This window comes from Camelina sativa, chromosome 15 (assembly GCF_030686135.1).
Source record: "Camelina sativa cultivar CO46 ecotype springtype chromosome 15, ASM3068613v1".
Lineage (NCBI taxonomy): Eukaryota > Viridiplantae > Streptophyta > Magnoliopsida > Brassicales > Brassicaceae > Camelina > Camelina sativa.
The window spans coordinates 13555139-13693724 of record NC_141894.1 but is presented as its reverse complement, the minus strand read 5'-3'; the positions used below and the strand labels follow the sequence as shown (position 1 = coordinate 13693724).

The following is a 138586-nucleotide window of genomic DNA, read 5'->3' as shown; positions in this document are numbered from 1 at the left end:
AGACTCGATGTTAACTGCTTGGTCAAGCCGAGACTCCCTCGGGAGCAGAACATTAGATTCTTACAATTTACTTGAACCCCTTTTGTGTCGAGTTCAGTGTGAGTCCAGGTCTGATATTAACTCCACTCTCTCCCTCTCCTTTCAACGTTTGATGTGCTCAATGGTATCACCAGTTCAAAGTCTATTTCTGATCCTTAAGCCATCATCTTTGGTAGTTTGGTATGAGAGTTATTTGGAAACCGCTATATATGGATCTCCCAGGGATTATCTCTTCGAGAGAGTTTGCTTGGTGAAACTTGGCATTATGAGCCCACCGTTAAGATGGTGGGGTTACCTTGCTTTCACCATCTGCCCTTCTCCACCTCACCCGACACCTGATTCAAATCAAGAACTAGTTGGCATATCTATGGTTACATCTGTTATCTCTGCTTGGTCAAGACGAGTTAATCTCGGTAGCAGAACATCGATGTCTCCAAAGCTGCTTCTTAGAATAATATGTCGAGGTCAATCCTTTAACCCTGTCCGGACGTTTGCCTTATTTGGATACACTTATGAATCCGATCCGACAGCTTGCCTGTATCCCACGCTTGAACCTTTTGACCCCATGGCCCTGTTACCGCCTCTCCCAGTTGCACCTTCTTCAATCACCAGGACCACTCGACAATCACCTCACCCCTCAGTCTCCTCTATGGAGCACCCCTTTAAAAGCTCCCCTGCGTATATCGTAAGAGCGAATATTAACCAGTTACTGGTTAGGGATTCCCTGAAGTTTGCCCTCAAGCTTGAATCCTGCAAGACTCCAAAAGACCTTTCACCCTTTGCAAACTCCCCAAAATTGTGCATCTTGTTGGAAGACTCATGTAGTCTCTATCTTTGCTTTTCTTGTAACCTTTTGATTCTAATTTGTAAGAACATCCCTCTTTTGAGGCTTTAAGTTTTAATGAAAGCTTGTTTTGTTCAAAAAAAAAAAAAAAAAGAAAGTGGAATAGACAATTGTAACTTTTATAGTATTAAACTATTAATTAATAAATGATAACATTTTATAGAAAAATAGTTTTTTTCTGGAAAAAGATAATAGTTATGAAAAAACGCCTATTTTTTTTGGTGAATGATAACATTGCGAATTCTTCTAACCACCATGAAATTAATTAGACGAAACATCTTTTCGTGAATAGTTGTAACTCGCCAAAGAAACATTTACCGTCGTATATTAGTAATCTTCTTTCACGAGTGGCCGTAATCTTATGGATTGAAAGTCTACCACTGATTTTTTATCCGGTTCAACCGGCAAGATTGACATGTGTTTTAGCTACCTAGTGATTTAGAGTGTTATGCATTCTTGTAATCAAGTGTTTTGATTTGAAATCTAAACTAATTAACTAAAAAATACAAACCATATCAATATCAAAGTGGCCAACCGAACATGGCACCAAAGCGCTCTTAATTATTGCACCACCACAACTTTTTTTTTTTACGTAAAATTTGTTGGTTTCTTTCGAATATCCCATATTTGGACTTACCATCGATTCCCATTTATATAATCAATCAAACAAAGCAAAAAGTATTATGCACTTCACTAGATCTGACTTTTGGCTAATTGTATCACTCATAGAAAACTTGACCAGAACTCCATGAAGAATCTCAGAGCAATGTACTACTACTCTACCATTACCATTTTTTTTTTTGTCAAACACTCTAAGTCTCTACCATTACATATGTCTAGTTTTTAGCTACTTGAAATAGTTTGGACATTATGGATTTAAAAAATAAAAAAGTTTCAGAAGAGAATTACAGAGTTAGTTCATTTATTATAAATGTCAGCATGAAACCCGACTTAGGGAACTAGTAAACCTGTATATTTCAGAAACTGTTTGACCATATAAAAAGGCATATGTACATTCAGTACATGCATGTCTGAAAAAAAAACCATTTTAATTATATAAATATCCCACAATTTTGATGTCAACATTCTGTAAAATAGTTACAATAATACTGTACGAGTTATCGTAAATAATTACACTGATAATAATATTATTTTTTTTGACCATCTTACTCTGAACTGTGAAGTGATGAACATATTCCTCAATATCCATGATACTCATGAAATTATCAATTGATCATAAATATTCCATATTAATTAGATATACATAATTTAAGAAAATTTATTCCTTAAACTTCCAATCATGTAAAGCCACATGAACGTACCTTAATTCGACAGAAAACATGGATTAGTGAAAATATTTATTTGCATACTGATAAATTATTAAATTGTTTGAGTTTGTAAATATAGTAAGATACGAGTCAATTTTGTCTAATTGTTTTTTAGTTAATCATTAGATACCAAAAGAATAGAAACACTTGAAACACAAATGGCCCAATCACAGTTTATGCTCCCTTTATGCTTTCTAAACAAAACGTGATTGGCTTTCTAAAATCTATATGCTCACTTATATACATTACCAATCAAGACCTAAGTCTAGTTAGGGATAAACATCCAACAGTATAAGCTAAAACCATGATCTTTTTCCTAACAATTATTTTCACGATTTTATTTATTTTATACTTTGTCTTTTTAAAATAAAAATTAGAAAAGCATTATTAATTTTTAATTAAGAATTACTAAACTAATAAATAAGTAATATATACCTATTGCTTTAGTCTATTACTTTAGCCGATATTCATCAATTTCCTTAGAGCATGTTTATCGGTTATTCCCTGAAAATAAATTATAAAATAATATTTTAATAACATAATATCATTTAATTTAAATTTTATTTGTTTTTTGAAAATCAACCAATCAAGATATGATATTTATCAAAAATAAGATTTGAGGGTGTCTTTAAAAGTCTCTACAGAGATCTAATATTTTTCTCTTTCATCACATATTTATTACTTTTTTGGTTTTTTATTAGTTTGATCCCCATCCAAAGATGACCGATAAACATGCTTTTAGGACATGTCCACCGGTTAAAATCAGATGAATTTCTCAATATATATCATTTTAATAATTTTAATATAATATGATTATTATTTAAAGATTAAAACAGGAAAAAACAAATCAACTAGTATTAGCCATGTGACATGTGTTTAAGAAAAAGTTTTATAGTTGCCCAGTTAGAACAGTTTCTCAGTTTTTAATAATTTATCCATATCAGCTACCATTATTAGATCCTATGACCTTTTGGATTCGTCTAAAACATTTTTTCCAGTCGAGATATCATCTTTAGTCAAAAAAAAATAAAAAATTCAATGAGTTATTGTAGTTTTTTGGAACTATAAAACTTGTGTTAATGTGGCCTGAATTTTGGAAGCACATATTTTACAATTAATTTAACATTTTGGAAGTATAAGAACTCAGTATACAAAATTTAATATACAATACTGTAAAATATCAAAAGTGAGGAGCTGAAATTTTCCAGTAAAAAAAAGATGAAAAAGATTCGGAAGTGTCTTTAGTCAAATGGTTATAGCACCATCTTTGCGATTTATCTCATTAGAGTTCGACTTCACTAAATCGCGTCACCCCGCGTTATAAGAATTGGTTATGGATCGAACATTGTCCATTCACTGAAACGAAAAAAAAAGATGAAATAGAATAAATATTCAAAGTAATATTGATGGACAAAAAAATCTAAAATACACATTCAAAGTACCTAGTCTTTAAGCCGACCCTACAATATAGTAGATGTTTGTTTTGTTCAGTTTCTTATATTGTACGGAAAATGGTTTTGATATGAGTACGACGAATATCAGTATTACATTCATATATAATTAAACATCTGAAAATTACCAAAATTATATAAAAATACTCAAATGTATCTGATATTATCTAAAATAATCATATTCAAAACTAATTTTACCTAATTATTTAAACTAGCTACCCACTTTTGATCTTTCTCCGATCTTTCTTGATCCTATCTCCCAAATGTGTAAGCCTAGTTTCTCTAATCATTTATAACTCTTACAAAAATATTGACAAGTTAAATTCCGCTTAAACCACGGTAGTAACACTTGTACAACTTTTAACAAAAAAAAAAAAACCCCTTGTACAATTCATTAAGATATAAACTGTGGTCAAATGCACAAACCTAGTTGAAATATTTGAAATTCGCTACTGAATATACACTTCAACACTTGGACTTGAAGAGTCCTTTAATCTCTTAGGAAATGAGAGTGAGTGATGAAGAGGGAGAGACAAGTCACGTCGAAAGAAACATACCAAACCCCATCAAATCAGGCTCTTGTCTTTGCCTTGTCAACATCCCTCACCCATTAACCATTTCTTTATACCACTCCACCAACCCAATCCTCAATTTTCTAGTACATGTTTTATTTTTTATCTCCTATGTAAATAAAAATCTTCATCATGTAAGAAATAATGCTACGATAAGTTCAGTTAGTTTTAAGTTCGTAACACCTCTTATATTCATCAGCTAAGAAATAATGAATATGTTTACTTAGATTTATTTCTCTATTATGAGCTTGTAAGTATTAGATGTACGTGTACAATACCTACCTTCGATTCTTAGAGTTTATAAGCGGTTATGTGCACTCTTTAAGGATGCGAATGCAAATTGTTGTTATCTTGTTATCTTGTTATACAGTGAGCAATTCGATATAATATTTGGTTCCTTACATTTTTTTTTTGATAAATTTTAGCGGTTGATACGATCAATCTCGGTAGAAACAATATTCTATAGTAAATCGCCTCGATCTTTTGTCAAATAGCTTTTGACTTAAAAAGCAATGTCCCCTTCATGGTTTCTTGTCATCGAGTGCACATATATAATTTTCAATTTTCGAGATCATATGATCGATCTTTGTGTATTTACATGATCCATGTGAAATGCCAACTCGAACGTAAAGATTTTTTGAATCTCATAAACGAAGCTTTAAAATATCGCAATGTCCTAGTTAATTCAGCGGCTATATCATCTTTCTAAAATTTTATCTAATTAACGTCTTTAATTAGAGCATGTGTAAGAACCAAAAATGTAGAACTATAATATTGTAATTATTATAACAGTAGAAATAATGAATAGTAATATGAGTCTGTATTACTATCATTTTTAGTTTTAATAAAGCCTCTCAATTATAAGTAAATGGTTAAACATAGACTGAATTGCCTGATTAAAGAAATGTATTCTTGAGAGTGAAGCTACTCCTAGTGTTAGTGTGAATACGCATTGACATCGTCAAGGTTATATAGTTTGGATCTGATTTTGACATCTTTTTATCTTTCTGATATCGTAAAAGAGCAGAAAATGTCTCTCTTTTTTTTAAGTCATCCACATAGTACATTAACTATTTTATAAAGGTATAAATGAAAAAGACAAATTTATTTTTGAATCTCATTGGTTATTTCTTATATTTGTATACTAACTAATGATTGTGCTCACATACATGTATAGATGGGTAATTTAGAAATTATGAATCTTGATATATATATATATATATATATATGTATATGATAATTATATGTAAATGGAAATATTTATTTTAGTAATTATAATTGTAATGTTGCGAGTGTAGCTAGCTACTCCTACTGTTTTTTTTTTTTTTTTTGAAACAAAGCTACTCCTACTGTTAAATGTAATAATTGTGTAATACAATTCCTAATGTCGGTAGACAGTGACAATCTGTAAGCAGGCCTATCAAATATAAGTGATTTAGATTTAATGATTTATATAGTGTTGTTGTCATAACATAATCTACTTAATTTAATCATAACTCTTTCATGCTTATTACTATTAAAAATAATTTGTGTATCAGTTTATCACACCGCACTAATATATTACAAATGCATATCAGTGATATCACTTGATACGATCATGAGACCATGCAAAAAAAATCCTTGAATCTTGTTCAACTCGAACGAAGTCAAAGATCAATTCTTCCATCCAAACGATTATTTGGGATATACTCTTACTTTATCAAGAACATATTTCAAAGTAGAATCGGTCCATCAGAGTTTGGATGAAGGAGCTATCCATTTTACAAATCAGGTGAAGTTATGACGACTCAATTTGGACCTTCGAGCATTCAACGGAGAATTCCGACCAAGACAGAAGGACTCAAGCTATGAACCAAACTACTCTGGAATCTAAATAAACTATTCTGTCTATTGCTTTATTTTTTTTCTGTCTATTGCTTTATTTACTAGTTACACTTTAATTCTCAGCATTTTTAATGTTTTTTTAGCTTAAAAATCAAAACAAAAATCCCAAACCATTATCTCTAGATTACTTTGGATCTCAAAAAACGTAATGTTGCAAATTGCAATCTTTCAATCCCCTGCTGTGGATTTAAGGACATTGTACGTATTTTGCGGTGTTATATAATTCGGGTCATACACAAAACACACCTTGTTCATAACTCTATTTATCTACTATTGACACCTCAGGACCGCTTGAAGCTAATGTAAGCCCAATTTCATTAATACATACAAGAGAATAAAAACAACGTTAACTTGAGCCCAGTTTCAATATGCACAAAGGTGTCCACCTCATAAGTTGAAGTAAGTTCAGCTTTTAGTGGTCAATGCCAGAAAGGCAGGGTCATAACTTCATAAAACAAAACTGAAAAAAAGTGTTAGCTTTGGATTCTTTGAACGGTGAACATATTAATGCCCTTTTATTAAATATTTATTGCATTTTGTGGCTTCAATATTTGAAAGAAACTAACGCTAATCACCGTGAACCTCTTTACTTTTCGAGTTTTATGGTTTGCTTTATATTTTCGAGTGGCATTGGTAACGTTACCATGTTAAATTGTATTTTACCATACAAGCGAAGCTTTTTGTGGTCGCCTTCTTTGCTATGGCCAAGCAGGAACTATGCAGAGTAATGAGTATAACGTGTGTGGACCGTGTAGTCTTAGTACCATTTTAATGGTCTATGCTGTACACTTTTAGACTTTTATATATCTGTCTTCTTTTTCTATTTAGAAAAACGCGTTTTCTAAACTTCAAATTATTTCTGTAAAATATGATATTTTTCGAAATAGTAACATATTACACATATTTTTCGACATATATATAAAAAGATAAACGTTGATGAAATTTTGGCAAGACTTCATTATTGCGACTTTGCGAGGATACAATGTATTTTCTTAAAAAAGGTCAAAAGTATCACACGTGCATATGTGTTTAAGGTACGGTATGGGTTACATGAATTGGTCTGATTTTGCTTTCTTTCCTCTGCGTTGGCTTTTGGCCTTACTCGTCACGTATATTAGATGTTTGGGCCATATACATTTGCTACATTCCAGGTTTTGTCGGGAGTCACACGAGCGTGTACTTGATATATATGTATGGCATGCACATCACACACCTATTTTACATCTACGCATTTATGCTATTTGGATAATATTTCACGTAAGGTGTAAAGAAAAAAAGGGATAATATTTCACGTTAATGTCATGATTCATTCAACAAAAATTTTATATCTAAGACTTGGCACAAATACTTGGAAATTTTGAAAACTAATTCCTAACTCTTTGTTTGGATTATTATCTTAATTGGCTCTCTAACTTAAGGTTTGATTAGGTTTTTCATAATCAATCGCAAACATCTTGCCAACTCTAACTAAGGGCCTGACTGGTTCAAACGCAGCGTTTGCGGTTGCGGTTGCGGGAGATTGCGGAAGCGGATGGTTGCGGTTTCAAGCGTTATTAAGCGTTTTGAATTACTGGTTTAGCATTTTAAAATGGATGCGTTTGCGGGAGTTTTACGACTGGTTGACCAGCGTGTGCAATAGCGAATAGACATAATAAATGTAATATATAATATATAAATATTTAAAAACACCAAATTTTTTATTAAACTCGATTTATAATTAAAATTTATTAAAAATAATAAAATAATTATTCAAAAAACAAATAAATTTCATATTAAAATACTTATTACTTTATGCATTTGGCTTTTCACCAAAAATTTAATCAAGTAATTTGATGAATGATAAAACATATGCTTTAGATCGTAGATTTTTTTTTTCTTTTCTCTTAGATCGTGGATCAGTAGTTGCATCGGTAGGAATGATCAAGTGAGAGTTGAGAAGAGTCACTGGTGATTTATTTTAATACTTTTCCCAAATAATCTTATTTTCTTAAACTTCTGATGAAATATTATATTTATTAAGTTTTTTCTGAACTTATGTGCGATGTACCATTAAATTTACATCAAGTTTTCCGGGTTATTGATAATTGGAAACTTATTTTCTTCTAATTATTTATTTTATAATCTTTGCAATTGTATCCTTACTTTATTTTCTCCCATCTTAAATGAATAAAATGGTTAGATAGAAAATATAACAAAAAAAAGAATTCATTATCATTGATTTGGTTTAAGTTTTTTTTTTTTTTTTAAAGTTTCAACCGCAATCGCCCGCAACCGCAAATACTTGCGGGAAGCAGCTGCTGGAATTCAGTGGTTTGAAGCGGTTGTGAGCGATTAGAAGCAATTGGAAGCGATTTGTATGATTGATTCCAATCGCTAGCAACCGCTACCACCCGCAAACGCTGCGTTTGCGGGAGGTAGCGGGAGAATCAGTCAGCACCTAAATATATGGCACTTGAAATTTGGTACGAATGCTTTATCCGTGGTATATTTGCGGAAAAATCTTTACCGAAGAGCTTTTTCACGTTCCCGGGATTAGTCGGGTAACCAATACTATGAATCATCGTTTGATCTAAACCATAGATTGATTTCCTTCACTTTCATTTTTCGACTCTCTTTTCTACCACTAGACACTATAAATAACAAAATCACTCTAATTTCTACATATTCTTGAGATCGGCTAGGATTTCAGCCTACAATATCCAACGAACTTTTTAGTAATATTAGCCACAAAACAAAGAAGAGAGAACATTACAGGAAGGAGATGCAAGCGTGTGTTTTCAAGATCATAAATGAATCAGACCACTTGCATGTTTCTTGTTTGCCCAACCACTTCCAAGTCCCCACTCTCCTTCGTTTCCTTGCTCCATCTTCAGTTCACTTTCCACGCTCTTCGTTTTCTTTTCATACAACAAAAAAATCGAAATTAAATTTAGATGAATATTTTAGACCTACCTGTTGATTTTTCATGTATACCCTTAATTTAACAATGTTAAAAGTTAAAACTATACACTTGTAGTATATAAATATCTTAACAGTTGAATCTAAAAGAAAGATCTCCTAGGGAACCATTAGATTTTATTTTCTTTAAGAATTATCCTCTCCAACAACAACATCATTTATAATGTCTGTGTAAAGAGACACTAACAAGATTCCCATAATCCTATAACAGAGTATTTAAACAATAAACGAATTTTACTAATTTATGGCACCATTATTTTAACTGATTTCAGAACCGGAACCGGTCAGAAACATAGTGTCTCTCTCATGAAAAGTAATCAATGCATCTTCATCAAGAAACAAAAAACCCCATAAAGATATATATCAAGATCGAATTAATTGACTGAGAGGATAACTAACACAAGATTCATGATCGGCTATATTTCGTGCCACGACCACTTACACGCTGTCCACAAGTTTCCTATTTTTCAAAAAGAAATAATTATTTCTCGACAATACTTCGAAGTTGGTTCGATGTTGCTGTCCGAGTGTATTGGCCCGTCCCTACGTTGCCTTTGGAACAGCTTATGTTATGATTAATGCTTCAACGAAAAGACAGTGAGACATATCCAGCTAACTAGGGTTTCTCTTGTTTGAATCGTTTAAGCCCCCACGATCAGATTCTTGTGTGGAGATTTCTTAGTAATCGTGATTTCATGAATCTAAACGAGTCATGTCGATATTTCAAATCCTAGCGTTTATATTCGAATTTTGGATCAGAGAAAGGGAGTTTTGGATTCACTCTTTTTGTTTGAGATAAATTAACTTTGAAAACAACATTTTATCTCCTAGACAGTTGATTTGAAGACCTGATGATTGAAACAAAGGCTAAAATAAGTACTTAAAGTAAGATATTACATAAATAGGTAATGAAAATCATATATATGAAAAAACAAAAACAAACAAAAAAGAGAGAAGGTGGAGATAAGAACAAGATAGTGATGAGTCGAAAAGGGAACAAAAACTTTAATAATTTAAAGAGCCAACTTTTTTGAGCTATACACACGAATGTGATTTGTAAAAGACACGACTCTTTGGAGTCTAGCTTGTGTATGCATCACTAGACAAGTTGTGTGTTTCAACATCATTCCTCTTCTCAGCTTAATTATAATTTAACTTACTCATTTTCTCTCAAAGGTAACATTTTATTATTATTTCTATCATCCTTATAACATGTTTTTTTTTTCGTCTTTAGAAATTTTGAAATTAATTTTTAATGTTTTGATACGTACGAAACTATAGTCATGTCAAACATACTAAGACTAAAGTCATGTCACACATACTAAATTCAAAATTTCATAATTTTAACTTTCCTTTCCTTCGAGTGTCAACTGACTCTCTTCCCATAAACAAATCCTCTTTGCAAAAATTTTAACTTCAATTAGATTTTAACCCTCTTCCCATAAACAATATTTTTATTAAAAAATTAATATTTTTATTTTTTTTTTCTTGTAACATTTAGTTTGTTTCGTTTAGAGTTTGAGATTATATTTATATTGTTAATTATTAAAACAAAAAATAAGTAATTTATAAGCTATTGTCTCATTAAGTCACAATTTTGCTAATGCTTTTTAAGTTTGTTACACAATATTAGTTAAAAGTCAGTTTGATTTGATATGTGAAATAGATTCACAGTGTTGACCAAATAATAAAATGAGGTTTTAACCCGTATTTTAGTACTAAGTCAATGATATTTAAAATTTTAATAATGTTATTTCAAACCGTTCTGTTTATAACCTATTCGGCCATATAAACCACATTCTATAAAGTTTAAACTTTTTATAAGGATTAAATTTGTAAATAATCATAAGTATAAGGATATATACTGAATTAAATGTATATATAGATATATACTGAATTAAATGTATTTCTTCTTGTTAAAGTTAAATATTTGGAAATATTGGTTTTCTAATAATTCGAAACTTGGGTTATCGTTTTTAGGAATTTTATTAATGTCAAAATAATTATGGGGATTGTAAATTTTTTGTTATGAATAATTGATTATATCCTTTAAATTTGAGAGATTTAAACGATATAATCAATTATTCATAACAAAAAATTTGGGTTGTCGAAAAGCATGCATGAACACACAAACATGAAAAAACTATTCTCAAGAAGTTTGTTTCCGGCCACCACGTTAACTGATTTTAGAAATCTGTAAAAATGGTTAACTTAAAGTAATCATTCGTGCAATTCACAGAAAAAAGTATTCATTCGTGCATCTCCAAATTTGTGAGAAAATACATTGCATGAGTTCGTTATAACTGAAGAATAATACATGAAACTCTGACAATCAGAAACACTAAATTTATAGTATATAAGACGAGAGGCTACGTATCTTGCATATCTTTCTTTACTTATCTAATATTTTGGTGATGGAAGGGGCAAGAACATAGAAAGGAATCTTTATCTTAAAAGGAGAGAAAACAAATTTTCTAAAATTGGTAAATCCATTGAATAAAGCCTAACGTTAACATCAAAACGCATGCGGAGTTAGAAGTTTAATGAACTTAGTTAAGCGTAATCTATGGGGGATGATTTAAATTACCACTTTGGTTCATTCTTTTAAGTTCTATGATTCAATGAATACACAGCACGTGGAACCCTCACCCCACAACCCATTTTTGTAGGAAATAATTAAGTGATGGATAATTAGAAGAGACATATACATAAGAAAAGCACATGGCTTTACCATTCCTCTATCAATTACCAACACATTTGACCCTATCCACATGGGTCTCCCTCTCCTATTATATTCTCCTTCACTAGAAATAAAAAACACACACAAAAATTATAAACATTTTCCAACTCATAATATATAAAATGACATGCAAAAACATGGCTTCGGAACACAAAATATGTAATGTAACGTATATTATTCGGTATTATCTGAGTTTTAAAACATAAAACTCTTTAAAAATCAAAGTAAATATACGTACAAACTTGATAAATTTCAAATTATGCACATTCAACAATGTTCTTGACTCAAGAAGAGTACTTGGATTCTCTATATAAATTCCTTTTTGGTATCACGTTTCAATAAAAATTACTCTGTTCTTTATTTTAAGTGTCCTTTTAATCTTTCAAGTTAACAATATATTTTACTATTTAAAAAATAATAGAAGCAAACTAAAAAAAATCAAATTCACATCAGACTTAAGATAACATATATTTATATATTAATACATTATACAACAAATGGAGTAACAATCATTAGCACTTGATATTTTCTTTATAACCTGCACTATACTGCTATACACTTTCAACAAAGAAAACAAAAAAAAAAAAAGAAAAAAAGAAAAAAGAAAAAAACTCCTTTATCAAACAGTAAATAAAATGTTATAATAATACACCTGTTTCTATTTTATTTTATTTTTTCTCTTCTTGCTTTTATTCCGGGTCGGCCGATAGAATTTTCATCATTTCGTTCATTTTAATAATTCATTCTTGGTTATGATTATTATACATCCTTTGATCAAAAGAAAGAGAAGAGAGATGGACGGCTAAGATGTAACGTAAACAAAGTTGGCGGAGGGAAATGAGGAGTGTGGAAATTATAATTAAACAAAAGAGTCGTGTCCACATGGGCGGCCTTAGCCTTCGTTGTCCCACTTCTGTCCCCTTGCCTCTTTCTTGCCTTTCTTCCTCCCGACAACACTTCTCTCTCTTCCTTTAACCCTAACGATGCTCCTTTATATATATATCTCTCCCCTTTTCCTCTAAACTCATCAACCAAACTCACCAACAAGAACAAGAAGAAGAAGAAGAACAAGGAAGAAGAAGAACAACAAAGAATACAAGAACACACACAAGAAGGAAAACACAAAGATTGATATTGATTCAAAAGAAATGGCGTACGAGAAGAAAGTCAACGAGCTTAACCTTAAAGACACGGAGCTATGTCTTGGATTACCAGGAAGAACAGAGGAAATCAAAGAAGAACAAGAGGTTTCTTGCGTTAAAAGCAACAACAAGCGTCAATTTGAGGAAACTCGTGATGAAGAAGAATCTACACCTCCTACGAAGTAAGTAGAGAGATCTGAGTTTTCCAAATCGATTTCTTTCAAATTTATTGGCTCTTGAATAGTTTTACTCATCTTTCTTTCCTCAATTTACAGAACTCAAATCGTTGGATGGCCACCGGTTAGATCTTACCGTAAGAACAACAGTGTGAGTTACGTGAAAGTGAGTATGGACGGAGCTCCATACCTCCGCAAGATCGATCTCAAGACATACAAAAACTACCCCGAGCTTCTCAAGGCGTTAGAGAACATGTTCAAGTTCACCGTTGGTGAATACTCTGAGAGAGAAGGATACAAAGGATCTGGATTTGTACCAACATACGAGGACAAAGATGGAGATTGGATGTTGGTCGGTGATGTTCCATGGGAGATGTTCTCTTCTTCTTGTAAAAGACTCAGAATCATGAAAGGGTCCGATGCTCCTACTCTAGACGCTTCCTTATGATCCAGAGAAGACGAGAAGCTTTTGTTACAAAGGAGATGACTAGGATCTATGAATGAAAAAACCCTTTTTGGTTTGATTCTGATCGGAGTTTGACTAAAGTTGACCGCAAAAACGAAACTTCAGGGGTTTTGTCCGATGAGAGATCCATCATCCATCTCCAGTGATGTTCTTTTTGTTTTTGTTTTTAGATTTGATGGAGTTTGATGTAAAGATACATGAGCTTTTATGTATAATACGGACACATATACACAATATAGATGTTTTAATTAATTAAATAGCAATGTTCTATTTTTTTTTTTTTTTTAACACTAATAGCAATGTTCCATAAAGTTTTCTGTTCTTGATCAACAACATCATATTTTAAATTTCTGAAACTTATACACATTTGTTTGACTAAGGTTATTATTATCTTAAGAAAACTCTAATTCATATTTACTTTATTTGTGCATGAGATTTTTTTGGTATTCTCTGATATTTTTCTTTTGGTATTCTTATTTGTGCATGAGATGAGATGATTTAATGGTTTGGTAAATTACTCCCTCAGTTTCAATTTATTAGATGTATTAGATAAAAACACGAGATTTAAGAAACTATCTTACACAATTTTGTTGTTTTCTATATTGAAAACATAAATTTATACCTAATATAAACAATTCAACCGATAGTAATAGTAAGAAATACTGCAGAATATTAATGATTACCAAAGCTAAATACTGTAAGTTGAATTTGCACATAGAATTGTAAAATCTAAATAATATGAGATAGAAGAAGAAAACCACTACTATATGAATTTTCCTTAGGTTAGATCGATTAATATTAGTTTATTATGGGGATAGATTAATTATTTTGAATTTCCTAACAAAAGGAGAAAGTTTGTGTTATCGTCTCATATCTTTAAGGGGAGTAGAGAGCTTGTGAAGAAGTTTCATTGGTCTCTGTTTCTGTTTCTGATTGAGATGAATGGTGTGTGAGCTTTATAGAATTTAAGAAAGAATTGAAAGACAAATTATAAGAATAATTCTTATTTTTTTTGGTTAAAGAATTGAACGACAAAGAAAAAATAACTCTTTTATTGCTTAAGAAAATAACTCAAAACTTAAGCTCTTTCTTTTTTCAAATATCTCTTCTCTAAAACTCACAACTCATAGGTTATATGCTACATGGAAAACTTGTTATTCTATAACTTCCTATTACAATTAGATATCTCCTAAATATAATCTCCAATTTCCATTTTTCTTTGGTTAGCTTGATCTCCAAGCTTACTCCAACATTCTCCCTCCAAAGCTTGAAGTTTTCTCCTTCAATGTCCTTAACACAAATGAGTTCTCTCATTTCCTTGTACTTGATCCTTTCAAGAGCCTTTGTCAAAATATCCGCTTTTTGTTCATCTCCTGGAACATGCTCAACCTCAACTTGTCCGTTCTCTACACATTCACGTATGGAGTGATATCTCGTGTGTATGTGTTTACTCCGACCATGGAACACCGGATTTTTAGTGAGAGCAATTGCAGATTGATTGTCTATCCGAATTACTACTTTTCCACTTGGTGTCTCGGTGATTTCACTAAGTAACTCCTGAAGCCATATCGCTTGTCTAGCAGCCTCAGTAGCCGCCATGAACTCCGCCTCACACGAAGATAAGGCCACCGTTCCTTGCTTCTGAGATCATCAAGAGATCAGACTTTTTCCAAGATAAAACACATGACTGTTGTGCTTTTACCATCGTCCGGGTCTACGTTGTGACTGCTGTCACTGTAACCAATCAGACTTGTCCCCTCCATAGTCGACCTTGTGAACGTTAAACCAAGTGTTGTGGTTCCTTGCAACTACCTCAAACACAGCTTCATTGCTGCTCCATGAGACTCTTTTGGTTTTTGCATATAACGGCTCAAAACTCCAACACAAAAGGATAAGTAGGGTCTTGTGTGTAGTAGGTAACGAAGACATCCCACGTTTTTCTATAGCTTGAGGCATCAATGTCTCTCTCCTCTGTCGCCTTTGATAATTTCAGACCAGCCTCCATTGGTGTTTGAACCGAATTACACTATGAGAGTCCAGCTTCTTCCAATATTTTTAACGCATACCGTTTTTGACTCAATGTTATTCCATCCTTGTGTTGGTACACTTCGATTCCAAGATAATACGTTAACTTACCCAGATCACTCATTTCAAACTTTAACGCCATCTCCTTCTTGAAGTCTTCTATAATCGCAACACTAGTTCCTGAAACGAACAAATCATCAACTTAGACTGCAACAAGAAGGATATCCTGGTTTACCTTTTTCCGATAAACTGAAAGTTCTTTGGAGCACCTTTTGAAGCTTAATTCCTTGAGCACTTCATTTAGTTTTTCATTCTAGGCTCTTGGAGCTTGTCTAAGACCATATAGTGCTTTGTTGAGTATATAGACTTTATCTTCACTCCCTTTGACAATAAAACCTTCTGGTTGTGTCACATAAACTGTATCCTTTAATTCTCCACGGAGGAATGCTGTTTTAACGTCGAGGTGGTGTATCTCCCACCCATTAGATGCAGCTCGACTAATCAGAAGTCGTATTGTTTCAATTCTAGCAACTGGAGCAAACACATCCTCAAAATTAATCTCATGTCTTTGCACATATCCCTTAGCAACAAGCCTAGCCTTGTATTTGTTTATGCTACCATTTGAATTCTTCTTAAGCTTAAAGACCCATTTTAGTCCTATTGGCTTTGCTGCAGGTGGAAAAGTTTAACAAGATCCCAAGTAGCGTTCTTTGTAATATAATGAATCTCATCTTCGCAAGCCTGCATCCACTTCTCCAATTCTTTAGCTTCGTAAAACCCTTATGGCTCTTCTTTTATCAACAGGTGTTCTCCTTCTGCTTCAGCCAATAACACATAATCGTTAAGATACCTAGGCCTTGAAATTTCTCTTGTTGACCTCCTAAGTGTCGGTTGCTGTCTTTGATTCACATCATCGGAGTTGTCTTCTTCACTCTCGTCACTATTTTCTGAATTACTATTTGACAAGTCTGCAATTATCGGAATCAGAGGAGCTGGAACTACCTCCTTTGTTCTCGCTTCTTCCTCTGTTCTTGTTTCTACAGTGAGTGGTTCAGTATCATAAATACCATGATTTCTAAAAACTCCGAAGCTTATTTTAAATTCTCCAGCTTCTCCTTGCTCCAAACTACTTTGATTCCAGTTCCAACCTGTTGCTTCATCAAAAACGACATCCCGACTTACTATTATCTTCATAGTATGTGGATCATATAACCGATATGCTTTTGATCCCGGCTCCATCCCCAGATGAACTAACACTCTTGATCTATCGTCCAGTTTCTTCAAGTGTGGAGCCTCAGTTTTTGCATATCCAATGCAACTAAACACCCTTAGATGATGAACATTTGGTCTCCGATCGAAACATCTCATATGGTGTCTAGTCCTTGATAGATCTTGTAGAGACTCTATTTATAAGATACGTAGAGTGTCTCACTGCTTTTCCCCACAGATAGTTCGAGACACGCATATGTTTGAGAATGCTCCAGGTCATCTCCATCAAAGTCCTATTACGCCTTTCAACAACTTCATTTTGTTGTGGAGTATATGGAGCCGTAAGGTGCCGTTTTATGCTTGACTTATCACAGAAATCATTGAATTCCTTTGAAACAAATTCACCTCCTCTATCTGTCCGGAAAATTTGTATTTTTTCACCATATTCATGCCCCACCAAACTCTTGAATCTCGTGAACTTGTTAAGAGCTTCACTCTCCTCTTTCATCAAAGTCATCCACATATATCTCGAGTAGTCATCAATGAGTACAAAGACATATTTGTTTCCAGCCATTGTGCTTGGTGTTATGGGACCACAGAGATCACCATGCACCAATTCAAGTACTTTGGTTGCTCGATAGATAGTAAATTGTAGAAAAACTTGCCTTGCTTGCTTCCCAAGTAAGCATGATCCACAAAGTTTCTTCTCAAAGTTAGTAAGCGGAATTCCCACGACCAGCTCTCTCTGCACCATGGATCTCATGTTCTCATGATTAATGTGACCTAACCGCACGTGCCATCTGCTCGCGTCATTCGTTGTTGCTGAGTACAAACACGTTGTGTCTTTTATCCCCATATTCATCTAATAGCTTTGACAAGCAACTTTGCATCTTGATCGTGTATCGTTAAGTTTTCTCCCCTCATTCTAACATCACAACCTGCTTCTGTAGCTTGTCCAAGACTAATGATGTTGCTCTTCAATCCAAGAATGAAATAAACATCAATCATTAACCTTGGCTCTCCGTTTTGATCAATAAGTTCAATCGATCCCTTTCCTTTGATGTCTATACGGGAATCATCTCCAAAACACACTTTTCCGGTAATAGAATCATCACGTTTGGAGAAGTACCGTCAATCTCTAGTCATGTGGTTACTGGCTCCATTGTCGAGGTACCACTCATCATCTCTTCTGCTATTAGTTTCATACACGCTAGGAACAACTTTTTCTTCATTTAGATACATTACCTCGTGTATCATGAGCTCATTCGCCTCTGTTGTACTCTTGTTGTCACTCTCTTGTGCCTCTTGTAATTTCAACAACCGATCTGGGCAATTTGAGGCGAAGTGACCCACTTTATCACATCGATAGCATGTCACCTTTGAAGTGTCTCTTCCACCATTAAGTCTTTCTCGACCTCTTCCTCTGCCATAGAAACGTCCACCACGTCCTCTATATCCTCCGGTGAACTCACGGTTTACTGCTGATTCCATGTTCGCATACATGAGCTTGCTTTGATCATACTGGGCCTCTTCTTCCTCAAAAATACATTCTTCGTAGACCTTTAAACGTCCAATAATATCTTCAAAGCTCATTTTCTTGAGGTCTAACACTTGTTCAAGTGAGGCCACAATATGTATGAACTTTTTCTTTGGAAGACTCTTTAGAAAATTTGTTCACGATTCTCGGTTCTTCAATATCTGCCCCTAGAGCAGCTGATTTGGAAGAGATTTTCGATAGCTTGCCGGTGAAATCATCGATTGTCTCCGTATCCTTCATCTTTAAGCGATCGAACTCAGCGATCAATGTTTGCAGTCTTGCTTCCTTGACTCTGTCCGCACCTACATGTATGGTTTTTTTGGCATCCCAAACTTGCTTTGCAGAATCCAGTTCTCCTACTTGTAGCAAAAGCAGCTCCGGAATAGATTGGAAAAGTAGAGCTGTGGCCATATCATTCTTCTCCGCATCGGTTGATGTTTCATCTATGATTTCCCAGACCTTGTGTACCTTAAGAAGAATTTTCATCTTCATAGCCCATACCGTGTAGTTGGTTATAGTTAGGGTAGGACACTTGATTGACGAGGAAGGGCCACTGCCTCCCTCTTGTAACTTGGCCAGCGACGTGGTTGTTGACTCTGTTATTTCTCCCATGGCGTCTTACAAATCTTAGCTGTTATACCAAATATAGAATTTAAGAAAGAAATGAAAGACAAATTATAAGAATAACTCTCTTATTGCTTAAGAAAATAACTCAAAACTTAAGCTCTCTCTTCTCTAAAACTCACAACTCATAGGTTATGCTACATCTTAGCATCTCCTTATATATAAAACTTCCTAACTATATTTTCCTAATCCTAATTGGAAAACTTCTTATTCTATAACTTCCTATTACATTTAGATATCTCCTAAATATAATCTCCAATTTCTATTTCTCTTTGGTTAGCTTGATCTCCAAGCTTACTTCAAGCTTACTCCAAGAAGCTTTTGTTCTATCTCAATCAGGATTGGAGCTTCTTATAGTTCGAAATCTTGAAAATGCAGAATCTTTTACTCAGTTTGAGAGATGTAGTTTGTATCATCTAGAGAAGGAGTTTAGTATCTTCAGAAAGTTCATGGGTCTGTATATGTTCATGAATGGTAGTACAATGATAACTTAATTTTGTTTGATGTTAAGGGACAATGGTGGTAAAGTAGAAGAGATGATAAGGCTGTGTATAATGCAAGTTTGAAAGGGTCTCTTGGAATTCTGATGAGATTCATGTAGCTTAAGTTGCTGAGTAAGTATATGCTTAGGTGATGATTGTGGAAGAGTAGAAGCTGGAAAGGTCAAGGAGGTTAGGAAGAGGACTGAGGAGAAGCATATGCTGGAAAAAGACAGCCTACGATGTTTGTTGTTAATCTTGACATGTTCCGGTAACTTTAATTTAATGTAAATTAAGGTAGTGAAGTGTGGTGAGGACAATTGTCTCAGGGCATTTCTTGAGAATACCCTTTTCAATTTTCACACAAGCTTGTGTTGTTATTGATTTTTTTTTTTGTTTTCGTTATCCCTAGAATGATCATGTTTCTGACCATGTGTTGGTGTTTGTTGTATTTATTTGCTTCATATATATGTGCTTATTTGGTCTGAATTATGAACTGAAACTATATAGCCGACCATAAATTATCTGAGTTGTATAGTCTGCAAGGTAAACCGACATAAACTCTATGGTTTTACTATATAAGAGAAGCTAGGGTTGAAGAAGGGTATGCCGAATGCTGTAATGCACGCACAAAAGAAGCTGATTGTATGTTGGTGGCAACTGTAGGGCGCTGTGCAGGGTAGATGCAGAGGCGCACGGTGCAGTGTAGAAAGCATGCACAATACGTCGGATAGGGAGCATGCAGTTGTGTGCAAAACCATGTGTAAAGAAGTAAAAGCTCGACTAGGGCTGAAAGGCTGAGAGCCCGACATAACCTAGTCTAGGTTTAAGGTGTCTGAAGGACACTCTGATGAGAGACAAATGTGAAGCTGCTTCTTTGGGATTCTGGAGATATTTCAGGATCATACATGAAGGGTAAAGCTGAACCAGAGACACAATATAACGCCCCGACCGACACCTTGCGTAGTGAGCCCCATATCCACTCCCGGTCCATGGGCCAACCTCGCTTAGTGGACCCCACGTTCACTCTCACCCCATGGACCCACCTATATGTGACGGTCTGTTTGCTATGTCTGGGAGGATTTAAATACTTTTTTACCATCTCTACAAATCACCACATAATCTTTCTTTGTGTTTTATCCTTATTCGCACAATTCTGACAATCACTTCCTGAAAGGTCATCTCTCCCGAAACTACTCCAGCTCAATCACATATAACTCTGTAGTTCTCTCAGGACCTTTGATCAAAAAGATAAGTGCACTTTGGTGACAGATGTGGTTAACTCAATTTTTTTAAACCTCTTCGCATATCTCTGAAACCGGGGTGTCACAATACACCCCCAATAACCAATTGCAACATCCTCGTTGCACACCAAATCTGTCACCCCTGAAGGTGTGAGCCCACTCAACTCTACACTCGTCAGGTTTGGCTCTGATACCATTTGTAACGCCCTGACCGTCACCTTGCTTAGTGGGTCTCATGTCCATTTCCGGCCCATGGGCCCTCCTTGCTTAGTTGGTCCCACGTCTACTCCCAGACCGTGGGCCCATCCATATCTGATGGCCAGTTTCCTACGTACGAGAGACTTAAAGACTTGTTTATCGTCCCTACAAATCACCACCTGCTCTTTCCTGTGTTTTGTCTTCACTCGCACAGTTCCAACAATCAGTTTCCGGAAAGTCACATATCATGAAACTACTCCAGCTCAAGCACGCTTAATATTGGAGTTCTCTCAGGACCTTTGATCGAAAATATAAGTTCACTTTGGTGAAATAGGTGGCCAAACCAATTCTTTTAAACCTCTTCGCATGTCTCTGAAACCGGGGTGTCACACAAAGAAAGAGAGGAAGAAGAAAAGCTAGATACTCTATGTTTTCTTCATCATGCTTCCTTGTAGTTGTTCTTTAAGATTTGTATATTAAACACTATATAAACCTTGTGTGATTGATAGTGGATATTTGTGGGAGATGGTTCCTGTAACAACCCGTCCCGTGGACCCCACTAGCCTCACTGCTAGCCCACTAGCCTCACTGCTAGCCGCCCAAACGGACTCCAAGCTGGCCCTGCAGGGCATCGATCCTAACCCATCACTGTGGATATCCCAATCCACCAGTAGGTTATTGGTGCGCCAGACGTTCCTCGAACCCTGGTCCTCACCCTTTAACAAAATTCCCACAAGAAACGTTGCCACCAATTGACCTGCAGATCCTAATCCCTCACTGTGGAAAGGAACTATTCATCCAAATCCACCAGTAGGTTATTGGTGCGCCAGGCGTTCCTCGAATCCTGGTTCCCACCCTTTAACAACCTTCCCACAGGACAAGTTGCCACCAATTGAAGTTGCAACCTTCCCACAGGACAATTTATTTTTTAAGTAGATCTTTTGTACAGTTATCTTATATAGAGCTACTAGGTAATAACTCGTGTTATTGCAGGGATGAAATTTTTGTTTGAGATATGATATTTGTATATATATTTATTTAGTATAACATTTATAATACAAACTTATATTGGTTTGAATTCATCAAGTTTATAAAAATGTAAAATATTAATCGTTTCACCATAAATTTTAGATTGACATGATGGCGGATTTGGATCGAATGTGAACCGAATTAGTGATCGGTTAGATTTTTATCAAAATTTTGAACTATCAAATCAGATAAAAACCACAAAAAAACTCAAATTTCATGAACTAAATGATTTAAATAAAATTGTTAACCCGGTCAAACCCGTCCTCTAAGCCATCTCACAGCGGGTTTAAATATTTTGAGCCGCAAAATGTCTTTACATCTATCCCGCTTGAATTTATGAGATCCTCGGATAACCCACATGCATTTCATTAAATCATTTTTCTAAGATATAAAATATATTTAAAGCTATAGGACAATGTAGTGATGGCCATTTTAATGGCAAATTTTTTAAGTAGTTGCAACCTTTAACAACCTTTCCACAGAACCCTGGTATCTACTTAAAAAACAAATCAATAATTTTAGTGTACAAAAGATCTATAGCAGAGTACCAAATTAAAGTTGGCTTGATTTTCAAGCCATAGATTTTCATATTTGTCTTGCGTTCTTTGTATCTAAAAAAACAAGAGAAGAACATCACAAGAGTATATCTTTTTTTCTCTTGCCTCTTCTACTATAATGCGAGACCTATAAATTAGAGAAGATAGATTTGAAAAATCCAAAATAAAAATAAAAGAGTGTGCCTCGTAAAGTGAAAACATATAAAGTTTATAGAATCCAAAAGTGAAAACATATAAAGTTTATAGAATCTAAAAGAGAAAACATATAAAATTTATTTTAATCCTAAAAACCGAGAGTGTGCCTCGTAAAGTATGCCTGAGAGCTTTCTAGGTCGATTTCGCGATCTCTTCGCGTAAATCCACTAGAGTTCGGCCTCACACCGTTCTCCGAGAATCTTCTGCTTTCTCCCCCTTTTTCTCTTTCTCCCCCATCGTTGGTGTCGGTTTTCAACCATGTCTGATTCACCAGATCCACCTGATTTAGTCGTATCTCCAACCCTAGATCTCCCGCAATCTCAAGTTTCCGCAAATCTTCAGAGTTTACCTCCTCCCTCCTCAATTCCGCGTCCTATTCCCTTCGTCGATGCTCCTTCTTACGCAGAGCGTTTTAAGGCCTCTCTTCGTAATCTTCAGAAGATCGATTCTCCGGCTCTCTTTGAGGATGGTATTCCAGTTGTTCAAGCCCCTGCCTCAGTCCTTTTGAAGACAGCTAACTAGTGGAAGGGTCATATTATAGCTCATTTCCATGATTTGATTCCTCCTTTGTCTAAAATCTTCTTAGATCTAAACCCAGTTTGGGGGAAATATGGTAGCATCACTATTAGGCAAGTCTCGGATACTTTCTGCCTCATCCTTATTCCGTGTGTTAAAACTCGCGAATGGGTTCTTTAAGTAGGGTACTGGCAAGCTGGAAATTGTGCCTTTAATGTATTTTCTTGGTCTGTCGATGCATTGTTGGAAATTCAGGACCTGAAGACAGTCCCGACTTCGGCAGTTTTGCATAACGTGCCCCCACAGATGTACTCCCTCTCAGGTACCACTGTTATTGCTAGTGAGCCTCTCCACACGGAAAAGTCAAAGTTAGATCCTTTCTACCTCGGTAACACGATGGTGAAAGTGGATATCGCTTTGGAGAAATCTCCTCCAACTACCATTATTGTAAGAGATGAGCTCTTGAACTCAGTGAAGGTGAATGTCTCATATCCTAGATTGACTCCGAAATGTAGCAATTGTGGTAGGTTTGGGCATTTGATTAACCGGTGTCCCAAACCTCTGATGAAGAGTAAGTCGAATTCAGAGCCTAATGGTGGTTTCTTAGCTGGTGTAGTTGCTATTGCTGAAACTAAGACTTTTCTGGCTTCAGATTTGGAGAATGTAAAGGCTGTTTCTAGTTGTCTTTCTAAGCTTGTGTGAAAATGTTCTTCTTGCTTCGGAGCTAGTGAACAATTTTCACAGTAGGGGTTCTACTTCCAGAGGATGCCTCTAGGTAGATCTCGCTAAAGCGTATGACAATCTCAATTGACAGTTCTTATTGAATGTCCTTACCGCCTCATATCTTCTGGATCAGTTTATAGCATGGAAAAAGGAATGCTTCACTACAACCTCCTTTAGTCTAGCTTTTAATGGTGAACTCATTGGGTTTTCCCCGGGTAAGAAGAGTCTCCGTCAAGGTGATCTAATCTCTTCCCTCCTGTTCGTATTGGCCATGGATGTTCTGTCTAAAACGTTGGAAGTGCTTAATCAGAAGTTTGGTCCTCATTCGCGGTGCTTAGCTCCTCTGGTAACTCACCTTAGTTTTGCAGATGACATTCTCATATTTTTTATGGAGCTCAGTCCTCCTTGGATGGTATTTTGGGCATTCTCGAGGAGTTTAAACATGAGTCAGAGTTGGGAATTAATAGAGAAAAGACTGTGATGTTCTTGGATGGTGATAATGTTCAGCAGCACAAGACAATTGCGGACAATGCTGGTTTAACTCAGGGCTCGTTTCCAGTAGAGTATTTGGGTGTCCCTCCATCTTCAAAGAAAATGTCTAAGCAAGATTATCAGCCTCTTTTGGACAAAATTCTCACAAGGTTTCACACATAGACTGTCAGAAAACTTTCTTTTGCTGGTCGGCTCCAGCTTATTCAATCGGTCATTTACTCCACTATCACATTCCGGGCCTCCATTTTTATCTTTCCCAATAGTTGCTTGGAGGATATTGAGAGTATTTGTAGTGCCTTTCTCTGGAAGGATGCTCCAAATAGTACAAGGGGCGCTAAGGTTAGATGGGAGTCAGTGTGTACTCCCAAGGAGTGTGGTGGTCTGGTCCTAAAGAGATTAGCGCATTGGAACAAAGTTCTCGGCTTAAAACTGTTATGGTTGATTTTTGCGGCTGGTGGTTCTCTATGAGTCTCGTGGGTGAGGATGAACTTAATTGGTAATCAATGCTTCTGGGATTTAGATAGCTTAGTTTCGCGTAGTTGGATCTGGAAGAGTCTTTGCAAGTTGAGATCTTTGGCAAGGCCCTTCATTGTGTGTGAGGTGAGCTCCGGTATTACCTGCAGGTTTTAGACTGATAATTGGACTTATTTGGGTCCTTTGCTGGATCTCAGTGGTGAGTTAGGTCCCCGGATCTCTGGTTAGCCTCGTGATGCTGTGGTTAATGAGGCGGTAAGAGATGGGCATTGGTAGCTTAATAATAGTCGGAGTCGTAACCCCATCATTCAGCTACTAAGGGCGTGTCTCCCCTCTCCATCAGTTGTTAATACGCAGGATGAAGCTGCGGATGATTGTTTTCTCTGGAAGGTTGGTAATGCTCAAGCAACCAAAGTTTTCTCTGCGGTAGCTACCTGGTTGTATCTGCATCCTCTCGGTGACAGAGTGGAATGGTCTAAGTCGGTTTGGTTTAAGGGTCGTATCCCTAAGCACGCTTTTATTACATGGTTGAACTCGCGTCACCGTCTCCATATGAGGGATAGGTTGGTTAGGTGGGGTCTCCCGGTTCCTTCCACTTGTCTTCTCTGTAATTCTCAGGATGACTCTCAGCAACATCTCTTCTTTGATTGTTCTTTTACTGCTGATGTTGGGCACTACTTCACCGACAAAGCTAATCTCATTCCCCCAAGCAATTTTGAAGCCGGAGTTAGATGGTTACAGAACCCTACGAGGGACAAGAATCTAGCTCTGATAATTCGACTTGCTTATCTAGCCTCCGTCTACTCCATCTGGAAAGAACGTAATTCGCGACTTCATACTGCCTCCTTTCGTCCTGCCTCGGCTTTGATTTTGGAAATAAAAAATATTCTTAGATGCCACCTTGGTCCACTGACGCTCAAACAGAGGAATGTTCTCCCTGCAAATACTCTCTTGGTTACTTGGTTTGGTGTCTTTCAATAGTTTGTAATGGTTGTTAAGTGTGTAGGTGTTATTCATTATTGGAGGCATCTTGTTCTATTCCCTAAGTTTTAATGAAAAAGGTATTATGTTAAACAAAAAAATAAAAGGAATCAAAAATAATATATATACAACGATTGACGTAGTTATAGGCTTGCAGCCACAACTATTAAATTTTTTTTTTTTAGAGAATTTCTTACTAATGCCCCTTTTTAATAATACCTCTTCTGATGATCATTTTTAATTATACCCTTCCTTTATTTTTAAAGATATTTTTGCCCTTGTTTTATAATTATACATTCTTCGTCTTCGTCTCTTCTTCTCCGGAGACATCTCTCCTTCTCCGGTAGGATCTCTTCTCCGACGTTATCACTGTTTCTCCCATCGTCTTCGTCTTCGTCTCTTCTTCTCCGGAGACATCTCTCCTTCTCCGGTCGGTTCTCTCCTCTGCCGTTATCACTGTTTCTCATGTCGTCTTAGTTCTCTCTTTAGTTCGTCGTCTCTTCTACCCCCTTCGTGTAAGTTTTTCTCCCATCGTATTGAGCAATTGAATTTTTAGGTCTTATAAAGAAAATCTCTCCTCCGCCGTTATAAATTGAATTTTTTTAGGTCTTAATCACTTGCTCTTTTAGATCTGTTCGTGATAATAAAGTCCCTTTCTCCCATCGTGTAAGCTTGTTTCTGTTTTTTTGTTTTGATTTCAATTTCAATTTTGTGTTAGCTATTACATTGTTGTTTCGATTTCAAATTTGATGTCAGAATTTTTTTAGGTCTTAAGCACTTGCTCTTTTAGATCTGTTCGTGATAATAAAGTCCTTTATTAGATCTTTGGACATCTACTGTTATTCTTTGATATAGTTGTTCGGATCTTTCTTCTTTTAATGTAGTTTTATTGGTTTGTTTTCTCAGGATTTGTTTGGGTGTACAAATGATTGAATTGTATTCAGTATGTGGTTTGTGGAAGTTGAACAACAACATTCATTGGGAATTTGAGATGGATAATGAAAGGGGAGCTTCTTTGATTAACATTGATGAGAATACTAGATTTAGTGAGTTGGTAAAGATTCTATTAGAAGATTTTGACATTGATATTCAGGCACAATGTTTAAAGCTTAGTTATACATTGCCTGCTAAGTCTTCTACTATAGGTAGTATTCCTATCTTTATTAGAAATGATAGGCAGCTTGAAGCTTTTAAACTCAAATATGCACAAAGTGGAGGAGTTCTTCATCTATGTGTTACTGTTGAGGATTTTTGTGAGACTGTAGAGCAGGTATTTTTAGTAAACTCACTCTCTTGTTCTTTCTAATATTGTTTTAGAAAAGTAACTGATTTGAGGAATGTTTCTTTATCAGGGTCAACCTAGCTCTACTCCTTTTATTGAGAGTGTTACTGCTGTTACTCAGGTAACTTTCTACTTTAGAATTTTAAATTATTTCTTGCTTACAAATCTTTATAAAATTCTTTGAAAACACTTGTAAAACGTTTTAAATACTTTACAAGTCCTTTCAGGATCAAACAAGCTCAAATCTGTTAGTTGGGAATGCTATTGATGTTTATACTCATACTCAGGTAGCTTACAATGATATAAATGTTTTAATTGCCTTTTCAACCCGTTTTAAAAACCTTTGAAAACAGTTGTAAACCTTATTAAATCCTTTGAAATAACTTGTAAAATCTTTTAAAAACGATTGCTTTGTACTTTCAGGGTCAACCAATACCAAATCCATATGTCGAGAGTGTTCCTCCTACTGCTTCTTCAAGTCAATATACTGGCACTTCTGATGATTTTACTGCTACTCATACTCATGTAACTTACATTTAAACACTTTAAAAAATCTTTTGAAAATGGTTGTAAACCTTATTAAATCCTTTGAAATAACTTGTAAAACCTTTTAAATAACTTGTAAAACCTTTTTAAATAACCATTTATTTGTACTTTCAGGGTCAACCAATACCAAATCCATATGTCAAGGGTGTTCCTCGTTTTTATTGTTCTCCTGTTGCTTCTTCAAGTCAATATACTGGTAATTCTGATGATTTTACTTCTACTCATACTCAGGTAACTTACATTTAAACACTTTAAAAAACCTTTTGAAAACGGTTGTAAACCTTATTAAATCATTTGAGATAACTTGTAAAACCTTTTAAATAACTTGTAAAACCTTTTAAATAACCATTGATTTGTACTTTCAGGGTCAACCAATACCAAATCCATATGTCGAGGGTGTTCCTCGTAACATGACAACCTCTATTGGGTATCCATCTGGTTCTTCACACTCAACTGGTCTAATCGATGTTGATTCACTGTTTTGTGGAAAGTTATTCAAAGACAAAATAGAAATGAGAAGTCAGATGCGGATGTATGCAGTCAAGCATAGTTTTGAGTTTCATACTTTTAAGTCAGACAACAAGAGGTATGTTCTTAAATGTATTGATGAAAAATGTAGTTGGAGGCTACGTGCAACTAAGGCTAAAGCATCAGATAGCTTTGTTGTTCGAAAGTATATTAGTTAGCACAGCTGTGACTCTGCTTTAAGGAATGTAAATTATCGCCAAGCATCTGCAAGGACTTTGGCTGGTTTGGTTAGTAACCATTTTGCAGGAGGAAAGCTTCCTCTCAGACCCAAACAGCTCATGGAAATTTTTAGGAATGACCATGGAGTTGGTGTCTCGTACTCAAAAGCATGGAGAGCTCAAGAACATGCATCAAAACTTGCTAGGGGTATACCTGCTGATAGTTATGAGGTTTTACCGAGTTGGTTTCACATGATAGAAAAGAAGAATCCATGTACTATCACTTACATCAAAGCTGATTCTGATAATAAGTTTAGATATGGTTTTCTGGCTTTTGGTGCATCAATTAGAGGTTTTAAGTTGATGAGAAAAGTTATTTCTATTGATGGCGCCCATTTCAAATCAAAATATAAAGGGACTTTGGTTGCTGCATCAACTCAGGATGGTAATTTTCAGTTGTATCCTATTGCTTTTGCCGTTGTTGATTCTGAGAATGATGCATCATGGGATTGGTTTTTGCGGTGTTTGAAGACTATTTTTCCTGATGAAAAGGATCTAGTTTTCATGTCTGATCGGGCTTCTTCAATTGCAACTGCGCTTTCAGTAAATTATGTACATGCTCATCATGGAATCTGCACTTTCCACTTGCAAAAGAACCTGGAAACACGATTTAGAGCTTCTGCTTCTCTTCTTCCAGTTGTTCATGATGCTTGAAGAGCTTACACTCAGTATGATTTTGATTATTTGTTCAGTCAAATTTCCAATGGTGATCCGGATCTTGGAGAATATCTTTGGCAAGCTGATATTAGGAAATGGTCACGTGCATATTCTCCTTCTAACCGGTACAACATCATGACATCTAATTGTGCCGAGTCCATTAACTCCAGGTTAAAAGAGACTCGTGAGCATCCAATTGTCTGCCTGTTTGATACAATCAGGTCTATTTTGACTAGGTGGTTTAATGAACGACGTGAGGAAAGCTGTCGACATCCATATGCTGTTACTCCAAAAGTTGGGAATAAGATGAATGAATCTTATAATAATACTACCCGCTGGCTTGAAGTTAGTCAAGTAAATGAAAATGTCTTCGAGGTTAAAGCGGCTTTAAAGACATATATGGTGAATTTGGACACAAGGAAATGCACATGCTGTATGTTTGATATTGACAAATTCCCTTGTGCACATGGAATTGCTGCTGTCAAACATGTCAAACTCAGTGAAAACATGTTTGTTGATGATTATCATTCCACTGAAAGGTTATAACTCTCTTCTTTAATAAGGTTTTTAAAAGTTTGCTAAAGTAACGGATCCGAAAGGTTTTTTACAATGTTTTAAAAGGTTTTTACAATGTTTTACAAGGTTTTTCAAAGGTTTATCAAAGTTATATTAGTCTTATCTTCCTCTTTTTTATTTTACAGATGGCGTTTAGGATATTCAGAGAGCATTCACCCAGTAAGTGATATGGAGTATTGGGAGATTCCAGAGAGTGTTAGTACTTCTATTCGGCCACCTTCTACTCGTATACCTAGTGGCAGGCGAAAGAAAAAGAGAATAGCTAGTTCATGGGAGTATGGAAAGGCTAAGACAAATTCAAAACAATACAAATGCAGTAGGTGCGGTCAGTGTGGACACAACAAATCTAGTTGTGTAGCTGCTATCTAACTCTCTCTCTCTCTCTTTAATTCAACTTGAATTTGTTCTTTTTAATAAAATATTTTCAGTTTGTGGTGTTGTAAACTCCAATTTCTTAGAATTTTTTTTCAGATTTATAATGATTTTATAATAATTATAAATGATTATAATGATTTTACTGTTTAAATCATTATAAACAACTTGTAATGCCTTTTAAAATAGCAAGTCGTACTGTTTTAAAATCATTTACAAACAACTTGTAAATCCTTTTAAAACATGTTAAAAACCATATATACTCTTGTAAAACCCTCCAACGATTAAAAACCATATATATATACTCTTGTAAAAAGCAAGTCGCCACACTCTCTCTCTTTTCCCCTTCCCCTTCCCCTTCCCCTTCCTCTTACTCTTCTTCATCTCTCTCTCTCTTCTCTCTCACTGCAAAAACCCTAAATTTCCTCTGATTTCACCATCTTCAGTCTCCTTCACTGCTTCGTAATCAAACACCAAGCAAAACCCTCCAACAATTTTAGATGATTTGAAGAGATAGAGACGATTTCGAATTTTGATTTCGAATCGCTTAAGTTTTTTTTTTGTGGAAGACGATTGAAGGGGTAATATGCGAAGAGTCACTTCGAAACAGCGAAGGGGTAAGTTTTGAAGGGGTAAGATTTTAAGGGATAAGATTTCGAAGGGTTAATTTATTGAAGGGGTATTACGCGAAGCATCGCTTTGGTTCGGTTTTAATTAAGCAATGAAGGGGTACTTTTTGTAAACCAAAGCGACGCTTCGCCTATTATATATACTTTTTGTCTCACGATAACACCTAAATCATCTCTCAGATTCGAAAAATCAAACCTTTGTCTCCTAAATCATCTCCCAGATTCGAAAAATCTATTTACCTTCTTCCTTCAATCCGTCAGAAATGGCCCGTCGTTCTCCTTCAAGCCATATAAGGACTGATCTGAAATATCTGAACATGGATCTTTCGCCAAACGTCACAGCAGGTAAACACATACATCTTCAAATTAGATTTGTTTTACTGTTAAGGATAAAAGAGATTGAGTGTTTGCCTTTTTTTTAGTAACTGTTGATGACGACATTTTCCGTTGGGAGGCTACTCTAATCGGACCGGTGAACACCCCTTTTGAAGGGGGAGTGTTTAAACTTAGGCTTAGTTTTCCACCTGATTACCCAAGAAGTCCCCCCAAGGTATCTATTTTTGATTATACTCCTTCTTTATTTTAGCAAGCCTGTTTATTAGGACTCCTTTTTTTGCAGCAACTCAATAGTTTTTTAAATAAAATTTCTTGATAATGCAGGTTGTTTTCATCACAAGAATTTGCCACCCAAATGTATCAGATAGTGGAGGCATTTACCTAAAAGTTTTGAGGACCGACCGTTGGATTCCCATGCCGATTGTTAAGCTTTTCAAGGGATTAGTGGAGAAGTTGATTGAACCAGAGGTCAATGATGAGGAACAGACCATTGAATATCTTGCCAACCTCTACAAATCTGATAGGAGAAGGTTTGAAGCCATGGCTAGAGAGATGACTAATCAATACGCTGGGAGAGGAAACTGAAATATGAACTTAAATAGTTCATATCTATTTTTAAGAACTCTTGAATAATTTATCTTATTTTTGTTTTTTTTTTAATAAAATATTTCAGTCTCTGCTCTTGTAAACTCTATTTTAAAAAATATTTTATTCAGAGTTTACTATTTTAAAATATTAGAAACAACTTGTAAAACTTTTAAAAAAGCAAACCAAATTGATATATATCATTATAAACAATTTGTAAAACCTTTTAAAATTTCTAAAAACAAGATATACTCTTAAAGGTTTAAAAGGTTTAAAAGGTTTATATGCCCGTTTAAAAGGTTTTAAAACCCTCTAAAAAGGTTTTAAAAGGTTTTTAAAACTTTTAAACCCTTAAAACTTAAAAAGAATATTAACCCGTTTTAGAAGATTTAACCTTTTAAAAGGTTTTAAAATGGTTTTAAAACCTATAAACAGTTTAACACCATTTATAGGATTAACACCATTTAAAAGGTTTTACAAGCGAAAAGAAATAACTTAACATTAAAAGGACAATTTTTTAAAATCTACTTGCAAACTAAACATTGAAATACTATTATATTCATTATTCTTCTTGATGTGATCACGTTTATATACCAACAATAATTTTTAAATGGTTTTTAAAAGGGTTTCAATGGTTTTAAAAGGGTTTTTAAAAGCTTTTAAAAGATGTTAAAAAAGTTTTCAAAAACTTCTAAAACTCTTTTAAAACCTTTGAAAAGTTGTAAAAGCCCGTTTAAAAGGTTTTAAAACCCTCTAAAAAGGTTTTAAAACTTTTAAAGCTCTCTTAAAACCTTTTAAACCCTTAAACTTAAAAGAATATTAACCCGTTTTAGAAGATTTAACATTTTAAAAGGTTTTAAAACCCTTTTTTAAAACAGTTTTTTAAGCAATAACCTCGTATATTAGGCAAGTTTGAACAAACTACTCATGTATAACTAAATTGTTTATAGGATTAACACTATTTAAAAAGTTTTACAAGCGAAAAAAATAACATAACATTAAAAAGACAATTTTTGAAAATCTACTTGCAAACTAAACATTGAAATACTTTGCCATTCATTATTCTTCTTGATGCGACCAGCAAGATGCCAAATTCCTTAACCTAAGTATTTGTCCATGTACTCCTGCAAAAGAATGTAACTGTAAAATGTGCATAAAATGTAACAAAAGTCGAGGTTCACTAACCTTTAATTTTGAAAACATTCTGGTACCAATGTATCTCATTTGTGGAGTAACATCTTTAGGAATTTTGTCAGGATGAAGAATTAATATTGCCTTCCTTGCTACTTTTTTTTACATCTTCTTTAGTTATCAAATCCATGCCATAGACTTTTTCCCACTTATTCCCTTGCCAAAGATACTACAATGTAGAACATCAAAATTTTATTAATATTTAACGCCTATGATAACAAGTATATGATTTTTTCAAACTTACTTTATCAATTGACGAAAGCATAACTTTGATGTCCTCGCTCTTAGTCCAAGAAGTTATAACTTCTTCGATTTGTTTCATTTCTTCGTCACTTATATTGTTCTCCTGCGTAGTAGGTGTTTGCACTAATACAAACATAAGAAACAAAATATTATATGTCATTTTCAACAGGGAAAATCATTTATAATAAAGACTTCAACAACTTACAACTGCCCATTTCCTGGCTGGTGTGATATTGTTGTTGGCTTGGGTCTTCTTGTTGAGTGGGAGCTTCTTGTTGGCTTAGGTCTTCTTGTTTAGTGGGAGCTTCTTCTTGGCTTGGGTCTTCATCAGTATCTGAAATATTAATACACTCTTCATCATCCGATATAATAGTGTACGCTTCTTCTTGGCTTGAGTATACATCATCAGCACTATTAGGCTTCTCATCCTGCATAAATAATGATATATTTTTTTTAACCATATGTAAATTATTTTCAAAGATGTTTTTACAAGGTTTTTAAAATTTGTCGATCATATTCAAGTAACACATACCTTATCATTATTCATATCCTCTTCTTGTGGATCATTTTCATTAGTATCCTGGGTATTTTCTTCAGGAATAACACCTGGGTCCCCTCTCAAGTCAGTTTGTTTCTCATGTTGATAATCTTGATTATCTTCTTTAGATACCTAGAAATGTTGTAAATTTTGTTTAATACTATTTAAATCACTAGCAAAACCTTTGAAAACGATTGTTAAAAACTCTTTAAAACACTTTTAAAATGATTTTAAAAGGAATTAAGTTTTTTTTTCAGTTACAAATTCACTTGGAGAAGCTGGTACTTCCTCTTCTTCAAAATCGGGGGTAGAGGCTCGTACTTCCTCTTCTTGAAAAGAAGTGGCAGAGGCTTGTACTTCTCTTCTTGGAAAGCAGTTGCAGAGGCTGGTACTTCCTCTTCTTGAAATGCAGTTGTAGAGGCTGGTACTTCCTCTTCTTGGAAAGCAGTTGCAGAGGCTGGTACTTCCTCTTCTTGAAATGCAGTTGCAGAGGCTGGTACTTCCTCTTCTTGAAATGCAGTTGCCGAGGCTGGTACTTCCTCTTCTTGAAATGCCCTTGATTCCCACTGTGGTGTTGGAGCAGTAGTAGTGATCCCCACATGATTCTCCAGTCTCACTAATCTTTTGTGAGTAAGTTGACATGTTTTTAAAATCATGTCAATTTTCTCACTAAAAGATATTCTTTTTTTTTGTTAGTTTGATTCAAGAATGGCCCTGCAGCTTCTCTCACACGCTTTTTTTGATTTTGTTCTCCTTTTTCAACTTGAGTAAATCCTTGAATCCATTCCTCCTTAGTCATCCTATAGCCTTGGATTACAAGTTTAACAACTTCGTCAAAATCCTTGTCTTCATCATTCGGTGGCATAACCAAATGGCTATATTCATCGGGATCACCGACAATTGTTTTCACTTCAAACTGCAAAGATAAATCAATTCATATTATATCTCAAAAGTCTTATACAGATATTGTCAAACCTTTTAAAACTCTTTTATAACTCTAGAAATCCCTTGTAAATCCGTTGTAAAGTCTTGTAAACCAGTTTAAAACACATTGTAAATCAAAATTACGTTACTAACATTTTTTTAAAAGGGTTTACAATGTGTTTTAAAACTGTTGGAAAACAAAAAAAAATAGTTCTAGAGAAGTAATGATACCTTGAAAGACTCGAGAACAAATTTTATTTCATTGAATTTTTGGGAAGATGTCTTTTGCCATTGCAAGATCAGTGGGAGATGTTGATTTTGGCTTGAAATGCTTTCCCTAACACCAAAATGTTTCCCTAGCTGTCGAACTGAAGATAACAACCAGATTTGGATTGCAAATGGAAAGCCAGCCATTCCATACTGTTTCTTTGCCAACGTTCCCACAGTCATTTGTTTCACATCTCTCACTAATGATTCGTAAGCAATTTCAGCCCAAGGATACTTACAGTAATTCTCAAAACTACTGGCTCTCAGCAAATTCTGTAAAGAAATTTGAACTACTGGATTTTGAGCTATCAATATCTCCTCCACTAGTAACAAAGCACCTAATCTAATTCTTTCCTCAGGTTTCATGTCTTTTCCTTTGACTTTCAAAGTATCAAGAAGACGTTTGCAGGTCATTTTATCATTCATTCACAAATCTTTTTTCGATGTAACAGTACCTGATGGAACAGTGCCTACGGGAAGGCCTGTTGTAATGACGAATTCCCTTAGCGAAAATCGCATAGGTTGATCATCAAATGCAAACCAGAGCTCGTTTTTCGCAGACAAAATCCTCCTCTGTAGTAAGTGGTGGACCAGTTGACTCGAGAAGTTGATATTTTCCCGATTAACAAATTCTATAATTGGCCCAAGAAAGACTTCTCTAACTGCTGGAACTCTTTTTTTTAATGCATCCTTTACAGTCGCCAAAACAGCTTGCTCTGAAGAATATTTAGTAACTCTTTCTAATGTATCTCCCTCTGTGCCTGGCGTGATTAATCTTTTTGGAAAGCACAGTTTCTTCGCAGAATCTTCAAAATTACTCATATCGCAAAACCTGTCAACATTGTTTACAGAGAACATATTCATGGCATGCACCCAAGATCCCTTATAAATCCTGTTTTAAAACCAATATAAAACTTTTTAAAGACATTGATAAATTTCCAACCTTCGTATTCCGAGTTCACCAAAAAATTATAAAAATTCATATTGAAATAGAAATTGAAGTCAAAATTAAATTCCAAACCAAACTCACAAATGGGAGAAGAAGAGACGACGAATTCGAATAGAGGACTGAGAGGAAAAACGAGGGAGAAGAAGAGTCTGTAATTCAAAAAACGAAGGAGAAGAAGAGTCCGTAATTCGACAAAGAAAATGGCAATTTGAAGTCCTCGCGTACCCAATCAGCCGACTCCTACTTTCAATCCGACGACTTCGTGTCTGCAATCCGACGAAATCGAGAACCCAATTTAAGCAAATACAGATTTGAGTGAATTTCGTGACTTTCAACCTCCCAGACGGAAAACTGTACTTTTTGAAAGAGGAACCCTTGACTTTTAGGTACAATTGATACAGGGAGCGGGGGTTATATTTTACAATTGGGCCTAGGCCTAGGGCTTTCACCCTTATTATACAAAAACATTGTAAAACCTTTTTAAATAGAAATTACGTTTTATAGTATTAAAACCATTTAAAAGGTTTTACAAGCGTTTTAAAATGGATTTTAAAAGGTTTAAAATGGTTTTGTTTTGGGTACTTCAATTAATTTAAAGGATTTACAAGTGTTTTAAAGGGTTTTTTGGGTATTTCAATAAATTTTATAGGATTTACAAGAGTTTAAAAATGTTTTTAAAAGGATTCGGAAAGGATAAACAACGTTTTAAACTTCATTGTAAATACCTAAACTTAAACAGAGTATATTTAAAATGTTTTTAAAAGAAGTAACTTAACATTTTTTTAGAATAGTGTCACAGTAAAAACACTAACATATTGTTCTTGATGCAATAAGCTAAAGCACCATTCATGCGATCACGTTCATATACCAGCAAGATGCAAACTTCCATTATCCTAGTAATTTTGTAATTCTGCAAAGATAATATAATTGTTGTTAGAACCATTTAAAACCAGTTTAAATAACCATGTAAAAACCTACACAGACCTGCAAAGATGTCAACCGCCATTTTCTTCTGTAAATCACCAATTGACTCATTTGTAAGATTGCCATGTGTTGTTATGCTCATAGCCAAACACTTGATTGTCTTTAGCATGAAGACACCACTATCTTCAATCTTATCAACCTATCAAGAAAAAACAAAGTGAAGAGTCCACAGTATTTACAGAGACCATATCAAAAAACTAGAAAACAAACTCAACAGTATTTATCTGAGGTATGCAATTTATAATACTGATTCTGAACGGAGATTTCTCTGTATCATTTTTCATCCCAAACTTCTTCAGAACAATATAAGGCCTTGCAACAGCATATACACCCACCTGTTTGTCTTTAATTTTATTAGTGTAGAAACGCTTGCCTAAGTCGTAGATAATCAACTCCTTCTTCTCCAAATTGATCATCAATGGCATCCAAAGCCTTTTCTTAACCAATATTGGCGCCAATATTTTGTTTGTAGGTGCTTCCTTGAAGAGTTGAGTGAATCCTTCTTCAGGGAACTCATATTCATCTTCGTTGTCAATGAATATTGAGTAATATTCATCAATCTCACTCAAAAAAGATGTTCCAGCCAACGTCAATGCTTTGCTTTTATAGAAGTGTGGATGACTTTCTTCTCTTTTGCTTAATAACTTCACAACTGTATCAACATGCTAAACAACAACAAAAAATGGATTAGAACAAGTCTTGTTGTCAAATAATTCATATAAATTAGTTCAGACATGGTCACACATCATCTTGTAAACCAGTTTAAACACATTGTAAAACTTTGAAAAAGCTTAAAAGACATATTTTAATTCCTTTTAAAACCTTTTAAACTTCTTGTAAAAACTTTTAAAAACCGTTTTAAAACTCTTTAAAACCTTTTTAAAACCCCATGAAACGTTAACAACACATTGTAAAACCTTAAGCTTTGTAATCATACCATTGTTGTTAACGACTTCCCTGGCGTCTCTAGTGTTGTGAACCACCTAGCATCAACTTTTTTACCCAGAATTGTTAGTCGCCTACATCCAAAAATAAACAGAATAACCATAAATACTTACAAAACCATGAATACATCTTTTAAAAGACTAATTGAACTTTTACTTTTGTTGCTAGAAACTAAAACTTACTTTGTTTTCCTTGAATTCTTCCAGTCATTGAATACTTCAAACCGGGTCTTATCAACTTTGGAAAAAGGATAAAGTATTGGGTCCTTCTTCTTCTCGGCCGTGTAAGGCGGCTGAGTGTGAATAGAAGGAATTGTATTTTGTTCACTTTTTCTTTGCACACCACCAACATCATCAGATATACTCTTCTTTTTCTGTGGCTTTACAAAACAAAAAAATTTCGCACTTTATATCGATATACTGGAAAACAATTTAAATATCTCATAGAAATTATTAAGTTAGATACATACCCCTTCTCTAGCTTGAATATCAGCATCTGGATTGTCACTTGGTTTACGCTTCTTCCTCAGTAGTGCCTCAAGAAAATCACAATTTTTTGTAAACATTAATAAAATGTAAAACATTATACAACTAGATACTAACCTCTTTTCTGTTCGTAACATCATCATCACCATCATTGCTTTGCTTAGACTTTCTCTGCAGTTCATCATTGCTTGGTTTACTTGATGAAATCTTTTAAAATACTCATAACAACTATATAAAAAATTAATGATTTACCTGTTTTCTCTCTCTTAAAACTCTCTTCTTACTGCTTGCTCCCTTCTCTTTACCCATGCTTTTATCTTTTCCACTATCCTCATCTTCTTCAGAAAGAAGATCAAATTTTGGTGTAGAAGGGCGTGGAGAAGGAGATTTATCCTTCAAAAGATGATAACAATTGTGGTTTACAACAGGCTTTTAAAAGGGTATTTGAGAACTTATAAAAATACTAGATATATGTACTTTTGGTGTTTCTTCAAAGTAATTACCATCATCACCACCAGGTTTTTGGGTGTTTTCATCATCTCCAGTGTAGCTCCCATCTTGTGTGTTTGACGGACGGACAGAATCTGCAGACTGGCTTTCTACGAAATCTTCTCTAGCAATATCTCCATCAACATTTTGTTTGCCAGCCTGCAACAAAACAAAAGAACATATAACAACATCATTTTAAAGGTTTTACATTCTGTTTTAAAAGGGTTTTAAAAGGTTTAAGTCACTATGGTTGCCCATTAATCAGTGTTATGTTGTAAATCCGTTAAAAACACTTATAAAACAGAAAATTTTGATGTGGGACTTTTAAAACTGTTAAAATAGATACTGACATCTTCATTTATAACCTCTTCATTTCTATTCTGTCCATCTTCATCTTTGTGAGACTGCAAAGGGAAAAGAAAAAAAAGGAGCTCAGTTTAAAGAGTTTAGTGTCCAATATATGCGAAAAGGTGCGATCTTGAATCTTACTCCTTTATCTTTATTAATCTCTGATGTGGTTTTGACAGCTTATTCAATGGCTTCTAGTCTTTTATTGAAGTCTTCTAACATAAAGAGGATTATGTCAAGTTTTTCAGAATCTGACAAATTTTTCTCCATTTTCTCATGTTTCTCAAAGACTGGCAATTTTTCCTCCATTTTGTCAGCCAACTCTCCCATAGCATAGTAAATATCAACTAATCTAGAAGACCATTCTTCTTTCTTCAACCTATAGCCTTTCATAACCAAGCCAATAACTTCTTCAAAATCATTGTCATCTTTATCAACCAAATGCTTATATTCTTGTGGATCTCCAATTATTGTTTTGACTTCAACCTACAAAAATAATCAAAATCCATCAAAACAAAACTCATCAAATAAGATAACCAATGAATAATCAAAACTACACTTTTAATATAATTCAAAACTTACACAAGTTGCTGTCTTAATAGCATCAACAATATCATCAAACCTTGCATATCGATTTGATTGCCAGTTGAGAATCACTGGATAGAATGTTCTGGAAAAATTACATCTTCTCCCAAATGTATCACCAAAAATTGGAACAGCACTCAAGGCCTATATATATAATGCCAAGGGAAATCCCTTGACACTATACTGACTTTTTGACCAAGAATCTTTATCGAATTTCTGAATGCATGTGGCGAGAATGTTATACGCTTCCTTGCCCCATGGTTGGGCTGTATACATCTCGAAATCCGATGCATGCTTAAGTCTAGACAGAGGTATCTTCTCTAATGGATATGGTGTCATCAAAATACCTTCTGTTAATACCAATGTAGCGAAGCATTCATTTTCTTTGTCATCCAAAAGTTCTTCACCCTCTTCTGGTTCATTAAATAGTCGATGTTGAAGTTGAGTTAAAGTGTAATCTCCTCTCACCGCCCAAGAATATGGTTCACTAATTGGATCTTTGCCGTTATTCCTTGGTTCTCTATGAATAGGTTCGCATTGAATCCCTATGTTTAATAAAACAATGATGTTAGTTTGTTCAAACTTGCCTAATATAAACTGTTTTAAAACCCTTTTAAAAGGGTTTTAAAACTTCTAAAACGGGAAAAACCCTTTCACAATAGTTTTAAAAGGTAAAACCCTTTTAAAACTCTTTTAAAACCCTTCTAAACCCTTTTAAAAGGGTTTTAAAAGAGTTTTAAAAGAGTTTTAACGGGCTTTTAACAATTTTTAAATTTAAAGGGGTTTTAAAAGGTTTTAAAAACCATTGAAAGGTTTTAAAACCATTGCAAACACTTTATAATTACCTGTTTTAAGGAAGAACTCTCTCATGGAGAACCGAAGATGTTGCATGTCGACTGTAAACCATAAGTTTCTCCCTCTTGTCTTCAGCCTTCTCAGCATCAAGTAGTGGAATAATTTCCCAGAAAATTTGATGTCTCTGGCCGAAAGATTGATGATAGGCCCAAGGAAGGAAGATTGAAGCTTCGTGAAAGATTCTTTTCCTAATGCATTTTTAACTTTGTCAACTAGGCTTAAGTCCGAATGTTGACATATGTTTGCTCCAACAATTGGTTCAAAACCCATATCATATATTGGTTCTGGTAGTGCAAGGTCTTCAAAATCACTTGATGCCATCTGTTAACATCACACTTAATTAGACTTTTCAACGGATTTACAAGAGATTTAAAAGGGTTTTTAAAAATCAACATCACACGTTATCGATCTGAAGTCGTCTTATCAACACACTTTATCGACATAATTCAACTACGATCGATCTGAAAATTGATATCAAATGGTTTAACAGGGACTTTTTAAAAAGTGTTTAACAAGAGATAACAAAAATCCAAATTTACAAGACTTTACTAATTTCAAATCCATATCAAACACAATTATCGATCTGAATGCGTCAGATCTGAATCTGGATCGATATCAAAGAAACTGAAGGGGCTTTTAAAAACTGTTTTACGAGAACATAAATCCAAATTTAAAAGAGTTTACATTTTTTAAATCGATATCAAAGAAATCTAAAAGCTCTAAATTTAAAAAAGCGATAGTCCAAATTGATAAACCTAGAAAGAAACAAAGAAAGAAAGAACCTGCCTGCGATAGAACCAGAATTGATGTCGGGAATTACGTGTACGAGAGACGAAAGCGCAGATCGCCGCGAAGAAGGATCGAGAATCGCCGCGCAGAATCGCCGCGAAAATCGCCGATGAACGAAGTGAAGAAGGATTGAGAATCGTCGGTTGAGGAAGAAGGAGAGAAGCACGGCGAAGTGAAGAAAATTAGGTTTCCTTCATTAAGGGTAAAATGGTATTTTTACCAAAAAAATGGGTACCCTTAAAAATGGACCCTTCTTAAGGGCATTTTTAAAAAGTGGAAAGGAAAAAGGGGCATTTTTGCTTTTCCCCCTTTTTTTTATGCATTAACTCATAGTTTAAATGATCATAAATATTAAATAAATATATGTTTTTGTCTAGAATATTGAAATAAAAATCAAATCATATGACTATCGCATCATATCTATTTAGGACATTTTCGAAAATATCTATTTTCCTATGCTATTTTTTAAACATACTCTTTCATGTTGTCCATTTTCAAAAATAGTATGTTTTTATGTATAAAATGACTAAATTATAAGTTTTAAATTTTTACAATTAAAGCCTACCCCCTCAAAACTATACACAAAATATAAAATAGAGAACTCAAAGATAAAAAATAATCTAAAAATTAGTTTAACATATTGTTATTTGTGTAAAGAAGGGCAAAAATGAAAATGTTCAAAAAAATGGATATTTTTGAAAAGGCGTATCTCAAAAAAGATATTTCAAACAAATTCTTTATCTATTTTTTGTTTCAATCATTTATTTTTAGCTTATTCTAATAACTTTATAATTTAATTCCCACATCATTTTTTTTGTGCAAAAAAAAAATATCTTTATTTTTATTTTTGTCAACCATTGGTACATAACGGGCCGGCCCATTAGTCAAATCTCTATATTTGCAGGGAGCAGCACTGATAATTGGTGTGATGGTGCCTTGTGCATTAAAGACTTACCATTGACCACTGCACTAAAATCACTTCACAAAATATCTTCATTTTCCACAATTAAGTGGCCTATTTTAAATAATATTTATATATAACAAGAAAATAATATTTTTATAAAGACTGTGCAATATACAATTTTATGTTAAATGCCATTAAAAATGAAAAAAACAAGTATTTACCATTTGAATTCGAAAATAGTAAATTATGAAAATACAAGTATAAAAGACTGTTATTGGAGAAGTGATTTCTTTATCCATATAGAATTGTAAATTATAAAAATCAAAACACAAGCAATTGAGATATCTCTAACCATCAACAAACAGACAATAAACCAGGACAACTGCATCGACCGACACCAACTGAGGTTGCATCGACTGACACTAACGCTGCATCGACCGATGCATGCTCGACATTCCACGAAAATCCCTAGTTGCATCGATCGACGCCTCCACATGGCATCGACCGATGCTCCAAAGTCAAATCGCGCCGTCCTCGCATTGAATCGACACACGCACAAAGTGCATCGATCGACGCACATGCTGCGCATCATCTTCCTCGAAGCTCCTCGCCGGATCTCCATCCCTAAACCACCAAAACACAATCCAATGCCACAAATAAACTTCCCAAAGCCTCTTGCGACTTAACAACATTCTAACAAGCCAAATAACACATAAAACAAACAAATCAGAGAAATCTCAAGCTTAGATAAACTATGGTCATGCACTCACCTTTGCCAAAGAAGATTCTAACCCTAAAACGATAGATCTACGCTCCTAGCACGTTCTTACAACGTTCCTAGCTCAGATCTCCCAAAAACAGCCACCAAACTCCCAAAATCTCACCAAAAACCTCAAAAACAATTAATAACTTCTTTTCTCTCTTTCTTTTCTCTCAAAAGCGGCCAAAACCACTAATGATAATACAAACTCGACTCAAGGGTTTTCCCTAACCCAAAACATAACGTTTAACTTAAATCGCTTCCCGACAAACCGGTCTTGCATCGATTGACACATCTCTAGCATCGATCGATGCACATCCCAAACCAGGATTCCGGTTCGCGGATGTTACAATTCCATCTTGCAATAAAATTTAATTGTATATTACATCACAATAATATCAGATTTTAATTAAATGCACCCCATCCTAATGAATAAAAGATGTATAATTTCAAAAAAAAAATATATATGCATTATATCAGATGTGTATCTTACTTAGCATAAAATAATTAAATATTAATAAAAATAATATTAATAACAATCTGTTATCATCTCATATTTAGAAAACAAACATTATTTTAATAATCTTTGTCTTATATATTGTAATCTTATACGTGATAATTTTATCACATGTCAAACTAATTTTAAATAAAATATACTTAAATTTTTAACAAATAGTGAAAAAGTTATTTAAGTTTGTTACTTCTTTATATATATTTTTTTTAATCTAATGTTAAATTATATTCAAAAAAAAAATAGCTGTTTTACAACTAGTGCAGCGGATAGTTGAAAAGTTTTTGGAAATTTAGACTACATTAAGAGGAAACCCATAGCATATATTCGTGTTTGAAACCAAAACTGGAGACCATTGCAGAAGCGCTGATCCCCTTGTCGTTGAATAAACAGAATCTGATCCCGAACGTTGCGATCAATCCACTTGATTAACTGCCTAGGTGAGTTAGGATGTTGACCATGTTGCCGTCCATTTCTTTCCCGCCAGATGGTGTACACCACTAATTGAAAAGCATAACGAAGAAAAAAACTAGCCAAAAAGTCGAGGTGGTTGTCTGCTAAGTACGTGAGGAGCGGGTACCAGTCAGTGGTGTAGGGGGAACGAAACACCCCCTTAGCTGTCGCAGCCCACACTTCTGAAGAAAACTGACAGGCGAAAAACAGGTGAGAACGGGTTTCAAGACTTTGTTGGCAAAGAAGGCAGGTCCCGGTAGCACCAATGTTCCACCGCAACATTCTCTCCCCTATCGCCAATTTATCATGAACTGCTAACCAGGTACAGAAGGTATATTTGGGATTCACATGAGCAAACAAAATCGCTTTGTGCCAGAAGACCTCCGCAGTGGTGGAGCGGATATGATTCCAAGTGTCAGTTGTAGAGAATACCGAGTTGTACTTATCCCCCTCCCTTTCCACATAACCAAATTGAGAGGAGGTGTGGGAGACGATGTCTCCGTCGACGCCGTGCGGACCAAGCCTCAGCAACTGTCATTGTTCGGTTAATCCCCAAGTCAACAACCCCGTGGGCCCCAGCGACATCCACCAACCTGCCTAACGATGACCAGGTATCAAACTAAAACGATGTCTGCAACCCGTTACCCACCTCCACTTTGCACATAGTGTTAGCCACTTCTCTATATTTGAGGATCTTTCGCCAAATCCAGGAGCCCGCACATGTGGTCTCCTTAATCACCCATAGCGACCGCCCCTTTAACAAATAACGATTTACCCATTGTACCCATAAAGAGCGACCATGTGAGAGTATCCTCCAAACCAACTTGAGGCAACACACATCATTCGCCTCTTTTAAGCTTCGAAGACCAAGTCCACCCTCCCGTCTCGGTTTACTTACAACAACCCACTGCAACTTTGCTTTCTTTGGATTCAAATCAGCCCCAGACCATAAAAATGCATAGCATATTTTCTCCACTTCCCTAATACAAGCACGGGGAAGTCGGAAGGCACTCAACCAGAAGTTACAAATACTCCAAAAAACCGAGCTGACAAGATTAAAACGGCCAGCAAAGGATAGATAGCGTGACGTCCAAGAACCAATACGTCACCTTATCTGCTCAAGTAGAGGGGTATAATCGGACACCGTTAAACACTTAGTCACCAGTGGCAAGCCCAAGTATCGAACCGGCGACTCTCCCACGACTAAATCAAACTGATTCTCAATAATCTGGCAGTCATCAGCAGAAACACCGGCAAGATACATAGTCAATTTTTCCAAACTGATCCTAAGGTCCGATAGCTTAGCAAACTGGTCAAAGATCGAGACAATTCCCTCAATGGAACGGGGTTTGCCATCAGAGAGTATCATTAGATCATCAGCAAAGCTTAAATGAGTCAGATTGATATCTTTACATCTCGGGTGGTAACCAAATTTTCCTGCTCCAGCAGCAGAATCTAAAAGCTTAGAGAGAACATCCATACAAACCACAAACAAATAGGGAGAGATGGAACACCCTTGTCGGAGACCCCTGAAGCTCGGAAAGTACCCGACAAGCTCCCCATTCACTTGAACTTAGAAAGAGGCAGTGGTAACACATAATCTAACCCAATGGATGAACTCCGGAGGCAACTCCAGGGTTGAGAGAACATTTAACAAGAAAGGCCATTGAACAGAGTCGAAAGCTTTCGAAATATCGATCTTAACCGCACAACGTTCTGAGATTGTCTCCTTGTGATAATTCTTAACCAATTCAGTGGCAAGCAGCACTTTCTCGATCAACAACCGGTCTTTAACAAAAGCCGATTGATTCCCTGCAATGAAACTAGGTAACACCACCTTCAACCTGTTTGCAAGAATCTTTGAAATGACCTTATATAGAACATTGCAACAAGAAATAGGTCTGTAATCCCGCATTTCCATAGCCTCTAGTTTCTTTGGTATAAGAGCTAGTATGGTAGAATTTATTCCTTTTGGTAGAAAACCTTTAACAAAGAAAGATTTAACCGCAAGTGAAAACTCCTCACCAATAATATCCCATGTCGCCTTATATAACTCAGAAGTAAAACCATCCGGACCAGGAGACTTATCGTTTGGCATAGCGAATAAAACCGATTTGATCTCCTCTGTGGTTACAGGTGCTACAAGTCGAGTTTGCTCTGTCGCCGAACAACGGTATTGCAATAGGTCTTGGAGCATGGCAACCTCTGCACCCTCAAAATCTGTAGGCTGCTGCTGCATAAATTCTTTAAAATACCTCTCAGCCTCCAACTTAACCTCTTCACCCTTAGCAACAGTACCATTCGGACAAGTTACTGCATTAATAGTGTTCATCGCCTTCTGAGTTGCAACAGCCCTATGAAATGCTTTGTTTTTTTTATCTCCTACCTTAAGCCAATGTAACTTTGACCTCTGTTTGAGAAACTTCTCTTCCAGTGAGGCAACATGATCCCACCGTAGAAAAGCTTCATTTTCCTTTCCATAGTTATTACGGTACGATTGGCCAAATTCTGATTCTGTTTCACACATAGATCCTCAAAAGCAGCTTGAGATCGCTTCTCCAAATTACTCAACCTATCCTTCGCCAATTGCCGAAACAATGGCTTTAATCCCTTTAATTTTTTGTGAAAGCGAAACAGTGTTGAGGTAGATAAAAACAGAGGCTGTGTTGTCTGCCAATAATTATCCACCATAGGCCGAAACTCATCCATCTCCGTGAGAACATTAGCAAATTTAAAAGGTCGACGTTTCTTGGTATTTTCATCACTCTGCATATGTAACTTGCTACGCAAATGATCCGAACAACCCCCAGCCTCAAAAAAAGTGTAAGCCCACGGGAACCGTTGTAGCCAAGTATCATTTACCATCACCCTATCCAACTTCTTCATGATGGGGTCCTGGTCCTGCTTGTTCCACCAGGTGAACAATGGACCGCTAGAGACAAGATCAGTAAGCGAACAATAACCCACAGTATCCTGAAAGTCCCTCATTCCACTTGTAACCATAGGATGGTCATCCACGCGTGAATGTTTGGCCATATCGAGGGTTTCATTGAAATCTCCCATAATCACCCACGGTTTTGAATTGATAATCGGGGACTCAGCATGGTCTTTCAACTCCTGCCATAAGACTTTGCGCTGCTCCCCCGTGTTCAACGCATACACGAAAGAACAAAAGAACTCTTCTAGTTGATCCTCCAACTTAATCGAACAGGTGATCAGCTGCTCACTTTTATAAAAAGGAGTCATCCGAACTTTATCACTCCAAACAATCCACATACGACCACGTCGGTTGAATTCATAATTCATCAAAACCGACCAATCCTTAAACACCTTATCTCATATCCATTTAGCATTCTTCTCTCTCACCCGAGTCTCTAGCAAACAACCAAATTGAAAATTACTCTCCCTTAACCACTTTTGTATCACATAATGTTTTGATGTTTTATTGAAGCCCCGAACATTCTCAGAAGAACCCTGACATCTAAAAGTGTTTTTGGGTAGGCTTCCTACTCTGATCCCTAGAGTAAACTCTAGAAGATTGATTAGAAGCTGTTGAAACTGTTTTTGGGAAGATTTGCATTCACGAGAAGGCCGAAGCAACACAGCTGGCTTCTCCCCTCGGTCATTATCCTTACCCCCCATCACTGCAGGGTCCGGAACCTCTTTAGGAGGAACCACAACAGTCGAAGGAAGCAAGGCAGTCTCCACCTGCACTGGTTCCTCTATGACTCCGTCCCCTTCTCCCAGCACTAAGTATGTGTTCGAAAGGAGAGCACCCGCGCTAGGCTTTCAACTCTCTGAAACCTTTCCCGGACTACGCCCAATCTTTGAAGGAGTGATCTATTCCTTATCAGACCCCGCCTTCTCCTTTTCCGACCCCTCCTTCTCCTGTACCACCACCATATCTGAACGACTAACTTGGGGTTCTATGTCTGTCACTCCCACTAGGTCTCTATCACCATCACCATTCAGCGAAGGAGATCCCGAAGAAATCTCAGTCGAAGGAACAGATGGCAAAAGAACCTTTTCCCTGATCACCTCATTCTCTGGCTGCACCGGAGAGAGGCAATTTGCAGTTGAATGCCCCCATTTAAGACATCTACTACACCGTGGTGGCAACCGTGGATAATCAAACTTAATAATAGTAGCAATCTCACCTTCTTCCTCCCCCCCCCCCCACAGACGTACTCTCGTGGCAATACTTTTGTTAAATAGGCCTCAACCAACATCTTCGCTTCGTCAAAACTAACACAAGCTTCAGTGCTCGGGTGAAAACGGATCGGTTTACCCACCGCGCTAAAAAGATATTCCAACCCTTTGTCTGTGAACATAGACGGAGGAACATTACGCAAAGTAACCCACAGAGGGATTGACTTCATTGCTGGTTGCGAGTCTGCTGCATACGGTGAACACTTAGACAAAATCATGGGAATATCCATGATGTTCCACATTCCTCTGTTTAAAACCCTACTTCGCATACTGTCATTTCGGATCCTAAATTTCACCGTAGATTCGTTAACCGCAAGTACATCAATCAAGGTAGATTTATCCCCTAAACGCCATATCTTGTTAACAATCATGTGGATCTTACCCACATGTGGAGCTTTCTGATTTAGGAATTTGCCAATAAGAAAATCTTCCCACAAAGGCCTAGCTCTCACAAACATATCCTGTGGGACAACCACCTTCTCCTTCCCTTCAACCTCAACCACTTGAAAATTCTGTTGAGTGAAAACATGTTTCTTCGCCGCCTAAAGCCAATTTTGATTCTCCCTCAGATCTCCATCTCCCTTTGCCAAAGAGGAATCCCCTTGGCTCATGAGCGGAGCTTGAACACCCTTCACCACATCATGCAACCCGTTATCACTCCCCGGAGAAGCCCCCGGCGGCTCCATACGTGCACAAGAAGCGAAAAGAAAACCCTAATCGCCCAAAAAATCGCCTTTAAGTCTACTTAAGGAAAGTCCCTACCTTGGCCTTTTTTGATGGCACAAGGGTTTTTTTAACTTGTAAAAAGAGTTTAAAAAAATACGGTGTTCTTTAGATTGAACTAAAACAAAGGATCAAAGGTTTATTTTGTTAAATTATTTTTGATGTTGTAAACGCATAAAATGCTTAAAAATCGTGTAGACGACGATTAGACGTTCTAAGCGATGGATCACTGCCCACTGTAGCCTAACACTTTTTTGAACTTTGATTTTTTTCATTATGTGAACTGAGTAACTAAAAAACTTTTCTCTCCAAGGAGTTTGTAGAAACTGACTGATATTTGTGTTTACGAAGTTTAGAGGTTAAAATATTAAAGTTTTCATGGTTCTTTATGCGCATATCGTAAAAGTTTGGGAACATTTTAGAAAATTAATATATAAAGAGTTTTTTTGCATAAATAAAAAAACCTTCAAGAGGTTACAGCTTTTATTCCCTTTAAGGGCTTAAACTATTACGAAATTATAATTTAAACCCCCCAAATGTCCTCTCTTTTCAATCGGACAAAGGACGTGTGCGCGCGCAATTATATCCATTTGCAACTCCCCAGAAACAAAAAAACACTCGTCGGAATTTTACAGAGAATCACGTTCACCGGAGAGGTTGATAGATACCACCGTCGTCTGAATTGGCCGTTCTAATCCTTTTCCTTTTCTCTCTGGGGAATAAAACTAATTAATGCTCGTTGCAGCTCAAAAATGTTGTTGAATCTTCGTCTAGATGGAAGTAGCTTACATGTTCTCTGTTCTACAAAAACCTTACCCATCTCTCCTCTCGATAAATTCCCATCCGCCAAGAAAGTGAAGCAGAATTACGTACCAGGAACCCACGAGAGTGACAAAGGACCACAGAGAACCACCAGAAATGGCGACCGAGGTGGTTGTAGTACTGTTTCCCATGAAATTATCTCCGGAAGAAACATACTTTTCGTAAACCCAGGTACCGGTCGCGTCGGGAAATCTAAAATTAGTGATGGGTTTGTTGAGAAGAGAGGTAAAGACGGCGGATTTAATGGGAATGGTATGGTTGGTAAAGTGCACACCAAGTGTTCGACGAAACGTCTCAGTTACGGAGGATGTATTCCTGCTATACTAGAGGCTTTGGATTGTATTGAAGATGTTGAAGATGCGTTGAGTCCGTGGGCAGAGAGGCTTAGTAACAAGGAGAGAACGATTATATTAAAGGAGCAGATACGGTGGGAGAGAGCGGTGGAGATTTTCGAGTGGTTTAAGAGCAAAGGTTGTTATGAGTTAAATGTGATTCATTACAATATAATGCTTCGGATTCTTGGGAAAGCTTGTAAATGGAGGTATGTGCAGAGTTTATGGGATGAAATGATTAGGAAAGGTATCAAACCGATTAATTCAACGTATGGGACTCTCATTGATGTTTATAGCAAAGGCGGGCTTAAAGTACATGCGCTTTGTTGGCTAGGGAAGATGAGTAAGATAGGGATGCAGCCTGATGAAGTTACAACTGGGATTGTTCTTCAGATGTATAAAAAGGCAAAAGAGTTTCAGAAAGCAGAGGAGTTTTTCAAGAAATGGTCATGTGACAGGTCGTTTGGGATGTTGAGCGTGAAAGATGTGGATTCACATGTTTGCTTGAGCTCTTATACTTACAACACGATGATTGATACGTATGGTAAGTCCGGTCAGTTAAAAGAGGCTTCAGAGACGTTCAAGAGGATGCTAGAAGAAGGGATTGTTCCAACTACAGTGACTTTTAATACCATGATTCATATTTATGGCAATAACGGTCAGCTTGGTGAAGTCACTTCCTTGATGAAAACAATGAAGCTTCATTGCATACCTGATACAAGAACATATAACATTCTGATTTCACTTCACACGAAGAACAACGATATAGAAAGGGCAGGTACATACTTCAAGGAAATGAAAGACGCTGGGCTTAAACCGGATCCTGTAAGTTACCGCACCCTCCTTTACGCATTTTCGATTAGACATATGGTTGAGGAAGCTGAAGGGCTTATAGATGAGATGGATGATAATAATGTTGAGATTGATGAGTATACACAATCTGCTCTCACTAGAATGTATATAGAAGCAGAGATGCTTGAGAAATCATGGTCATGGTTTAAAAGGTTTCATGTTGCGGGTAAAATGAGTTCTGAAGGCTATTCAGCCAATATTGATGCCTATGGTGAGCGTGGATATTTATCAGAAGCTGAGAGAGTATTTATCTTCTGCCAAGAAGTGAATAAGAGAACAGTTCTTGAGTACAACGTAATGATCAAGGCGTATGGAATTAGTAAAAGCTGTGAAAAGGCGTGTGAGTTGTTTGAGAGCATGATGAGTTATGGGGTCACACCAGATAAGTGTACATATAATACTCTCGTTCAGATCCTTGCGAGCGCCGACATGCCTCATAAAGCCAGATGCTACCTGGAGAAAATGAGAGAGACAGGATATGTGAGTGATTGCATACCTTACTGCGCTGTGATATCTAGCTTTGTGAAACTGGGTCAGCTTAATATGGCAGAGGAAGTGTATAAAGAGATGGTTGAGTACAATATCGAACCCGATGTTGTTGTATATGGAGTCTTGATCAATGCTTTTGCGGATACTGGAAACGTTCAGCAAGCTTTGAGCTATGTAGAAGCGATGAAAGAAGCTGGAATCCCGGGAAACTCTGTTATATTCAACTCTCTGATCAAGCTATACACTAAAGTCGGGTACTTAGATGAAGCTGAAGCAATATATAGAGAGCTTCTTCAATCGTGTAACAAGACGCAATATCCGGATGTATATACATCAAACTGTATGATCAACCTGTACAGCGAAAGATCGATGGTGAGAAAAGCTGAAGCGATATTCGAAAGCATGAAACAGAGAAGAGAAGCAAACGAGTTTACCTTTGCGATGATGTTGTGTATGTACAAGAAGAATGGTAGGTTCGAAGAAGCGACTCAGATAGCGAAACAGATGAGAGAGATGAAGATTCTTACTGATCCGTTGAGTTATAACAGTGTTCTCGGTTTATACGCTTTAGATGGAAGATTCAAAGAAGCTGTTGAGATTTTCAAAGAGATGGTTTCATCTGGAACTCAACCTGATGACTCAACGTTCAAATCACTTGGAACCATTCTGATAAAACTTGGGATGTCAAAGAAAGCTGTTCGTAAGATCGAAGAAATTAGGAAAAAAGAGATCAAGCGAGGATTAGAGCTATGGATCTCAACTCTCTCATCTCTTGTTAGGATTGAAGATTGCGACGACGACGACCTTTAGTGTTGACTAGTTTTGGTAGACTTTTAGCTGTACCTCTATTGTATATAAAAACCTTTATAAAGACTATGAAGCGGGAGATTTGATTTATTCATGAGGTTATACAAAATTGAACATAAAACCGGTAAATTCCCACTCCTCCTTCTCTAATAAATTAAGCATATGACGCGCCAGTTTCACTTAGACGAAAAAGATGTGTTCCCCCGAAATAATTAGGCCCTTCGAACATGAGTGTACACTATTCGAACATGAATGTAGTTTTTGTTTTAAATATGATTTTCAAGACACTTTGTTAAAGATATATAACAAAGTTACATACAAACATGGATCATATTACACAAAATGGTGAGAACATTATTGTTTATAAGAAAACCACGAACTACAACCCGGAGTACAAACTTGACGAAAACTGCGAGGAGAGATGGGGTTAACGAGCTATGAACCATTGATATTTGTATGAAGTGAAGATATGCCCGATCACTAATCCACAAAACAGACCAGGTCCAAATGCTATCGCTGCTGCTATCCAATTCAGCACTGGCTCTTCCGGTTCGGAGAAGGAGTCATCGGGTTGATGGGACGTAGGAACGGGAACATGAAGGCTTTCTCCACAAATGTCCTCGAGGCCGTATAGCTCAGGGTTACCCACAAATGAAGAGCAGTTTTGCCTTTGAAACTGTGTGCTCCGTGGCACCATTCCTTGAAGATGATTGTAGGAGAAGTTGATGTTGGACAGAAACGAGAGGTTCCCGAGACCTTGAGGAATTTCACCTGACAAGTTATTTCGTGATAGGTCTAATGACTCGAGGTTTGTAATATTCGCCAAAGATGCTGGGATATCGCCAGTGAATGCATTGCCGGAAAAGTTGAGATGACGAAAATCTGTCAATACACCAATGGATCCGGGGATATCTCCCGAGAATCGGTTCCCAGAGAAATCAATAATTTTCAAGTCGTTAAAGATGAGAGCAAAATTCATGTCTACTCCTTTATACACCAAATCCATCGAATTACGGGGAGCACTGGAGGGACGCTCTATGGCTCCGTACGATCCATACTTCCACCGCTTTGAAATTTCAATCCAATTGGCAAAATAGTCTTGTGGCAATGATCCGTCGAAGTTGTTATTGGATATGTCAACGATCCTTATTCTTTCAAACCCTAAATAGGCAGAAGGGTTGTAGACTGGACCATAAAATGCATTTGATCGGAGCAGAAGAATATTTAAGGAAGGCAGAGACCCCAACCAAAATGGGAACGTGTCCTTGATCTTGTTTCCTTTCACATTCAAAAAACTTAAAAGCTCGCAGTGGACCAAGGAATTTGGAAGCTTCCCCACCAAATTGTTGTTGCTGACATCAAATGATTCTAACGATGTGTTGAAATTCGTGAATACATCTGGTAGAAATCCTCTCAGACTGTTGTTGCGCAAGAATAGGCTTCGAAGAGAAGTGAAATTCTTCAAACATTGAGGGATGGAACCAGTGAAATGGTTGTTCGACAAATCCAAGTCTCCTAAAGATCTGAATTTACAGATCCACTGGGGGAATGGTCCGTGGAGTAAATTTGAACCAAGATCCAAAAAACCTAATGATTCTCCATCGACAACTTCCACTGATTTTTCGAAGCTGCTGAAAGAGTTATGAGAAAGCTTAACATATTCCAACTTAGACGATCTCCATAAACAATGAGGTACTTGACCTTCGAACTTATTGTAGGAAAGGTCGACATTGACTAATTTAGATATAGAACTTGGGACTCGTCCTAAGAAATTGTTGTGGCTAAGATATAAATTCTCGAGATTGACTAGTTTTGATATAGATTCTGGGATTAGCCCATCAAAACCGTTGTAGCCAACATCTAAATGTCTAAGCCTAGATGATGAAGACGTGTTCCCAAAATCAAGATGTCCCTCGAATTGGTTTTGGCTTAAATAAATCTCGACCAAGGAAGAAATCATGAGTAATGATGAAGGAAAAGGTCCGACAAATGAGTTGCCATACACAAGGAATCGCTCTAAGTTATGGAGTCCACTTAGGTCAGCAGAAATCGAGGATTGAAAATGATTGGAAGAGAGGTCTATATTGGACAAGCTGGTTAAATTGGACAATACTATAAACCCACCAGTGAATTGATTTTTACTGAGGTCCATGTTATAAAGTTGGGTTAAGTTGGAAAAGGAAGTAGGAATATTACCTCCAAGATGATTTTCTTTAAGCTTAATGGATTCTAGTCGGTTTAGGTTACCGATTGAAGCTGGAACTTCACCTACTAACTGATTACGTGAAAGATTAAGATATGTGAGGTGAGAAAGATTTCCAATAGAAGAAGGAATCTCCCCTTGGAGATTGCCTTTTGAAAGATCAAGATGGGTGAGATGATAAAGATTTCCAATTGAAGAAGGAACTTCTCCTTCTAATTGATTATAGGAAAGATCAAGATGTGTGAGATGAGAAAGATTTCCAATCAAAGAAGGAATCTCCCCTTGGAGATTGCAATCTGAAAGATCTAGGTGACGAAGATGCTGGAGTTTAAAAAGACTACTGATTGATTTCCAAGAGATATTGTAACCCGTAGTAGCATAGGCCTTGAGTTCAAGTGATATCACCTCTCCCAACATAGCATCACACGTGACACCATACCAAGAGCAGCAGTCACCGCTCTTGTTCCATAAAGGTACTCTCCAGTAGTCGTTAAACGGGAACTCCTTTTGTATCTCCAAAAGAGCATCTCTCTGGTCGCGGCGGCACAAGGACCGTGTGGGAGAAGCTGAGGTGTTTGGTAAGGGAAGTAGGCAAAAGAAAGTAATAATACCAAAGCAATATGATTGGCTTCTTCGATTCATTTTTGATATTTTGAAGCAAATATAATTTATTGAATGCTAAGTTGATGGAAGTGTATGTTTTCGCACTTCTCTTTTTATATGAACGAATAAGCTTGACTTGACAAGTCTTCCTATGGATTACTTTAAAGATAATTTAAATTTAAAGAAAGAAAAGGGTGTGTATTGTTTTTTCTGGACACACCAACCAACTAAAGCTTTAGAAATACAAAAAGCGTAGCCAGTCCTCCATTTTCTTTGGTCCACATTTTTTTTTGGCAGCTTTGGTACAAATGGGTCATCGGGTCATGCTGTTGACCTTGTACCTTTACCAGGAAAGTAGGAACTTCTCTAGGATCAGAATTGGAACGTCTTACAAGTGTTTGTTTTTGTGAAAGTAGAAAGATGAAATTTTCAATAGTTAATTCGGTTGTCTTACACCATGCACTATTAAAACGAAGAACTGATAAATTTCAACCAAACTAGATTCGGACCCGCACGTACGTGCGGAATTGATTTCAAGAATTAATGTTATTTATTAGGTCTACAATATATTATGTATGTGTGAAATTATGTTTATAAACATATTTTAAACAAATATTATTAATATTTATAATCTAAACTCATATCAGTACAATATTCTATTTGTTTTAGTCAAAAAGTAGGATCAGATCTGTTTTGTTATTAGTCGAAACAACTACAGTTAAAAAATAAGCAAAAATAATATGTTTATTTCTGGACAGAAAAATTCGTCATGACCCATACATATCATGTTTTTTCTATCTGAGAATTGTGGTTTTAGATCAAAACTGATTTCACAATAACATTTGGATCGACACGACGATGCATCCAAATCAAATGCGAACCGAAGTGATCGGTTATAAAAATTAACCAAACTGGATTACCTAAATTGTCTAGCTGGGGGAACCCACATTGATAGGCCTACCTTGTAACGATTTTGCTATTTTTTACTCTTAGAAAACCGGTTCTCTAAAAACAACATGAGCAATATATGTATTCATACTGCTGAATTTGCAAAACCTATGGGTAACAGGCGTTTCAAAAACAAAATTCCTAATCTATAAAATATGTCTTTTTTATTAACCAAATATTAATTAAAATATAACTCCAAGTTATTTGTCCAAACTTGATAGAAGTTGTTTACAAACATAATTTGTGACACTAATGATCTATCAAATATGTTTTAAGAGATCGGGTAAAAAATTATTTTCTGTTTTGATAGTCTCAAACTCTGTAATTTTTAAAAGTACCAAAATTTTTGACATAATTGTCCTAAAATAGATATTTATCCATTCGAAACTCTATAAAATCGCATTATATGGTTCACGAAGATTAGAGGGATTCTTTCTTTTTAGTTGGTATGATAAGTTCTACTTATGCAGTAGAATTAAATTTGATTTCCTTATATTATTTGAATTTATAATTATATTTCCAAAATTTGATTGAAGATTACTTGTTCCTATCAGTTTGGATAGGCAATTATAACCATATGTTTTGTTTTGTTTGATCGCCCCAATTTAAATAGCACACAAATTAAATGAAAAGAAACGAAAATGTGAATTTACAATTCGAATTTTTTTATAAAATATATTAGTAACATTTTGATTTTTTTATACCACACATATATATACCTACACTATATGTGGGGATGGATAAACAAATCTAATATATAATTACATGTTTTCTCTATATATAAAATCTAAACCAATGTTTTGAAATCCTGACCGAACCGGCCGATCGAACTGGTTTAACTGTGAATCAGAAGGTATCCCGGTCCAGGTTATGCTAAAAACCCAAGCATTTAAAAACATTGATCTAAACACAATCAATTAGTGAAATTGATTAGAATCAATAACTTCTTCATGTTTCTCTTTCACATCATATGTAGTAACAACATTTGTTCTTTTTACCACCTGCAAACATATATATATATACATATAATTATTATTAAATCATATGTGGCTAAAAAATATTAAATTCATTAATATTTTGGTACCTTAATGTATCTATTGTCTTTTTATTCCACCAACCTTTATGTTCTTAACCTATATTTAGAAAGTTTAGATAACCATTAGAATATTTTGTGAAAATTAACATCTATTATACTCTCTAAATAATAAAGTTTAAACTTCTGACCTTGTATTAGCTGGAGGCAATACCTTATGGTTCTCCAGTAATGTGAACTTCAAGCCCTACATAAACACATCGTCGCTATTAGTCAATGTTTTTAAACCAGATCGGACCGGCCGGTCGGACCGGTCCAACCGCGACTCGGTAGACATTCCGGTCCGGATTACTTCTAAAAACTGGACAAATAAAAACCCGTAAAAAACCAGAAAAATCCGCTAAAAACCCGTGAACCGGTGGTTGAACCGGCAGGTTGGACCGACGAGTCGATATCAAATTAAAATATTTATTTTTATCACATTTAAAACTCAAACCAAATTAAAAATAAATATTGTTATTTATAAAAAAAATCATTTAGTTATTTTATCTAATCATTTAAAAGTTTAATTTTAGCTGTTTAGTACTTAATTATATATGTTTTGTTCATATATTTATAGAAAAGTAGATGTTATATTCATAAAATGTAAATAAACCAATAAACTAATTGACCCGTAGTTCAACCGGTCCGACCGGTTGACCCAGTGACCCGAAAGACTTTCGGTTCACCTTTGGTCCGGTTTTAAAAACATTGCTATTAGTCAAAAGAACAGACAATTATATACTAAAAGAGAGATTAAACTGGAAAAAAATGTTTTAATAAAGAAACAAAATAAAGAACATCCTGTTTTATTTTTTCGATTTGATATTTTGTAGTAAATCAAAGTTCTCTTTCCTTTGAAAATAAGTTTCTGTCTCGGAGTAAAAGAGATTTGAGAGTTTTTTTTTGAATTGAAGATGATTACTGCAATATTTATACAAAAAAAAAAATTTGGCCGATTCATAGATATTTTTTTTAGTTTTGATAAGAATAAATATTTTTACAATCTTGTTATTACTTAACATTTAGTTTCACTAATGAATTCTCCTAAGATTATGAGTATTATCTAAAATATATTATTAATATAAATATGAAAATTTGTTTGAAAAACATAGGTTTTCTCATAATTTGGTAATATTACCTTGTTATTAGTTTGCAAATTATACTGATTTGGAAAGAATACATGAATTTCACATATCTTAAATGTTGCAATTTGAATTATCGATGATAAAAAGAATATATTTAGTATTGTGATCTTGTAGTTATAGTAGATATTAAATATATGACGTTTTTGAATTTATTATAATTTCCTTATGTTGTGTTTTATTATATAACTATATTATTTTCGGCTAAGAAAGATATTAATCACGTTTGGATTATTTCCTTATTCAAGATTTGAAGACTAATGATTTGAATTTAATTATTTAGATATAAATTAAGGTAGTTTGTAATTTTTAGGGATGCTGATTTTATTCTGTTTTTCCTAATCTAATAAATCATTCTGTTTTTTATGGTAGGATTTAATTACACCTGATTTTTATGTACTAACATCATTTAATTTTTGTTTGGCTATTACACAACTAAGGACTATCAATCTGTTTGGTTCCAATTAATATCAATTTGTTTGGCTTCAAGAATTACATATCCTTATTTTAATTTAAGGGGCATTTCATTGTAATAATCTCTAACCCTATGTCTCTTTACTAAAAATGCTTCCCTTTTAATAGTATAGATGAAACTGTTTTGATTAAATAGTTTGTTGATTTTTTTCTATTGAAAATCTTATTATATAAAAGCTTGGTTGTCAAATTTATTAACTCGCATAATCGCAACACATGTCATCTTTATCGATTCAATTTTGACACTTGCAAAAAGAAAAATTATAAAAGGAATTACAAAGCCTAAAACTAAAAAGATTACAATTTTTTTTGAAAATGTATAACATAATAATATAGTAAATTACAAATCTTATTATATAAAATTTTGTTTCTAAGTTACTCATTAACGAGATTGTGACACATGTCAATTGTATCGATAAGATCTCGACATGTGTTAATTCTAAAAATTTATTAAAACATTTAAAAAACAAACTAAAATTTTAAAAATAAAAGTTATAAACCTATTGTATAAAACAAATCTACCAACTATCAATATTTGTTTATTCCTTCTTTTTTAATATTTTTATTTAATTATGTTGTAGTATTTTTAGATTTTAGTTATGTTATTTAGTTAAATTTGTTTTTATTAGAAATTCGTGATGATTTTAAAATTAATTTTTATATTATTTTGAATTTTTTTTCTTTAGTTAAGGATATGTAAGATAAAGATTTATTCATTTTCATTAAAAATATATATTTTAATGTTTTAGTATTTTTAAATTGTTTTTAGTTTATATTTTATATCTTTAAATTATCTAAGACTCATAAACACCATGCTTATAATTTTCAATTTTTTTCTTTTTAGTATGTCAAATTTACTATCTTTCAATTTCTCAAATTTTATTGGGCTAGTCATAAAATCATTGCAATCGTGTAAATATTTTTTTCTCAGTTTTTTATCCAAAATATTTTTTTGAGTAAATAATTTTAATAAAATATTTCAGTGGTAATACAAACTGTCACAAACAAATTTTAGTGGTGAAAAGAAACTACGCCAAAGTGAAAGTAAAAGAACAAAAATTGGTTTAATTTGTTCACAAACATATTTTATAGGTTGTGATAAAGAGCAAACTTTACAAATAAAATATTTTTGGATGTAAGAACATATTATCAGTGGTATAACATAGAGTAAAATTGTATGTAGATTCTAATAAGAAGACGTTTTGACAAATTAACTCCATGTAAAACATGAATAAGTTGTGGAATGTTTTTGAAATTTTACAATAATAATATTCATAATGATAATGTTTGAAAAAAGTTTTGATGGATGATAATTTAGCTTTAGATTATTGTAATAATTGTGATATCAACGTGCTTAATTTTATTTTAGTTTCTCAACCTTTATTGGGTTGTCATACGCTCACTGCAATCGAGTATATTTTTATATCTTAAGTTTCTTTTGTAAAAATTATCAATTATTGCTATGTGATATATTTTTGTTCAAAAGAGTTTTTGAATCAACAATTTTAGTGGTTATAGAAATTATGCAAAGTGAAAGTAAATAAACATATAGTTGGCTTATTCTGTTCACATATCTATTTTTAGGTGTTGCTAAAGAGAATGTTCCAACAATAATGTATGATTGAGTGATTTATAAATGGATGGAAATAAGATGATGGTTTGACCGATAGTTTGCATGTAAAACATTATCTAAAGAAGTTGCGTAATCATATTTTAGAAGAGGTTAAGAAACTATATATTTGAGATTTGGCAATAACAATAATGATGAATATCAGGAAAAAGTTTTAGTGACTGATAAGTTATTGTGAAAATGTTACAATAAAATTTAAAATATAGAAATGTAAATTAGTGTGTTAAAATATATATATATATATATATATATATATAATATTTTCTCTAACTAAAAAAAATCTCTATTTACTTCCCTATGATAATTTTTACTTACAACAAAATTTTTTTTTGGTTAAATTGATTTTATTTTTAAATATTAAAACCTGCAAATTTAGTTATTTTATAAAATAATTTGTGTACAACCTGATACATTTGTTAGTAAATTCAATACTTTTTTTTTACTTCACTTAGTAAGTTGTTAAATAAATTTAAAAATTAAATATGAGAATTTGATTTCTATTCAAAACATATGACTAAAATTTCAACTATATAGGGTTCTGGTTGATTCCCAAGACCTAAATTTCGACATCATCGAACTTCCCTTTCATTACAACATGATGACTTGAATTGAATGTTGATATTAGAAGATATTAAATCGATATAAACTATGAAAGAACGACAAACTGGATTTGTATTCACTGATCTATGATATTTCAAGATTGTAAGTTGTCCCTTTCTCTGGGATAGATACAATGTATTTAAATTAGTGGGAACCCGAAACCAAACCCTGGATCTCCTCCTACGATCTCGCCTCGTGGCTCCGCGATCTTATCAACTTCTTCGGGACACCTCTCGTGGTTTGACTCGGCGCTCTTCTTGGTCGATTCATCTTTTATGGGCCCGTCGCAGGCCCACCATCTCCACTAAACGATCGTTGCATAATGGGCTTCTTCTATGGGCTTTAGACTAGCGAAACCCAACACCAACAATTAAAATGATATTTTGATATGATAAGGATAATCTTTTGGTAAAATTAGTATTTTTAATCATCATTTTCTATTTAATTAATAGCATTTTAAATTGAAAATTAACCAATATCAAACATGTGATCAGTTTGTGACCAAACCAAATAACAAACAAAAACTCTAAACTTAGATTCTTGTAATTAGTTCCAAAACCGTCCCGCTATATATATAGGACTACTAAATATGGTCACAAAAGAGTCCTTAAGTAAACTTTGTTGCATTTTAGTCAGAAATGTGCAACTCCCACTACCAGTCACTTAATCGTGGCTTATATACAACTATACTTTCTAGTCGGAAGTGAGTCGCAAATTAGAGACTATGTTGCGACCATTTTATTTTGCGACCGTTTTTCTAGGACGAACATAAATGGTCGCTAAGTAGTCGTAAATAAGGGTTTTGCGACTACTTAGCGACTATCATAAGAATGGCAAATGGTGTGTTTTCTTGTAGTGTGTGTATATACTTTGATTCAACTAAAGATTCTTTAGACTCAAACTACTCCAGATACTCTTTTTAATAGATGGTAATAATAATACCAAGAAAGCAACAAGATTGGCTTCGACGCATGACCTTAGTCTTTTCCTTTTGAAAGCAAAGATAGTTTGTATGTTGAATGGTAAGTGATGTACATAAGAACATTCTCAGTAAGGAGCTTGACTTGGCAAGTCTTCTATTTTTTTTTTTTGTGCACCAAGATTTTATATCATACTAAATCAACCTCCAAGGGGGGAAAGTTACAAAGGGAGGAACCAAAGCTAAAACTCCCTGATCCAAAACAAGATCAATAACCGAATAAAAGCAGATAGATTGATAGAACAAAGTAATCCTAACACATCGACAATAACTGAAATCGTTGAATCCTTGATCTTGATCCTTGATAACAATAAAGCAGATAAGTGAGAGGACACCTTGGACAACACCACTCACATGAGATGAGATGTTGCACGAGATTGAGTCTACCACATGGGCAGATAAAACAATCCACAATTGGGCTGCAGCGACAAAGGTGACAGGGCACCAGGCTGACGAGCTAACGAAACTATCAGAGAAAGAAATCTCTAGGAAGCACCCCTCAATAACAGGTGCTGGCCGCACAAAACAATAGCAGCAGTTGAAGCACCACAGAAGCAAGTGTGGCGGTTGAATGCTCTTCTCCAAAAACTTGGACAAAGAAGCAGAGGCAAGGTGGAGGATAGAAGTATATCCAGTCCAACCACGGTAATGGATAGAAGTATATCCAAAACACAAAGCTCTTCTAACACCAGCGACTCCTAAGTAGACCGGTGGCTCCCATTGCAGAAGAAAACAAACCCTGCGACAAGCTCTAAAAGCTCCAACAAAGATCCAAGAAGTATTGGACCAGGCCCACCAAGAAAACAACTTCATGGGCCTCCGCACAAGACCTAACACGGTCAAGACCCCATCACGGCGGCGGAAAAGAGGGGGGAAAACAAGGAACAGACCGAAAGGCACCAGCAGGAAGAGGCTAGCAGCGGAAGCGGAGATAACGGAACTCCCAAAAAACTTTGAGGGACAGCCAGATCCAGATCCAGATCCGAGAAGGGACCTCGCCACACCGTAGAAAACGCCGGACAGAACACCGGTACACGGCGGTACCGGAGACAGGAGATCGGCTAAGGTGGTTGGAGAAGACAAAACACGGCGGAAGTAATGCCGGAGAGGAAACCGGAAGTGCGGTTTGAGCCAAGAGTTGAAACTAAATAATTTTGGATTTGACGGGAGAGAACTGGAGCAGCAAAACGATGGCATGGTCCGACGCTGGCGAGTCAAAGCTACACCGGCGTCGGAGAGCGGTGGCTCTTTTGTCGACTCGGCAATGACGGCTAGGGCGAACGGTATCGAAGAGAGAGAGACATTCGGCAAGTCTTCTATTATATTATTATTTCAAAGATAAAAAGATTGTGAATATACTGTTCTTTGTGGACACCAACAAAAGCTTTACAGATACAAAACAAATAAAAAAAAGGCAAAAAGAACAGTAGAAACAAACATGTATGTATGCCGTGAGAAACGGCTTTGGAATTAATCAGTTAATGTCGTGGAGACGGAATTAGTGAACCAAGTCGTCCCTTTGTTTTCGTGAAGATATCTCTTAGACCCCACCAAGTGTTGGAGGAAACGTCTAAGTTACGGAAAGATATAGTCCAACTATTCTTGAGGTTTTGTATAGTATTAGAAAATGTTGAAGATGTGTAGAGGCCGTGGGAAAGAAATGTTATAAATAGAAGAATGACGAAAACTCCAATCTAAATATGTAGGTAATTTCATCGATCGGTTAGTTCTTCTTCTCGATCAACTTACCCAAAGAAAGATGAAATGCTTTTTTTGTCAATGTAGAAAAGATGAAAACTTCAATAGTTAATTCGGTTCTTACACCATGAATTATTAAAACGAACAACTGATAAATTTCAACCAAATAAAACTAATTTGATTAAATTGTTTTGAGAAAGATCTTTAAACAAGCTTGGCCTTATGGGTGATCGGAGAACGATGGGTTACAAGCTTGGTTTGGTTCAAGAAATTAAGTTTTATCTGCATTTGATGTAACAAAGTAATTTTTTTATTTAAATTTAATTTAACATATATTAAAAAAAAATCTTTAAACGTGTAATCGTTAATTTGTTGAAGATTGGTTTTTTTTTTTTTGTCTATTGAAAGTTAGTTTGTAAAGTTATGTACAACTGATAAATTAATTAGTAAATTAAATATTTTTTCAGTTATTAAGTTGTTAAATAAATAAATAAAAGTGAAGTGAACTTAGTGCAGTGGCAGGAGGTAAATTCATTTGTAGAAGTTACCGTCACACCAAGGATCGAATCTCGTTTCCTACGTATAGAAATTTGGCTAATGGACCAGCCAATTGTGGTCCAATGGTTGACAAAAAAAATATAAATTAAAATAAATAAATAAATCATAAAATTAAAAAAGTCTTGCCCACAAAGCCGAACAACTATTTTAACCTAACGTGTATGTACATCCACGCCAAAACCCTAAATCCTCTGTGAGTTGGAGAAATCGATCAACGACGATTTAGTAATCGTTAATTCCGTCAATGTCAACGCCGGAAAATAAGAGGAAGAGGAAGAGGACACAGAAGAAGCAGAAGCAGCTGTTGTCGTCGAAGCCGCGATCGAGCCTTCTTAATCCGTCACTTCCCTATGATTTACTATTGGAGATCGTCGCACGCGTCCCAAGATTGTACCATCCGACTCTCTCACTCGTCTCCAAGAGCTTTCGATCTCTCCTAGCTTCACCAGAGCTTTACAAGGTCAGGTCACACTTAGACCTCACCGAGAGTTGTCTCTATGTGTGCTTCGATATGCTTGAAGGCCCTACCTGGTTCACCCTCTGCCGGAAATCTGATCAAACCAATAAGGAGGAGAGGCGTGGTTATGCTTTGGCTAGAGTCCCAATTCCCAATTCTCCTAACGTACGGTTTTCGAGTGATGTAGCACACATCCTGCTTCACTATCACTTGTTGGTCGTTCGCTCCCATACGTCGTGACGTGTACCGCAAGTTTCGTTATTTGTTTTGTTTTGGATTTATTCAACAGTTGTTTAGGATAAGCTCGAGTCTTTATTCTCATTATCTTAGGATTAGATCGTATCTTTTCTTTTTGGCCTTAAATAGAGTCGCAAATCCTTGTATCTGTTGGATTAAGCTTGAAATAAGTTTAAGGCCCAAGAAAAGTATATTTAGGAGGATAATCTAAATATACATATTTGTGTTCTAGGATAATCTAAATAAGTTATCTTTCCTATTCTAGCTTAGGAAATTGTTGTTGAGAGTTTTATATTTAAGGTGATGCAAGAGAGTTGTAAAACCTAGAGAGATTTGAGAGCTTTAGGTTTTTTGAGTTATTTTTCCTAAAGTAATAAAAGAGAGTTATTCTTATTCTTGATTCAAAGTTCTTAGATTTATATTTGGTATCAGAGCAGGAATCTAAGGTGTTTAGTAGAAGGAGAGAGGCGTTAATCTGTGAAGTTGAAACATGAGTGAGTTAATTTCAACTACAACCTCAACCGCAGCAAACACACTGCAGGAAACTGGTTCCTCGTCCATCAAGTGTCTGATGCTTACCTTGACCAACTACACGGTCTGGTCTATGCGTATGACTTTGACGCTTAAAGTCCACAAAGTATGGGAGTCGATTGAACCTGGAACAAGCGACGAAGAGAAGAATAATATGGCGAAAGCCTTGCTATTTCAATCTATACCTGAAGCATTGATCCTACAAGTTGGAAACCTTGAAACCTCAAAAGCTGTTTGGGATGCCATAAAAACAAGACATATGGGAGCAGAGAGGGTCAAAGAAGCTAGACTGCAGATTTTGATGGCTGAATTCGACAGGTTGAAGATGAAAGAGTCTGAAAAGATTGATGATTTTGCTGGTAGACTCTCGGAATTGTCTACAAAATCAGCAGCCTTGGGAGAAACTATAGAAGAGCCGAAGATTGTGAAGAAATTTCTTAAAAGTTTACCAAGGAAAAGATACATACACATCGTGGCTTCTCTTGAACAAGTTCTTGATTTGAAAACAACAACCTTTGAAGATATTGTGGGTAGGTTGAAAACTTACGAAGAAAGAATCTCCGAAGAAGAAGACAATCAAGACGATCAAGGAAAGCTCATGTATGCTACTACAGAATCACAATCATATCAATCTCCTTATAATGTTGGACGAGGAAGAGGTGGAAGATTCTATGGACGGGGAAGAGGACGTGGATGCTACGGTTATCCTCCGAACAACGGCTACCGACAAGAGCGAGATACATCTAAAGTGGTCTGCTACAGATGTGATAAGACAGGACATTATGCGTCGGATTGCCCAGATAGACTTCTCAAACTTCAAGAGACACTCGAGAGTGAACAGAATAAGACACAAGAAGCTGATGCATTGATGATGCACGAGGTGGTGTACCTCAAAGAAAGGAATGTGAAACCTAATGAGTTTGAAACACAAACAGATGGTGATAATGTGTGATATTTGGATAATGGTGCTAGCAACCATATGAGTGGAAATCGGTCATACTTCTCAAGGATTGATGAGACGGTCACGGGAAAGGTCCGATTTGGAGATGACTCACGCATTGACATAAAAGGAAAGGGATTTATTTTGTTTGTAACGAAGAACGGAGAAAGGAAGGTGCTAGCCGATGTCTACTTTATACCAGACTTGAGGAGCAAAATAATTAGTCTTGGACAAGCCACAGAGGGTGGTTGCGATGTCAGAATGAAAGGAGACTTCCTAACTCTACATGACCGTGATGGTAAGCTCTTAGTAAAGGCAAATAGGTCTCGAAATCGTTTGTACAAGGTAACTATGGAAACAGAGCATACAAAGTGGTGCTTACAACTTCGACTGTGAGTGATTCAGCAAAATGGCACGCAAGGTTAGGACATATCGGGTTAGAGAGCATGAAGACAATGGTGAAGAAAGAATTAGTTACAGGGATGCTGAGATTCGAGATTGATAAGGAGTTGTGTGCTTCATGTTTGCTTGGGAAACAAGTAAGAAAAGTTATTCCTCAAGCAACATCATATCGAGCCACACACATGCTTGAGCTCATACACGGAGACCTTTGCGGACCAATCACTCCTGCTACACCGGCACGGAAACGATACATCTTTGTACTCATTGAAGACTGTTCCCGTTACATGTGGTCGATCCTCTTGAAAGAAAAAAGCGAAGCACTTGACAAGTTCAAGATTTTTAAATCGATGGTTGAGCAAGAAACAGGGACTTCCATTAAAATGTTTCGAACCGATCGGGATGGTGAGTTTGTTTCAAAGGAATTTCAAACTTTCTGTGATAACAACGGTATCAAAAGGCATCTGACAGCACCATATTCTCCTCAACAAAATGGTGTTGTTGAGCGACGAAACAGTACGTTATTGGAGATGACAAGGAGTATCTTAAAACACATGACGTTGCCGAATTACTTGTGGGGAGAAGCAGTGAGGCATGCCACTTACCTTATCAATAGGGTTGCAACAAGAACTTTGGTTGATCAGACTCCTTATGAAGCTTTCAATGCGAAGAAACCAAACATCGAGCATTTACGGGTTTTTGGCTGTATAGCATATGCGAAAACAGAAACTCCACATCTTAAAAAGCTGGATGACAGATCAAGAGCTCTTGTACACTTAGGAACGTAACCAGGTTCAAAAGCAGAGATGTGGTCTTCGATGAGAGTAAAAGCTGGAACTGGGTGAATCTACAACAAGATACAGTCATTGATTCGGGAAACTTCAGCATAACCTTTGAGGAATTTGGTAATAACGGCATTCGGGAGATAGAAACAGCTCAAGAACCAGAGACAAACGAAATAGAGGAGGCGGTAGAAACAGAGGAGATAGACGAAACAGAGGAGAGTAGTGAAGAAGATTATGTTGACGATGAGGTCACCAAGGAAACAGAGAATCCTAGAGAACATTCGACTGCTCAAGTCTCGGTAAGAAAGTCAGGAAGACAAACGAAGAAGCCAAATTATTTGAATGATTACGTTTTGTTAGCCGAGATTGAAGGTGAACGACTTCTACTTGCAATGGACGAAGAACCTTGGGATTTTAGTGAGGCAAAAGGAGAAAAACATTGGATCGAAGCTTGTGAAGAAGAGATAGGATCCATAACAAAGAACAATACTTGGTTTTTGATGGAGCGTCCAGTTGGAGTTAAACCTATTGGACTAAAGTGGGTGTTTAAAATCAAACGGAACTCCGATGGTAGCATAAACAAGTATAAGGCAAGACTTGTGGCAAAGGGATATGTGCAAAAACATGGCATAGACTACGATGAAGTATTTGCCTCAGTTGCACGCATCGAAACAATTTGTTTCATTCTTGCATTAGCGGCTTCAAACGGCTGGGAAGTGCATCATCTCGATGTAAAAATGGCTTTCCTTCATGGAGAATTAAAAGAGGTAGTCTATGTGAATCAACCTGAAGGTTTTGAGGTCTAGGGTTCTGAAGATAAGGTGTATAGGCTTAACAAGTCACTATACGGGTTACGTCAAACACCAAGAGCATGGAATAATAAGCTGAATCAAATCCTTAAAGAGTTGAACTTCACTAAGTGTTTCAAGGAACCCTCACTATATCGAAAGCAAGAGAAGGAGGATCTTCTTGTCGTGGCAGTGTATGTGGACGATCTACTTGTAAGTGGCTCTAACCTAAACATGATACTTGATTTCAAAAGAGATATGGCATCAAGATTTGAGAAGAGCGACTTAGGAAAGCTGACTTACTACCTTGGAATCGAAGTTCTGCAACACGCAAATGGCATTACCTTGAGCCAAGAGAGATATGCGAATAAGATTTTAGTTGAAGGTGGAATGGAACAGTGTAACTCTGTTCATATACCCATGGATGCTGGCTTGAAGTTATCTAAAGCACAACATGAGCGAAATATTGACGCAAAGGAGTATAGACGAAGCATTGGTTGTCTTCGTTACTTACTCCACACTCGACCTGATCTCTCTTATTGTGTTGGGGTGTTAAGTAGATATATGCATGAGCCAAAAGAATCCCATGGAGCAGCCTTGAAACAGGTTATTAGATACTTAAGAGGCACCACTTCTCTTGGTCTTATGTATAATCGTGAAGGGAAAAACAGCTTGGTCGGATATGGTGATAGCAGCCACAACTCGGATGAAGATGATGGTAGAAGTACAGCAGGTCACATTTTTTATCTAGGTGCTAGTCCAATTACTTGGTGTACACAGAAGCAATCTACGGTTGCTATGTCATCATGTGAGGCTGAGTATATGGCTTGTACAGAAGCGGCGAAGCAAGCAATTTGGCTTCAAGACTTGCTTAGCGAAGTGACTGGTTCTGTTAGTGAGAAAATCACAATTCTACTGGACAATAAATCGGCGATAGAGCTTACAAGAAATCCGGTGTATCATGGCAAAACCAAGCATATACATAGGAGACACCATTTCATAAGAGAATGTTTCGAGAATGGTCTAATAGAAGTGGAGCATGGAGCATGTTCCTGGAACAGAGCAGAAGGCGGATATATTAACTAAGGCACTTGGGAGAATAAAATTCAAGAGGATGAGAGAGTTCATTGGAGTTCAAGACTTGAAGAAGAGTGATTTCAAGCTTAAGGAGGAGAATGTTGGATTAAGCTTGAAATAAGCTTAAAGCCCAAGAAAAGTATATTTAGGAGGATAATCTAAATATACATATTTGTGTTCTAGGATAATCTAAATAAGGTATCTTGCCTAGTCTAGATTAGGAAATTGGTGTTGAGAGTTTTATATTTAAAGTGAAGCAAGAGAGTTGTAAAACCTAGAGAGATTTGAGAGCTTTAGGTTTTTTGAGTTATTTTTCCTAAATTAATAAAAGAAAATTATTCTTATTCTTGATTCAAAGTTCTTAGATTTATAGTATCAACATCAATGATTTGAAGTCTAATAAAAACCTAAAAAAGAGGCAATTTTAATTGTCCAAAAGAGCTTGTGTCAAGCCCTGAGAGGAGGACTCTCGATTCGTTTCTGTTCGTTACTCTTCACCCTCACCGAATCACTTATCCCCCTTTCACCTTCACCTACGATCCAACACTCTGTTTTACGGTACAGAACAGAGTCTCATTCCTTGATCCCCTTTTGAAGCTTCCGCCTCTACACCATCGAGTCTCGTGTCCGTTGGTTCTGATATCTATAGCATTGGCGCAATCCAACCCGGCATGTTCAACTTAAAAACGCCCTCCTCGAGCGTCTCCATTCTTGATTGCAAGTCTCACACTTGGCGCGAGGCTCCAAGCTTACCTGTGGAGCTATCCGCTGTCTCTGTTGGCGTCCTTGATGGAAAGATTTATGCAGTAGGACTATACAAGGATGGCAGCAGCAACTCCGATTCCTTTAAGAAATTGGTCGAGGTGTTCGACATAAAAACACAAGTTTGGGATCCTAAGCACATCCTTTGCAGCGAGTCCATATACCCTATATTCCCATTACCGCATGTATTGACGGAAAGTTCAACGTGGCCACTGTCCAAAAGGTGGATGCTTACGATCCTAAGGAAGGTAGATGGGACATTGGACCATATATATTTATGTTTGAAAAGTCTTATTGCGAGGTAGAGAATGTTTTCTACTCCGTTAGTAAAGGAACAGTCATATGGTATGACTCTCAGGAAAGAGGGTGGAGAGATTTGAAGGGTTTGGTAAGACTACCCAAGTTCCCTCCTCGTGCTGAGGTTAGATTGGCAGATTATGGTGGAAATTTAGTGGCTATGTGGGGCGTTACTGATTGTTTTGGTGGCCTCTATAAGACGACAATTTGTTGTGCAGAGATTGCGCTTGAAAGGCTCAATAGTTGTGAAATTTGGGGCGAAGTTGTGTGGCTTGATCGTTTGCTTACAATCTTTGACAAAATTTCACTCGTGAAGGTTATTGCTGCTACTGTCTGACCTCAGAAGACTTGGCTTTGATCAACAGTTTAAGGATATATACTCTAGGCATATTTTAATAAGAGAGTAAGAAGAATATGCAGAAAGCAATGAGAATTGATTTTCGTAAGGAGAAAATGCACGAAGTTGTGAGAATCCAATTCGTTAGACACTAGACCACAATATTAATGTAAGATATATACAATCCATAAGTTGTTGAACAGGTTAGTGCATATAGATTGCTTTCTTTCAACCTGTTGGATGCTAAGCATTTTGTATTCTCTTGTATCTTAGTCAAAGATCAAGTGATCATATCATATAGGATTTAACAGATTATCAAACGCGGAAACAATTACCATAATTACTTTCTTTTTATTGTTGGCTATGTTTAGGTGAATAATTGTGATGGGCCAGCTTAATATGGCGAGATGGTTGAGTTCAATATAGACTACCTGATGTTGTTGTTATATGGAGTCTTGATCAATGCTTTTACGGATACTGGAAACATTCAGCAAAGATTTCGCTTTTACTTGGGAAGATTTTTCCACAAAAGTTTCCTACGAAATAATAAGTGTTTATATGATATTTTCCCAAACCTTCTTACACATTTTCTTCAGTTGTCAGGGTAACGTTTTGGATTTGGATCCTCTGTTTTTGCCTTTTTGGAAAGATTTGAGAAACAGGGAGGGACTCTATATCTGTTTTGTTCCTCCTAAATCCCACATAATACTAGATCTTATTATATATGTGAATGATGTATTATGTATATACTGTATATGCATTGATTCAACTACAATAAAGATTCTTTAGACTCAAACTACTCAGATACTCTTTTTAATCTATATAATAATAGCAATCCGAATAAATGCGACCAACAGTTGTGTTTTTTCAATCGTACATTTTGGATATTTTCTGAAAAGTCGTGATGGATCATTGAAACGGTTATTAATAAAAAGTTACAACTGTTCACTGTAAAGTTGTGTTGATTAGAACATTCGTGTCTTTTGAAATCTATATATATTTGTCCGTTTGAACTGTTTTCATTTTTTTTGCCATGACACAAAATCAACTAAAATTTTAATCTCAACGGTTTATACATTTTCCTAAATTATTTTCTAGCATTCATTCTTTTGAAGGTCAAGAAATTCCTCTAATTCTTGATTTAACAAAAGATTTTTGGAATGATGAATCTAATTTATATCTTTAGTTAATTTTAAATATAAAAGTTTAATGAAAATACCTATAGTGTTTTTCCAAGAGTTAGATGGATTACATAGTGAGTTTTTAGATTTGACTTTTCAATATGGTAACAATCCGAATAAATGCCACCAAAGGTTGTGTTTTTCAATCGTACCTTTTGGATAATCTTCCAAAAAAACTGTAAAAATTTTAAATTATGTGTTTAACAAAAAGTTGTGATTGTTCATTGTAACGGTTTTTTTGTAAAGTTGCAACTGCTCATTGTAGAGTTGTGTCTATTCGTATCTTTTAAAATCTATATATTTGTCTGTTTGAACTGTTTTTATTTTTTTTGCCATGACACAAAATAATATAAAATATCAATCTCAACGGTTTTTACAGATCTCTAGATTATTCTCTAGCATTCATTTTTTTAAAAGTAAGAAATTCTTCCAATTCTTGATTTAACAAAAGATTTTTGGAATGATGAATCTAATTTACAACTTTTAGTTAATTTTATATTAAATGAAAATACCTATATATAATAGCAATCCGAATAAATGCCACAAAAATGTGTTTTTCCAATCGTACTTTTTGGATAATTTTTCAAAAAAAATCTGTAGAAAATTTAAATTGTGTGTTTTACACAAAGTTGTGATTGTTCATTGTAACTGTTTTTTTTGTAAAGTTGCAACTGTTCATTGTAGAGTTGTGACTTTTGAGTATGGTAATAAAGGTGTCTTCTATTTAAAAGCAGTTTATATGAGTTTGTAAGTATAATCAATTGCAGACACAACAGTTGCGATTTTTCGTAATATCTTTTCGTAAAAAAATGTTTTTATTTGTTCTTTTAAAAAATTTCAAACGGTTGTATCTGTTCATTGTAGAGTTGTGTCTTTTCACTATATTTTATTTATATTTTTCATCACAACTTTTCGTTTTAATAGGTGTGTCTATTTAAATAGTCATGCTTTTTGAACTTTCTTTATATTTGTCTCTTCACCACTAACTAACAAGTTCGTGGATACAAATTTTTCATTTTATGTTGAGTCTAGATAATTGAATATATTCTATAATCTAACTAAAATTTGAGAAATGAATATAGCAATAGAGAAATTTTATACAACTTAATATTGAATTGACAGTTGTGTCTATTTATCTTAACTTTCCGTTAAAAAAAAATTTTAATATTTAAAAATAATAATAACAATCTGAATAAATAAGAACAACAGTTGCAACTTTTCGTAGTACTTTTTTGTAAAAAAATTGGTTTTATTTGTTCTTTTTTAAAAACTCAAACAGTTGTATTTGTTCATCGTAGAGTTGTGTCTTTTCACTATAGTTTATTCATATTTTTTCATCACAACTTTTCGTTCTAATAGGTGTGTCTATTTAAATAGTCATATATTTGAACTCTCTATATATTTGTCTCTTCATCAATAACTAACAAATCATTGTTGTTGAAACAAATTTTTCATTTTATGTTAAATCTAAATACTTTGAATATTAAAATCTCATATTCAATGTTATTCTATAATCTAACTAAAATTTTAGAAACGATTATAGTAATATAGAAATTTAATAAAACTTAATATAGAATTTACAGTTGTGTCTATTTATCATAACTTTTCGTTAAAAACTATTTTAATATTTAAAATTTATTTTATTTTGTTCTTAAGAGTTGTGTATTTTAATTTTAATTTTCCATTGATACTGTTTCACTCATTATTAAATATATTTTAATTATAGTTATTTAATATAAAATTAAATTACTCATTATAACCATTAGTTCAATATTCTCAGTAAAGACCACTTCGTCATAATGTTTTTTTTAGTTGTAGCTCTTTACCATAATTCTTTATAAAAATATCTTATATTTATAATACTTTAAAAAATATGGTTGCGTTTAAACTACATAATACTTTTTTGTTATAAGTTTTTGTCACAACCCGCTCCCAAACCCTTTGGGACTACACTATTTTTCTTACTAAAAGGTTATTTTTAAACACATCTATATAATAAAAATACTAAGTTACTCATATTTCCAGAAAATCCTTCTTTAATTAAAATAAAAACCTTAATGCAATATTTCAATAGTCTTGTTAAAAAGAAAAGAAAAGAATGTCATAAATAAAAAGAAATCTGAACGCAAAAAGAAAGATAGAGAATAACCGGTAAAAATATTAAACCCAACGTTCCCAAAAACACACCACAAAGCGAGACGAACTTGTGCAACTACTCGAGATTCTCACCGTGATCTGAAGAGAAAAGATTGGGGAGTGAGTGTCAACACTGCCCACCGAAACATAACCTTACAAATATACTTTCACACAACTTCCAAACACTAGCATAAAATCAGACAACAAGCATATAGCTTTCACGTAAGTGAAAGGCTACAACGTTCTACAACAAAATATTTTTCATAATATATTTAAGTATTTTACTTTGATTATAGGTTTGGCCATTAACACTTTTTATGGCTCCCAAATCCCCTTTTTTTAGAGGACCACGGCCCATAGCTCGATTATTCCCCTGCTCGTCAGGGGTTTATGACCCATAATGAACCCGTCGGTTCATTACAGTCCAACATTCTCAATCCCGTTTGTAATTATTTTTTTAATAATTTACTCACCACAAGGACTAAAGTACGACGTAAAACATTAACAAGCAACATGTCACGTCCTCATATTACCATGCAGCAAACTTTACGACTTAAAACACTAATAATCTACATGCATCTCACGTAACCATATAACCATGCAACAAGCATTAAAACATTTAAATATTACTACTCTAACCACCTAGCAACCAACAATCAATAGTGTCTAACTTTAAACTAACGCTTATCCGATGCACAAAAGTGTAAATGAGGTGTTATGAATCCGCAAATCCCTCCCCCACCTGATTGAAGACGACGACACTAGGAATGGAGAAGTTGAAAGCGGTAAGCCTGAAACTTGTACAAGAAGAATACTGTTCAGCACCTTAATCCGGAACTTGCAGATCAAGAAAACCAGAAACAAAGGAACCGGAGACTTACTGCCCAAGGAACCAAACGACCTTGCTTGCAGACGGGGAAACAGAACAACAGCAGACGACCTAACTTGCAGATGAAGAAGCCAACGACCTGACTTGCGACAGAAGCAACCATAAACAACAACCAAAACTTTCAGATATCTCGCAACCGAAGCAACAGATTAACAAGCTAAAACAGTGACTTGAAGAAGATGGAAAACAGATTAATGTTTGGATTTCCTTACCCAAACAAATCACCGGTGATGGATCTGGACTCTGGTGAGAGAAGTTAACGACGGAGACAAACGGTGACAAACGATGACTCAAGCGGTGGTGACTACGGCTCGACGTAACGTGGTGAACAACTCGTTTCTACTTTCTCACGAACAAGGACACACCACAACAAGGACAGCAACTTGATCTCAACGAGAACGGTGATGGTGACTTGAGATTCAGATTTACGGAACAAGGGGTGATCGAAGTTGGAACTAAAACTTTGTAAGCGGCTATAATGAAGAAGACAATACATACACCCATATATACACACTCGCTTAGGGTTTTTGTTTAACAAAGGGGTTGGACCTTTAATGGGCCGAAACGGGTCTCACAGTTTTCTTTTTCTTTTTGATGATTGTGTTTTTAGTAATAGTTTATGTATTCAAACTTTATAACTTTAAATTTTAAATTTAAATTTTTTAAAAAAAAAATATTTCCCCTGCGATATCGCGGAGGATCTGAGTCCTAGTAGATGGTAATAATAATACCAAGAAAGCAACAAGACCGGCTTCGACTCATGACCTTTCCTTTTGAAAACAAAGATAATTTGTATGTTGAATGGTAAGTGATGTACTTATCTTGCTAAGGCACTTCTCTTTATATAAGAACATTCTCACTAAGGAGCTTGATTTGGCAAGTCTTCCATTAGATTATTTCAAAGATAAATAATTTATAAAAAAAAGATTGTGAATATAAAAAAAGAAAAGGTTTTGATTTCATGAAGATGTGTAGAGGCCGTGGGAAATAAATGTTATACCATAGAAGAATGATGAAAACTCCAATCTAAATATGTAGGTAATTTCATCGATCGGTTAGTTCTTCTTCTCGATCAACTTACCCAAAGAAAGATAGAAATGTTTTTTTTTGTCAAAGTAGAAAAGATGAAAATTTTAATAGTTTATTCGGTTCTTACACCATGAATTATTAAAACGAACAACTGATAAATTTCAACCAAATAAAACTTATTTGATTAAATTGTTTCGAGAAAGATCTTTAAACGTGTAATCGTTTGTTGATGATTGTTTTTTTTTTTTGTCTATTGAAAGTTAGTTTGTAAAGTTATGTACAACTGATAAATTTATTAGTAAATTAAATACTTTTTCAGTTATTAAGTTATTAAATAAATAAATAAATAAAACATCCTTCGTGAGTATTACACTCCTAATTAATCAATGTAAGTATCTGTTTTAAAAATAAAAAATAAATAAATAAAACAAAGAAAAATTGGCACATATAACAAAAAAAATAATATTTAACTATCTAACTATTCTAACCATATAAATATCATACACACTATATAATTAATATATACAATTTTACCCTTATTCAACACCAACACCAACCCCTCTACCTCCTATTAACCACCACCACCGCTGCTGGACCACCTCCACCGGACCACCATTGCCGGACCACCTCTACTAGACCACCTCCATCGCCGGACCTCCGCCGCCGGACCTCCTGATGCATTTGTATAAACCACATAAGGTACTCCAACCTTTGGTAAAACCAACACAGGCGCCTGAGTTAAATGCTCCTTAACTTTCCAAAATTGGTCTCACAGGCTTCTGTCCACTCAAACTTTGCTTATTTACACGTCAATTGCGTCAATGGTCTGGCTAAGCTCGCAAATCCCTCCACAAACTTTCGGTAGTAACCTGCGAGTCCAAGAAAACTACGGACCTCTGTAGAATTCTTGGGTCTAGGCCAATGAGTGATAGTCGTGATCTTCTCTGGGTCAACAGCTACCCCTGTCTCTGAAATAATATGGCCCAAGAATCCAATCTGCTTTTGCCAAAAACTACATTTCACCATCTTTGCAAAAAGCTTTTGATCTCGCAGTGTCTGCAACACCATCCTTAAGTGTGTAGCATGCTCCTCCTTACTCTTTGAGTATATCAAAATATCATCAATAAAGACAATGACAAACTTGTCCAAGAACTCCCGAAACACGTTATTCATAAGCTTCATAAAAGCTGCAGGGGCATTAGTCAATCCGAAGGGCATGACAACAAACTCATAATGCCCGTAGCGTGTCCTGAATGCTGTTTTTCTAACATCCTCCTCAGCAATACCAATCTGATGATACCCCGATGCCAAATCTATCTTCGAAAACCAAGATGCTCCTTGAAGCTGGTCCAAAAGCTCATCAATACGTGGTAAGGGGTACTTATTCTTTATAGTCACCTTATTCAGCCCACGGTAGTCTATGCAAAGTCTGAAAGTTCCATCTTCTTCTTAACAAACAGAACAGGTGCTCCCCACGGAGAACTACTTGGTCTCATAAATCCCTTATCTGTCATATCCTCCAACTGCTTCTTTAATTCTGCCATTTCTGTTGGAGCTAAACGGTAAGGCGCCTTGGATATTGGAGCAGTCCCTAGCTCCAACTCAATAGTGAAAGCATCTCCTCTATCTGGTGGTGGTCCCTTGAGCGGTTCAAAAACATCTACATACTCTGATGCTACAGGAATGTCATCCAACTCTACTCATGTGTCTCCTCCCTCAATAGAAATTGTCGCCAAATATGCTTCAGGCCCATTCCACTGTAACTCCTCTGTGTGAATCATCGAAATGATAGGTATTCCGTTATTTGTTACGACTCCCTGGAATACCAAATTCCCTTCACTTCGGTTAATGGTAACACATGCTCCCCGGCAGTCCAAGTTGGCGTCATGTCGCTTTAACTAGTCTATGCCAACAATTACTTCATAGCATCTCAACTCCATCTCAATAAAATTACCAAGTAACTCTACTCCTTCTATCACCACAGAAACATCCCGATAAGTCCTTGATGATCCTACTACTTGTGTTCCCGCAGTTTCAATTCTCCTCCGCTTTTCTGTAAAATCAATTCTGGAATCCCAATTCCTCGCCAAATTGGGGCTCACAAAACAATGCGTAGCTCTAGTGTCAAACATAGTATAGGCAGCAACTCCTCAAATAAAAACCGATCCTACATAGTTTTTATTTTTCTTTTAATTTAAACTAAGCGACACACATACTCAAAAGACCACATGCAATTACTAATATCCAAGAGAAATCACAAGAAGCTTTAGATGAAACTTACCAACAATCGGTTCTGCACCATCCTCGTCTGCTACAGCATACACCCGATGTCCAATTGCTTGCCTCTTAGGAGGTGGAGGCAGGATTCCTTGGTTTTGATTGCCTCGTTGCCCGCCTATTATATCCCCTCTGCATTCCCGTGCATAATGACCTGGTTTCCCGCACCTTCTACAATTATTGTCTCTCTCTGAACAATTCTCTCGTGTATGATCAATCTTCCCACAATGGAAACACTTCCCAGAAATAGTCCAGCACACCCCTCCATGCCTTTTTCCACATTTGTTACACTGCTGGTTATTCTGGCCAGATCCTGCACCACGGTTATCTCCTGCTCGCTTAAGTGATTCTGCTCCCTTGGTTGCTTTCTGCTGAGTACTCCTAAGGTCATAAGCTTCCTCCTCAAGTCCCCTCTCAACCATAGCGGCCTGCTCAACTAGCTCAACCATGCTAGTACATCCACGGATAGAGCAACGATTACGAATATTAGCCCTCAATCCTCTCATGAACCTGCGAATCAATTCTTGCTCTCCATACTCCCTCCCAATAAACCTCCTCAGACGGGTGAACTCAGCATCATACTCTCTGACAGTCTTTGTGCCCTGACGAAGCTCCAAAAACTCACATTCTAGCTGATCCATAGCTTCCTGAGGAAAATACTTCTTATTGAACTCCTCTAGAAAATCCTCCCATGTGGGCTCATAATCAACTGGAAAGCTCCTCTCAACATTTCTCCACCAATTATCTGCATCTCCGCGCAAGTAGTGCACAGCGAGATCCCTTCTAAACTCCACAGGACATCTTGCTGACCTAAAGTTTTTCTCCAACATCCGCCTCCAATCATCAGCTCCGGCCTGATTATTTCCACCACTAAAGTACTCTGTCTTCATGGTGCCCATGAGCTTCATTGTCTCAAAATAAGAAAACTCTGCCGGTGGCGGTGGTGGCTGACGCGGTCGAGGTGCAACAACTGGAGGTGCTGGCGGTGGCTGACGTGGTGCCACTTCTCTAGGTGGTGGTGGGGGTGCATACACAGGTCGGTCCAAAATCTCCCGTATCATGTTACGGAGTTCTTGTATTTCAGAACGATTTGCAGCAATCTTTGCCGCATTGGCTGCAACCAGAATCTCTGGCTGAACTCGCTCATTAGCTGGTGCCGCATCAACTGGGTTTTCTCTAGGGTTTGCAGGACGCCTTCCTCTTTTGTTTGGTGCCATTTTCTGTTCACACAATGCCAAATATAAAGACCACTGCCAAAACGAACTTTACAAACATACTAACACAAGTCTCACTTTGGGTGGTTTTTTTTTTTTTTTTTAAATACTGAAAACTTTCTTTCAAAATACCTATCACGAAAAAAATCAATTTTTTTTTTTACCCTATTAAAATATAAATATATATATATATATATATATATATATATATATTTATATATAAATATATAACTTAGCCTTCCGAGTCAACACCGGCTTGACTTTAACCTCCGCTCTGATACCAAAATTGTCAAAACCCGCTCCCAAACCCTTTGGGACTACACAAGCATATAGCTTTCACTTACGTGAAAGACTACAACGTTCCACAACAAAATATTTTTCATAATATATTTAAGTATTTTACTTTGATTATAGGTTTGGCCATTAACACTTTTTATGGTTCCCAAACCCTCTTTTCTTAGAAGAGCACGGTCCATAGCTCGATTCTTTCCCTGCTCGTCAGCAGTTTATGACCCATAATGAACCCGTCGGTTCATTACGGTCCAACATTCTCAATCCCATTTGTAATTATTTTCTTAATAATTTACTCACACAAGGACTAAAGTACGACGTAAAACATTAACAAGCAACATGCATCTCATGTATATATAAATATATAACTTAGCCTTCCGGGTCAACACCGGCTTGACTTTAACCTCCGCTCTGATACCAAAATTGTCAAAACCCGCTCCCAAACCCTTTGGGACTACACAAGCATATAGCTTTCACTTACGTGAAAGACTACAACTTCCACAACAAAATATTTTTCATAATATATTTAAGTATTTTACTTTGATTATAGGTTTGGCCATTAACACTTTTTATGGTTCCCAAACCCCCTTTTCTTAGAAGAGCACGGTCCATAACTCGATTCTTTCCCTGCTCGTCAGCAGTTTATGACCCATAATGAACCCGTCGGTTCATTACGGTCCAACATTCTCAATCCCATTTGTAATTATTTTCTTAATAATTTACTCACACAAGGACTAAAGTACGACGTAAAACATTAACAAGCAACATGCATCTCATGTCCTCATATTACCATGCAGCAAACTTTACGACTTAAAACACTAATAATCTACATGCATCTCACGTAACCATATAACCATGCAACAAGCATTAAAACATTTAAATATTACTACTCTAACCACCTAGCAACCAACAATCAATAGTGTCTAACTTTAAACTAACGCTTATCCGATGCACAAAAGTGTAAATGAGGTGTTATGAATCCGCAAATCCCTCCCCCACCTGATTGAAGACGACGACACTAGGAATGGAGAAGTTGAAAGCGGTAAGCCTGAAACTTGTACAAGAAGAATACTGTTCAGCACCTTAATCCGGAACTTGCAGATCAAGAAAACCAGAAACAAAGGAACCGGAGACTTACTGCCCAAGGAACCAAACGACCTCGCTTGCAGACGGGGAAACAGAACAACAGCAGACGACCTAACTTGCAGATGAAGAAGCCAACGACCTGACTTGCGACAGAAGCAACCATAAACAACAACCAAAACTTTCAGATATCTCGCAACCGAAGCAACAGATTAACAAGCTAAAACAGTGACTTGAAGAAGATGGAAAACAGATTAATGTTTGGATTTCCTTACCCAAACAAACCACCGGTGATGGATCTGGACTCTGGTGAGAGAAGTTAACGACGGAGACAAACGGTGACAAACGATGACTCAAGCGGTGGTGACTACGGTTCGACGTAACGTGGTGAACAACTCGTTTCTACTTTCTCACGAACAAGGACAGCAACTTGATCTCAACGAGAACGGTGATGGTGACTTGAGATTCAGATTTACGGAACAAGGGGTGATCGAAGTTGGAACTAAAACTTTGTAAGCGGCTATAACGAAGAAGACAATACGTACACCCATATATACACACTTGCTTAGGGTTTTTGTTTAACAAAGGGGTTGGACCTTTAATGGGCCGAAACGGGTCTCACAGTTTTCTTTTTGATGATTGTGTTTTTAGTAATAGTTTATGTATTCAAACTTTATAACTTTAAATTTTAAATTTAAATTTTTTTAAAAAAAAATATTTACCCTGCAACATCGCGGAGGGTCTGAGTCCTAGTAGATGGTAATAATAATACCAAGAAAGCAACAAGACCGGCTTCGACTCATGACCTTTCCTTTTGAAAACAAAGATAATTTGTATGTTGAATGGTAAGTGATGTACTTATCTTGCTAAGGCACTTCTCTTTATATAAGAACATTCTCACTAAGGAGCTTGACTTGGCAAGTCTTCCATTAGATTATTTCAAAGATAAATAATTTATAAAAAAAAAGATTGTGAATATAAAAAAAGAAAAGGTTTTGATTTCATGAAGATGTGTAGAGGCCGTGGGAAATAAATGTTATACAATAGAAGAATGATGAAAACTCCAATCTAAATATGTAGGTAATTTCATCGATCGGTTAGTTCTTCTTCTCGATCAACTTACCCAAAGAAAGATAGAAATGTTTTTTTTTGTCAAAGTAGAAAAGATGAAAATTTTAATAGTTTATTCGGTTCTTACACCATGAATTATTAAAACGAACAACTGATAAATTTCAACCAAATAAAACTTATTTGATTAAATTGTTTCGAGAAAGATCTTTAAACGTGTAATCGTTTGTTGATGATTGTTTTTTTTTTTTTTTGTCTATTGAAAGTTAGTTTGTAAAGTTATGTACAACTGATAAATTTATTAGTAAATTAAATATTTTTTCAGTTATTAAGTTATTAAATAAATAAATAAATAAAACATCCTTCATGAGTATTACACTCCTAATTAATCAATGTAAGTATCTGTTTTAAAAATAAAAAATAAATAAATAAAACAAAGAAAAATTGGCACAGATAACAAAAAAAAAAACAATATTTAACTATCTAACTATTCTAACCATATAAATATCATACACACTATATAATCAATATATACAATTTTACCCTTATTCAACACCAACACCAACCCCTCTACCTCCTATTAACCATCACCACCGCCGCTGGACCACCTCCACCGGACCACCATCGCCGGACCACCTCTACTAGACCACCTCCATCGCCGGACCTCCGCCGCCGGACCTCCGCTGCCGGACCATCTCCGCCACCGGATCACCTCCACCGGCCTACCACTGCTGCCGGACCACCATTGCCGGACCACCGCTGCCGAACTACCGCCGTCGGACCATCATCGCCGGACCACCATCGTCGTACCACCACCAGCCACCATTACTCAATCACCACCAAACTGCCCTTTAGGTAATTTTCCATTGACAAATGGTTATTCACCTAATTTTCTTTATTACTAGAAAGTTATCCACGCGATGCGTGGTTATAAAATCAAATATTTTGTATGTAAAATAAAATTTATATATGCCTTGAAAAGAATTTAAAATATATATTTATAAGTTTATAATTATAAAGTGTGCATGTTAAAAGAAAGACAATTTTCACAAATTGCCTAATAATAAGTTTTCGTTTTAAATTTAGCACATCATTTCTAAAATTCTAAAAATACTAAAGTAGCATCATGCTTTTAAGAGAATTTTGCGCTTACACCCACTTTCCCCTAAACTATTATTAACACACACACCCACTTTCTACTATCACTATATTTTTCTTCTGTAAAATTACCACTTACCCCTCAAACTAAACAAATTAACTCTCTTCCAATTAACTCCAACTAAGTCAATTCTAATTATAGAGAGAGAAAACAATACATCTTCTTCTTCCTCAACCATGATTCCTCCAATTTATCAACCAACAAAAAAATTCAACTCACCATCCCCTCAATTACTCAACCAAACAATACATTTTCTTCTTCCTTGTTTTGCTTTTGCTTATCCATTGAAAGAGAAAAGCTTGTTTATGTTTCTCTTTCTTTCTCTCTCCCATTCATTTTCTAAAGTTTTCAAAAACCATTCCAGCAATGGTGGAAATCCAGAGAAGGTGAAATCTTTCCTTATCACTTTAGATTATATGAAATTAGATCTGGGTTTTCTTGGTTTTATTTGTGATTTTGTGATTTTACTGATTAATTGTGGTCTTGTGAGCTTTTTAATATTGATTTTTTTTAGTTCGATTTGGGAAAAAGTTTGATGTTTTATTGTGTGAGTGTTATCCATTACTTATATTGTATCCACAAATAGTTATCTATTTGGATAAGTTTGACAAATATTGTATCCACAAATATTGTATCCACAAATAGTTATCCATTTAGATAAGTTTGACAAATATTGTATCCAAAAATTGCACTATAACCCCGATCGATAATATGTTTCCATGTGGACATGTTGTCATGGATACCTGAATTGATGGGTATTACTTCTATTATGTATGAATAGACACAAGTAACTATATATTAACAATACTGCAATTGATTATCCACTTATCATTGAACAAATGTTTAACGACAAATGGATACTGTATAATCTAAAAATTCATCAAAAATATAGCAATATGTATCTTAGAATGTAGAAAATATATAATCATAACATATTGTGTATAAATAAATAGTTAATTTGTTTTATGATAACCATTTTAAAAGTTAACAATTAAAAAAAAAGGAGAGAAAAGAAGGAGAGAAAGAGGAGAGGGCAAAATCGTCCAAAATATGTATCTATCCTTGCAAAAAACTTGTAAATACTAAATCATATCTCTTCAAAATTATACGCTAAATGTAAAATAAAAAATTCAAACCAAAAAAAAATATAGATAACTATTGGAAATGGTGTAAGATTTTTTCGGCATAATGACGGATGTAGCAAGGGTTACAGGAAATAAACATGAGGTATGATTAGTAACTCAAACAATACCAATGCAATATAAAAAGTAGTCTTGCTTTTGTACAGATTAATCTACTTGTTAATTTATATCACTTTTAACGGTTGACATATATCTATGATGAAAGTATTGAAATTACAATATGTACATATATATATATATATATATATATATATATATTAAATATTTACAATTTGTCTCTGTAATGTTTTTCCTGTGTAATGCGAAAAGATGTTGTAAAGTTTAGGAAGTGATTCCAGATAGGCGTAAAGAAGTATGTGATCTTTTGACCATGTATATATGCATTACATGGTAAAATTAGGCAGTTTAGGAAGCTCTAATGTCTCGAGCTTTGTAATATTTTCCAAGGTTGGTGGAATGTTTCCTGTGAAGCCATTGCCGGACAAGTTGAGAAGACGCAATTCGCTCAATAGGCCAATGGATCCAGGGATATGTCCGGAGAATCGGTTACCAGAAAAATCAATGAGTTTGAAGCCTTGATAGATCCTAGAAAACCCTGTATTAATTCCTTTATACACCAAATCGATCGAATTAAAACCGTTATCATAGCCTATATAGTCCATGTCTGAGTCGCCATAAACAGCCCACACTAGTGACATTTCAGTCCAATTGGCAAAATAGTCATGTGGCAATGATCCGAAGACTTGGAAACCCTAAGTAGGCAGATGGATCGTAGACTGGACCCTGTAATGCGTTTGATCCGAGCACTAGAACAAATAATGATTCCAGAGCCCCCAACCAAAATGGAAACGTGCCGTTAATCTTGTTTCTCTTCACATTCAGAAATTCCAAAGAGTTACAGTTGATCAAGGATTTCGGAAGGTTCCCAACCAAATTGTTCCGGCTGACATCAAGTGATCGTAAGACAGAGCCGTTGAAATCGGGTAAAACTCCACTTAAACTGTTGTTTTGCAGATTTAACTCTTGAAGATTAGCGATATTCTTCAGACACTGAGGAATGGAACCAGTTAAATTGTTGTTCGACAAATCCAAGGTTCCTAAAGATTGTAACTTGCAGATCCATTGGGGAATGGTTCCTTGGAGTGAATTTGAAGCAAGATGCAACCAATTTAATGATGCCCCGTCCATAATGTTTTCCACTGATTCTCCGAAGCTAGCGAAAGAATTATGAGAAAGGTCCACATAAAGCTGTGAAACCGACGATCTCCATATAAAATGAGGTACGTGACCTTCCAACTTGTTGTAGGAAAAATCAAGGGAGCTGAGGCTTACTAATTTAGATATTGAACTAGGGACTTGTCCTACGAAATTGTTGTGACTTAGGTCTAAACGTTCTAGATGGACTAATTTAGATATAACTCTAGGGAAATGTCCTCCGAAATTGTTGTGGCTAAGATCTAAATCATGGAGATTAACTAATTTTGATAAAGATTCGGGGATTAGCCCATTGAAATCGTTGTGGCTAACATCTAACCTTTTCAGCAGCTTGGAGAATGAAGAGGAATTTCTGAAATCAATAGGTCCTTCGAACTTGTTTTGGCTTAAAACAATATATTCTAACGAAGAAACCATGAGCAAGGATGAGGGAAAAGGTCCCACAAATGAGTTGTCACTCCCATCGAAATGCTTCAAGTTGTGGAGTCCACTTAGGTTAGTAGCGGAAAGTGAGGATTTGAAGTGATTTGAGAAGAGGACTACATAGTTCAAACTGGTTAAATTGGCTAATACTATATCCCCACCAGTGAAATGATTTCTATCAAGTCTCAAATCAGAAAGCTTGGTTAAGTTGGTAAATGAAGTAGGAATGTTACCTCTGAGATCATTTGAACCTAGATTCATGGTTTCTAGTTGGTTTAGGTTACCGATTGAAGTCGGAACTTCACCTACTAATTTATTGTTAAAAAGATCAAGATATGTGAGATGAGAAAGATTTCCAATCGTAATAGGAACTTCACCTACTAATTGGTTACGGGAAAGAGAAAGATGTGTGAGATGAGAAAGATTTCCAATCAAAGAAGGAATCTCTCCTTGGAGATTGCAATCTGAAAGATCTAGAGAACGGAGATGTTGGAGTTTAAAAAGACCACTGCTAGTTTTCAAAGAGGTGTTGCCAATATAGGAAACAAGTTTAAGTGATATCACCTCTCCCAAAATAGCATCACACGTGACACCCTCCCAAAAACAACAGTCAATGCTCTTGTTCCATGAAGTTGTTGTTACATGATAGCTGAAGTCAGAATAGATCGGGAACTCCTTTTGAAGCTTCAAAAGAGCATCTCTTTGGTCGCGGCGGCACAGGGACCGTGTGGGAGAAGCAACGGTGTTTTGTAAGGGAGGAAGGCAAAAGAGGAAACAGATGGTAATAATAATACCAAAGCAATAAGACTGGCTTTGAATCATGATAATATTTTTGTTTGGTAAATTGGTATGTGATAGACAGCTTACGCACTTCTCTTTATAATAGAACAATCTCTGCTAAGGGCTTGACTTGGCAAGTCTTCCTTGGAATTAAAGCAGGAAGATTATGAATAGTTTGTTTTTTTTGGACACCAACCAAATCTTTAGAAATAGAAACGCGTTGGTAATAATACTTATAAACCTAAGTCAAATTGAGCAGTAGACAAAAGGAGAGACAAAAACACACATATATATATATGTCCCACTAATACCGTGAGAAACGGGTTTGGAATTAATCGGGTCATGTGGTTGAGACGGTGTTGGACATGGGCTGCACCCCAATATGCCACTTGGCCCAACAAGATAAGTTCTGTGATTTTGGCCCGACGAAATCAGATGAAAGACATTAATAATCCGTAAAGGGCAATCTCGGGAATTTACGGTGGGAACCCTAGAAAACCCTCGGTCTACAGTCCACTATATAAAGAAACAGTACTCATTGGAGAAGGGGGATCAGACCCTCGAACAATATACAGAGAGCAATACTTTGCGTCTAAACATTGTTGTTATTTTCTGTACAATTTCCTGTTAGCTTTCGAGCTCGTCGTGACTCACTTGTCAGTTCTCCTGTGAACTGACGAGCACGATCTTGGCTCGTTTTAGTGACGACCTCGCATCCTTATCGTTAATAAAGAACAAACTTCACTCTTTCCCCTAAAATCGATATTTATTTAGTGTCGTGCAATCCCCAGTACAAACAATTGGCGCCCACCGTGGGGCCAGAGTAGAGCGTTTCTTTTTGACGAATCAATACCGACGGTCCTCACTTCCTCGAAGTTTCAAGATCCATGACGAACCCTAGCGACGATCTCAACGAAGCAACGAAGCAACCGACAGAGCAACCGACGGAGCAGCGATGGGGGCGCACGAGAACACAAACCGTACCACCTCTACCCCCTTCAACCGTCTCAGCTGAAGGCTCTTTGCCGAGCACGACACCTCCACCAGCGCCCGACGCGCCCTTCGAGCCTCTTACAACTGCTGCAGCCGGACCTGTCGCCGACCAGCTGGTAACTAACGCCACCGCTCTCCTCAGCGCCGCTCTTACCAGCGCTGCCGCTCTCCCCGATGCTGCCGCTCTCCCCAGTGCCACTCTCACTAACGCTGCCGCTCTCCCCAATGCTTTGTCTGTCCAAAGGAGCAGACTCGATGACCTGATGCAAGTCATACTCGATCGACTCAACGGTCAGGAGGTGCAAACAAACAAACGGCTCGAAGCAATCACGGCGGCGCAAGAAGCATTGCAGGACCAAATTAACAGACTCCAGCAAAGAAGGCACGATCGTCGACACACAAGCTATCCTGCCGACCTAGACACACTACCACCCCTGTCACCGCCAGTCGAAGAACGCTCAGAGAGTCACAGACGCCAACTGACGTCCATCATCGAAGGATTCTTCAACGACCACACCAGAGACGCGGCGCCCACCGAACAAGATCAAACCCACCGTCGTAGCAAGCGTAGTAGGAGCCAGCTGACTCCAACACTGTTACACCACCATCCGCGAGACAACCTGAAAGATTACAAGGATTTAAAAATCCAGCGACTCGAAGAGATCGTAAAGTACATCTCGGCAGAGATACATCGAGCAACAAGCGCTGCCCCCAACTTGGAGAAGGTGCTCGAAGAGGCTCAACGCTCACCCTTCACGACAAGAATCTCTAGCGTTCGCGTTTGTTACATCAACAAGTTCAAGTTCATTCCGTACAACGGGCTAACTGACCCAAAACCTTTCTTAACATCGATGAGTATTGCAATCAACCAAGCAAACTTTAGTCCTGAAGAATATGATGTCGGATGCTGTCAGATGTTTGTGGAAAACTTAACCCTTGACGCACTAAGTTGGTTTTCTCGTCTTGAAGCCAATTCTATTGATAGCTACTACGAGCTCACCGCTGCTTTCTTACAACACCACTCGACCTTTATGATAAAGGGAGCTTCTAACGCCGATCTCTGGACGATGTACCAAGAGGACGACGAATCGCTCAGAGAGTTCATGGAACGATTCAAGAAGGTTGTTTCAAAGCTCGTCATTGCAGACGATACTGCGATCTCCGCTCTCCGAAATGCTCTCGCATATGGGTCTCGCTTCAGGGACGATATTATCATATACGAGCCTCTGACTCTCGATGACGCACTGCACCGGGCTAACAAGTACATCGAGATAGAAAAAGAGAAAGACGCATGGTCAAACCATCCATTAAGATAACCGGTCGTGGAACTCAGCCAAATCGAAAAATAACAAGGCGCCTTGGGCCAAAAAAAAAAAAAAAAAAAAAAAAAAAGAACGCTCGTACTACCGAGCTCTCCCTCTGTAATATGAACTACGAATGGCTTGATCCCTTTCTAAAGGTACGTAGGCAGCCCGTCAAAAGGCACAGCTATACCAAAAAAATAAAAACAAAAGTTTGAACACTTCAAAACCAAAACGAGCTCTCTCGAACGAGTCCATCTCAGTGAGATGTCCAGCTCTTACATTGACCCTCTGGCCGAGGGAACGATTTAAATCGCGTTCCTCATGGATGCAGCGGTGAAATAATCCGCACAAAATAAGCCGACCCAGATCGCATTCAGCTAGCAGGCGGTTAAGTTTGTATAAGCCGAGTTCTCACTCGCACTCTCTTGCCGACCTCGTGGCACACACAAGGTAAGCCGGACACCAGGGCCGCACCTAAAAGGTATGACGAGCTCATCTCGATTACCACCCTAAACATTTGGTATTCGACACACGTAATAGGATAAGCAAAGAGACGTCTTGCACCGTAAAGTACAACTCGATACCAAAGATAGGAAGAACACAATTTTATTCCATAATCAAAGAGCAAACAAGTTCAAAATAACACAACCAACAAAAGGTCATGCTCGGCACAAGTTCAAAGTAGCAACTAACAAAAACAAGCAATGCTCGGCATAGATTCAAAATAAAATAACATAAAGCCACGCTCGGCACAAGCATCGCGCACAGACAATCAATCTTCTATCCCCAGATCGGTATTGGAAGGCACATCGAACTCCAGCTCATCGACCGTCTCCCAAAAAGATCGGCAATCGCTACGCAAAACTCCCCATTGCCGATCTCATCATTTCCAGGCTCGTCAATGCCAACCTCATCACCATTGCCGAGCCCGTCACTTCTATTGCCGAGCTCATCAATGTCGACCTCGTCGCACCACCCTTCGATCCTTACAAGGCCAACCTCGACATTTCTTTCATCAACCACATTCCCGGATCTTGCCTTGGGCCGGCCTCCCATCATCAGATCGGCATTGCCATCGTTGAAACCACCATCATCTTCACTCGCTATGAGAATCCCGTGGTCGGCGTCAACACCATCGGATCTCGCCGATCTGGCAATCCGCACTCGACATATGCCGACCTCCCGAGAGCCAGTCGCGATACCAGAGCCAACCCCAAGAGAGGAACCGGAAGCCACCTTCGATCTTGCCGAGCTCGAACTGACGAACTTTGCGCGGCGACCTCCGACTTCACCACCGCCGAGCTCATCAGTGCCGACCCCGAGTCCTTCCTCATCGACCTCTATTTCCCTTATGCCGAGCTCATCTCCTCTTAAACCCGCGGCGACCGCAAACTGCCGATCAGCAACCTCATCACTCCCACAAGAAGAGATATGGCGCTTTCCGCCGAGCTCGCCACTCAACCCATCTCGACTTAGCTCGTCGCCTTCATTTGTAAACCCAGCACGCGGATCTCTCGAGTCGATCTCAGATTCTCTCGACACGTCGATCTCGGCGCCAATCTCCACATGCCGAGCTAACGTCTCGCTCGTAGGAAACCCGACTTCACTAACACTGAGCTCATCGGTGTCGATCCTGTTCTTCTCGCCGCTCACTCACGCTCTCGCACTCGCTACCCTCACGTTCGACGCCCTCACGCCTGCCTACCTCACGCTTGCCGAACTCAAGCTTGCTGCCTTCATTCTCTCGCGCTCGCCGCCCTCATGCTCACCGCTCACTTATGCTCTCGCGCTCGCTACCCTCACGCTCGACTCCCTCGCGCTCGTTGCACTCACGTTCGACGCTCTTGTGTTTGCCTCCCTTGCGTTTGCCACTCTCATTCATGGTGGTGACCTCTACTCTTGTTTTCAGTGGAGACCTACTCTCTTATTCTCGGTGGAAACCTCCGCTCTCATTCTCGGTGGAGTCCTACTCTCGATGGAGACATCCACTCTTCTACCTCGTGCTGACCTGCATTCTCAAGTTTGGTGCCGATCTCCAGTCTCCAGCTTGGCGCCGACCTCAGTCTCACTCTCGGCGCCGACCTCAATATCACTCTCAGTGGCGACCTCAAACTCACTGTCGGTGGCGACCTCACTCACTCGCCGACCTCAATCTCACTCTCTCGCTCGCCGACCTCAATCACGATGGTGACCTCAAACTCACTCTCGGTGGCGACCTCATTCACTCGCCGACCTCAATCTCGGTGGCGACCTCAATCTCAATCTCGCTGACCTAAATCTCATTCTCGCCGAGCTAACCGCCGAGCTCATCTCGCCGAGCTCACCGCCGAGCTCATCTCGCCGAGCTCACCGCCGAGCTCATTACCTCCGCTCATCTCGCCGAGCTCATTACCTCCGCTCATCTCGCCGAGCTCATTACCTTCGCTCATCTCTCCGAGCTGACCGCCGAGCTCATTACCTCCGCTCATCTCGCCGAGCTCACTTCCGAGCTCATTACTACCGCTCAACTCATTACCACCGCTCAATTCATCTCGGTTTCTCTCAAAACCTATCTCAATCGACCGATCTTCGATCCCCCTAAAATCATTAAATCTGCTGATCTCACCTAGATCACTCTCTCGTGCGGGGATCCTCAACGACGCCCAGCAAGATCGATCGAACCCGCTCAAAGTCAAGTCATTGCGGTGACCCCTGTCCGATTCCACATCATCAGCACCGTGCCGATCTCCAACTGTGGAGTCTCGCTGATTGCCCATCATCAGCAATCTCACAAGCAATCCAAGATGATCTGTGCCGAGCAGGCATATTAACAGAATTTCAAGCACCCCCGCTAATTGCAGAAGAACTGCCGCTCTCCGGACTAAGGGGGGGGACTATTGTTGGACATGGGCTGCACCCCAATATGCCACTCGGCCTAACAAGATAAGTTCTGTGATTTTGGCCCGACAAAATCAGATGAAAGACATTAATAATCCGTAAAGGGCAATCTCGGGAATTCACGGTGGGAACCCAAGAAAACCCTCGGTCTACAGTCCACTATATAAAGAAACAGTACTCATTGGAGAAGGGGGATCAGACCCTCGAACAATACACAGAAAGCAATACTTTACGTCTAAACATTGTTGTTATTTTCTGTACAATTTCCTGTTAGCTTCCGAGCTCGTCGTGACTCACTTGTCAGTTCTCCTGTGAACTGACGAGCACGATCTTGGCTCGTTTTAGTGACGACCTCGCATCCTTATCGTTAATAAAGAACAAACTTCACTCTTTCCCCTAAAATCGATATTTATTTAGTGTTGTGCAATCCCCAGTACAAACAGACGGGGTCAGCGAACTTTTTCTTATGTCTTTTTTTCTTTTAGTAAGTGTTTAATGATAGTTTTCATATAAGTGTAGATATAGATATTTAAAAGTCACCTCTCCCCGATCAAGTTTCTCGTCAAGGAAAAATCGGCAGCTCTTCTTCTAAGTTGGTTATGATAAGGTGTTTAATTCCATTTACAAAACAACTACGATAATGAGCAGCTTGTTCAGCTCATTTGAAAGCACTCCTAAACTACACAAATGATTGTAACAATCATGCCCTCCTAATTACTAAGGAAAATGAAGAATTTATTAATGATATGTTTAGAGATGATTGAGAAATAATATTGGCATTTAGAAAAACACCTGTTGGCTAAAGTGATCACAACAAATGCGAATCCCCTTCCCTGAGAAAGAAGAAAACCGATTCCTGCTTACGCTTTCTTGTAATGTCAGGCCAACTCGAGGACTCATTGCGGCTATGATCAGTGTTTTGATCATAATCAGACCACCAAAGAGTAAGAGGACATTAAGGCCATTCTCGAAACAGAACCTGCATAAATTTCTAACCACATGAGCATGAAAATGAAATCAAGAGATCAAGAGCAGATTATGGATCTCAACACTCACATCTCTTGTTGGAATTGAAGATTTCGACGACTGAGCTTTAGTGTTTTTCAAGTTTTGGTTAGATCTTTAGCTGTGTGTCTCTCTCTATATATATAAACCTTTGAAAAGACTATGAAGCGGGAGATTTGATATTTTCATGAGATTATACAAAATTGAACAGAGAGAAAGAAAAAAAAAACAAAAAAGGCTAATAAAAAATCCACACATCACAAATCTATATTTACATGATGTCATTGTGCCATGAAAGAACTATATCTTCAAGCTCTGTAATCAAATCAGACCACCGTGAATCATCTTCTTCACCTTCAACAACTTTCACTTCAACAACCACAACATCAACAGCTAACTCCACAGCTTCCACCACAATAGCAGTTCTCCCTCTCCCTAATCCAACTACTTTCGCTTCTCCTTCTTTCTTCATCTTCTTCTTCACTACATATCCTAACTTCTCCCCAATCACCTTCGCCTTCTCCTCCACTTCAACGGCCGAAACCTTCGCCGTGAATCTCCTCTCCTTCTTCTTCTTAATCTCAAACAATCCAGAAAGATCTAATCCCGACGACAACGAGATCAAATCGAAAGCAGTAACCAAACCAACACTCGATTTCGTCTCCGGTTCAGAATCAAACACATTACGATGAAACTCAGAAGTTTCTAGAGACTTCTTGAACCAACTCGTCTTCATAACCGTTTCAATACTCATCCTCGTTACTGGATTCGGATCCAACATCTGATAAATAATCGATTTAGCTTGTTTCGAGATCCAGCTCGGAAACTTATAATCTCTCCGATGAATCTTCCGATACATCGCCGCGATATTCGAATCATCAAAAGGCACATCACCAACTAACAAAACAAACAAAATCACACCACAAGACCACGCATCAGCTTTCGCTCCGTCGTAACCTCGCCGCGAGATAACCTCCGGAGCTGTGTAAGCCGGAGTACCACACGCCGTGTGAAGCAATCCGTTTTGGAGATGTTCAGGTAAAGCAGATAAACCGAAGTCAGAGACCTTGAGGTTACCTTGCTCGTCTAAGAGTAGATTCTGTGGTTTCACGTCGCGGTGAGCGACGCCGTCTTGGTGAGAGAATCTGAGAGCGGAGGCGAGTTGTTGGAAGTAACGACGCGCGGTTGATTCGGGGAGACGACCACGGCGGAGGACTTTAGAGAAAAGCTCGCCGCCGGAAGCGAGTTCCATTACGAGGTAGATCTTAGATTTGGTCGCCATAACTTCATGGATCTTGAGTATGTTTGGGTGGTGACGGAGACGACGCATCGCATCGATCTCTCTGATTATTCTCGGTTCCATGCCGGATTCGATTGTTTTCTTCTTCTCGATGATTTTAATGGCGACGAGCTCGTCGGAACCGATCGTGCGAGCTAAATGGACTTTCGCGAAGCTTCCGCTACCGAGTCTTCGACCGAGTTCGTATTTTCCGAGGAGAAACTTCGCCGGAGATGACTGGTTTTGCGGCTTAGGAACTGGTTCCATTGCGGCGGAAGAAGAGAGTGGCGGTGGCGTTGGTGCCTGAGTTTTTCTTAAGGTTTCAGGGACGAATTGTTTGGTGAGCTTCTCTTTGCTTTTTATAGAGAAATGATATTTAGTTGCATTTTACCAAAAATACCCTTGGAGAAATTAGTTTTGATGTGTCAGTAAAGAAGTATAATTTTTTTTCTATTTACTTTGAGAAAATTGTGCAGAAAATATTTATTGTATGTCTCTTTTTGTTTTTATTACAGTAAAACCTCTATAAATTAATAATGTTGAGACCAAGACATTTTATTAATTTATAGTGATATTAGTTTATCTATAAATTAATAATTATTATTTTATAGTATAAATTAATAATTATTAATTTGTAAATATATTTTTAATATTTTAATTTTTTAAAATTATGAGTTGAGATAATTTTAACATAGACTTTCAGATGTTCTAAATTATATGGTATTGGAATTGAATTTGTAATATTTAGAAAATATTATTAATAATAAATTACAAATACAATAGATAAAGTCACTTATACACATGTTATACATAAATTCAAATTTATGAACAATAATATCAATTGTTGTATTTTAATAGTCAATCAAACTATCAAAATGTAAATGATGGTTATCTAGAAATTGAAAGTTTTTTACAAAATGTAGCTATCTTTATGACATGTTACAAAATAATTTATATCATTACAGTTTGAAAATAAAACATAACAATTGTTATATAGATATGCGCTGTAGGAAAAACATATATTATTATATCAGCATATATATATATATATGTAAATTTTCATGATTATTAATTTATGATATTATTGGGACCATATTTTACATTAGGATTTCAGAAAAATTATTATCTTATTATCTTATCGAATTTTGTTATTTTTTACACTGGCCCGACTTGGGACTAGCAAATTTTATTAATTTATAGTGTTTATTAATATTTAAAGTAATAATTTATAGAGGTTTTACTGTATTTGTTTGTCCTATATAGATACACTTAAAAAAAATACACTATACATTATTGTTTTTTGTCTATTAAATTAATAGTGTATTGTTTTTTCTCAATCATAGGCTCATAGCTGGTCTTAAATGTAAACAACTAAATATAATACTGTTATAATGAAAAATAGTTATGCAATATTAAGTTTAGTATAGTTGTTTTTCAAAAATCATAAGCAAATGAACCATGTATTTGTTGTTTGAAAATTAGTAAAGAAATTAGGCAGATTTGTTCAAATAGTCTATTTTTTAACATAAATTTTTAATGTGTATCTTTTACAAAAATTATTTTGTGAAGTAGTTGAAACGATCCGCCCCTTTTTTTAATTATAATAATCTAGTGATCTCGTACTCACTAAACAATTAACCACATTTAAACCAAACAGTGGAATCTAACCAAACATTAAACCAATAAATTAAATAACCAAAATGAATAATTCAATAACATCTAATCATCAATACCAAATAACATAACCAAGTCATAGAAAAATGAATCAACAAGCTAAACAACCGTTCTTGACCAATAGACTCTATTCTAGCAACATAACAGCAGCATAGAACAAACAATCAAACCTCTATAACATCTTCATTTTCATTGTCTTGAGATTTAAATGTATTTTACCGAAACTATCCTTGGAGAAATTAGTTTTTATGTGTCACCAAAGAAGTATAATCTTTTTTTTATTTGCTTTGTTGATTTTTTATTGTATCTCTCTTTTTGTTTTTGTTGTTTGTCTATATATATACACTAATAAAATACACTATACATTATTGTTTTTTTGTCTATCATAATAATAGTGTATATGTTTCTTTCTCAATCATAGCTGGTCTTAATAAATGTAAACAACTAAATATAATAGTGTTATAATGAAAAATGCTCATGCAATATGAAGTTTAGTATATTTGTTTTTCAAAAAGTCATAAACAAATGAATCATGTGTTTGTTGTATGAAAATTTTGTTCAAAGAGTCTAATTTTGAACATTAACTTTAAATGTGTATCTTTTACAAGAATTATTTTGTAAAGTCCTGCTTTATGGTCAACTATATCATCAAATCCAGCATATTAAAAAAATTATGCTTTGATTTATAAAATTATTGACATTTTAAATTGAATTTGTAATAGTTGTAAGTTTCAGTCTTTAAAACATACTTAGTAAAACCATATTTACTCTTTTAATAAATATTGCTGGGTCGAAATTTATCTTATAAAAATTAGCAAAATTGCCCTACCAAAAAATAAATTAGCAAAATCATCACATAGCTTACATGTCCATATATTTATGTATTTCAGAAAAGATATCATGGATATTAAAGCCAAAAATGTATATGTTTTGCACATACTTCGCCTATATTTTATCGAAGAGATGCTAATATAAATTTAGCAACTTACTAAGAATAGTGTAATTTTTTACCGTTTGACAAAAAAAAAACCTTATCAAAACGTTGCAAAATGCAAAATAATAAAGAATTCACATGTTCATGATTCAGTTCTAAACTATCTTCGGTGTGAATCAAGACTTATGCGACTAGAAGACAAATATTAGTTGATCCTCAATTATTGTTTCAAATTATATAGTATTTTCCTTTTTCATCATTAAACTGAAAAGTATAAATCTATATAACAATGCTCCAAAAACTATGATTATTAAGAGTTTAAGTTTTGGATCTAGATAACAAAATCACAATCTTGATTTCGGAAACTTATATGATTCCATAGAGTGTATGTGTTGGTTATTAACTTATAAACTACAAATGCATAATGATACAACACAAAGTCTAAGAGATTTGTTACCTATATAAAATACAAAGTCATAACAAAAACAAATTCGAGAAGATAATATATTTGGAAAATAGGATTTCGCACATTTTGAAACAATTTAACGCACATACATAAGCTATTTTTTACCGTCCAAAACAAAAACAAAATCTTCAAATATAAACCCTAATAATACTATTTTACTCAAATATCTTACTGTCGATATCACAATGTGTATATTCCACTCTCAAGTCTCAAGTGCAGAAAAGCTAATCATCAAAAAGTTGGAATAATTAGAATTCAAAATAGAGAATATAAATAAAATCTTTGGTGTTCATCATTGTTGTATTTTATTGGACACTTGGTGTTGGAATTAAATAATTTGTATTCCTTAAATAATTCGTCTTCCCATTTTCAACGGTCCATACTCCATACGTGTTTAATATTTACTTCTTCTTGCTAGATTCCTTTTTTTATTTCCCATCAAAATAAAATTTCCACCTGAAAAGTTTAATTAACCCATCACTTAACTGTGCCTTAATCACAGTCAGTAATAAATTACTAGATTTAATTGAACTAAATGGCAAATAAGTCATTTACCCAAGTGATCAGTGATCATTGGTGGCTCCTTTAGACTCCAAACTAAACAAACCGTCAAGATGGTTTGGCGGCTGTCGACTAACAGCTGGACGGTTCTGATTCACCCAACTCAGCAAAAACTTGGGCCATATTCCGAACATGGTGTGGTGAGCAAAATAAATAATACCAAATTGACGTCTTTTGGTTTTGATGTTAAAGTTAAGAGAGCTTATTAAGAACAAAAGATCCAATTCTTGAAATACTTTATTCTTCTGAGATTTAGACTTTGTTTAGTCAACAATGGCATATTCGTCACACTCTAGAACTCCCACCAATGTATCAGTCGCCTCCATATTATATAACATGGAAAAATTTTACGCATATGCATGAAACGATGATATCATTATATTAAACCATTTTTGATACGTATCTTAAGAAAATTATTGCTATATATTTGGACTATTGGGTGTAGTGGAATTAGTATATGATTATGTTGTATCAAAATATCTTCTGCAGTTCATATTTAAATACTGAGCAGTGAGTAGGTCAGACCATGTTGCAAAAAAGAATAAACCAAAATTTTGTAGGAAACTAAATTATTCAAATACTATAGTTACACATTATAATATATGTATATTGTTGAAACTTTTTTTATAATGTCTCATATACTATGTTATTCACTATAATGTTAGGAGTTAGGAGTTGTCTTAAGTAGACTTAAAATTCATTTAGATAGCTTATTAGGACAAAATGGAAAAGTTTGAGATACGATACGACCATTAAACTTTCAAAGAGACGTGATAACATGATGTTGCCATGAAATTATATGTCGAGTTGCGTGAAACATAGGATAACTTGCAATTTAAATATAAATAAAGCTCTATATTTTTGTTCGTGTTATTTAAAATTTTGATTGTGTGTCGAGCCCTTGGGTGTGTATGTGACTATGTGGTGTGAGGTGTTCTATCTTCAATCAGATAGGTTGAGAAGTTGAAACGTAAGGCATGAATGAATTGGTACATTTGGACATATATAAAATGGTGATTAAGCAATGAATTTTTATTTATCATCATTTCACAAATCACAGGACAAGTTAGGCAAAACTTGTTCATTTTTACTATCATTTCACAGGACAAGTTAGGCAAAACTTTATCACCATTCTGACATTTTTTGTAATGGTTTTCGACTTTTCTTACATATGTTTTCTTTATATTGTCGTGATTACGCTCTTGCTTATAAATGATTACTTATGGTCTATATATGATAAAATGAACTTAATAGTACATGTAAGTCTAATTTTTTCAACAGTGGCTATAATATTTTATTTTTAATAATCCTTTTTCATGTTAAGAATGTAGTAAAAACAGAATACAAATATAAATAAGAAATTTCCTAGATCCATCATCGAGTGGAAGACGACATGATTTTGACCCTCAAATGAAAACGACACAATGATAAAATAAAAATATTCGAAAATAACAAGGAACCACCAATTATAGATTTTAGTGATATAGTATCTAATATTATATACCGTAAATTATATATTAGCTCTACCTATATGTTTGCCATGTGTTTGAAATAATATATTATATACACAAAAAAAATACTTGGTCAAAAAGCTGAGTCCAATATTTTTCAACAAATCTTTTTAATATTAAGGAAATGAAATAAAATAAGTTGTCTAATTCGAATTATTTTGTGAAGTGGCCGATTCTATATGAGAGTTCTAGATCTGTGGATCTGTAAATGTTGAAACAAGAAAAATAGATAGAATAAAGATTTGTATATTATTATTATTAGGAGGTGACGTGCAGTAAAAATACTAGATTATATATAGTTTTCGAATTTGTTTTCTTTCGTAAAAATTCCTATAATTAAGTGTTTTAGATTCGTATACATCAAGGTGGTCTTTTGGAGTAAGTTACGTATCATAGAGAGTGAGATCAAAACTTACTTACAGGGTTAAGTTAAGGCGATTGCATGATTAATCGACAAATTTTGCAAACTCTTTACAATAGCCAGTAGATAATAAACCAAAAAACAAACAAACAAACAAAAGAGAAATATATATCAGCAAAATATTCTTTATGCCAATAATGCTTAGGCAAGTGGCTATGCCATTTTGGCCGATGCTTAGATTTTTGGTAATTTCCATTTTTGGTAATATTGATGAGCATGGGAGCTCAAGATCCCCATATGGAAATTTTAGTTCCTAAAACCATGGAAAAAATGAGTGAAACCAAAATTTGTATGTTAAGTATTTCTCTGGTATATATATTCAACAATTTTCTGGTATTCACAGTTTCACATTAGCATAATTAAGATCTGAAACTATATTTTTTTTGTTAATTATTTATCTCTAGGAGCCACCAACTTTATTGTTTATTTATTTTCAAAAGAAAAAACATAAATTTGAAATCGATGTATCAAAGTTTGAAAGCTACGTTTGCCATAGAGATGTTGTCTTTCATGATGCTGTGGGTGGGGGGATGGATGCTCCACCACCAATAAGAGTAGTTCTCTTTACAATTATATTATTTAAATATCACTATATATGCAATTCTATTTATTTATTCGTTAGAACGAGTATCGTCAAAATAGAATGTTATAGACTATGAATCATATCGTTATCATGGCAGTTTGGTCTTTGGTTTTCTAGTTTCTAGGTGAAGCAACAATATAATAAGTGCAATATGATATATATACGAAGGGACCAAACGCAGTTTCTATAGAGTATTCTTAATAAGCTGATAAGCTGATTATTGCATTGAAACCATGTATGGGTCACCTCGATTGTATTCCCAAACGTAGATATATAGATATATTTCATAGTGTAATGTTATATTTTTTAAATGAAAGTTATAGAAATACACCCATTAAGAAACTTATCATTTGATATTTGACAAAACATAACATTTGTAGTTATTTAAATGGCTGAACGTTAATACTTCATCTATTTTACAAAACGTATATTTTAGGACTTCTGCACACACACTCATTTTTTTTATCGAGGTAAAACTCTCATTAAATAATAAACCTCATTTCATAATAATAAATTAGGTTTTCTGAATTCAGTTCTATATAAAAATGAGTCTATCAGTCCCTTTCTTTATTTTTCTGAACCTTTTCTTTTCACTTTATTTTACGCGAAACATACTCAAAACCAAAAACCATAATGATGTATATAGTCATATTAATATTTTTAAGATTTGTGGCATTTGTTTGAAATATTTAAAGATACAATATGAATTGCTTTTTCAAGCTTAAATTTCTGAACTACACAATTGCTAAACAACTCTTGCGATTGACACGCATGTCATCGATCGTATTAAAAATTGTAATTGATTGACATATCGTTTGTTGGACCAGCGACGAGTGATCTTATATGTTATTTTGATTGTGAAGAACGACATATATAAGAATCTTTTGTCATCAGACTAATCTCCTTTAGATAGTGTAGACGCTAAGTACTAATTTACCATTGGACTAGTGTTTAGCCAATGATAAAACATAAGAGTAGTAAAACAGGACACGTGTATATCATAGTCTCAGCAATTATACGACTAATTATGGAATGAGACTTGCTTCAAATTTCTCTGTTTGGTTATTATACACAACCGCACAAATCACAAATCTACAGAAGCAGCAAGGTCCACTTGGTGGTCGACAAGTGCGACTATTGGAGCCAAAAGGAGAGCATCAATGGACCACATATAATGGTGTCTTTACACCCACATATTATTTATTGACAGAGTATAAATGTATAATAGGAATAGTTAGATGTTATTATAATTTGAAGGGAACTAATGCAATTATTTATATCGACGCGTTACATCAGTAGAGGCTCCCACACTTGGACCAATGAAGAGGCCTATTTCGATTAAGCAAAGTTTGGGGACCCTCTTCCAAGTAGCACTACAATTAGAGAATTTGATTTGGTTTTACAATTAGAGAATTTGATTTGGTTTCTCTCCTAACCACCAAATGTTGTTTTCTTGAATAAAAATCAAATAAAATATCCCTCCTTCAACAAAACTTCCACTTACTACTCATACTATGATGGGTATATATAATACAACATGAAGAAAAAAATTCATTATATACTAAAAAAAGTTTCAATAATGCGGTCGAAGTTCAAGATATCACAATAGCATGAATGAATTTGATCAGTAAAGAGGGTACCTTATCAAACCAACGATCAAGTAAAGTTCCACCATCTCTAAACGCTTCTAAGTTCTAACTATACAATATACATTCATATTTTTGTACTACTAGCTCGTTTTATTTGTCACAAAGCAGACTTTAACCAAATAAATTCTTCTTATTGTTTTGATATTTACATTCATCTGTCTACAGAGTTATCACTACTTTGAGTATTTAAGTATAAACATAACGAAACAAAGATTGCAATAACTTGATTTGTTGCATAATAGACGTTGTTGGTCACAGTTTATGGGTTACAGTAGGTGGTTTTTGCCGTCCAAAATATAATGATGTTTTACGAAACCAAATACAACTAAAAATGCAGACATAAAACAAGTGAAAACGTCTCCTCGATTACAAGAAAAGACGCATAATGATTTAGAATGAAAATTATTAGGACAAAACACTGTATACGTGTGACTTAATTCTTGTTATTTTATCATATACTTATGAATATGATAAAACAATACACTATTCTAATGTCAAAACGTGATTATTTCGGTTATTTTATTTCAAGTTGAATAGAAGAAACACAAGATAAATATCTCAATTTGTTTTTAGTAAAAAAGATCATATCACACAAGTAAGAGAGGAATAATGAGAAGAATCCATCTGCTTAGTTCAACAACACTGTGCTTTTCTAATACATAGCAAATGAATAATGTCTTACAACTAGTACTAGATTACAACATAGTTAATTTAAAACAAAACCCACTAAATCTAGAGAGACTTTTACATACCCCAGATTCCTCTAGCCGACGCCACTCTGCTATTCGATCTAGCAGTGAGTTCATACAAAATCCTAGCAAATGAATCAGAATACTTACCTTCTTGAAAAAGCAGCTCAGCGAACGCATTCTCGTATGCGAGTAGCAATCCTCTGTTCTGAGGCTCAGAGACAAGGTTCTCGAGTATCATTGCAGCTTTTCTGCATACTTCTGGAACAGGATGCGGAGTCTTTATCACTTTCAGCAATCTATCAACCGCCCTGGAAACGATCATAATGATGTGTCATTGTTGGGATCTAAAACAGTTTGAATGTATTTGATAGAGAGAGGGAGATTATATACCATCTCTCACTAGCGAGCTTTAATCTGCAATCCATGTTAACCTCCACGAGATTGTAGAGTGCTCCAACAGCTGCGGCTTGTGCATCAACGGCTTGTATGCTCAAAAGGTCGACCAGTCGCTTGTGTATCTGCAAGGGATTGGTTCATTGTTGGGTTTATCCTCTACTTAAGATGAGCAAGTAAGCAGAAACCATAAGATGATTACAAGAAAGAAGGTATCAAACCTGTGGAATAAGGGGACTAATGAAAGGTTCGTTATCAGGATTGATTATCAAACGTCCCAGCAATTCAGCCGCAGCACAATTCCAAGCTTTGACAGAAGAATCAAGAATCCCGACCACAGCTTGAACAGCTTTCTTTTCACTATTTGCACAAGTAATGATTGACTCACATTAAGTTGGGAGTTTGAAACAAGTTATTATGCATTGTGTTAGACAAAAACAGGGATATACAAATTCTCACTTTATGTTGATGAATGACTGTTTAAGCGAGCTGAAGATTCGCAGATCCATCAGATGCGCTAGGTTTACAATTGTCTCGAGCGAGTTTGTGACCAGCTCTTCGTCCTCTGTAAACATAAGAGTCGCTAAGACAATACTTCCCAATCAAGTATCAAGAACATAAAAGGAAAGACTGAAGAGAGAGATTGCATTGATGCCATTTCAATCCAATCCAAGAAGAAACAGTCAAAATTCAACTGTGAGGAATTAACTAGTAAAAGAAACAAAATTCCTCCTTACCGGTCATGTGATCTTGTATGCACTGGAAAACAGTTTCTAAGCAATGGCGATGCTGAGCCATTAGAACTTCATTATCTGGCATGAAGGAGAAGTTGCGGATAACGTTTGAAGCAGCAATGGCACACATTTGTTTTTCTGATCTCCCTTCATCGTCTAGATTAAATAAACCATCCTCTTCCATCCACCACTGAGAGGACTGATGTTTTCCAGTGCTCTTTTTCCCTAATGCCTCAGCTGCTGAGGAACCAATGCCGGATCTGCTAGGCCAATTATTAACCGGGCGCTTAGGTTCCAAATAAAAGCAAAAATATTTTAAAATTACATTGAGAAAGCAGTATGGAAATTGGCTCACCCAGGGGGTTGAATAGAGGCTAGAGCATCATACTCATTGCCAAATCCAGTAACTGAAGTATTTGTACCTAAAGATCTGACCCTAGTTCCTCTTGTTAGGTCCTTTGGGAGAGCTATATCACGCCAGTCATCTATCTGCCAAATTTTTAGCATAAGTTGGTTCAAAGAAGAGAGAGAAAAAAACATAATCCTAACACTAAACATCAAAACCTTAAATACAGAAACAATTGAATCAACTCACAATTAAGAGAAGGGCATCAAGCAAGCCAGGTATCTTTGCTAGAGGCGTGACATCTCTACGAATGTCTTCCTTTTCTTTAAAGGAGAGCAATGTAAGCGTATTCAAAGCCCACGTCACCTCACTCTTCAAACCACTCTGTAGCGCAAGGACTATTCTTCTGTTGTTCTGTTCTACAAATTCCAATGATCCCAGCAAAACAACCAATAAGAAACAAACAAAAACAATAACTAGTAACGCAATATCCAAAATATGGAAAGTAATGAGCTTTAAGCTAGTAGTGCCAGTGTGACCACAGACTGAGAGTCTTGTGAACTCTTAACTCCTTTTCAGACCCAAATCACAATAGAGTCTATCTTCACATAATCACACATTCCAAAACTCAGATTCGACAATATAAAGAAGAGCTCATCAATCTCAACTCAATTTTCAAATCAATGTAAGCTACAGTAACAAAAACAAACCTATATACACAAGGACGGTAACTAAATCCACGAGAACAAAACAACGAAGATACACTGATTGCGAAGCTTACCCATGAAAGAATTATGAACAAGAAGAGAAGGACCGAGTAGAGCTGACGGAGACATCGCTTCGGCCGCCGCAGCTGCAGCAGCAGCAGCAGCAGAGTTAGCACTTGTACTACCGAACGGACGGCCTCTCTTCGCCGGTGGACCCGAAGATCCACCGGAATTACCGCCGGATTTCCCAAGCTCCCGTTTCTGCATCTCTCCCTCTCTCTAATTTCGGAATTTAGGGTTCGGAAATTTTGACCCGGAGTTTTTAGTCCGGTTTAAGAGTCCCAGACAATATAAATTATTAAAATAGAGTATTCAATCCCTCTCTCTCAGTCCGAAGGTTCCGGTATAATCGAAATTTAAAACGTGTTAGTCCGGTTAGGGTCAGACGATTAAATTTACAAAATTGTTAAAAGGGGTCCGGTTTAATTGAAATCAGAAACGCTCACGTCTTCACGTGGATGGTTTTATACAGACAAACTTGCAGAGGAATCGCCAAACCCTGCGCCGCCGTTGTTTCGCCGTCGAAGCAAGCTAACACCATCCTCTTGAAACGTCTGAGCTCCGCCAACAATTTAAGGTGATTTCTAGATTTCAATTTGCGTTCCCAATGTTTGATTCGAACTTTGAAATCTTTCTGGCCGTGTTTGGAATTTTTCAAATAGCATCTCTCTCGTTTTGATCCTCTCTTTGAGAAGTTCACAACTCTGTGTATTCGATTCGCAATCGGCTTTTCCGAATTTGGTCTCTCGATACAGGTATTGAATCGGCTTGTTGATATTATCTTGCAGGTAGCTGTGTGTTGTGTGTAAATCGAAGAGATGGATGAGTCTGATGGTAGAAAAGTTAGGAACATATGTATATTAGCACATGTAGACCACGGTAAGACGACCCTAGCTGACCACCTGATTGCTTCATCTGGTGGCGGTGTACTTCATCCGAGACTAGCCGGTAAGCTTAGGTTCATGGACTATCTTGATGAAGAACAGAGGCGTGCAATCACGATGAAGAGCTCTTCGATTTCTCTTCGTTATAAAGACTATTCGTTGAACCTGATTGATTCCCCTGGGCATATGGATTTTTGTAGTGAAGTCTCAACAGCTGCTAGGTTGAGTGACGGTGCTTTGGTTTTGGTTGATGCTGTTGAAGGTGTTCATATTCAGACTCATGCTGTGTTGCGTCAAGCTTGGATTGAGAAATTGACACCTTGTTTGGTGCTTAATAAGATTGATAGGTTGATTTGTGAGTTGAGGTTGAGTCCCATGGAAGCTTATACACGTTTGATTAGGATTGTTCATGAGGTTAATGGGATTGTGAGTGCTTATAAGTCAGAGAAGTATTTGTCTGATGTTGACTCTATACTTGCTAGTCCTTCTGGTGAGCTTTCTGCTGAGAGTCTTGAGTTGTTGGAGGATGATGAAGAAGTTACTTTTCAGCCTCAAAAGGGTAATGTGGTCTTTGTGTGTGCTTTGGACGGGTGGGGTTTTGGGATCGCTGAGTTTGCCAGTTTCTATGCCTCTAAGCTTGGAGCTAGTGCGACTGCGTTGCAGAAATCATTGTGGGGTCCTCGTTATTATGTACCTAAGACTAAGATGATTGTAGGGAAGAAGTCTTTAAGTGCAGGAAGCAAGGCAAAACCAATGTTTGTGCAGTTTGTGCTTGAGCCTTTGTGGCAGGTTTACGAGGCTGCACTAGATCCCGGTGGGGATAGAGCCGTTCTTGAGAAAGTTATTAAATCTTTCAATTTGTCTATTCCACCACGCGAACTTCAGAACAAGGATCCTAAAAACGTTCTTCAATCAGTTATGAGCCGTTGGCTTCCTTTGTCTGATGCAGTCTTGTCTATGGCTGTGAAACATTTGCCAGACCCCATCGCAGCACAGGGATATAGAATCCCGCGCTTGGTTCCAGAAAGGAAAATTATTGGTGGTGACGATGTTGATTCAAGTGTCCTTGCAGAAGCAGAGCTTGTTAGAAAATCAATTGAGGCTTGTGATTCTAGCCATGACAGCCCTTGTGTTGTGTTTGTGTCGAAAATGTTTGCTATCCCCATGAAAATGATTCCTCAAGATGGAAATCACAGGGAGAGGATGAACGGTTTAAATGATGAGGACAGTAAAAGCGAGTCGGATGAGTGCTTCCTTGCATTTGCTAGGATCTTTAGCGGGGTTCTTCGAGCCGGGCAAAGGGTCTTTGTAATTACCGCTCTATATGATCCCCTCAAAGGCGAATCGTCTCAAAAGTACATTCAGGAAGCAGAACTGCATTCCCTATATCTTATGATGGGGCAAGGGTTAACACCAGTAACCGAGGTGAAAGCCGGAAATGTAGTGGCAATAAGAGGTCTTGGACCATATATATCAAAAAGCGCAACACTTTCATCGACTAGAAACTGCTGGCCCTTAGCCAGCATGGAGTTTCAGGTTTCTCCTACTCTTAGAGTGGCGATTGAACCATCGGATCCTGCAGATATGACTGCTCTGATGAAAGGTCTAAGACTTCTGAACCGAGCAGATCCATTTGTGGAGATTACGGTGTCTGCTAGAGGAGAACACGTTCTTGCTGCTGCGGGAGAGGTTCATTTAGAAAGATGTGTCAAAGATTTGAAAGAGAGATTTGCCAAAGTGAATCTTGAAGTCTCCCCGCCTCTCGTTTCATACAGGGAGACCATTGAAGGTGATGGATCTAATCTTTTGGAAAGTTTGAGATCTCTAAGCTTGAATACTCCTGATTACATTGAGAAGAGAACTCCAAATGGCAGATGCATTATCAGAGTACACGTCATGAAACTACCACACGCTCTAACTAAGCTGCTGGATGAGAACACTGAATTGCTTGGTGACATAATTGGAGGTAAAGGCAGTCATAGCGTTAAGATACTAGAATCTCAAAATCCAAGTCTCGGAGAGAATGTGGATCCCATCGAAGAATTGAAGAAACAGTTAACTGAAGCTGGCGTTTCATCAAGTTCTGAAACCGAAAAGGATCGCGAAAAATGTAAAACCGAATGGTCGAAACTGCTCAAGAGGATTTGGGCGCTTGGTCCACGAGAGAAAGGTCCAAACATATTGTTCGCTCCAGATGGTAAAAGAATCGCCGAGGATGGATCAATGCTCGTAAGAGGCTCTCCTCATGTCTCTCAAAGACTTGGCTTCACTAGAGAATCTACTGAGATACCATCAGAGGCATCTGAAACAGCACTGTACAGCGAAGCTCTGACTCTCGAGAGCAGCATTGTCTCAGGTTTTCAGCTAGCAACAGCATCAGGACCTCTATGCGATGAACCAATGTGGGGATTAGCTTTCACTGTTGAGTCTCATCTCGCCTCCGCAGAAGATTTTGAAACAGATAAACCCGAACACTTTGGCATTTTCACAGGACAAGTCATGACAGCTGTCAAAGACGCCTGTAGAGCCGCCGTGCTTCAGAAAAATCCAAGGATTGTCGAAGCAATGTACTTCTGCGAACTGAACACTGCACCTGAGTATCTTGGTCCAATGTATGCGGTTCTAAGCAGAAGACGAGCTAAAGTGCTCAAGGAAGAAATGCAAGAAGGTTCGTCTCTGTTCACAGTCCATGCGTACGTGCCTGTTTCCGAAAGCTTTGGTTTTGCGGACGAGCTGAGGAAAGGAACGTCTGGTGGTGCGAGTGCTCTGATGGTTCTTAGCCATTGGGAAATGCTCGAGGAAGACCCATTCTTTGTTCCCAAAACCGAAGAAGAGATCGAGGAGTTTGGTGACGGAGCAAGCGTGCTCCCGAACACTGCGAGGAAGCTCATCAACGCCGTACGACGCAGAAAAGGATTACACGTTGAGGAGAAAGTGGTTCAACACGCCACTAAACAAAGAACCTTGGCTCGTAAAGTTTGAGTTTATTATATTTGTTGTTTCTTCCTTTTTGATTGGGCTTCGAGTTGGGCTTGTGCTCACTTTGGTACATGTTAGAGAAACTATAAAGTGAAGAAAGAGCATAGTTGTTTTGAAAAATTGATATGAACTACAATTAAAGTACACCTACAACTACTTCATTTTTCTTTTTCTAGCTTTTATTGTCCTATATTTCTCAACAACTTAAATGTGTGTATTAATATAGAGTTTGACATTTCAATTTATGTATATGGTTTCTAATGGATAGCCTCTGATGACAACCATTTATGTATATTCAATTTCGTAAATGAACAATAGTAGGGTGGAGTTTAAATTGCTTCGAATTGGACTTTGGTTCTATGCCTCTCTTTGTACAAGTTGGGGAAATTATATATAAACCTATTTTTATAGGTCAGCATAAAAAAAGGAACTTATTTTTCATTTTCTTCATAAATGAATATGATGAACCAAATTAAAAGTGCACTACAACAAACAACTACGAGATATTTTTATTGATACCTAGTAGTAGTAGAGAATCCTGACTTCATTTTTTCTTGTAGCTTTTATTATCCTATATTTTCTAAACAAACAATCAATGTGTGTATTAAATAGTATCATACGATATTTTTTATATTCAGTTTTCTGTAAATAGGTTTCTAATGAATGTTTGACAAAAAAAAAAAAAAAAGTTTGACAAAAAAAAAAGGTTTCTAATGAATAACCTCTGAGTAACCATTAAGGAGTGTCATCACTCTTCTCCCTCTAGCTGTCAGTGCTTTTGCTTCTAGAATCAGATAACACAGTTCAACAGATTAGAGAAGTTAATGAAGCTTCTCTTTGGAAACAAAACCTACCTTCAATTTTACTTTTTCGTTTTAATTGTTATATTGTTCATACTATAGTTATAGTTTGCAAGCTGTCTGATATTTTTTGGATCTGATTAATTAGTTAAGTTTTAGTTTAAAGATCTACACAATAAGAGAGAATCAATTACAAGTCTGAGAATTCAGATTTGATCATATGATAATATTTTTAATCGTATTTGTTGCCTCCTAAAGCAATGATACATTGTTTATATATGTTTTTAATAGCTTTGGTTTTTGGATTTATGTAAATCATTATGATCTTAACAGATAATAGTTCAGAAAGGTGTAATAAATATATATTCATAAGTTGTCCATAGTTATCCATAAACCCGACAAGGGGGTGAAGTTCTTTTACTTAGTTTGTACCCAACCCACTTTATATTGTTTTCAAAATAGTGATCATATATTGTTTTATTTTGTAAGGACTTCAATGACTATTATGATTGTTGATCTAGAATTCAAGCTATTGAGTTTTGAAGATACAAATACTAGTAGTTTGATGAATAGCTTGATTTCTTCACTTAAATATTGCCTAAGAGAAACTTGTTTATTGTGTGGGTTAGTATATATATGTTTAGAGTTATAAATTTTAACATACTTGTTGTGCCTGATATATAATTATTCGCATTTTGATGGATGTTGTGGTTTAAAATTTATTTTTTACACAAATATTTATAAATTTTGAGTTTTTAATTTTTTTTTGTCAACATGCATTAATTATAAATTATGCATACAAAACTTAACTATCTACAATTAAACAGAGATATTTATAATTTATATACAAATAATTATTATAATATATCAATCCAACTTAAATAAACAATATGCAAACAAGAAGCATCAATTTATTATTTAAAATCAATAGAATCCAAATTTTTAATTTCACAATCTAATATAAAATTATTTTCCCCTAATATAAAATAAAATTTCAGAGTGTTCAGTTCAGAAAACCCAGTCTTATATAAATAAAACCTAACTGGATAATATATCCAAAAATAAATTATATTATAATGGTCTAATTAGAGTCATTATTTTTACATCAAAAGAAAAAAGAATGCAAAGTTTTAACTTACTTCAAATGATCTAAGATCTAAACTTATTTAAAAGTTAAAGATATTTAATTGAAATTCAAATGCGAACAGAAAAATAAAAAACAAGTCGTATTAGATTGCGTTTCACTTTTAATACTGGTTACCTATAAACCAAAAATCTTAAGATCCAAAAAAACTCAAACCCAAATTAAATTGAAACAAACTCTGGATTATAACACCATTGGTAAAAAAAAATTAGTTCTATTGGTATCTTTAGAAATCAGTATTTATTATGGGACATCATCTTGTAATAATAGACATCAGGGAAAGATAGAACCAAGAAATGTTACAATGCAAGTGAGACCAAATCAGGATGATGAATGAAATTGAGTAGTTCTTTTATCTTAATAAAAAAAAAATGGATGAGAGTGAGGAGAGGAATCACATGTTGTCACCTAATATTCCAAGTCTTATGTCAAAGTGGATAAGTCTCTCTTCACATCTCCTCCGTGTCTCTTTGCTTTTCTCTTCTTTTTTTTCTTTCTTATAAATCTCATATTCGTTGACAACAAACAAAATAAATATCTACTATTCAGTTACACGTATAGGGAAAAATGTCATAAAAATCTCCAATTTTCAAATTTAAGACGTTTTAATCACCAGCTTTCAATATGCCATTTTAATCACAAACTTTTCGTTGACTTAGTCATAAAATAGCAAAGTTTTGTTGACCAAGTCGTTTTAGGCACATCGTTTATTCTCTGTTAAAGATCTCAAAAACAGAGTAAAATTATATGTCCATGTTATCTGCTACCGTTTTGCATAAACGACCATGTTTTTGACGCTAAAAACAACATCTTTTACTAAATTAAAGAAACTAAATCCCCAAATCAATTCCAATTTCACAAATCCATAACCCTAGAAAGAAACCCTAAATGCTCTCTACACATCGATGGCACACCACACTCACCGACACAACCAGATGTGTCAAAACTTGAACTTGAACTCATCGGAACAGAGAGATTGCATAAGAGATTTTGATATTATAGAGAGAATTTGGAGGTTTTTTCTAGGGTTAGGGATTTAATAAACGTCGTGCCTAAAACGGCGTAGTCAACAAAACTTTGCTATTTTATGATCAAGTCAACATAAAATTTGTGATTAAAATAGCATCCTGAAAATTGGTGATTAAAACATCCCAAATTTGAAAATTGGGAATTTTTATGACATTTTTCCCAATTTATATATCCAGTAAACCTAATATATTAAGGCATTATGATGGATCTTAACATATTCTCACAACAACTTAACTCTTCCTAGCCATCTATATCTACAAGTATCACGTTATATAAACATAAGAAGCTTGAAGAAAGAAAAAAGGTATAATTTGACAAAATGTGTTAAAAGAAGACATGTAAATTCCAAAAGTTAAAGAGAGAGATGGGAGAAGAAAAAAAACGGACAAGAGAGTATGTAGTAAGTTTTCAATTTTCAATATTGGAGAAAAGCACTTTAAAAATGTCTAAAGATCAATGTTGGCTTATAAAAAGATGCCTCTTTAGTCTTTATCCTGTTCTCCTCTCTCTCTCTCTATACATAGACAACCCCTTATAATATAAACAAATCATTGTAACGTTCATGTGGGGGTTTCAACAAAAATAATAATTTGCAACAATATAACAAGTTGGTTGTGCAAATAACCTTTAAAATTAATAAAAACCATTTTGTCTATCTCTTTCTTTAGTGCAGCAGAAACCTTGATTGTCTCATTAACCAAAGCTCATGTGAAAAAAAAGAATTAACAAAGTTAGATAATCTCTAAAAACTATATAAATGAGTGGGTGGAGAGTCGTTTTCTATAGACATTAAATCTAACCCCATGGTTTATTATTACTTTCTCTTTTTCCCATTGGTAACAAAGAGAAACGTACCAAAAAGATAATGAGATATTGATAATAAATAGTATAGGGATATTTAAATGTAAGATTTAATTTTTTCTACCCGTGCAAATAATGTCAAATCCAGAAAAAAAAATTAAAAAAGGTGGATGGTAATAAGAAAAGGGAAATAAGACCCCACAGCTTGTGAAATTGTTGTAACCGACCCTACCCTATTGTCAAATAATTCGAAATATACAAATACGTTTGATATGTGACATATAAAATAATAGCAACAATGATAATAAATACTATAGTTATGGATGAATTGACTTGTGCCCCCACATCAATGATTGTGATGCATTTCACATATAAAATTATATGTATGTGTTTTATAAAGGAAAAAACATATTTAACCTTACATTTATATTTGGAACACAGTTAGGTTAGGTCCATGTAAATAATACTTGGTTTAGGCTTTTGACAGAAATGGAGGAAAAGAAAGAAGACCTTCTTTAACTGTTTCCAAACATTCAATTTTTATTTTAAAAAAGTTCTGACAAGAAATGGCAATTAAGTGACCTGATGCAGAAAAAGTAGATTTAACAATAACACTAATATTATAGATTCTTTGCTATGTTCACTAATTTTCTATATATGTACAAATTTTAAGCGAAGATCATGTGTCCTTGGGATCCCATTAACAAGAAGAAAAAACTGAAACGTATGTAATAGGATATCAAATTTTCCAAACATCTGTTCATGACGACCGGCTAAAACCATTCTAGCTATCTATTGATTTGTTTTTAGATCCACAACAAATGTAGCGGGATCTTATATATATATATATATATATATATATATATATTGATTCCATCAAATTCGTGAAATGACCTAGGTTAATCTTTAGAAATTATGTAATATTTTTTGGAAGGAACAAAACAATGTTTACATTTGTATCTTTGTACTTGTAGTGACAATTCTAAATTGAAATATCAAAGAAAAATGGAAAATCATCACGTATTCGTATTCCACATCAAAACCTCATTTGACTAGGGAAGCGTATTTCCTTGATTTATGATGAAAAAGTACATCGGTATATACAAGTACATGAAGAGATAAGATTGAGATCTAAACGAACTATATATATTTGTGTCTATTTCTTTTATATGTTTTCAAGATGGTCCACGGTTTGCAAAACCAATCTTGATTAAAACTAAATTAAAATTACTATAAAGGTTTCGTGAGAACATCAACTAATAGATTCGTTGAAGACATTGAGAGACTCGAGGGATATTAGATTGAACTTAAATCACATATGATTTAGTAGTTAAGCATGATGTGTTTCATGGGCATGCAAAGATTAGTTGCGGCAATATATCGTAATATATATCGGTCTAAAGTCGTATTTGTGTACGTCATCTTAATATCATTTTCCTAAAACTTGAGAAATATCACATATTCCTCCACATAATTGTTATATATGATAGTGAATGATCTAGAAACTAGGAGTACTGACCACTGAGTCCATGATCCTATGTTACTTATAGGATCAAATCTATAAAAAAATATAGAAGCGATGATCCAATATAGTAAAACTTCTACGTATGATCAATCTTAGTTCTGTTGATCATTGCTTGTGTAGTTAACCAACCCCATGGGGCTTGAATTAACGTTAACCACATAATTTTATTGTTGTATCAACAAGTCTACTGTCTACGTATTAACCTTAGCCACACAAACAAATTAATAATGATCAAGTAAACCAAGTCGCCTTGGTCCAGTGATAAAAGGAGAAAAGTCCCGCCACCTGGGTTCGAATAGCATTGGCCACGGGGGTTCGAAATTTAACATGGTTTCTTCCAGCTCCAGAAAATTAATCTTTGGACTTAGAAAATCTTTAGTATCACTCCTGAATTATCAAAAAAAAAAAAATAATAATAATGATCAAGTAAACAGTGATTCATCAATATTGGCAAACAAAAATTGAAATTTATCAATTTAAATATCAAAAAAATTATCGCGTAAAAACGAAATAAAAATAATTAGAAGTTTCTCACTGTATTTTATGTTGAATAATAAATTCTTTTGTATCATAAATAAAATTTAAACTTTTTATAATTATGTATGATTTATTTCTTTAATACTAAAACGTTGATTGATTTATAATTTAATAATTCATTATTATATTGATTATTGGTTATAGATTGATATACTATAATAATCATACACAAACAATGTAACATCAATTCAACCAAAAAATAAATACTTTTTAAATATTGAAAGGTGCCCTTTTATCGATTGAATATTTTATAGCTTGATAAGAAGGAAAAAAACTGATTTATTGTGTTCAAGAAGAGTCACAATTGCGATTTCTCTATTCCTGCAATATACATACCTACACCGATGGGTACTGCATGAACAAATATCTAACACGTTTTACAAGCACGAACCACTGAAATTCTTTTTTTTTTTTTTATCCTTTGAATTGAATGAAATGCAAAATGACAAATACATAAATCAAAAAATCATTCATCCAAAATTTATTGATCTCTTAGAAACAAAACATCAATCCAGTTATAACATTGGAACCACATAAATACATAAAAACCTCTCTCATACGTTGTTGCGAGGTCCATCGTAATAGTTAAAACTTGAAAGTGAATTATAATTATTAATCTAAATTATAATCTACAATCTCCGTAATTTTGGACTTCGCATACTTTCAAGTTTTAACTATTAAATTATAAATTAATTTGTAATAAATTATAAATTAATTTGTAATAAATTAATTATAAATTAATTATAATTTAATAATTTTAACTATTAAACTTGAAAGTAAATTATAACCTCTCTCATACATATTACAAATTAATCTAAATTATAATTTACAATCTCCGTAATTTTAGTTGATTTTGTTTTGTAATTTCAGTCGATTTTGATTTATAGTCCCTATCCATGATCTAAGTTGATTACTCAACATTTATATTATTTTCCTTCATTACATAAAGATAAATGTTTAGTATTTTATATATAATTATTTTATAAGATTCTCCTATCATATTAGAGTTATAAAAATAACTAAAATTACTAGTATTTATTATTTAGTTTTAAAATTCTATTTTATGAAATGTAGATATAAAGAGTCAATTTTCATTATCCATATTATTCTTTTATAAATCCACGTAAGTTATTTTTTTCAGACTAAAAACAAGAACAAAAAAATCCACCTAAGCTATATGGTTTTATTAGTTAGTTGGACAGCCAATTTGTTAAAAAAAAAATGGACCAAGTTTTAACGTGTCAAGATTTTGGGAAATGTCTAAAGTTGTTCAAATAAAGAAATAAAATGAGATTACCGAAACAAAAAAATCATTAAACTAAAACAATTAAGGCAAAAAAAAACTTACTTATATATAAAAAAAAAAAGTTAATTCCAAAGCAAAAGAGAATAAGAGACGTTGTTCAAGAACAGCTCTGGCACTCCACACAAGTATCGAGAGCCCACGAGCTTCTCTCTTCTCTCAATGCTGTCGTCATTTTTAACCAAAACTTAATAAAAAAGGATGAGTAGTAAACAAAATTAGTAGTAACGCTTAACGTTTAATTAATCAAAGGTTTCATGAAAAGATGAGAAACTTAAAAAAAAAAAATTAAAAAGATCGTGTCATACTCTTATGTTCCCTTATCTGCTTACATATATTAAACGGTATCGTCTTAAGATTACACAAAAAATAAATTTTTTAAACATATTTATATTCCACTGCACGATTTCTCAGGTGTTTCTTTTGAGTTTCGGAAGTACTAAATTTTAGGGATAACATTTTTATTTATTCTGGGAAATAAGTAAATTATTTATTTGTTTTCACCGTGGACGGTACTAAGTACAAAGTGGTAAAAAAACCCCTTGTAAAGAAAAAACAAGAGAGGTCAAAACAACTACAGAAAAAGGTAAAAGAAAGAAAAAGCGAATATATAATATGGTAATGTTATATATTTTTTTAATATATATATTTTTTTTTTACCATCAAAATTAAGGAAAATTAGAAAAGAAAGAAAAAAAAAAACTTCCAAAATTTGTTTTTTTATTATTATTCAGGGCTTTTCCTTAAAGAGTGAAGCTAATCCGGTAACAGCCTTCACTTCTCTCTCCACCGCCACGTCATCATCGCCGCCGTCGTTTGGAGAGGAGGAAGAAGAAGAATTAATATTCTTCACTCTCGGAGTCGGAGATAAACATTTCTCCTCAAAAACCAGCTCATCAATCTCTACACTATCCGTCACCTCCTTCTCATCCACCGCCGCAACCCCCACCGTAACATCCGTCTCCGGCGGCTGCTCATCGGCGTTCCCTCCAGCTCGTCGGGTATAAGAAGAAAGCCATTTAGATCGCATGTACTCAGCTTTCCTCCAAGGAGGAAAATGCATCCCTCTCTTCTTCAAGCTCTGTTTCGCGGCTTCCGATATCAAAAACACGATCTGACTCAACCGATCAGATTTTCCGACGAAGATGAACGGTAGAGATTGGAGCAAAGACTTGTAACCACTCGTCTGTCTCGCAATATCGAACTCTGATCGGAAATCTACATCGATTATTAACCTTTCTTCTCCGATTATCACATCTATGTACTCATATTCACCTGTCAAAATTATATAATAAATTCAATTAGTCAGTCACACAAACTTGATGTTCATAAAAAGTTGGTTGTTAAAAGAAGATGAAGAAGAAGATCTTTATTTATACCAGCTGGGAAGGAAGGAGATTTATCCCATTTAGATTTGCAGATTGAAGAATCGTAGTTTAGAGATAAGAGTCCTTCGTTGACGATCTTCTTCATATCGTCTTTTCGTTTCACCGATTTGTTCTTATCTACAATCTTCGCTGCGTCGGCTAACAGATTCCTCTCCGCGACGGTTGTGCACGGGATCAAACTCTGAATTCATAATCCATAAATTCCTAATTCAGCTTTCGGTTAATCAAAAAAAAAAAAAAAAAATCGAAGAACAAGTGATAGATTTGTTTGTTTGTTTGTTTACCTTGAGATGATCAGAAGCGTCGCAACCGTCGATTGAACCACCGAACAGATCTAATTCATCATCGGAGGAGCTATCGTTGTTGCCGTTGAAGCAATTGCAGCGATTACGTCCACATTTAGCTTGTTTCTCGTTGTTGTTTTCTTCTATGAAGTTCTGAACCATCTTCGCTAAGCAAACAGAACTTGGCTCGAACTCCGCCGTCACTCCTCCTCCTCCTCCTCCGTTCTGTTGAACTTCAACACCGGTGATTACGAATGGTTTCTCGGTGACTAGAAATGGTTTCTCGGTGGTTGTTGTTGTTGCGGTGTTTCTCAATACGTTTGTGAAGGGCCGATCGAACAAACGTTTGAGACGAGATTTGAGCACCGGTTTGTTGTTGCCAGGTACTACTACGGCTGGAGGAGAAGAATCGATATCAATCGGTTGGATCTTCATCGTAAATGGCATAGCTCTCACAAAGACGAAGATCTATAACTTTCTTCTTTCACAAGAGTCCCCAACAAGTCAAATTCAAAATTCAAAAGAAGTTTTTCACAGATTTGAATTTCATATACACTATCTCAGATCTCTCTTCAACAGAAACTTAAAAACAAAACTTCCAAAATTGGATTCAAAAACCAGAGAATAAGAAGAAGAAGAAGAATCTAACAAAACCTCTCAGCTAAAAACCAGAAGGAAACTTCTGAAATCAGCGGATCATCTTCTTAACAAAAAAACGAAGCAAAGAATAATAATAACAAAAACGAAAAAAACAAAAAGTCTCTTAAAGAGAAGGATCAGTTCAGCTCCGAGGATTTTTCACGGAAGACATGACGGCGATGGTAAGAGACGACGGCGTTACTAGTTACAGATACAGATATCATAACCGGAATATTCATTTTCCCGGCGAGATTCATCGCCGGATGAATTTCAAAAGGTAAGCGACAAATCTTAGAGAGAGAAATTATTATATAAGAAGAAAACGTATTTTTGTGATGAATTTGTTAATTTTTTTTTTCTTATTTGTGTGTGTGTGTGTGTGTGGATGGTGTGGGTAAAGAGAGGTTGGCTTAATCTTATAAAGGAGTAGTAAGAGAGAGATCCCGAAGTTGAAGAGGCTCTCTCAAATGGTGACTAGGCACTGTAATGCCACGTCGGATAATATTTTATTTTTACCGTTTCACCTTTTACTTTTTTGTCGTTTTCATTTTAGCGTAGTGGTGAATCCTTTTTACAGGAGACGTGTCAGTAATTGTGGTAACTGTACAATTACTTTTTTGTCCTCCACTACCGTGGAATATCGGGCATATCCGAAAACGGGTTATTCCTTTTTTGTTTATTTTTATTTAAAGGTATAGTGGAAACTGACTTTAATCCAATATTGACTCAACACGTGTCTTAAGTAAATCTGTTACTCTGGGTTAAAAACAAAACTAGATTTTTTTTTTTTTTTAGTAATACAGTATTGGTATGATCAGCTTATTTGAGTAATAATAATATAATGTCAGTAAAATAAGGGGAAAATAATATACAGTATTAGGCTGACCACTAAAGGACAAAAGAGGAAAAAAAGGCTGACGACAATTTTTTTAAAATAAAAGAAAAAGTAAAAGTTAATAGTAATAATCTGAATGTTGAAATGATAACACTACTCCTATTAAAAGAGTATTTTAAAAAGATATACCCATGCTGTAATTATGAGACTTTAAGCTTTGCTTTATTAAAACCCACATTAAAATCACAAAACCATTAACTCAAAATTACTAAAAATCATGCAAAAAGACAGGGGCCCCAAATATTTGACCGTTTGGTCTATTCATATAAAGAAGAAAAGTAAAAGTAAACAAAAGGAAAAAAAAAATGAATGGAGTAAAAAAAAAAAGTGGAATCGAGAATTTAAAGAAATGTACGGGTTAAAAACAAAAAAACGAATACTACAGTAGTACTATAAAAAGAAGAAGATGACTCTTCCTTTGTACGCATGTATGCAATTATCCTAGCTGCTGGTAAATTAGAGGACAATGGAAACAAATATACATTATGAGTTTCCAATAGTGACTACTCAGGTTCGTATTTTTATACCTACCTATATCATCTACTGTTTGTATTGGATTTGGTTTGGTCACCCCCATGCTACATCAGTATGAGATATATATCGTTTTGATTTTTCTATTCTTAAATTTTGTTTCTTACTGTTATCTTGTATATTTACTTTGTATCGTTTTTAATCATTTTGTTTTTGTTCATAATTTTTTCTGTTGGTTAAAAAATTTGTACCTCTTTGTATAATTAATCAGACCTATTATAATACATCTGTACAATTTTTCTAAATTGTATCATGCATCTAAATTAATATCTTTTCTAAAATAATACTATATTATGATGTTTGTACTAGAACATATTTTTTCTTTTGTCAAGATATTAAACTTATTGGTATTGTACATATTTCGCTCATTTTAACATTTGCAAAATGTTCAACTACAAACATTTGAAATCATGCGTATTCAAACTTTAAAAGAAAAATAAAATCATAAACTTTATTCTATATTGGGTGATTTGTTGCATAACACTATTTAATACTAGTAGTTATTCTGTTGAATAAAGCAAATACTCGATTATTTTTGTGTTAAAAATCTTTGAATTTATATGACCAAGATTTTTTAAGCGTTTATCATTTATGTGGAGTGAAGTCGGATCAACTATGAACGAGCTGTTTTTGTAACTATGTAAAATTAGACGTGAATTCGAGATTTTTGTCATTTCTTTTCAATTTGCTGATGCCACAACTTAACATTTTGATTATATCAAAAATATGTTTTCAGTGGTACATGCATTGCCTTTAGACATGTACTCATATGTATGTGGTCTATCATAATTAGTCTCATTTCTAGTAGAAACACTTCACTACTAGAACTAGAACCACACTTAATATGAGAGAAAGTCTTAAAACTTATGTGTTTACTTGGTTGTATTCTAAATTACTTATCGGTTGTTTTGTAAATAATTTTCTAAGTGTTTTATGATATTTATGTTGACTATTTTTTATTTGTATTTTTTCTTGATAATTTAAATATGAAAACTGATAAAATTTAAGTTGGTCTAAGAAAAAAAGAGAAAAATATTATAAACAAATTATTCTTGTGCGTGTGTGTGATATATACATTAATGCTATATAGCTATATCAATGTACAAATGTAATTTAAAACAAAGAAAAAGAAAAGTGTGGGATTCTTCTCCCCAAAACGAAAAGCTGATGATACTTTCCCTCTACAGCAATCAAGTTATCAAAACCCTTTTCTATCACTTTATTTCCCCTTTTTCCCCTGTGCGTGGCAATATATATAGACATGTAGTATATAACTTAAGTGGACTATGTCGGTTTTTAAAAATAAATACAAATTTTGTTTAGTTTCACAATACTATATGAAAATACCTAAAATAAAATCATAAGATGTATATTAAATTTAAAACAGTATAAATTATATTGTTTAACTAAATTGAATGTATTTGCTAATCACTAGTATATGATATGTATATCTAAATAGGATTTTTTGAAAACAATAGTATGCATCAAAGTAGCGGACAAATACCTATAAGCGTGAAATATCCAAGCAAAAATAACTCGTACTTTTTGCCATTCCTAAAACCAACTTATGATTGATATCACATCTTAAGGCAATAGAAACGACACCATTACAATTTACAATAACCTATCGAGCATGTTTGTTCGGATGATATGTGATAATTAGGAGTAATAATCTCTTATGGTTCTTTTAACTTCAGTGTTGAAGTATTTCGTAAGGAACTCATCGATATCCCAAATAATTTTCATTGTATCATTTGTAGTACGTACATTACTTACAATAATCATCATCCCGGTTAGAATAATCAAGAAATGCAAAAAAAAAAAAAGAAAAACGATAATCAAATTTCACCACGAATAAGTATTTGAAACTATTATGTTTTTTATAAATTAAGTTTTTGTGAAATTATTTGACCAAAAAAAAAAAAATTTAAAGGAGAAGTAAATGACTAAAAAAAACATGGCATGAATTATATGAATTGATCTTTACGACACATCTTTAGTAGATATTAAGATGCCATACTTTACCATCATATTGATTCAACAGTACTCCATAAGTACTCTTACCTAGCTAAAACAAACACTAAAATAAGCAAATACTACTGCTTAAGCATATCCTTTTATACACTTCAACTCCAACTCTAAAAGATAGTACTAGTTTATAAATTAAACCCTTATTCTAGAGGTACATTTAAAGTACCACTGCACGGTTCATTCGCTATAATATAGTAGTAATTACATATTCTAATAAGGTTTCAGCTACGTGTAATGTATTTGACTGTACTGCATACTATTATTCTCAAATCTGAAGAAGCTCTTAGGCATATTAATTTACAAGTCATGAGTTGTTTATTCACATGAATTTTTTTTTCACTTTTGACACAATAATAATGGGTTTCAAATCCCAGCATTTATGTACAAATATGTTTTGTTTAAAAATTAAAACTTAATAAAATCACCTAGTTTTTTGTTTCTTACCTTTATTGTTTCTTAGATTCCCAAATAAATTAAAGTTTAATTAAGGGGGAAACAGTAATACATCTCTGGGACCTGACAACACTAATTATTTCCACTCCCATTTTACCTTTTTTATCCTCTTCCTTTTGGCTTTTTCTTTATAATTTATTTAATTCCTTAATCATGGTTTTTAGGCAATTAAATTAGTATACTCAACCTTTGGTTTCAAAATCAACCACTTTGTCTTGCCTTAACCCAACCACCATATCGAAATTTCCCAGATGACGTATCTCTTTTACCAATAAAATACAACCACTGGTAATTCATACTGTATTTTCTTTTCTTTTTTTGTTAATGGATTTGGTACTTTTATAATCCTAATACTATTATTATTTTGTGAAAAGCATAGTGAATGCTTCCGCTTTAGAGAACTTCTTTTATAAACCGCAATTATTCTATACTGAAATCCATCATTAAGTTTCCCTCTCTCTAAATTTTCATAAGTTGATTAAATTAAAAAAAAAGTGTTTTACTTTAACAAAGTCATGATTATAATCCGTATAATACATTCTCTATTCAGATGTCTAATTGTTATTATTTTTGGTAGATAATTTGATGGTATGATTAAAATTTATGATTTTATAAACTCATCTAACTATGTGATTACATGATTCAGAAGTGGATTTACTAGAAAATGGCAAATGCTAATTTATGAACCGTATATCTTGCTAAGAACATTGGGAGAAAAACATAGCCACATTTGAACTGATTTGGAGATTAGCTGTTTTAAAGACTCATATCATCATCATAATTAGCACTTTTAATTTTTCAATGAATTTAGGAAAGTTACAGCCTTTGATATATAAGTACTTTTTTTTTTCTTTTGCTTGATAGGCTCTGGGGAATAACCAAGTTAAGGCCCTACCTTTTGATGAATTTCATGAGCTTGTCCATATTTTTTCCCATACTATTCATTTGCTAACCACATTAATAAAGCAGTCTATTTTAACTACTCCTTGTAGTTTGTTTTCACTAACTAGGCAATTCATAATACTATAAAATTTTCAAATATTATTGATGTATAAAATGGACTTTCTATTATCATGTCTTGAAATATAGTTCTAAATTGTACTCCCTTTGTTTCACAAAGAGTGTCATTCTGACACATTGCACACAAATTAAGAAAAGTTTGAATTATACAATTTTGCCCTTATTTAATTAGTAATTAATGGTTTAAATTCAGTGAAAATAGCTTTGGGTTTAGGGGTAAAAAAGAAAATATAGCATTAAAAAGCACATTGGAAATGTAGAATGACACTCTTTGTGTAACAAATTTTTTTCTCCAAAATGACACTTTTTGTGAAACAGAGGGAATATATAAGAGTGAATGTATTTATCATCAATTCTTATGATTTAATTAATTTTAAGACCTGATAATTAGAAAGTGTACCCTATTTTTCTAAGTGAAATAATGTTGACAGTAACGACACTTTTCCTTTCCACAAAAATTAAAGAGATTTTTTTTTTTTCTGTTAAGAAGTTGTGGATTTGTGGTCCATGATTTTTATTGAATAATAATATGTTATATATAAATTAGTGGATATATACTATTTGATTACATATATTTGAGATATGGTTTTAGTCTGAAATGGATTTGGTTTTTCTTTTCTTTAATCAGTATCAGTATCCCTACTGTTTGACTCCAAATGTCACGACATCTCCATACCATTTTTCTTCAAAATGAATGATACATATTTGTTGAGAACAACCATATCTATATTACTATATATAGAAATATATATAGTTATATTCGGTAATTTAATTAGAAATTGCACAAAGGTATTTTAAATATTAACTAAACCATGTAGTTTTGTAATTTTGATTAAGACAAAACTAAGTTGGATATTTTTAATTAATGAAAACACTACGAAATAAAACTTCTGAGTTATTGCTAAATTCATTTTTAAATGCATAATTTCATTGTCAAATAAATAAAATTCCATAGACCACAAACCGTGTTTATTGTAATAAAATGATTTGTTATAGATTTCAATATATAATAATATAGAGAACTTTTCTTTAATTTTGATTAGATTGTTAAAAGCCTCAAGTATTTGTTTTTCGAAACTTAAACCCTCAATTATGTTTCACTTACAAAATCACAATTATGTTTACAATGCATGTTAGAAAAATTGATTCGCTTGACATATTGTATACGGTTTTTTTTTTTTTTTTTTTTTTTTTTTTTTTTTTTTTTTTTTTTTGTCTTAAGTTTTGCAAAGAAAAAGCCAAATGAATTTATCTTCAGTTGTGACTATAAATCAGATCAATCAAATGGGCAGCTAAAATGATATTATATGCTCCTAGTTAAACTGCCAATATATATTCAAATTTCTGATGAGGAATTTTTACAGATTAACAATTTAATTGGCATGAATGTATTACATCTTAATGGATACTTTTGTAATCCATCTATCTAAAGATTTCAAAGAAATTTTGAATGTAAAAAAATTTTATTTTAACATATTGTAAATGCATGGATGATTTTGCATAGTTTTTTTTTGGTCAACCATTAGGTCACAACTGGCCGACCAATTAGCCAAATTCCTACATTCGTAGGAAGCGAGACTCGATGTTTGATATGATGGTGCCTTCTACAATTAAATTTACTTCCTGTCACTATACTAAGGTCACTTCACGATTTTGCATAGTTATCAACTTATCATGTAGAAATATATAATTTGTTTTTTCTTTTTCATAAATGCTTTAAACTGAATTTGTTTAATTTATTGGGCAACGACAGTAACACGAGAAAGCGAAGGTTTAGACAATTCAACACGGTTATCGTTCACCTATTTGATGTATGTACGTATTTTTATAATAAACATACTTTGTTTTTGTATGAACATACTTAATCTTAGACTTACTACTATCTATCATATCAATGAGTAGACTTTACAGAATAATGTTGTATTAAACATGTTTGGCCTACTTTGAATGCAACACATAGATGTAACGTAACTTATATATGTTAGAGATCGAAGAATACAATATATCTAGACATATCAACCAATAATAGTATTAAATATTAATTGTCATCGAGTTTTGCCTTTTAACTCGTTGTTTACTTTTAAAAGTCTGTGTATATAGTGATTATATCTTCATATATATATTAAATTCACTTTCACAAAGTTATACAGACTTGTGTTTTTAAAATTGCATATAAAATATCCAAATCTTTAAAGATTTATACAGTTGAAGAAGTTATACGTAGGCCAAAAGAAATTGATATATCTAGTAGTCAAATGAATTATGTTAAGAGAATTTATGCATGCATTATCAAATAACATGAAAATATATAGGAATTTCTTAAAATTTACAAGTTAATATGATAGTAATTTTAAATTTTATGATGTGAACAAATCTTCTACGTAGAGAGTTTTTTTTTTCTGATTACAAATGATTAAGAGATTTTGTACCATATGATCATGACATAACTCATCATTCACTTATCACTTTTTTTTTTGTTAATTGTGTTCTCTAAATGGGAGTTTTGAGTTTTGACCATTTAAATAAATATATAATCTACAGAAACGTCTAATTCATAATCGTTTATCTGTGACAAAATAAGATAAAATGATATAATCGATTGACTTTCTCCAATCTGCACTGATTCAAAACAAATATATATTTATTTTATTTTAATAAAACCAAAGACATTGTATCGCATCTAATATTATTTCGAAAGCATAAATATATAACGAGTTCATGTATAAGCACTTTTCACGGGTTTGGCGAACTCTTTATTTAATTTGGTGGTTTAGGCAGACTTCAGGTATGACTCTTTTTCATTTGGGTAGATTGGGTTTCAATGATTTTGTTCATACCTAACAAATAGTTCATTTTAAAATCACACCCTAGCTATTTTCTCATTTTCATTCAAAACATACTCTTTTTTTTTTAAATTACGTGATGTTTAAAATGTAGTAAACCTTTGTTTTCGTGATTCATGATGACAACATAGAGACTATTTTTTTTTTTTTTTCTTGGGTCAATTTTGAAATAGTTATAGTCATGACTTGACTGACGATAATTAAACTCTTCGAATGGCATGGTAAGAATGCTACATATCTCTTCTTTGGTGTCAGTAAATAAATGCGAAATTTTCGGAGAATAAACTAATAAGTATAACAGAAAAAAAAAAACCACAAGAAGAAATTAATAAGTTTGTTACAGAAGAAATAAAAGAAAAAACGGGAAACGTCATCATCATCTTATAATATCCCCATTGGTTGGCCTACCCCTATTTCAATATTCCATAAGTCTTAAATCTAACCTCATCTTAGTTATCAATCTACTCTTATAATATATCTCTATTCCATTATATATGTACATTAGTTTCTACATTCTTATTATGATGTTTTCTTTTTGGCACTTCCTATTATTATGTATGGGTATTATAATCTACATATATGTTCAAAGACGTTGGTATGATGGTATCGTTGGGGTCCGTTCGATCACCATATCATAAAATTCTGAATCCGGATAAAATGGAGAATCGAATAAATAAAAATAAAAGTTGGTGTGGACCCTTGAAGCAAATATGATAATAATATATATTATATGATTGCTTGCACACATGGATAAGAGAAAAAAATGAGTTTAGGGTTAGAGATCAGTGATCAGATCTGAATATTAAATTTAGCAAATCAGAAAAGGACTGAAGAAGACATAAAGGCTTTTGATAATGAAGGTCTTGTCCATACTTACAGTCATATATACTATATATGTGTGAAATGTGTATGTAGTTTATGAATGTGATGATATATTGTCATATATTTGATATGATGGTTATATTTTTTTTTTACACAAATATATATACTGCTTTACATCATCATTACCCTACTTGTTTTTTTGCTTCTTTTTGTTTTTGGAGTTTTGTTGCTGTTGTTTCTTTTGAGCATATTCCTATTTTTTTCTTCTGGTAATTTCAGATTTGTGCCAGAACAAAACAAAGCACGTATACACATATTTGCTAATAATGCAATCATTTTTACTTATAGAAAACTAATTAATTCGATATTTTGATTAGTTGTTTTTTTTAGAGAAGATCACCTACAAATAGTTGAACCAGAGCCAGACTTTTCTCATGCAATGTAACAATAACATTTCCAATAATACGATTTGTTATATTATATCATAAAAGTGGGTGTGTTATATATATGTGTACGATGTTCATAGTTTAGTGGTTGAATTCACAGCCAATAACATGGATAGAAAATTTTCTTAATTTATTGTTTTTGCTATTGTTGGTGTTTGTTGTCTCTATTATCAAATTTATTACATTGTTTTATATTTGTTTGTATATGTCTTTATTAATTCGGACCCGTAAAGAATTAACTACTTAATTAAAAGGTCAGCCTATTGTTTTCTGACTACATATAATAATTGAATTATTGAACTGTTTCATGATTAATCTAAAACTTGTGATGAGTCTTTTACATTTAAAATGTATACGATTGGGTTGGTCCACTTACTTCTATTATAATAGACATTGGGACCATTGATTTTAAGTGATGCAAACAGTAGAAGGGAAGAAAAATATGATCAAATCCTCCAGTATTATTAGATTTACATTAATTTAACATTAAAACTATATTAAAAACTACCCTTCTCTAACTCTAGTGGATTAAAATAAAAACACTAGCTTAAGTTTTATGGGGTGTTCAATATTCCTAAAGTAGACTAATTCCGAGATCTACTTGACGAATAATTCAATGATGGTTGATATGTTTCTTATAAGTGTCAGAGTGTGAAATTGGTCTATGTTGCAAAATAGTTTAATCATTATTTTAGTGAGATTTTAATGGTTCAGTCTCGGAATGTGATATAGTGTAACACAAATAGTGAATTCTTGGAAAAAGTTATAGTATTTTTACAAACTATTAGCTATATAAACACAAATTAGTGTGTTTTCTTTTGAAACTCCTACCATCATTTTGTTTTGGTCCACCCGACTACTTGGGGAAGAACTATGAGTGAAATTTTGATTGAGGGAAACTAATAATCCCTCAACGTGTAATTATAACACCTCAGAAAGCTACATTGAGTAATGATGATGATGATTCGTATATGCCTAAGAGAGTAAGAGTATAACTCATACTTGGGACATTGTGGTGGAACTAAAGCCCAAACAAGCCCAACATTAGAAATCAAGACCATATCCCGAAGAAACACGTAGCAACAAATTTGGTAAATCCAGAAGGAAAAAAAAAAAAAAAAAGACTAGAGAGAGAGACAAAGAAATAAACGAGATTCACAACGTAGCGACAAACTTGGTAAATAAAAAAAAAATGGTTCAGTTGTTCACATTTTTCTTTCTCGTTCTTGACGATTATAGATTTTTCGTACCTAAAGTTCTTTAGCATCAGTCATCTTTTTCTTCATACTCTTCAATATAGGTTAAATACCTTGTGTCGCACGTTTTGGATTTGTCGCAAACTCTTGTGGCACATTCATAAAAGTTTTTAACGACTTCGTTAAATCGCACCGGCGGCTTCTCACTGAGTTTGTAATCAATAACACAGATTGAGTCATGTGTTCTATCTTAAATCTTTTTAACTTTGAGATATGGGAGTTTGTAATCAATAACACAGATTAATGACTCTTAACCACACACACAATACATAAAAGGATTCAACCACCTAATTAATAATAAATGTAGTGATATCTAATAAGTTGTCTAAATAAGTCCTCCTATAAACAACTCCAAACGCCATGAGTAGTCCTGGATGAAGCAATCAATCACTGATGCTGAAACAAGAGGTGCAGTCCTCGACTAGTTTACACGAACGGTGAAGCTTGTGGCAAGTCCTCTGCACCAAGAAGATCCATATACAACTTAGATGGTGATGCAAAAGGACAACAATGCCATCATCATCTTTGATTGTTAAAGAGATTACTCACCTTTTTGGAACTGCAAAGGAAGAGAGTATCCACGAAGATAAGTCGAATCCACTCCAGATTCTCTTACCAATGCCACTCTTCCTGTCCGAGCCACCTTTCCATTCGACCATAAGAATCGCCAAATCAAGTTTCAAATGCAGTAGCTAGCGATTGTGTCTGTGAAGAGATGAGAGATTAGTTACCTCACAGATTCCATAGACCTCTAACTGAGTTTCTAGTGCAGCCATTTTTCTGAGATCCCCCGTAACCTGCAAATCGATGATTGCATCAGCTACTAGATCAGAAAATCAGAAAGGTTTATTTTTATTTTTTTTATAAAAGGGAGATGTGATGTTAGCAACCTCAAGAGTGATAGTATGATCAGAGACATCAACGGGTTTAGCACGGAAAACTTGAGCAATATCTAGAATATCTCTCTGATACGATTTGCTTATATAAAATAGACTTGATAGATTATAGAACTGGAATTACAAAAGGGACTGAGGATTTTATTAATGGAGCTCCTCCCACTCCCCCTAAAAGACCTCACCAAATACTCGATAATCCTCTCTTACTCTCTCAGACCCTATATATAGCCATAGACTCAAGAAATAACCTAAACTAACCATGGTTAAGTCTCACAACTAACCATGGTTAAGTTACTTATTATTATGCATTTTCACTGCTTCTATCAATACCCCTGCCTTTGAAAACAACCTTGTCCTCAAGGTTGAAATGAGCAAGCTGTTTAGCCAACTCCTCTTTTGAGCTCCCAAGGATATCCATATTCTGGCCGCACGTCCCACTTCACCAACAACTCTTCATGCCCTGTTTTCAGATTGTACCTGGCCTCCAAATCCAAATTCAGTTCTGATCCGACTTTGAGATTTTCCTTTAGCTGCGCCAACATTACGTCTCTTGCTTGGATCAGAGTGTCACACGTCAACATGTCTTCAATATCATCATGTCTAATATTCTCTGCAAACGAGGACACTGAACTAGGCAATAGGATTATCTGTTTGGCCGTGACAACATCCGGTGGAAACATTATTTCTATCTCCCAAGGTTTTTGCTCCATATAACAAATTTCCCACGCCATGCCATTCTTTTCTTTTTCCCGTTCAACCACCATGTTTAGATAGACAACCAGAAAACCCATCTCCATCAGCTTTACTTCCCTTTCTCGTCTAACAGCAGCCACTCTGATTTTCAGCATTGTTTGAAATTTATCAGCAGTAGTGAAGGCTAATGAGACTGTATGCTTCTGTTTTGTTGAGACCTCCATTGCAGCAATAATATTAAGAGAAGAATGATCGCCCATTATTTTTAACTTGCGCATGAAATCTGCAGTAAGAACCAGTGCAACTATCCCCAAGCTAACACCATCCAACTAAGGTTTTCACGGCCACCTCAATTAGTTTCTCAATACCTAGCATTGACCATTGTATCTTTTTCTTAACACCCTTCCAACATTTAACCCATCTGATCTTGGTACCATTAAATGCAATTCTATCCCATGGACTCTTCTTAAGACAAAGAAAGAAATTAACCCTCGGTGTAACTTTTAGCAGCCACATCTTACGGATCACATGACAGTTAGGGTGCATACCATCCTCCGTCTTATAAAGCCCCTCACCTTGCATTTCTTTATATATCACACAGGTCTCTCTTTCATGGTGCTTCTTTCTAAACTTAGCTCTCATTCCGCTTGTCAATGACTGCTTCCTTTTAGCTGTGATGAATCGCCATAGTAGCTTTACATAGATCAATACTTGGAAGCTATTGTTAAGCTTCATAAATTTTCTGCCAAGCTTCTTCCTTGCCCTCTTCTTCATTATGAAAACCTGCTCAACAAGAGCTCTCTTTGTGTGAAAGGTTAAGAACTGCATTACCTTCTTCTTGTGCTTATGTCGAAATTTGCGTCTCTTTCTAGCAGTCCAGAACCTCTTCTCCTTAGCTATTTTAACTCCCATTATCAGCATAGTACTGCACACTTGTTGACTCTGGTTGTTCCAATCTCTACTCAGCAGCTTATCATTACGCACTAGATAACAATTTACTTTGTTCCCAAATTGTGACCTCTTTTTCTTCACTTTAAATTCCCATAGTAGCAGCTTATCAAGCACAACACAACTACACTTCACTCTTTCACATCCTTTCAATCTCCTTGTTATTTGAATTTTGAAATCGTTCTTCATGGGAGACTGAAATCTGGGTTGGTCTGCGCTCCCTGGTTTGAACTTGCATCTCTTTAACTTCCCATTCACCATATTTTTCCTTCTTAGCACTCTTTGACCTTTCCATGGCCTCTCAAGAATCATTAGATGGGCGTTTTTACTCACTTTGGTTCCTGGGCTCGCTGCTTCTGTCTTCGTTTTACCTTTGGTGTTATTCTTTCGCATTTGAACTGGCTTCTTCGTCTTTTTCTGTCTCTTTTTCTTCTTGATCATTTCCTCGAACACTTGGTGGGCGTCTAGAGACATTGTGATATCTGTCTTCTTTGGCTCAGCAGATTGTACCTTAAGGCCCAGCTTTCCCTCAAACACTTGTGGCGAATAGAAGTTCATGTGTTCATCTTTCCTCTTTGTCAACAGCTTCGCAAAATCTGTATCCCCTTTGAGTTTGAAACTACGTTCAAACCCATCAATCTTTGAAAGTGCTTTCCATCTCTTCTTTTTTTTCTTCTTCGAGTTCACTTTTCTTCCCAGAGGCATTTGATCGAACACTTGGCAGACAGGTTCACTATTCTCAATATCTGACATTTTTTGCACACCCGTTTGTTCTTTTTGGAAGAGATTATCCAATGATACAGACACATCTTCTTCTTCTGCTACTCTTTGACATACCACCACTTCTGTTGCTGCAGTCTTCTTCTTCTCTTCAGCACTTGGTTTTTCATAACACTCCTCAGTCTCTAGGAGATATTTCTCTAGCTTGTCCAAATAGCTCGTCCATCTGCTCATCTTAGAGTCAAATCCATCACTCTGCGTTAGATCAGCCACAACTCTCTCTTTTCCTTTGCTGAATCGTTGAAGCAGACCGATCTTGATCTCATTCCAGCTGGTGAACGCAGCATGTGACTCTTGAAACCACAACAGAGCAACACCTTCCATAAATCCATATGCAAAAGAAATCTTCGTCTCTTCCGTGAATCCATGGTCAATGAAGTAATCTTCAACCCATGAAATCCACATCGCTGGATCTTCATCGCCATAGTAAACAGGAACCTCCACAGAACCATCACCATATCCCATTGGAACGAACCTGGCTCTGATACCAATTTGATACGATTTGCTTATATAAAATAGACTTGATAGATTATAGAACTGGAATTACAAAAGAGACTGAGGATTTTATTAATGGAGCTCCTCCCACTCCCCCTAAAAGACCTCACCAAATACTCGATAATCCTCTCTTACTCTCTCAGACCCTATATATAGCCATAGACTCAAGAAATAACCTAAACTAACCATGGTTAAGTCTCACAACTAACCATGGTTAAGTTACTTATTATTATGCATTTTCACTGCTTCTATCACTCTCCTTGCACAAGTATGAGCTGCTACTTTGATGAGCATCAGCTCTCGCTCCGCAAATGGCATGTTGGTAATATTTAGGACCTAGAAAGCTCATTCAAAGAGAAACGTTACTAGACCTAGACCTAGCTAAAATATGAATAGCCAACTACTACTGAACCATTTGCTCACCCGTGAAGATCAATCAACATCTGAAGCTGCCTAACCAATTTGTCTATATGATCATCAGTTCCGGGGATAACTGTCGTAATCCGACATAAGCCTTCTTTCTCAGCAGGACCAACAGCTAGACTCTAGAGCAATAAAATTGACAATTTTCAAATACTCTTGGCAGAAAAGAGAAGAGCATGTATGTATTCACATAACTAACTATAAGCAAGCATAATAACCTGGATGTTATAACCCCTCCTAGAGATAGCTCCGGTTATTAGGTTAAGAACTCTGGGTACGTTCGTTACAAGTATCGATAACGTGTGAGACCGGTTTCCTCTCGACTGCATGCAATAAGTTAAAAACAGTTTTATCCTTCATTTTTTGTCATCCCAATTTTCTGAATCAACAAGAAAATTATATAAAACGTACGAACGCAGTAACCAAGAAATGTATCTTACATCTTCGTCGTATACCATTCCCCAATGAGCGTCAAGGACCGGTTTGAAATCATCATAGGGTTCCACTGGATAAACGTCACCCTAAAAATAAATTAGTTAGCTCATCTTGATCAGTCGACTGGTGCTTAGATATGTACAGCATGGAGAAATAAATTAGCTAATTTAATTTATCCTATACCCCCGATGATGCATGGCCATTTCCAGTCAATGCTAGCTTTGTTTTCTCTGCAACAGTCTCATGAGACGGTTCCTTTAAATGAACTAGTGAGCATGACGCCGCTGAAAATCTCCAAAACGGAGCGGTTTCTCCCATCTTTTCCCGTCTCAGAGCAATCTAGAGGTAAACAGTAGTATACAACAACAGTTATATATAGGAATGAAAAAAAGAAATATTCCTGAATTAGCAGTTATAGGAATGTAGCAAATAGTGACTCTATACCTTCCCTGTTCTCGCGATTTCTTTTATTCCAAACTTCTCTAAGTTTCTCTCAAGTGCAACTAATTTTCCTGAGTCTCCAGTTCCCTAATAAGGAATGAAAAACTTGACCTTATTAGAATCATATTGAGCATATGATCTGAGTACCTATAAAATGAAGAAAAAGGTTTTACCTCAATCATTAGAGAGTGCTCAGAGGTATCCACTATTTTTGCTCTAAAGATATCCACCAACCACATGATCTGTAGTACATGGAAATTTTATTAGAGACCTTTTTTTAATATCCAATAATCATAAAGATTGAAAGCTTCCTTTCATCCATATCCTTAGCGTTTTTCAGTGTGACTGCATTTATATAGTATACCCAAGAAAACCAACTTTGACCATCCACCCAATTTTTAATACTAAGTTGGAGTGTAGTTCCTTCTTGCAAAACTATTCTTTACCTCTGAACGGGTGCTTGGATCAGCATTAAGTTTAATGAGCATTAGTTCACGTTCTACATGCGGCTCCTTAGATAGATCTTCCACCTGAAGCAAACCATAATGAGTGCAAGATTAGAGTCACAACTTGAGAACAACATGAAAACGCTAATGAGCCGAGTTAACAGAGAAAACCTTGATGACATTGTCGAGTTTGTTAAGCTGTTCTACAACTTGTTGGAGGACTTTGTCTGTCCCAAGAACAACTATAGTAAACAGAGCCTTGTCTTCATTCAACCCCATGGCAAGAGACTCAGTATTATATCCCCTACTAGCAAACACACCAGCTATCCGGTTTATCATACCCCTCTCATCACCCACAAACACCGAGATTGTATGCCTCCTTACTCTGAAAATAAAAAGTTCAAGCCATGATATTGAGAAAAAACTATCTGATCGACTGATCCACAACTAATTTACTACAATCTTTTGAGGATTTTAGTGGTCAAGTAAGTATCAAATGAAAGAAAAAAAAATATATTTTAATTTCACTATTCATGGAGAAGTAGAAAGACGAAAGAATATGCTTTGATGTTGACCGAACATTTTCAAACTACACTAATACTGAAAAATCATAGCTTGAAATTTTTTATCATCCAACATTACTACTATTCATGCCATGCCAACATTACTACTATTCGCGGAGAGAGCAGTGGCATTCCTCGTTCTCCTCCCATCGATGATCTGAGTTACTTGGACTGAGTTGGGGGTTTTTTCCGAAAAGCCACAACCCTTGTTCTGGTTCTGGAAGTGGACACGTGATGGGTACAATGAAGCAGCTGTCACAGTCGCCGCCATTGCTGGGGAGAGTAAGAGTGCTGAGAGGCGGAAAACAGAGAGAAGAAGAGAGAAAATGTAATTTTGGGTGTAAAAAGAAAAAACCTTTGTGAAGTGACCTTAGTACAGATCTAAGTCCATTTGTAGAAAACACCATTATATTCTAGTCCCGTTCCTACGAATATAAGAATTTGGCGGTGTTAGGACATAATATTTAAACGTTTTTTGGTAATCTTAATATTTACTTTTTTTTTTTGGTTTAAATATATTTACTAGGTTTGGTTTTTTTTGTCGTGTGGTAGTTTTTGTTTATTAAGCACGTTTTGTTTGTGCTAGTCTCTGTTTTACTGTCGGATACAATTCTATATTTGGAAATTTGGTCTTTTGTCGTCAAGTAGTCTTTGGTTATTATGCACGTTTTGTTTGTGCTAGTCTTTGTTTTACTGATTAAATAATCGGATACAATTCCAATTAAATAATCGGATACAATTCCAATATTGGAAATTTGGTCTTTTGAATAATATTTACTGGTATAAGGGTTAAGAGCAAATGAATGAATATAATTACTGTTTTTCTTTAAATTTTGGCAGCAACAAGTTGTGTCTTTTATACCTAGTTACCTACTTACTTATGCCATATCATCGATCACATAGTTTACGGGTGTGATTGGTAACAAAAACAAAGCGGTACAAGTGGTACCGTTTTGGATTTTTACCAATCATAAAAACTTTACTAAAAACTTTATTAAAAGTTTTACTCTTAGCTTTTTTGTATATTTTTCATGTACAGCTCTTTCTTACAGCTTTACACTATTCCGTAAAAGCTTACAACTCCAGTTTATAGCTCCAGCTTACAACTCCAGCTTACAACTTTTCTGTACATCTTTGGATACGTTACCAATCAGACCCTACATGAATCATAATAGTCTCAGGTATCCATCAATAATGTCAACACAACAGAAACAATTGTTTGCCACATAAAAACCGTATAAGAAAATTCAAAACTTATTAGTAAATTTTTATCGAGTTTGGTATACTAGTATTTTTCATTTCTAATGTACCTCGAGCTATTACACAAGTTTTTACATTGTGTTTATACTGGTTACTCAAAATTTCAAAACTTACTTTTTTTTTGCATTGAATTCAATACACATAGGAGTAAGAAATGTTTCTCCTATTATTTCAATACACTTAGTGTTTTCTCATTGAATTCAAGACACATAATTATGTTAAATTGTAGGATGTTTATGTGTTTTCAAAACTCTCTTAAAAATTAATTAAATTTTTGAAGACATTAAATTCAATTTATGGGTTCCAGTTCTTGAGTTTGAATCTTATATAGGCTTTGAGTGGAGAGTGGAATAAACCCGGTTCAGCCGTCAGATGAAACGCTCCGTAATTAACAAGCCATTCACGTGTGTAAGTAAAAAAAGTGGTTCTTCCATTTTTAAAATATTTTGAACCACTACAATATATGCAGGAGAATTTTATGAAGAAACATGCATGATCTGCCTACACAGTAAAACCACTATTTTATTGCTGTCTTCTGCTATGTTTCGCTCACTATTTCATTTTTTTCAATTTTATTAATTATTTTTTTAACAATTTTAGTGGGATGTACGCAATTCAACACATACACTGTTGTGTATTATCAACACACATCTCAATACATACACTGTTATTATCAACACACATTTCAAAACACATACACTTTATCAAACACACTTCCTTGTGTCTATATAATAGGAAAACTAAAATCTAAACAAACTTCATACCCACACCTAAAAGTATATCCTCTACATTTTCTTTGGTTGAAAACTTTGCTTTCTCTATATTTTTTTGGTTGAAAACTTTGCTCTTTTTATATTTTCTGTTAATTGAAAATTCTGATCTTCTCATCTAATTTGCTCTTTCAATTAAAGGTACAATATATTTTTTTTATAGCATATATATACGTATCATGAATATTTTATTATAATCTCATAGATATAAATTAACTTTAAAAAGAGAAACTATAGTCATATAGATATTTATAGTTATAATTCAAAGTATTTGTATAAAATAATTAGAAATATTCATAAAAAAACTTTTATATTTGAAAGTTTAATATAAGAATTTTCATTAGTTATAATTCAAAGTATATGTAAAATATATTTTAGTAATATTCATTAAAAGTGTTTATATTCATGATTTTAATTTATGAATTTATTATGATTTTTTATGATATAGATGTAATGTAGACGTTCAATGAAATGCGTAAAAATTTTTTATGTATATTTGTTATCATTTATAAAGTACAAAATTTAATAAATTTCATATTCTCTATTTTTTACCAATTATAAGAAATTATGATAATTGTTTTTAGTAATATCAATAACTATAATAATATTAAAAATGTTCATAGATGATAGTTGTTATAATCATACATGTTACATAATACGTTGATGCATATTATTACTTATATTTAGGTGCAAATAATAATTACATTTTTTTAAAAAATTAAAAATTATAATATATTTATATATATGTTTAAAATAAAAATATCATTGTACTGAAACATATAATATTAACATAACCAGTGATTGCTTTTGTAGTAAACATAATAAAATTAGGTATTAACAAATTTTTAATATTGTAGATATGACGTCTAATCGCCGGCAAAGCACAAATAATTCGGTGGAACCTGATACAAATTTTCCTACGGAAACATTAGCACAGGTAAATATTTACTATTTAAATTTTTTTTTTTTAGTTTTGTTAGAGTTTAATTGAAAATTATATTTAAGAATTTTTGAAATTTGTAGACCGGAGAAAATTTCAAATGGACTCCTAGTCGAGAAAGAATATTTCTTGAGTTGTATGATAAAGCTGTTGTAATGACTAATTACCGTTTAAAAGACCCTACACCCCTTGGTAAAGAATTTGTGGTTGAAAAGTTTAATGAGAAGTTCAATCTCAATATCAACTATCGGTTCTTCCAAGAAAAACTTGATCAGTTGAAAAAAAAATACAAGAAGTATGTACTTCTTAAAGTATGTACTTCTTAAGGATAATACTAGTATCTCCGTTGATCCGGTTACACACCAGATAACTGTATCCGAGACTTGGTGGAAAAATCAAGAAGTAATTACTTGTAATATTTTCACTAACTAAATGTATTTACTAAAAATACGTAAAATATAAATTTTCTAAATTTTTCTAAATTTAATTACAGGTATGTAAAATTGTACATGCATTTAAACGATAACCTTTACAACTTTGGGATGTGATGCAACGTTGTTTTAGATTATATGATGTCAAATCTTAATCTCAATATTCTGTCAACCAGCGAAGAGAAGAGATGATGAACGAAGGCACAAATAGTAACGATTCTCCTATGTACTCAGAAACATATGACGGTGAAATGTCAGATACTCAAGTTCCAGAGACACAAGAAAACGAAGAGGTGTACTCAGAAACATATGGTGGTGAATTGAGTTATGGAATTTGGAAAATGAGCAATTTGAAGAGTTAATAATTCAACCAGCACTGAGTTACTACAATCGATATTTTCAAAGAGGACCAGTCCAAACAGACGGTGGTTTGGGGTGGATAAAAATTTGGCATCGTCTACAAGAAGATGATGCTGCTTGTCTACAATTACTACGAATGTCACTTAGTACTTTCAAAACATTGTGTGATAAGTTACAAACAAGTTATGGTTTAAGATCAACAATGAATGTAAGCATTGAAGAGAGTGTGGCAATGTTTTTACAGATATGTGGTATAATGATGTTCAAAGAGATGTTGGATTGCGAGTTGGGCGAAATCAAGAGACAGTGAAGAGAAAGTTTTTTGAGGTTCTTACAATGACTGAGTTACGTGATTGTGATTATATCAAGACTCCAACAAGAAAAGAACTATTCCGAATTCCCAAACGACTGCAGATAGATCGAAGATATTGGC

The 138586-nt window shown here is 35.2% G+C and overlaps 12 protein-coding genes and 4 pseudogenes across 13 annotated transcripts; 7 read left to right on the top strand and 9 right to left on the bottom strand.

The window, feature by feature from the left end:
• The first annotated feature begins 12739 nt into the window (after nucleotides 1-12739).
• On the top strand, nucleotides 12740-13857 carry LOC147926600 (auxin-responsive protein IAA2). The gene is made up of 2 exons (XM_087486659.1): nucleotides 12740-13140; nucleotides 13234-13857. The coding sequence occupies exons 1-2, from the start codon at nucleotides 12965-12967 to the stop codon at nucleotides 13580-13582; spliced, it is 525 nt and encodes a 174-aa protein (XP_087342785.1). The 5' UTR covers nucleotides 12740-12964; the 3' UTR covers nucleotides 13583-13857.
• Nucleotides 13858-17692: 3835 nt separating this feature from the next.
• Nucleotides 17693-18427, bottom strand: LOC147926599 (uncharacterized). Its single transcript, XM_087487113.1, has 2 exons — nucleotides 17989-18427; nucleotides 17693-17898 (listed from the first exon to the last, which is right to left on the bottom strand). Exons 1-2 carry the CDS (start codon nucleotides 18425-18427, stop codon nucleotides 17693-17695), a joined length of 645 nt encoding a protein of 214 aa, XP_087343239.1.
• Nucleotides 18428-28454: 10027 nt separating this feature from the next.
• Nucleotides 28455-30059, top strand: LOC147926598 (uncharacterized; annotated as a pseudogene).
• An 895-nt stretch (nucleotides 30060-30954) lies between these two features.
• LOC147926597 (uncharacterized) lies at nucleotides 30955-32578 on the top strand. Its single transcript, XM_087487112.1, has 4 exons — nucleotides 30955-31036; nucleotides 31114-31241; nucleotides 31352-31557; nucleotides 32563-32578. The coding sequence occupies exons 1-4, from the start codon at nucleotides 30955-30957 to the stop codon at nucleotides 32576-32578; spliced, it is 432 nt and encodes a 143-aa protein (XP_087343238.1).
• An 11696-nt stretch (nucleotides 32579-44274) lies between these two features.
• On the bottom strand, nucleotides 44275-48310 carry LOC104704256 (uncharacterized; annotated as a pseudogene).
• A 1061-nt stretch (nucleotides 48311-49371) lies between these two features.
• On the top strand, nucleotides 49372-52156 carry LOC104746777 (pentatricopeptide repeat-containing protein At3g23020). Its single transcript, XM_010468297.3, is given in 3 exon segments — nucleotides 49372-49994; nucleotides 49997-50034; nucleotides 50036-52156. Coding segments are annotated over 3 exon segments (2550 nt in total). The 5' UTR covers nucleotides 49372-49516; the 3' UTR covers nucleotides 52070-52156.
• Nucleotides 52157-52324: 168 nt separating this feature from the next.
• Nucleotides 52325-54953, bottom strand: LOC147926596 (receptor-like protein 36 pseudogene; annotated as a pseudogene). The gene has a single exon (XR_015582212.1). The product of XR_015582212.1 is annotated as a receptor-like protein 36 pseudogene (transcript).
• A 9267-nt stretch (nucleotides 54954-64220) lies between these two features.
• LOC147926595 (F-box/kelch-repeat protein At3g08810 pseudogene) lies at nucleotides 64221-64673 on the top strand (annotated as a pseudogene).
• A 487-nt stretch (nucleotides 64674-65160) lies between these two features.
• Nucleotides 65161-66153, top strand: LOC147926594 (uncharacterized). The gene has a single exon (XM_087487111.1). The coding sequence runs from the start codon at nucleotides 65161-65163 to the stop codon at nucleotides 66151-66153; it is 993 nt and encodes a 330-aa protein (XP_087343237.1).
• Nucleotides 66154-76619: 10466 nt separating this feature from the next.
• Nucleotides 76620-79315, bottom strand: LOC147926593 (uncharacterized). Its single transcript, XM_087487110.1, has 3 exons — nucleotides 78103-79315; nucleotides 77285-77517; nucleotides 76620-77219 (listed from the first exon to the last, which is right to left on the bottom strand). The coding sequence occupies exons 1-3, from the start codon at nucleotides 79313-79315 to the stop codon at nucleotides 76620-76622; spliced, it is 2046 nt and encodes a 681-aa protein (XP_087343236.1).
• Nucleotides 79316-84341: 5026 nt separating this feature from the next.
• Nucleotides 84342-86652, bottom strand: LOC104766201 (receptor-like protein 37). The gene is given in 2 exon segments (XM_010490037.3): nucleotides 84342-84793; nucleotides 84795-86652. Coding segments are annotated over 2 exon segments (2076 nt in total). The 5' UTR covers nucleotides 86516-86652; the 3' UTR covers nucleotides 84342-84438.
• A 6158-nt stretch (nucleotides 86653-92810) lies between these two features.
• LOC104746774 (CBL-interacting serine/threonine-protein kinase 7) lies at nucleotides 92811-94347 on the bottom strand. The gene has a single exon (XM_010468295.2). It carries the CDS (start codon nucleotides 94196-94198, stop codon nucleotides 92924-92926), a length of 1275 nt encoding a protein of 424 aa, XP_010466597.2. The 5' UTR covers nucleotides 94199-94347; the 3' UTR covers nucleotides 92811-92923.
• Nucleotides 94348-102337: 7990 nt separating this feature from the next.
• LOC104766199 (armadillo repeat-containing protein LFR) lies at nucleotides 102338-104976 on the bottom strand. Its single transcript, XM_010468294.2, has 8 exons — nucleotides 104677-104976; nucleotides 104145-104314; nucleotides 103905-104038; nucleotides 103553-103809; nucleotides 103275-103380; nucleotides 103037-103175; nucleotides 102813-102940; nucleotides 102338-102730 (listed from the first exon to the last, which is right to left on the bottom strand). The coding sequence occupies exons 1-8, from the start codon at nucleotides 104867-104869 to the stop codon at nucleotides 102475-102477; spliced, it is 1383 nt and encodes a 460-aa protein (XP_010466596.1). The 5' UTR covers nucleotides 104870-104976; the 3' UTR covers nucleotides 102338-102474.
• On the top strand, nucleotides 104862-108645 carry LOC104746772 (uncharacterized). Its single transcript, XM_010468293.3, has 2 exons — nucleotides 104862-105239; nucleotides 105451-108645. The coding sequence occupies exon 2, from the start codon at nucleotides 105481-105483 to the stop codon at nucleotides 108526-108528; it is 3048 nt and encodes a 1015-aa protein (XP_010466595.2). The 5' UTR covers nucleotides 104862-105239; nucleotides 105451-105480; the 3' UTR covers nucleotides 108529-108645.
• Nucleotides 108646-116122: 7477 nt separating this feature from the next.
• LOC104746771 (uncharacterized) lies at nucleotides 116123-118406 on the bottom strand. Its single transcript, XM_010468292.2, has 3 exons — nucleotides 117337-118406; nucleotides 117044-117233; nucleotides 116123-116939 (listed from the first exon to the last, which is right to left on the bottom strand). The coding sequence occupies exons 1-3, from the start codon at nucleotides 117781-117783 to the stop codon at nucleotides 116395-116397; spliced, it is 1182 nt and encodes a 393-aa protein (XP_010466594.2). The 5' UTR covers nucleotides 117784-118406; the 3' UTR covers nucleotides 116123-116394.
• A 10052-nt stretch (nucleotides 118407-128458) lies between these two features.
• Nucleotides 128459-134712, bottom strand: LOC104746770 (acetolactate synthase small subunit 2, chloroplastic-like). The gene is made up of 14 exons (XM_087486942.1): nucleotides 134493-134712; nucleotides 134001-134276; nucleotides 133830-133913; nucleotides 133557-133625; nucleotides 133387-133470; nucleotides 133126-133281; nucleotides 132948-133028; nucleotides 132726-132830; nucleotides 132509-132629; nucleotides 132340-132422; nucleotides 129163-129237; nucleotides 129004-129069; nucleotides 128822-128915; nucleotides 128459-128730 (listed from the first exon to the last, which is right to left on the bottom strand). Exons 1-14 carry the CDS (start codon nucleotides 134661-134663, stop codon nucleotides 128699-128701), a joined length of 1497 nt encoding a protein of 498 aa, XP_087343068.1. The 5' UTR covers nucleotides 134664-134712; the 3' UTR covers nucleotides 128459-128698.
• Nucleotides 134713-138586: the final 3874 nt, after the last annotated feature.

Excerpts from the sequence above, each read along its gene's own strand:
- LOC147926600 (XM_087486659.1), top strand. The coding sequence starts at position 12,965 with ATGGCGTACGAGAAGAAAGTCAACGAGCTTAACCTTAAAGACACGGAG. Across the intron at positions 13,141-13,233 it reads GAATCTACACCTCCTACGAA|AACTCAAATCGTTGGATGGC; the intron begins GTAAGTAGAGAG and ends CTCAATTTACAG.
- LOC147926599 (XM_087487113.1), bottom strand. The coding sequence starts at position 18,427 with ATGAGCTTTGAAGATATTATTGGACGTTTAAAGGTCTACGAAGAATGT. Across the intron at positions 17,899-17,988 it reads GTACCTCGACAATGGAGCCA|ACATCAAAGGAAAGGGATCG; the intron begins GTAACCACATGA and ends ATTCCCGTATAG.
- LOC147926597 (XM_087487112.1), top strand. The coding sequence starts at position 30,955 with ATGGCCCGTCGTTCTCCTTCAAGCCATATAAGGACTGATCTGAAATAT. Across the intron at positions 31,037-31,113 it reads TTCGCCAAACGTCACAGCAG|TAACTGTTGATGACGACATT; the intron begins GTAAACACATAC and ends CCTTTTTTTTAG. Across the intron at positions 31,242-31,351 it reads ACCCAAGAAGTCCCCCCAAG|GTTGTTTTCATCACAAGAAT; the intron begins GTATCTATTTTT and ends TTGATAATGCAG.
- LOC147926594 (XM_087487111.1), top strand. The coding sequence starts at position 65,161 with ATGAGTGAGTTAATTTCAACTACAACCTCAACCGCAGCAAACACACTG.
- LOC147926593 (XM_087487110.1), bottom strand. The coding sequence starts at position 79,315 with ATGGCACCAAACAAAAGAGGAAGGCGTCCTGCAAACCCTAGAGAAAAC. Across the intron at positions 77,518-78,102 it reads TGGTGCAGAACCGATTGTTG|AGTTGGATGACATTCCTGTA; the intron begins GTAAGTTTCATC and ends ACACATGAGTAG. Across the intron at positions 77,220-77,284 it reads GTTCTCCGTGGGGAGCACCT|GTGACTATAAAGAATAAGTA; the intron begins GTTCTGTTTGTT and ends GGGCTGAATAAG.
- LOC104746774 (XM_010468295.2), bottom strand. The coding sequence starts at position 94,198 with ATGGAACCAGTTCCTAAGCCGCAAAACCAGTCATCTCCGGCGAAGTTT.
- LOC104766199 (XM_010468294.2), bottom strand. The coding sequence starts at position 104,869 with ATGCAGAAACGGGAGCTTGGGAAATCCGGCGGTAATTCCGGTGGATCT. Across the intron at positions 103,381-103,552 it reads CATACAAGATCACATGACCG|AGGACGAAGAGCTGGTCACA; the intron begins GTAAGGAGGAAT and ends TTATGTTTACAG. Across the intron at positions 102,941-103,036 it reads TTAGTCCCCTTATTCCACAG|ATACACAAGCGACTGGTCGA; the intron begins GTTTGATACCTT and ends AATCCCTTGCAG.
- LOC104746772 (XM_010468293.3), top strand. The coding sequence starts at position 105,481 with ATGGATGAGTCTGATGGTAGAAAAGTTAGGAACATATGTATATTAGCA.
- LOC104746771 (XM_010468292.2), bottom strand. The coding sequence starts at position 117,783 with ATGCCATTTACGATGAAGATCCAACCGATTGATATCGATTCTTCTCCT. Across the intron at positions 117,234-117,336 it reads ACGCTTCTGATCATCTCAAG|AGTTTGATCCCGTGCACAAC; the intron begins GTAAACAAACAA and ends TTATGAATTCAG. Across the intron at positions 116,940-117,043 it reads ATCTCCTTCCTTCCCAGCTG|GTGAATATGAGTACATAGAT; the intron begins GTATAAATAAAG and ends TAATTTTGACAG.
- LOC104746770 (XM_087486942.1), bottom strand. The coding sequence starts at position 134,663 with ATGGCGGCGACTGTGACAGCTGCTTCATTGTACCCATCACGTGTCCAC. Across the intron at positions 133,914-134,000 it reads AACTCGACAATGTCATCAAG|GTGGAAGATCTATCTAAGGA; the intron begins GTTTTCTCTGTT and ends GGTTTGCTTCAG. Across the intron at positions 133,282-133,386 it reads AAATCGCGAGAACAGGGAAG|ATTGCTCTGAGACGGGAAAA; the intron begins GTATAGAGTCAC and ends GTTTACCTCTAG.